Genomic DNA, 144,179 nt, shown 5'->3' on the forward strand with positions numbered 1-144,179 from the left:
TTTCCATATATTTACAGGAATCAGGAGAGCCATGAACAGGAGAAGGGTGATTCTCAATATGGACCTGGAGCTCGTCAGTGTAACCAAGGACTCGTCACTGTCAGTCTCTTTGTTTCATACTCGACTCTTTATTACAGGATTACCCGCAGATGTCCCACTCTGATGTCACAGTTGGACTCTTTTGGGATAACCCCGCCTTCAATCTGAGAATCTCCACTTCTCTTGTGAAGGGGTGTGACATGTCCTACACATTTTGAAATCAGTTGACCAATCACAACAGGCTGGGCCAGCTGTCAATCAGAGCAGCGTGGGGTCTATCGGGAGGCGGGGCTAAAAGAAATCTAGGTGTTTCAGACATTGGGTGAAAAGAGGAGCTGCAGGAATGGGCAGTATGAGAACACTGATGACTTTTCTGAACATTAGAGCATGTAAACCTTTTCAAGTGGTCACGCAGATTAAAAATATGAACATGAATATGAGCATAATATGTCTCCTCTAAGTGACTTTGGTAAGACCAGCAGGATTTCTTTTCAAGACTGACTACAACAAACACCACTACTACATCTGTATTGACCCGGGCAACCAATAGTTTAAAAAAAAATGTTACAGTGATGCTTGTCGGGGGCCTGATTAGTATTTGAGGAGAGAAAACTATTCAGAGGAAGCTTGAATCTAAAAGGTGGCATCAAAGGATTTCTCATTGTCAAGCAACAATGTGTGGATACAACACACAGCCAAACAAATGCAGAAAAGATTGATACAAAATGATACAAACTGGTGGTGACAATGTGCAAGCGGACGACTGCACACAATTTAGGATAGTGAACGTTAGGTTGGTGGAGAGCAGAGTCTGAGTCCAGTCACAGACCTGCAATTAACCTTTTCCTTTTTATGTATTGTGTTAGTTGCATAGCTCTTATCACACCTTAACAATACATATCAACCACAACTGTTTTCTGACCTCAACCAAACTGTGTGCTGATATACTAGAAAGTAAGAATAAAAAAGCAAACGGCAAATTGAAAACTGAACAAAAAAAGGTTACTATAAACTTGTACACATTAGTGAAACGAAATCAGTTAAATGTCGTCATGTAGCTTCACCTGCCTGTAAAACAACATGTGTGTGTGAAATACAGGGGACAAGAAAAAGAGGAATGTCGTTTCTGGATTCTAATAAGAAAAATCTATAAAACCCCTCAATATTTCCATTTTTAAGCCAGCATGACCAGTGACCTGAACCCCAATCCCCGGGTCATCGTGCTCCGACCCAGGTCGTTATCCGTCTCCACGGTGTCTGTGCAAGGATTTTTTAAATGGGTTAGACTTGAGTTTCAGCAGCAGTGAAGCTCAAGATCAGAATCCTTTGGACTCAGGACTAGCTGTACTTTTTCCACAAACCCACTTAACAAGCAGAGCGGAGGGACCAAAGTGTATGCAAATTGACTTTTCATTATAAAACACTTGTCTTCGGCCATTTAACATTCTGCCCCTCATCCCAGCACTCAAGCTAGAATGTTTTGCAAGTTTTCCGTTTGCCAGAATGTGTTCTTCTCTCCCGTTACATCTAGATGGCTTATCCTCAGATCAAACATGATACCACAGCTCCTGATTGCCAGCTTTTTGCAGCAGTTCATTTGCATCCTAGCACTCACTCTAAATGGCAGAGTTAAAAAGTAACTGACTTCAGACAATCTGGCCAAAAATTAAAGAAACGAAACAACAACTTTGGAAGGGAAATCTTCGGTACTGGGTACTGGCTACTCTCCAACTATTTGTTCTGGCGTTTGCCTTTCTGGTTTCCAGTCTTCCAAGTCGGCATAGTTTAGTTCGGGCACTGCTGCAGTCAGGCCCAGAGAGCTGACTGACCCAGCCAAAGACCCAAGGCCCTCGTAGGCGTATGTTTGAAGTGAGTCATAAGGTGGGCCCCGCGTGTCACAGTCTGCTTCCGCCACCTTTTGCTGGAGGATCTGCTGAATTATGTCATGACCGTCCAGCAAAAGCGAAGGCGCCGACTGGCTGATCTCACGAGGAACGCAGTCAATGATGAACCAGGCAGGTTCCGACTCCGGGCTGTAGTCCCCATAGTCTACGTGCTGAGCTTTCCTCCTCCTCACCACCACAGACCCCTCGTCGTCGTCCTCGACCTCCTCCTCCTCTCTGCAGAAGTTGGGTCCGCGGCCGAGGTAGGTGTGGAGCTTTCTGTGAGACTCGGAGACCCTGGGATTCCGAAGGGCGGCGATGTCAAAGGCCTCAGTGTCCTCCTCCCCGCCTCCTTCGTCGTCGTAGGTCACCACGTTCTCTCTGATGTCCTCTTCAGAGTGAATCAGGGGCTCTTTGCTTGCTTTTTTATGTCGCAGCTGCGTGAACAGAATCACAACGGCTGGGTGGACATCAGAACGGGAGATGGGGGGGGGGGTGAAGAGAGAAGAGGTTTAGAGAGTGTGAGATAAAAGCAGGGACATCCAAAACACTGTCATACAAGGGGACCCAAAATATAAGTGGATTAGTACACACTTCATAATACCTGATAAAGCAAGTGCTCTATTCAGTCTACTCAGTGTTTTGTCGACACCAGTCTGTGTGGGAGAGCAAGAATAAGCTTTCATATTAGTGACTTAACACTAATGTTGTACTTACAGAGCAAAGGGGGGCGGGGCAGCTCAACTTATAACACAAGAAGAAATACAGGCACAGTTTCCCTACTATCTCTGAGATCCGCCAGGTCATTCTTGTCTTGTCCAATCACAACCTGACACCCTCGCCTTTAGTCAATAACACCTCGTACCCACTCAACTCCGGAGCTGTGTCCCAGTTGAGGGCTGCGTCCTGCGAAGGACTCGATATGCCTCTGAAGACCAAGTGGACCACGGAGGGTGAACTGAAAGGAGACAATCCGGTCGACAGAGGATTCTCTATTGGCACTTCTACCTTGTCCCTCCTTTTATAGTTGCATCATTGGCTACTTTAAGCTGCTGCATTTACTGCAACTCCGCTTACTGCACAGCTAGCTTGTAGTCTCTGCGCTGCTCTGTCGTGTCCGGCCGCTCTGGTGCTCGGTGCATAAAACGGGAGAGATGATTTGCCAACTCACCGCAGCTATGCCAATCAGCGCACTTGCACTTAGATGCAAACGAGCACATCAACGTAACACCGTGGTTACGTGTGACATCAGACTTGGAGAGGAGAGAACACATGTTTACGTCTCGTGGAGATTTTTCTCTTCTCTTCTCTTGGAGGATAGTTTCGCTTCATCCTCTCACAATATTGACCTACTTCCTTTGACATGAGGGGGAGGCGGCGGTCAGTGTTGCCAACTCCTCAGCAAGGAAATTAGCTATTGGCTGTCATAAAAGTCGCTCGAGAAGCTTAAATGACGGCATCACCTAATTTGCATAATTGGCCATGTGCATGTGCAATTGTAACGGACACTGTAGGAGAGAAGAATAACATCATGGGAGAGACATTAATTAATTTTATGTCACAATAGATGCAGTGATTTATTTTAGACAAAGGAAATTTGACACCAGGGTTGGATCAGCCAGTGGCGGCTTCGCGCATGCGCGATTCATTTGCAGTCTGGACGCGGAGGGGTGAACGTCTTCTCCTGCTCTGACTGCAGCGCCGCGCGAAGACTGGGCCGCCTGCGAGTGCTTTGGGACGGGGGAGGGGCCCACGGCACCCGCTGCTCGTTGAGAAGAGAAAGAACGATACGTGCTTTCACATCAGAGTCTCCAAAAGTCTCCAATGACACCAGAAAAACTCGCTAGATTTGTCGCTAGTCGCCTTTTTTGAAAAAGAGGGGTCTGTATGCGTTGTTAAATATAGCGACAAAGTCGCTAAGATGGCAACACTGGCGGCGGTGCCTTGCTTAATTTACGGGGCGACTCTGGTGTCATTGTCTTAATCATTTGTTGCCCCCCCCCCCATTGGCTGGTGCCCCAGGGGCACTCGCCCGATTCTATATATGGATAATTCGGGCATGTCTATCACATAGTGACAGAAAATTGCCTTCAGTTTGTTGCTCAAACAACATAAAAAGAACATAAGATGCATAAAACCACACAAGCAGTTCCATAAAACAGTAAAAGCATCTGTGCAAAGCGGAGCTGCATTAAAGGGTAGTCTCTATTTGGCCTTGTTTAAAGTGCATAATGCAGTGAGAATAAAAGAGTTCTTGTAAATTCTCTTTTTAGGTAATCTGAAGCAGCAGTGTGAAGCAAGCAACGGATGTCAGGAGTGCATTGTGATGCAAATTGCACAACTGTGAAGTTCTGAGACTTGGGTCAGAGTGGTCCAAGTGATTTTAGCTGCTTCGTTTATGATTTTGTTTTGCTTTTCAGAGTGAAAAAGTAGTTCCAGGCTACAATATTAAATGTGAGGACTGATTCAAAGAGTCGTCGGTATGCTGTTATTAAAATGTCCAGTCTGACGTTAAAACAGGAGAAACATGGGCTGTTGGGCCTTTTTAAAAGACCCCGCCTGCATGTTGTGTGAAGGACAGTTGGTGGTCGATCTCAGTGCCCAGGTACATAAAAAACGTTGGCCTGTTCTACCACCTGCCCCTCCAACCTGAGTGGCCCAGGAAGAGGGTGGGGCATATCAAGTGCCCGGCGCCCTCCACAGCACACGACAGGAGCTGTCCTCTCCATGTAACACTCTTTATCCTCCAAATGGAGCCAAAGACTCAAGTCACTGCCAGGTCTTGAGAAGTGGTTGTTGTATATGAGGGGAGAGGGGGAGACATTGACTAAAACTCAGTGTTCACTATGAACTAAACTTGAAAAACACTGGTGAGATCAAATCAAATTTGCTGGTGTTTTTTTGTTCCATACACAAATGAGGTGCTTGGGTTATTGTTATCATATTGACACGAGAGCACCGCCCTGTAGTTGACTTATTTAATCTTTACACATTATCATATCCGTAGAGTCTGGACCAACTTTTCTTTCAAGCTACAGTGTGTAATATTCACAAGAACTTATTCACAGAAGTTGAATATATTGTCCATAACAATGTGTTCATATATGTATAATCACCATGTTTTTTCATCAACTTAAATTAATATAGTTACATGAGGTGGATCCGACCTCCGTGTGAGTCTCCATGTTTGCTACTTCGTGTTGACTATGGTTGTTGAACTAAACGGTCCAGAGTACGTCGCGTTCGCGTTGAATGTTCAAACACTGCGGGAAACCAGAAACGGAATCAGCGGTGCGCCGCCATAAAGTGTCCCCTGTCGGACGCTCAGTTGGTTGTGGTTTGCAACTTTACCACCAGATGCCGCCAGAAAATTACAAAAATGACACACTGTGGCTTTAAAGTCAATTAACGCCACATGCACAGCTTGCTGAGTTATATCCATTTGCTTAAGCTGTGCATGTGAGATGTGATACAAGACATTTGCTCCCAATGACTTACCTAATAGTATGATGATACACAGCAGTATGGCCACAAAGGCCCCAGTGCTGAGACCAGCTGATGACAGGAAGGCCTGGGCCTGACAGATGTTGCTGCGCCCCCTGGTGTTCCCCTGACACACACACACCCTGAGGGAGAGTGTTGTGGTGCTGCTAAGAGGAGGCTCGCCGCCATCGGCCACCACGACCAGCAGGCTGAAGAAGTCCTGTTGCTGGTCCTGGCCGAAGCCTTCGCGGCTGCTGGACACTATGCTGGCAGTGTTGTCTGCAGTGTGAAGGAGAGCAAGGGGACGACAGACGGTGTAATGTGGTGGTGAAATGGATGAAGGAAGAAGGATGAGAGTATGATAAAGGAATGGTTGAAAGATGAAAGGCAGATGGGCGAGAAAACAACAATGGTACTTTAACAATCAAGTGCAATGCAGAAATGTCAGTTGAACGAACTGGCTCAGTTGAAATATTCTCCACAATCACTGAACACATCGATGTACACGTCAAAATAGGAACACGTGGTCAGTTTCACTAACATTACAAATCCTATTAATTCAACACAATTTTATTTGTCTTTAGCCAAAGGAGATGCAGCCAGGCAGCTTTTTACAGATGACTCTTTACTGCTGCTCATTGCTGGGAGGGGTTGTCTGGTGTACAAAAAATCAAGTCAGAGACAATGTTTTTTTTCTCCTTAAAATACTCTGGTACACTGCACATCCACCTACACCTGCAACTGTGCACTGATTCTATGGACCAGCTGGTGGTTTATCGTCTATTTTACTATAAAAGAGACCATCATTTACAAAATGAACGTCATGTAATGAAGAAGACTTGAAACTAGAGATTGAACCATAAAATGTTTACTGATGTTATAGTAGACTAGACTCTGTCGAACCTGACTTCCTTTTGCAACCAGTGAGTCTCCCTCTGCTGGTGATACCAGAAATCTGATCGCGACGGTAGCTGTCGTTACCTGAGGAAACTATTTGGAAAAGACGGGCTACATGGACCCAACCAACTCTATCTGGGATGGGAGAACTCCCCCAGAAGATAAACTAACAGGACAATTGTCAAAGTGTTTTCTTTGACTGGCCCAAAAGTGAAGTGAAAGTGAGGCGGCCCACCAGGAATTCTCCCGATTCTCCCAATTACCCACCCCGGCCTTGCTTGTTTTCATTGTAATTACCCGTACTGTTTCAAAATGGCCTTTGTTCCTTTTCCTTTTCGCTTGCTCAGATAATGGTCCCCCGTGTCTTTGCTAAAAAAGCTCTGGTATAATGTACCTGAAAATGTTCGACTGATTTTTAAACCATGCTTTTTCAGAAATGTAATCGAAGATTTGGCTCTAGATGTTCCTAAAGCTCCATATCATACAAACTGCACCTTTATCGTCCCGGTTCTCTCTCAACATGTGATCAGAATGATAGGACGAGATGTGAACTGCAACTGTTGACGGTTTGACCAAGCTGTGTGGCGGCTTTGTTGTGTACACTGCGACAAGAGTGGGATGTGGGATAGCAGAAATTGCTGTCGTTCAGAAGAAGGTTCAAGGACAAGAAATTAATTTGTAAAAAACTAATAATTGGTAGGGAACGGAAGAGAGGTGCACCATTGATTCTCTCCTCACGGAGACAGAGGAGGGAAGGAAGGGGGAAGAGAAGGTGGTGATAAACGAGTCACGAATGTGTTGACGTGAAACAACTGCAACAGCCCGGCAGAGAGGGGGAGGAGGAAATATGTTAGAATGACAGATGGAGGGAGAGGAGAGGAAGATGTGTTTGTGTGAGGCAGAGAAGAATTAAAGTTCATTGAAAGGGGGGAAAGAGGGAGGCCATTTCAGGAAAGCAGAGTTGTAGCTGAAAACCTTGCAAGAGAAAGGAGTTGCTGGAGGTAAGATGAGGTTGTAAGGAATCTAATAGTATATTCTCAACATGATCCATATGGGCTTATTAACAGAAGCTGTTTCATTAGAGATTAGATTTAAATGACTATACCGACTGTTACGGTGGCAAAAGAGATCCAACAAACAGTCAAACTTCTCCTCCCCAAGCTTCAAGCTAAAAACATCACAGGAACCACATTCAACCTGAGGCCCACAGTAATTCCAAATACCCTAAACTCTCCGACTGTTCCTGGCTGAGGATTCTTGAAATAGCCCCAAAGCTGTAGATTTTATCAGCAAACCAGCTCGTAATTACGTCTGCTCAGACCAAATCTATTTTTATGGATTTCTCATTCGCTCTGGTGGTTGACATCCGAGAGAGAAGAACATGTAGGTGAGAACGACAACATCTTTAAATTGGCGTCATTAAAACCCAGAGGTGACTGTGAGGGAGAGAGAGGATCGACTGGGGCTTTTGTACGTTACAGTTCGACAGTGAAAGAAGAATGGGAGTAGGACGAGGAGGACGGTGTAAGCCGCCTTTTGCTTGAGAAGAGACTTAGGCTCAATCCCATCTCACCCCGTGCCACTACCCCTTAGCCCTACACTTCGGTTTTTGCGAGTTCAAGTGTAGGGGTAGGGGTGTCTCAATTCCTTCTGGCATCGAGGGGGAGGACTAAGGCGGAGGGCTAGATGGCCCTCCAAACGGAGATTTTCCAGACCCACACTCCAAACAGAGGGCTGTGAGATATGCCTAGAAATGTCCAAGGAGACCAAAGAAACTCACAAATTTGTGTGACAACCTTTGTTCGTCGTTAGGGGTAGATTTTCAACCCTTCAAGGAGAAGGGGCAAGGGGTAGGGGTAAAAATGAAAATGGGCTTGGGCCTTAGTCTGTTATGACCCATTACAGGTTTTTTAGGTGTAGCATTACATGTGGAGCGAGGCGGTCGGGAAGCATGGGGGGGTGGCAACACACCTGGCGACACACTCACCTGAGACGCCAGAGGAGCGTCACGGGAGCTAATGAGCGGTGCCGCAAACAATTCTCCAGGAACAACAGAACCTTGGAAACAGAAGCCAAGAGAACAGATGTTTTAACTATGCATGGGGGACACTTCCCCAGCACTTCTGAAGTGAAACGACAGCGTCAGTTGCCCAATCAGAGCAGAATGGGCTCCATTGGGAAGCGGGCCTTCAAGAGAAAGGAGCTAAAACAGAGCGTTTCGGAGGCTGGAAAGAGGAGCTGCTGCAGCGGACAGTATGAGGAGGCCTGGGGATTTAACTCAAAACCCCAAAACACAAACAGAGTCCTACAAAGCCGGTTCTCTCACCATGGCAACTTATGCTGAACGGCTAACCTGCTCCGGAGCAGGTGAAGTTCAATGTAAGAGATCGAAAACCTGTCAACAGCCCCACTGCTGACCAATCAAATCACTGGAAACCAGAGTGGTCATTTTACAGGATCCCGTCAGGGACAACGGAGTTTGGAGTAACGCTACAAATAATAAAGCACAGCAGATATTTATTAATGCGTGGAATCATGTTGCTGTTCGAGAGTGTTCACTCTGGTTTTAAAACAGAACTTCTAATAAAAAAAAAGGTTAAAGGATATTTGAATCATTGCACAGTAATGTTACGGATAATCACATGGTAAAAATCTGTCAAATGTTGACATACAGCATTTTTGTTTTCCACCAAAATGTCAGACGTTTGATAATCCACCAATAGCCTTTAAAATCCACTTATGGTGACAACAGCATTATTAAACACTTGTGCGGTGTGCTTTATTTAGACACTGGTTGGTCTTTGGTTACGTTAGGGACAAATTTGGTTTAATATAGAAATAGTGACTGGGCACACAACGTGACAAACCTCAATCTCTCCTAAATTATAACCAAAATGTATTGGTAAAACTATATGAACACAAATTGTAGGAGACAGGATTGTTCTCTCACAGTATCAAACTCTGAGCAGCACCAAGAGGCAGAGGTCTCTCCTTCCCCTCAGATCGCAGCCTTTAAAGGGATATTTTTCATAGGTTGCTGATGCAAAAGCATGAAACCGTGTTAAACCAAGATCACACAGCTTTTTCTTGGCTTGAAAAAAACCCCTCACAAACACAATGAGAACATGCAAACCGGCTAAAATTAAATATTCTTGCAGTGAGGTGACAGTAATACCCACCGTACCACCATCCTGCGCTTATTTATTAGGAGAAATGTATCGGGTTTGAGGTTTTGAAGCAGGCAGGTACATGACATATCTCCAGTGAGGTGATGAAGATGTGGTTGCACACTGGAGACAGCTGATCAGCACAGTGCTTCAAGGTGGACGGTTAGACAGAATCTGGCCTGGCTGCTTTGATGGGGTTCTGTCTCTTGAACAGCCTGTTGATGTCCCTCTCTGTGGTGGGGTAGGGAGGCATTGTCGTGGGCCTTTGGGGGGAGGCCCCTGTTGAGCTGGGGGAGGTTGAGGTGGTGAGCTGGAGCTGGAGAATGCAGTCATAAAGGATGGCTTAAGGACTGTCCCACAGGTTGTTCAGGTTGTTGGCCAGGCGTGGGTCTTTGACGGGGAGTGGGGGGGATGCGACCCTGTGAAGTGTGTGGAGTTTAACTTACAGGTTTGAATCTAAACTCATCAAAGTCATTGGTTTGAACGGAACCAAGAAAGGTCCATAATATTGTTGGTGTCAGTATTTCACTCCTCATACACAAGTCAGGAGCCATGTTATTTCAGGATGATAACACTGAACTCTTATCTTAATGAGCCACAACTGGACTTTTAATGTTCCAAGGGACATTAATAACCACATGTACACTATCACCAGTCAAATTTGACAGGTGAAAAATAAAAAAAGGAATCGAAAATTAAAACAGTATCTATCCAGAGCGCCTTGATGTGACCCTGTCAGGTCATCCCACCAGAACACTAGAACAAATGTGAGAGTCAACGTCTGGTGTTCAGATATACAGTTGAAACATCACACGTGATAATTGGCTGTTCTGGAGAAGGGGCAGGACACGTGTCACCTAACACACACATACATACAGCCATTTATAATTAGACCATAAACCATTACCTGCAATGCAGTCATCCAGCTAGGTTCTGTATTCCATGAGCACGTCCACAACAACAACAACAACAACAACAACGACAACAACATAAATTGCCCGCAGCGTTGGACTCACGGAGCACCGCCCGACCTCCCTGTCACCACGTCTTATTACTGAGATTGCTGACAACTCTCCTCGTTCCCGTGTCTCTCTCGGGGTCAACTGCAGAGGCCACTGCAACAACAGCAGGAGAGGTGAAGGAGACGCAAGGAGATGGATGAGAAACTAGAACTTGGTGGGGAGAAAAGTGAGACGCTGATACAGAGATGCAGGAATACTTGGGCAGGGGTAAGACCACATGAAAAGACAGCAGACCAACGCTCGAGGAACTTTCCTCTTATGACCTGACACATGACTGGAAACTAAAGCACGGCGTGCCCCCTTCCTGTTTATACAGGACAGATAGCATCAAAAGCTAAATGGGGAGTAGAGCTAAGCATAGAACGCCAGTAGCTCAGTAACCAAGGCAACAGTGCAGCAGGTTTTGTCCTGGACATTAAAGCAGATCTCAGTGGGAAGAGGGGGGGGGGGCTGGTACCTTGCACCAAAGGCAAAGAGACAAGACTCGGTGGTAATGATGCCAGCAGACGGTGTTGATACAGGTACGAACCGCAGACGGCCCACGCTGCAACACTGAGCCATGCTGCGTCGTGCATCGATCGGAGCTCCATATGTTATTCACCACTCAACCATCTTTTTTTAAATTCTTTGTCATGACATGGTGCCCACATTACCCACAATGCAGCTCAACAATTAGCAGTTTGGAAAAACACGCCCAGATCGCGTCTATCATCAGAAGCGTGACATTGTTTTGTTTTTCCGGGCCGGTACAGGGAAGTTGTGATATGATCCTAAATAGGTTTTATATACACCTAGATATTAGGAGTTATCAATGAAACAATATCATGATATAAGTCATTTAGCAAGTGTATTGGTCCATAGATACAGTCAGATATAAATAATAGTAACACTTTATATTACTTATTTATAAAGTATTAACTACTAGTTATTAGCATCGATATTAGGAGACTGTTGACTCTTTATTTGTCATGATAAAACACTTATCAATGTGATATTCTACTTGACCATATTAACTCACTTCAGAATAAGGAACATATATAGTTAAAAAGAATCGTGTAGCGTTTGTTGGACATTAATAACATTAGTACTTTTGTGTTTTGTTACTTAAACCATATTCATTAAGTGTTATAATGCGAGAATGATTCTTCTTGTGGTTCTACTGACCGTATGGTCATGTAGAATACAACATTTGTGCTTTGTCATTTGATTTTCTAGACACTATGCTGCCAATGAGCAACAAGTATGTAGTGTTTAATAAATACTGTATGTTCAACCACTTGCTCACTGAAGTCTTACCGCTGTTGTCCTTCACAGTAAAATTTGTTTTGATTTGATGCTCGGCAGGCACGAAGAAGGAAAACTTCCCATTCGCAAAGTCGTCCAGATCTGCTGCTCGGATGGTCTGAACCACCTGATGAGACAGACAGAGGAGAGGTGAAGGGATTCCAAAAACAAAGGCAACTGCCTGAAGACCAGACAGACACACAGACAGACAGAGATACAACAGACAGACAGACAGACAGACAGACAGACACGCACACAGACAGAGAGACAGACATAACGTCGGACAGACAGACAACAGACTGACAGACAGACGGACAACAGACAGACATAGTCAGACGTAGTCACCGGGGTTTGCGAAATGAAGCCAATGCGAAAGTATATGTATTCTCTGTACTGACCAGCAGAGGGCGACTCCGCTGGTTGTGTCTATAGAAGTCTAGTAGAAAATGAGTGTACTGCTCGTCAGTAAACATTTTCCTGAGGAGTTTATGGTTCAATCTCTATTTTCAAATCCCCCCCAATACAGCATGATATTCATTTAGTAAATTTTGAGTAAAATAGGTCACCGTATACATTGGGGCATGGATACAAGCGCGACTGACAGCTGGTTCCGTCCAATCAGTGCATGGTTGCATGGTGCTGTGAAACACGCAAACATGCTCATTTCTGTTGTTGTTCTGTTTTTCCATATCCACTTTTGTTTGAAATCTTCACAAAATGTCGTATGCCCAACACTTTTATTATTATTATTTTGTCATTTCACTCTTGCGTTGCCCACCTTAAATCAGCTTTATATAAAAGCAAGCAGAGGACACTATTTCCCCCGTATACAGTAATTACCACCTGCTTTATCATTTCATTTCCTTTCCTTTCCTTTCCTTGGCTTTTTGGTTCAGGTTGTAAGGGGATGATGGATGCCAGACACATTAAAAAGTCTTATTTCCAGGCGGCAAAACCTTCTGAAGGTTTAATCTAAGTGCATCACCTTTTGAACTGAAGCGCCTTACTCAAATCCATAAATCGGAATACAGCTGATTGTGTCTTCTTCAGTTCGAAGATGAACCTCAACCGGTCTGGCTGCACTGGATAAACCGTCTCTCTCTCCCCCTCTGGCTTCCACGACATTTCCATTAGGGTGTGTGTGTGTGTGTGTGTGTTTGTGACAATGGAATATCAGCACACGTGGAAGTGGGAGGGTAACTGGTTGTAATTTAATGACAGCATCACTTCTATTTCTGCCGATAGATCCCCTCTTAATCCTACACACTGCATTCCATTGGTTTGCAAACGACTGTAGACAGTGAATTGTAATCTGCAACGCAATTCAATTTCTCAAGAGTGAGCACGCAAGAACACAAACAAACGTGAGAATGTGCAAACGTTGCCGCGTCTTCTGAGCCCCTCGGGCTCGCGTCTGACAGTGGTGTCCGTGCACTTGTACAGCAAAGAAAAGAAGGGGCATTAGATGCAATGTGTAGCCCACAACCTAAACAGTCGCTCTCATCATTTTGAAACCAATTAACGCAAATGCGGTAGACGAGTGAGTCCCCAAATGGAGCGGCGAAATTTGTCACAGCAGATTGATGTGCCCGTGCATGAACATTTCCCTGTGTCCATTTATTGCAATACCAGCGCCAAGGAGGGGGGGGGGGGAAACCTCCCTCGACACTGACTGTGTGAGCATGTGTTGTCTGTTGCCTGAAGCCAAGCTCAATGATTACACAGTCATGGAGCACACTGCATGTGCACACTGGAGCTTAAATTCACTTAGAAAGCAGAAAAAGTGTTGGACAGATAACAAGGGGGGATGGGGGGGGGGCACATATGATACGCCAGTGGGAGTGTGTGTTCGACCTTTTGTGTGTGAGTGTACATGTGAGGACAGGAGCTTCTGCGACGCAGACGTGTGCTGTTGTGCTGGCGTTTTATCATGCTTGCTTCAGAGCGGGCCTGAGCAGGGGTGGCGTTGTGGGGTAGGGGTGTCAGGGAGGCGTTCGGGTTTAATATGATCGTCCCCGGCTGCTATCTGGCCCAGCAGCGGGAGGGGCATCAGTGCGCTCCGCAGTCGGAATAATTTACGGGTTCAAGAAGCTGCGAAAGTCTGCAGCTCAGCTGATAAATTCCCCAATGATGGTGTAAGGCACACAACAAACGGGCTCCGGATCGACATGAGTGTGTGTGTGTGTATGTGTGTGTGTGTCTGTGTGTGTGAGAGAGAGAGAGAGCAAGCGGATGAATGTGTTTTCCGTTATTGTGCTCAGTGCTGCACTGTGTTTCCGCGGCGCGTCAACATGACTTGGCGCCGTTTGTTTCAGTTTTTTTTCTCCAGGCTGTTCGACCACTGTGTCAGAGAATGACGGCACGAGCCAGGGAGGAGTCGACCAGTACTTGAAGGATAAGTCTGACTTGATTCAGTACCAGCAGATCACCAGAATCTATATATATTTATTCACAAAAGTGTCAACCCATCGTGTAGTCGCTCATTGGTTTGTGAACTGCCGTTTGAAGTCTTGATTTGAACATTATGACCAGGTGCCATCTTGGTTTTTGTCTATCACTTGTTATCCTCGCCCCAAAATCATGTAGCTTTAGCATCTGTTTCACTCTAAATGAGAACATAATGTACAAAAAACGAACATCACGCTCTATTGAGGAAGACTCGAAACTAGAGATTGAACCATAAACCCCTCAGGTAAAAATGTTTTACTGACGTAAATCAAGTGAAAAGTAAAGTCACGTTCTCATAAAGTCGCCCTCTCATGGTCATTTGAGAGGACACAGGTTTCAGTCACTTCCCGTGTCACATCACAGATTCACTTCTGTCAGTTAAGTAATGCTTTTGCCAACTCTGTGAGGGCATATAGAGTGCAACAGTGACTCCACCCACTTTTTGAATGTTTGTGCAAAAAAATGTATGGAAAACGGAAGAAAAGGCAAAGTTACAAGAATGTAATTATTTTAACAACAAAGGACCAACTCGTCCCATAATCCATTGTGAATGCATTTCCAACGACTTCCAACCAACAGTTTAGCTTCTTCTTAAATTCAACCTTCATCATCATCACTGTAGTGTTTATATTGTTGATCAGAGTCTTGTGACGTGGCCGGTGGTTCCTCGGACTTGAGGATGCGTTCGAGTGTCCCCCTTTCAGCAGGTCTGAAATGTCGAGTTCTGTCTATATTTTTCAGATTTTGAGACCATGACATCATCATGCAGTCACAGCGTTGTCCTGCTACACCTGAGTATCAGCAGCCTACCTGTCCAGCTTTGGTGCTCGTACACACGACGACGGCGTTGGTGCCTCCGGAGATGGACGGAACGTTGTCATTGATATCCAGCACCTGGACCGTGACGGGGACGTGACTCACCATACGTGGGTTATCTGAAAATGAAACAAGAAACAGGTGAGCTGCTGCAGCCGCTCGGTATCTCAGCAAGGAAAGACCAGCTCACTGTCTGGCCATAAGGGACCCGTAGCTAACTCCTTGTTCGCTGAAAGTTTTACTATGTTACACAATGACTTGGGGGGAAAAACAACAAGAAATTCTGCTTAGGGAATCAATAATCTTTGGAGTTAGACGATATATTCAGATAATGGTCGTGTGTGACCGTGTGTATCTTTGTAAATAGCCTAAAAAGCCTGAGGTAGGGAGAGCACATCTCCCTACCGCAATTAACAGAGAGTTTAATTACAAAAACAAGTAAAATATTATACATTATATGTACGAAGATTCAATACATTATTTTTCTTGTAGTGCAAGTCTTCTGAGAAAAAAACAAACGGTTTCTTTGTCCAGAGAGGCGTCATTTGCAAATGTGAGTCACACTTACATATCACAGCGCTTTCATGAGCCAAGGCCGTGTTCTGATGTCAAATAAACATTTTTTTAAATATCACACGCAGACCCTGACGGGTATGTAAGTGTCATTTCTCATCAGCAAATTTCCCACCTCACCACCAATCTCTCATCAGTAAATTTCCGGTGATGTTGTATATCTCATTGAGGTGCATGGCTCTGCGGCTCCCATTTGTTTGTTCAGCCGTCCATCACATTCAATATGTCACACGCTGCTGATCAGAACGAGACGACAAACAGGGGAATGACACATTTGACCATAACGCCTTTCATGGGGATATTTGACGTACTTTGAGAATCTCTATCCTAATTGAATTCTGCAATTAGAGATGCCATTTCTTCATCATCTCTGGAGGATGTAATCATAAAAGAGTTAAAGATGGAATGCACTGGAATTGCAGCCTGGCAAGCCTGACAACCAAAGCCAAATAAAAACAAAACATATTCAGACCAACGTCAGAATATCAGTTGGTTTTTTTTCAAAGTGGCTCCTACATTTTGTTCCCTCATCACTATGGCTGGGTTCACCTGAGTATAGGTACGACGACAGCGATCCCAGTCTGTGCAGGATTGTCCCAGGTTCAAGGATGTAGTCTAGAAAAATATCTGTACAACACTAAAATATCCTTATATTGAATGTTGTCCTAGTTTTTACAACACTAGCATTGAACTCCTATCGCGTTCTGTCCCACTCATTATCACCTCAACCATTATAAAAAATTGGGAAATTCCCAACGGCCTCATCTTCGCCCTCTGTCATTAGGGCCTCTGCTGTCATGGTTTTATTTTGTAGTAGCCTTCCTAGTGTCCGTTATAGTTAAGTTAGCTTTCTTGTTATGCCCTGTTTATTGTATATTGAGTTACTTCCTGTCTTATTTTTGAAGTTAGATTCCTGGTGTCGGCACTTCCTTTTCCTCTGTGTTTATTTATGTTCTGTAAAAACCATCAGATAGTCCTAGCTGCTCTTATGACTAAATATGCAGAACCCGCAAAAGTAACATAGTAATTTAACGAGTAACGTAACTAATTACTTTCAAAACCAAGTAATAAGTAAGGTGATAGAATTACTTTTTGAAAGAGTAATAAGTAATAAGTGACTTATTACACCTCCTGAGTAACTTGCCGAAAACTGTTAGTCACAGAGTTTTTAGTCACAGTCTAGGATTTTGCAAAGACTGGGGATCTTGCAGGGCCACTATTGACAAGACTGCAACTAGATTCCTTTTTAGATTATTTCCCATCATGAAGTTTACAGGAAGAGAAATTGTTGAACAATTGAGAAGAACCAGCAGCTTTCAGTTACTAGGTGCCGGATTGTGTGCAATGGTTTGTACAGAAAAAATAAGCCAACAAGAAACAGAGAAGACGCCGCAAGATGTGGAGATAAAGTTAGTTTTGAAACTGCGGCATTCGAGTCTCCATGCGATGTTGTAGCATGTATTCCCCTACACGCTTTTCTGCTTCTTGTTTGGTTCTGGAAAAAGCTCACCTATTGGTTGTACACAATGTTCACGTCACTATCTGCGTGAGTGAAGACTAAAATCTTACGATAATATCAAACAGGGTTGATTTTATCTCCTAACCAGAGGAGTCGCCCTCTGCTGGTCATTAGATAGGATACAGGTTCCAGGCACTTCCTCACTTGCTTCACTTTTCTGAACCCAGAGTATATGTCCATTTTGAAAAAATACAGTTTAATCCTTCTGTCGATAATTTTAGAAATGTAGCGTTGTTAAAGAGCGGGTTTAAAATTTCTTATTTGGTAATTCTGGAAAGGGCAGCACGGTGGTGTAGTGTTTAGCGCTGTCACCTCACAGCAAGAAGGTTCTGGGTTCGAGTCCCGGTTCAAACCAACCAGGGCCTTTCTGTGTGGAGTTTGCACACATGTTCTCCCCATGTGTGTGTGGGTTCTCTCTGGGTTCTCCGGCTTCCTCCCACAGCCCAAAGACATGCAGAATGGGGTTAGGTTCATTGGAGACTCTAAATTGACAGTAGGTGTGAATGTGAGAGTGAATGGTTGTCTGTCTCTGTATGTGGACCTGCGATAGGCTGGCGACCTGTCCAGGGTGTACCCCGCCTCTCGCCCAATGTCAGCTGGGATTGGCTCCAGCCCCCCGCGACCCTTAAGTGGATTAAACGGTAGACGATGGATGGTAATTCAGGAAAAGTCAAAAAATCATGCTGGAAATAAAAACATCACTTCGAGGGTTTTCTCTGCCATCCTACTTAGCAAGAGGGTTAAACACACAGTTCTTGGAAAGTAAAATTCAAGCTGCAGACCTGATGCCTAGTTTCATCTTCCTGTCCTCATCTCCTCATCTCTTCCCTCCCTGTGATCTCTGCTCATCTAAATCCTCTCTCCACCTCTGCGCTTTACGTTTCTTGCCGCCTCTCAGCTCATCCCATTAGAGAGGGCTTATAGAGTGTTATCTCAGGAGCAGCTTGCCACTGCAAGAGAGGCACTTTCTGATCAGACCTGAGGTAATAGGCAGGGGCGGAGGTCAGATATCACATCTGAAAAAACTCTTTTTCATCCAGTCTCAACTACAAACACAATGGAAATGACCGTTACTCCTCTTTTCTGCTATAAACCATTGCAAAGCAGAGCTGTGACCCTGTGCTGATTTCACGATGACACAGAAACATGGACACATACACATTTTGCCACTATGACAGTTCGTTTTGTGAGTGTGCATTGTGAGGAGGGGTCATTTACAGATAGCTCTGCAATAAAGTAAGACTTTAACCTTTTTAAATTGTGAAACCAAAACAGAAATCAATATGCGCTGGTCAATGTTGATGTTGTGAACGCTACCACAAACCAAATGTGTGGGAAACACTGAAGGACGAAAAAAAAAGAAGCTAGATACACTATCCTAAATACCAGAATCCATTTATTTCCTCCTTGTATTTTGCAATTCATTTACGGAGACATATTATGCTTTTTCAGTTCAGTTTAACGTTATGAACCTGAATAATATATCTATATGATGTATATCATATAATATAGTGTGGGCTGAATGGTTTACAGCAAGTGGACAAACCAACAATAGTTACTTTCATGTTTTAATATTGCAGCAATATTCTCTCCTTCCTAATTGAGAAACTTCCTGTTTCATGGCGAAGGCTCGAAAATCACCACGTCTTCGCTCCACGTCGTCACGGCAAGGGGTTCCGATGAAAACTCAAGCTTTGAGTCTCGTTTGATCCAATGGGTCTTGAGATGACAGACCAAATTTAAAGTTGCCGGTGTAAAGTCTTTGGGAGGAGTTCGTTAAAGTGTGACGAAAAATCAAAATGGTCGACTTCCTGTTGGTCGGAGGTAATGCCGACCCTTTATTTTCTTGTACGTCTTGGTGTGATACGCTTGCCTACCAAATTTCATTTACCTACATCAAATGTAAAGCAAGGGGGAATGTGGTAAGGGGCTTTATTGAGTTATTTTGACACGCCCAATGCCAATGTCAAAGTTTTCAACGGTATAGAACCTACTGAACCTCCACCAGTTGGATCCTCACACTCAATCCACTCTTCCTGCACTCCACATCCAGATCTACATATTTTTTCCCTCCTCCTTCCGTTGGCTGTCTCCAAGCCCCCCTTCCATGACACCGTCAGTCCAACCAGCATTACGGGTTTTCAACTTTTTCTGTATCTCAATTCGTAAACTTGCTATTGTTGAGTGCATAAATGCATTCAGACCGACACCCAAGTATGGCAACAAGGAGTGTACTATAATGACCTCGATGGTGCATTTTCAAAGAGTTGAAAATTAAAATTCTCACCTTCAACATCGCCATTTTGGCTGTGTAGCAGAAGATACAATGTATTTTCAGACTTGTGAAAGTGGTGGCAGACAAGGGAGCAGGTGCATTTTCACATCATGTGAAACGGGGCAAACACAAGAATGTTGATTGTTCCTTTTTAAGTCAAGAGAAACACTTTCACTGTTGCGACTGTATACAAAACATAGCATTTATCTGTTCTACCCTTGCTTAGGCTCAGCCTACCTGCTGCTGCCAATCAAACACAGTCACGCCTTTCTGTCTGCTGTCAATCAAACACAGACACGCCTTTCTGGCTGCTGTCAATCAAACACAGAGGCCTCTGCTGTCGTTGTCAATCAAACAGACAATGACATGCCTCTTCCAGCTGCAGTCTGTCAAATAGTGAGTTCCTATGTTAGCCCAAAGGCTTTTTTTTTCAAAAACTTTACAAAAACATTGTGACTGCATTGACCTGCAAATATATTCATATAATGTGCTTAAAAAAAAGTGCTTAAATTCCCCCTCCACTCAAAAAAGTGTTTCTGTCCTCCTATGACTGAAATTGACTACAGGGACATGTATCTGGTGTTTTCACATTCCTCTCCTGGAGGTGCAGCTCTCTGCAAGAAGTTTGAAATTCAAACGAATCCTTTCCGAGCTGGATTTGGTACATCACAAATACATAAAACCAATCGCTGTTGAATATGCAAATGTTAGGCATAAAAACAGGAAACTTCCAGTTCAGCAGAGGCAGCGCATCATGAGACAACGACAGGTGTGTCAGCAGACAGTTGGCGTTAGCATTAGCAGTTCCTGAAGCCATCTTGTTGATCACATTCTTCCAGCGGTCAACCTAGCGTGAGCAGCTGTGGTGGGCGGGGCCTGTTTTTATTTGCATATCATGAATATTCATAGTCTCAGAATTCCTCAAAGAGGGAGAGAGAGTGGATGGTGTCAGCCCCATTTAAGATGGGTTTTTTTTTTACTTTTTACATAGCAGATAAGGCATGTCAGATCAATTGACTTTTTCACAGCAAACCATTTCTTCTTCATTTCAGTGACAGTGTTACTCATGGGTGTCGCTGCAGGTCCTGTTAGTCCTATCATCAGAGATCCAGACTGGATCCAGACTTTACTCACCAAGTTCTTCTTCTTACTCTTTGCTGCGAGTCTCACGAATGAACATGAACAGAACGCGCTTCCTGACAAGGGGCAGGAAACCTTATATGGTGTTATTGGAGGGTTAAATATGCTCATTGACTATCATCCCTCATGTTCACGCAAGTCATTTAGATACTTTTCTGCAGCGAGATGCGTTTGCTGAATCTGCTCATATGAACTCAGTATACAAACAAATGTAAGAGAAGATTGAGGATAAGAATATGCTAATGTTCTTGCATGAGGCCCGTTGCATCAAAGCTCTTATTCAGAGTTCACACAACAGGATTTTAAGCCCGATTTTCAGCTCGCTGACAAATACCGGAGTTGCAGCAAATTGGAGGAAAATAAGAGTATCCTGCACTATATTGAACACAGCTCCTTCTTGACGTCCATCGTGAAAGTGACAAACACTTCCTTTTTCGCATGTATCACATTTTCCTGTCACTTCTCACGTATGTTTTCATGACAAACATACTTTGGAGACATTTTTCCTGGTGAAGGATCGTGTAGTGTGTGAACCTGTCACAGTTGAGTGTGAACAGCACAACGCCTGAAAGCCTCACGATTACAAGACAGCACGTTGTGTAGTATGAACGGTACAGAGATCCTACGACTTTGAAAATCGTGTAGTGTACCTGAGGCATGAGAGTGTTTTCTGTCACCAGAACACTATTGTCTAACTTCATCATGTCACATGAGTAGAAAAAACACTTAATATTAAGAGGGAATGACTTTTCATTTACCACTGCATAACCTCTGTTCCCACGATGACAGACTTTAAATCAAGATTGATTTCCCATCAGTTCACACGAGGAGAGACACGCAGGAGTAACATCTTTAATTCTGAAATTATACGGTGGGTGTCCTTCGGGTTGGTCCTCAGATGAATCCCCAGGGACTGAGCATCGGGGGCGACTGAGCCACCTGGCATTTACGAACGCCCCGTTCGGCCCATTACTCACACTGCTGGGCACTAAAGGGAAGGAGAAAGGGTAATTGGCACGATGAGAGGGGATGGAAGACTCTTCACATGCACCCGGCACTGACACCTATCTCTGCCCTGTTACGCCGAGGTCCCGTCAGATCTCAAAATGTGGATTCCGCTCAATTTCACAAGATGAAAAAGCCATCCGAAGATGTTCTTAATCAAGTAAAACAACATATGGAAATGCCATAGTCACGAAATATCTGAATAATATTTCCTATGCCCTTGTTATCATATTTGATAAAAATGCCAGAGTCTGTGAATCACAGCACTGAAAACCTGGTTGACTGTGATGCCATCGTCATGTCTGGCATCCGAAAATGAAGCCGCACCGATCTCTGCAGTGAGAATCATTACCGGCTTTGAAACCATCGACAACAAACCTTCCTTCTCATCCAGCTTCACTCGCTCCCCTTAACCTATTGATAGACTTTCAATTTCTCCTCGTGACATTCAAAACCCTTCATGGTCCTGCCGCCCATATCCTGCAGATCTCCTCCATCTCCTGCTCACCCCCTCATTCCCCTCAGATCTGCTTTCTGTCCCCTGCCTTTAAACCCACTAGCAGGATGTCAGAGCTTTCTTTAGTGAGACAGCCTGGCTTTGGATTTCTCCACCTTTTATAACTGACTTTTTTCAGGGCAGAATTTTGGGGATTTGTTCCATTCTTCTTTCCTTTTCATAAGAGTTTTACTCAGTTTGAGGACCGCACGACCAGAAGAAATGGGGTTGTGGATCAAGAAAGATTTTCTGATTCTGATCGTGCGGATACTCCAGCTGCGCTCACGTTGTTCCAATGAAAAGTTCTTGAAATGAAATCAAGAGGAAACAACAACACTCAAAAAGATGAAGAATAAAACTTCCTACTGGGCCTGCTATAGGCAGTTATAGTGAGAACTCTTAAAATGCCATTTATTTTCATTTTTAGATGATCAGAAAACTGCATTTTAATTCCAATTGTGACTTGAAAATTGCTCTGATAATTGTGAAATCAGGTTACATTGCATATATTGCATTTTGTTGAATTTAAATTAACATTTAAATATAGACACAGCACAGTTGGGTACATATTTGAAAATAAAATGTTTAAAATAGGTTTTCATACATGGCAATTTTTGTATTAATACTCAAAAAACACATGGACAATTAAAATGCTTTTTTTTAAGTTACTTTATATAATTTTTTGTTTACATTATCATTTTCAAATAGTCGGCCATAGGCAGCACTGTAGAGCTGAGGGGAGTTGCAGAGTTGGTCATAATTCTCTGTCGTCGAGCCCTTTAACGTTACACACTAATTTGACCCATGGTTGACATAAAAATGTGGATTGCCAAGGCTTCACGTTTTTTTAAAATCTCAGTATAACCATGGATTTGACTTTGTCCTGTTTGCCTGTTAATGCTCAAAGCATCCCTACCTTCAAAGTATTCTCTTCAATATGCTGAGCGAGCTTTAATATAACATTTATGTCTTGAAAATGTGAACTGAGCGTGACCAATGGCTTGAACAATGGGCCAGTTGCCAAAAAACCCTGTCCAAAGGACGTTTAGACAAATTAAAGTCCTCTACGGGGGGCAAGGGGGAAAAAAAGCTGTATGTCGTCAAAAAGGTGCAAGCCTTGCAAAAATACAACCAACCAGGGGCATGTTTTCGGTGAGGTGAAGGACACGTACAGTGGAGAACGGACGGATGGCTTGATAAGAGATGGCACTTTGACGGACGAATGGACGTCCTGCCGGCGGATGACGAGACTGGGGGAAAAGGAATCTCACCGACTTCTGCAGCCATCACGGTGATGTTGTGCCAAGCCTTCTCCTCCCGGTCCAGGACATCCGTGGTCCGGATGACGCCGCTGTTCACCCCGATGGTGAAGTACAAAGGTCTGTCCTCTTCGTTGTCTATGAAGTACCTGTGATACAGAAAGATTATTTTTGATACTACTCTATATATCAAAATATAATACAAGACACATTGCCACATGATGATCATTGTGCATTGTGCTGCACTACAGATAGAAGTCATGACCAAGAGACGGACGTTGTCTTTTACATCACTGGGTCTCAACTACAGGTTGAGCCAAATTATATAAATTTGACAAAACACTGCTCTGTATTTTAAAAATATATTGTCATACGTCTATGCATGTTTCCCTCTTTTTTTAAAGCTTCAACATGTAATACACACATACCGATGGAATGCTTTCAGCAGCAGTGCCTGACCATAGAAACCATCTCAGTGTTCTGAGAAAAGAAAGTTTTTTTCTTTCTTTTTTTACGCAAGTCTGTCTTTGACAAGCTTAAAAATGGTCAAAACCATACACAATAATTGTTTTAAACGTAATATTTGGACAAGGAAAATACAACAGAATCCCGCTGAGAAGTTACTTTCCCCCCCTTTTTTTTGTAGTTGGATTTGGGCGGTGTCAGTGTCCATACGACACATGTATACGTTCTTATAGATCTAGCCTCATAAATTGCTATCAAAAGTTCACCAGATTGATGGATTTAACTTCAAAATGTATCATTTTTGCCTCCAGGGGTGGCATGACCCCCCAAAAGGGTCTGATGTCCACCCCCCATAGTCTCTCAAAATCCTAAAGGAAACACTGCTCTGTGTTGATATTACATCCAAGGGGTTGCTGTCTTGTATGTCCATCTTAATAGTCCAAAATTTTTACAGTTTTTGCTTCTTTTTTTCCGTTGCGCGCTCGGCACCCCTAAAGCTATGATCCTAGTATTGCCCCTGCCTGTCACTTTTCGTGGGTGCGAGCGGGTCCCGTTTGTCAATTGGAGTGGGGAGCGGCATTATTTGAACTCTCTTGAATTTAGAATCAAACCTGGGATTGGATGACAGGCCACCGACTATAACTGGCATAAATACAATTATTTGAACATTAAAAGCCCAGGGTGTAGGGTTTAGTGAAAATGTGAAGGACACTCTCTCGAGTCGGCATATGGTTTGTCCATTCTGGGCTTCTGTGCAGGTGCAATACAGACGTTAGACAGGGCAGTGTGTCACAGTGTGTCTTCATTTAGCGACAGCCTACGTCCCACTGCTTCATAGCAGTGGGACATAACTTCTGACTCTCTGCACCAGTTGCCAGCCTCCACTCAAGTGTCCCTTAATCAAATAAAGGAAGAATATGTATAAATGATAATCTGTATGCAGTTTATGGAAGTCCTCCAAGAGGAGCGGCTCCCTGACCCTCCTCCTCCTCTTTACACTGTGGCACTTAACATTACACCACCACCTGACTCCCTCCCCTGTTCCCATTATAATTACCACAGTCGCTCGAGGTTGCCTGATCACAAAATGCCACTATGGTTTGTGATATGCCCCCTGCTGAGAGGGATGATTACAGTCAATGTCCATGCTCTGCTTCATTGAACTGGTACTGACAGTCCACAGCTGCGTGGAACACGCAGTTGGGCTTTATTTCTCCGGAGGGAACAATGATAGAAAAATAGATTTAACTTTGTGGCTCTTACTTCCAATGGTTAGATAACTGATAGTACAATACAGTTTTTATCATTCTGGATGAAGTGAGCACTCCCAGCTGCCATGAGAGATTGATATGATTTCAGCACAGCTCACGGCCACTGCAGTATTTAGAGCCGCCTTCCATACGCAACTCAATAAAAAATATCTCAGAATCAAAGCCGGAATAATCAAATCTGTTATTATTAAAATACAAATTTTCAAGTACAGTATACCACTTCCAACTTATTCTGGTCGGTTAGTTGGTGCCACCTCTTGCCACAGTATTGCTCGTTTGGGAAAAAGTGTAAGAAAATATGTTCTCTAGCAATTCATGAGATACATTTCTCAATTGGTGTTGTACCTATCCGTTGTGTTTGTGCCTCGTTGAACCTTTGAGAGAGATAAATAATAGAAACTGACAAACATTATGATATAGAAACATTTGTAAAGCATTTTGTCAAAACTATAAATGTCTACAGTCCATCCACCATGAACCTTCTTTAACATAATGCCTCCGGCTTTCAGTAAATTTGTACTCAACAAAAATAAATACAAAAATTGACACACCCCTGACCCCTGGTCAATAGACATGTCAACTGCAACGTTGTCCCAATTCCAATTCTCATTTTTGAAGAAACGCGCCATAATACATTGAAACGACAAACAAAGGTTGTCACACAAATTTGTGATTGGGTCAAAGTAGTGGTGATGGAAATTAAATCGTGATTTAGGTAGGGTTAGGGTGAGACAGGACAGCAAAGTGGTATAGTGGCTAGCCCTGTGCTACATAGCAAGAAGGTTCTTGGTTCAAATCCAGGGTCAGACTGTCCAGGGCCTTTCTGTATGTGTGTCTGCGTGGGTTCTCTCCGGGTTCTGCAGCTTCCTCAGTCCAAACACATGCAGATTGGGGTTATAGGTCATACGACCTGTCCAGGGTGAACCCTGCCTCTTGCCCAATCTCAGCTGGGATTGGCTCCTGCACCCTCTCTACACCCTTACTTTCCATATTGCTATACTGTATACAGGGCCCATTACTTCCTTTAACTGCACTGAACATTGCTATGGGTTGCAAAATGTACATGAATCCAAAAGGAACTTTTGAACAAAGTGTCTCAGATGCCGACAAGCCAGAGCAGCAGCGCTCACCTTCCTCCGATTCGACAACCCGGGAATAAAACTGTGTTTACAATGGTGGCCCTGGGCCAGGATAACTCCCATGTGCCAAAACAACTGATATCCCTCTCTTCTCGTTGGAACCCTTCAACTCCAACTACTTCAACACACACACACACACGTTTCCTTTTACCTGACAGCGCTGTTTGTGCTGTCTGGGTCCACGGCAATCACGGTGCCGACCTGGGTGCCAGCAGGTGAGTTTTCATACACGTCCATGATGTAGTAGTCCATGGAGAAAACGGGGGGCTCGTCCGCGTCCCCCACGATGACTCGTAGTGAGGTCGAATCCTTAAACGGTCCCAGGTGGGAGAAGCGCGAGTCCGGGTGAGCATTTGAGCCTTCGATGTTGAGCATGTGGACTTTTCTCTTCTCGTAGTTCAGAGGCTGTGGGACAAAAACCCCCCCCGCAATCATCAGTAATCCCGACAAACACATTTCAAAGACTCTGACAGAGATTTAAGAGCAACTTAAAAATGCACAGAATTCACAGAATTCACAAAATACAAAAAATCCATTTTCTTTCAAAAAATTCCCATGCACACTCCCACCTCCTCGCAGGTCAGTCCGGTAGTCGCTATGTCATTTATAGACCGTTACCCACGGCTCCACACAGGAAGCACTTTGGTCAGCATCTTTAAATGAGCCCTATTAATCAAATTCACGGTACTTGACAAGTTTAGGGCACACACAACAACAGCTGTATGAACAGCTCCCGAAAAAGAAAAAAACAAACAAATGATGGACTTCTCACTTTCTTCTTCTTCCTCTGTTCTCGAGTTTGAGCGGCTAGGAAAAAAAAGTACAAAGACAATCAAAAGCACTTTAACCTGTGGCTTTTGAAAAACCCACAGCATAGGTTTTTCCTCTTGTCACAGTTAAAGGCTGCAGAGGCGAATCGAACACGGTCAAAGGACTCAAGCCTCTCTGAGAACCCATGCATGCCGGGAAGGCTACCAAGTTCCATTTTCCTGCACAGTTCACTTTGGCCTTTTTTGAAAAAGAGGAAGGAAAGTGTTCAAACTGTGAAGGAACAATATGATTTTGAAGCTCCTCGCAATTGATAATATGGAGCTGGTGTCTCCGTTAGGACTACCTCACTCTGCCCAGTGTACGTCGGTACTTCTCACATTTAAAGATCAATATTTATCTCCCAGCAGGGGGTCATAAAGTGGTCGCCTTTACCACCTTCTTGGCCCGTAGATTGATTCTACTGAAGTGGAAGGATATTGCCCCACCCTCATACTCACACTGGACAAAGGATGTACTTATTAATTTCAAGCTTGATAAAATTAGGTACACCACGCGGTGTTCGGATAAGAAATTCCCCCAAGTGTGGGGGACCTTTATGACGTCCTTTGACAAGCCAACAACAATTATACACCAATAAGTCAATATAAGTTACTCATTATTACTATCATTGTTACTGCGTTTTGCAACTTTGGTCTCGTGAATGTTTAACATTTTGGGCCTGGATATGCTGCTTCTGCTGTATCTGTTTCTTCACTGTCCATTTTCACCAATTTATGACTAATTAAAAAAAAAAAGAACATTGAAAGAAAGAAAAGCACCATATTTACACTCAACAGTAATTTGGGATTACATTTTTATTTCTAATTACAGTATAACAGTATTCTAGTCTACGAACAGGATTTAAAATATTATCCGCCAGTAAGTAGGAACTACTTCCGCCTGTCAGTGCAAGTGTGTGAGGTGCATTCATAGATCCACAGTTTGCTTTGCTATGACACACTGATGATGGCTGAGCGCAAACGCAGTCGTGCATGATGTTTTTTCAGTTCTGCAAACAACGGTTGCTGCAGCACATATATGATCTGTGTGTTAGGACTATGAGCCTATGTTTTTTTAAAAGGTTGAAGTAAAAATTCAAGGGAGTATCATTGAAAACTGAATTTCACATGTTAATTGCTCTAATTGATATAGTTTGACAGCATTTTTCTACATGTTTTTGTTTTATTGTCTTCACGTAGCTATAATTTGAAATATTCTTCATTTTATTTTTCTGAAAACATGAAGCTTTTGTACAAAGGACTGGTATCGTATTCTATTGGCAATACCACCCCTGGTTTTACATCAAGAATAAAGGACATTTACTTTCTGGTGTCCAATCAGAAAGAAAATCAGTGGTATTGCACATCACTAGTCCATGTGACAAATGTTGTGCCAGAAAACCACAGTTAAAATTTCCACTGACAGAAGATTCGATCTTCCTATTTATTTTTGTCTTTTTATGTTCTTTGGGAAATGCATCATATGAACTCCAGTGGCACTGGGATTCAGAGAGTAAACTGTAACATTAGCTGGTGGTGCACTTTAACTCATTTGCTTTCCGGAGCTAATTGCTGTTGCAAATGGATAAGTGCAGATGTTGCACTGTCTCACAGCAGAGAGACTCAACCGGTACAGTGTAGCATAGTAGCACATGAGATATGTCAAAAAGCCAGAGCTTGGAAAAATATAAATTTGCTATAAATATCTAATCAAAAAATATTTAAAAAGTGTTGAAACACACCAAGGACACTCAAGTATAGGCCTACTTATTAAAGATCCAATAATACTATTTACAACATGATGGTGGCGGCTTTAAATTGTTGTGAGGTCATTTTGTTGTTCAAAATGTACACTAGTGATATAAACTTTTTTTATTCAAGGCTTTACTGTACAACATGTGACTGACTGAGGGAGTGAGATGAATTTGGTTCCCCATGAGCCCTTCTTATGCCTCACCAAAGGTTTTAGACACATCATTTACAAGAAGTTATAATACGCCCTCTGAGCAGTGCTACTTCCTCATGGGGAACAAGACAGCCGCTTGTTGTCGGGAAGTGAGGGGAGTTAGCTGGTTAGTGTGCTAACTTCAGCAGAAGTGTAGTTGTGATAGAAGTGGGAAATAGAATCACTTCCAACATTATTCTTCTGTGTCGCACTGCAGATATATGAATTACCAACCAAAGCATTTTGGCCACAACTGTAGAGGTGCTTTCTGGCATCCCTGTGGACAATTACATATGCCTGAGTTTTTTAAAGGATGATGCGTGATGGTGCTGGCCAGTTTGGGCTGTCAAAACATTTATTAAAGACTTAATAAAAGCACCAGAAAGACAAACAAAGAAGCATCGTCCTGTCCTTGCTTGGTCCAGTGCCGCACACAGCCACACTTGAACCTTATACTATACTTAGATAGGCAGCGTCAGTGTTTGCTTGTGTTGTGATCTCTGATTCCTACCTGCTGGAGGGAGATGATCCCCTCCCTGCCGTCAGCATCAGTGGTGATGGTGAAGATGGCGGCTGCGTCCGCGTTAGTGATGCTGTAGGTCATCTCCGCATTCTGCCCTTCGTCCTCATCGTTGGCTCTGATCCGGCCCACTGTGTTCCCTACCGGAGCCTGCTCTGGTACATACAGCTGGTAACTCTCTGCAACAGCAACACAGCAATCCAATAATTGTAATATGAATGATTACGATGAAGAGTATTAATTGTGGAACTGTAGCAATGATGTCACAACTTTCGTTATCCACTAAAAGTCTATAAAAAATCTGAGACATACACAGACTATTTTTGATAAAAGTGATGTTTGCATTTGGGGAACTGGACAGTATGGATTCTGGTTTGAGTTATTGAGTTGAAGAAAATTTGATATCACTGAGGCAATCTAAAACAGCAGCTAGGCTTCCTAGATCGTCAGGTCTTAGGTGAAGGTATATATATATATATATATGTGTGTGTCATCAGCACAGCAGTGAAAAGATACCTTATGGCGTTGAATTATTTGACCTAGTGGAAGCTTGCAGATCGAGAATAACATTTTTAAAACCTAAATCTGAACCTTGCAGTACTAGTTTTGGGATGACGTGTGATTACCAATGGTGACCGAGTAGTTTCTCTCTAAAAGAGAAGAATAACACAGACTAAGTGCAGTGTCCTTAATGCTTAGTCAGGTTTTAAGAGGGTCAATTAAAATGGCATGATCTATTGTGATAAAAGCTAAAACAATTAAAATTGTGCTCGCCCCCCCGTCGACTGTTAAAAGGAGGTCATAAGTTACCTTGAGGAGGACCGTTTCAGTACTGTGTAATGTTCTGAAACCTGACTGAAACTTCTCAAAGATGTTATCATCACACATAAAAGCTAAACGTTTAGTTGAAAGCACCTTTTCGAAAGCTTTTGATAAAAATGTAAGTGGCTTAACTGGCTTAACATTATTCGAGGTTAGGTTTCTTTAAAGGAGTTTGGACGACAGCATGTTTAAAAGTGGATGGAAAAGTTCTTAGTTCCTAAACGCTATTAAGAATCAATAAAATACTGGGCCCAATTGTGTCAATAATACCTTTAAGAAATTTCCGATGATATCAAGGTTGTACATGGTTGGTTTCATGTGAGATATGATTTCTGTTAAAAAGGAAATTGGAATTTAAGAGTTTAAAATTTGTTGCGTTTTGTTGCGTTTGATCCTTAATTGTAATCATAAAACAGTTTAAAAAGGTTTCGCATGTCGCCTGTGAGGCATCAGTAAAATGACAGGGAGAGGTGGTGGAGACTGAGTGAGGGGTTAGGGTAGTTTGACAAAATTAAGTAAGAGAAGAAGGATGCTTTTGCTTCTTTAACTGCCTTTTGATAATTCTTCTTGGTGACTTTCCTGATATCATAAAATATTGCATACAAAATTATACACAAAACATTTTTTTCTCCTATGTCTCTCTTTAGTTCCTTTGCAGATTAATTAAGCCACGGCTGTGGAAGATGCCAGCTGCTAACTTGCTGTGCAGTCTAGGGTCGTTTGGTCTTCAGGGGGATGTTCGCAGGGGGCAAGGTTTATGACAAACAATTAAGAATTTTGCAATACAGCGCTCAAAGAGAGTGCATGATCCAATGTCTGTTGTGGACCTTTGACTTATCTGTTATCTCAGTGTTTCCATCCTGTTGCTCTTTTTCAATAAAACCTTTTAATGATATTTAGCAGTTCTCACAGGCTGTTTCCTCTAGTTGTTATTTTAAACATGTCACTGAGCAATATGAGGCTTCACCTTCTGTCATATCGATTTGAGTTCTGCTCTTACTTTGAGTTCACACAAAAAGTCAGCGACTATTTTTTTGTCTCTTTTGTTGGATCGCTGTCACTGTAATCTGACGTCAATGAAACACTTCCTGAAGATGTTTAAAATTCTGCTGCTCAAACTGCTGGAAGGGCAGTTCTGTGAAGGAAGAGAGTTTCATTGACAGTAACAATGACTGAACAAAAAAGGCAGTAATCAATTGTATTGATGGCATTGCTGCCATGGAAATGCACATTATACTGAGTATACGAGGCAGTTGAACATGGAGTAAACATGACACATTTGCAAAAAAAAAAATCTCCATTTTATTTTTATTTTTTATTTTTTTATTTCTCCGCTGCAATGCGGCAGCATAATCATTCCGGCTTTAAGCGAGACCTGTCTGTCTTAAGTGCGCCCTCCCGTGCACATTTCCCATGGTGGTGGCTGTACGCTGTGCTTGGCTGCTGTACTGACGATATTTCCCACAGTACTCGCTGCGCGTGGCCATTCTCCTCAGTGCCAACATTTCAGCGGCAGCGGTAGGCCTACTTGACTAAGCTGATGGCACCGCCAGCTAAGAAAGTCAAGGTAATTGCATTCCAGCCCTCATGGACAGAAGACTTTGGTTTCATTTTTCAAAAGGACCGTAATGTGTGTTTCGAAAATGTTGTTTGCCGACAATCTAGTGTGAAGCGTCATTTTGAGACCAAGCACGAGAAAACGTTCAAAGACGATGCAGATAATGCAGAATCAATTAAGCGTGCTGTGTCCAAGTATGGGAAGCAAGCAAAAGCCCTCAAAGTATTTGTCACCGCTAAAAACCATGCCACTGAAGTTAGCTATCGCATTGCTCATTGCATCGCCAAACATGCAAAGCCTTTCACGGATGGTGAAAATATTATGGAAGCTTTTCTCGGTTGCCCCCGATGCCCTGTTTGAAGGCTTGCCAAACAAAGAAATTATCAAGTCAAGAATAAAGGACATTCCCATGTCAGCTAGAAGTGTCCAGCGACGCATCGATGAAATGGCTGAAAATGTCAGAGCGCAGCAAACAGCGGGGTTAAAAGATGCTGTGGTGTTTAGCATAGCGTTTGACGAGAGCGTTGACGTAAATGACATTCCACGTTTGGCAGTCATGGCAAGATATTGCGATTCAACTGTAAGAGAGGGGCTCTGCAGCCTAAAGCCAATGCCTGGCACGACAAAGGGAGATGTGGTTATGGAACATTTTAATGAGCGTGGGATCAACATCAGCAAATTATTCACAATAACAACAGACGGCGCTCCCGCCATGGTCGGGAGACAACGGGGAGCTGTCAGGTCGATTGAAGAAAAAGTCGGCCACCGCATCATGAAACTTCACTGCATTATACACCAAGAAAACCTGTGTGCAAAGATGTCCAACTCTGATCTCAATGAAGTGATGGCTACTGTGGCGAAGTGATAAACTTTATAGTGACAGTTCCAGTCCCTGCTCGAGGAGATGGACTGCGCATACAGCCATCTCCCTCTCCACTCAGCTGTGAGGTGGCTAAGGACTTTCTGTCCGGAAAAGGCCAAGACTATCCAAGGCTGGAGGACGAGCAGTGGGTGGTGAAACTCATGTTTCTGACGGACATTACGGGACACCTCAACGAGCTCAATCTCCGACTGCAAGGTGCAGGGCAAACTGTTTTGGACATGTTCGACACATGGACGGCTTTTGTCGGCAAGTTAGCAGTATTCTCAAGTGATTTTGCCACCTCCACTTTCCGCTACTTCCGACACTTCAGAGAGCTGTCCTCCCAGCGCAACATCAGCACCGTTGAAATATGCGCATACATGCGCGAGTTTGAGTTGGAGTTCACAACGAGATTTGGGGACTTTAAGAGGTCCGGACCCATGTTCTCTTTTCTGATCAAGCTTCGATGGACATGAACTGAATTCATCCCTGACAGACTGGTTGGATACACAGGACATGGAAATGCAGCTGAAGAGCTCAACACTGTGGGTGACTAAGTTTGCAGAGCTATGGAAACAGCTGGAAACCACGGCAGTCAAAGATCACGGAGCCTGCATCCTCGCCTGCTGGGCATCTGCACCAAAGAAGTTCAACTGTCTCTGGAACGTTGCGCTGGCTCTACTGTCAGTCTTCGGGTCGACATACCTCTGTGAGTAGATATTCTCACACATGAAATACGTGTTCACCCCTATCCTGCAGTCGTTTAACGATGGAGCACACTGAGGCATGTGTGCAGCTTAAAGTCACAAACTCCAACCCCCAGATATTGGAGCTCAGCCAAGCCAAGCAGGGTCAGGGATCACACTGACTGGTAGGCATCTCTTTATTTGTTGTAGCCTAGTCCTACACCTGATTTTAGTATAGTTGTTAACCCATGTCATTACAAACAATGTTGATTTGCATGTGTCATGAGGATGATAAAGTTCTTATGCTCATTAAAAAGCCTAGTCTACATATTTTTTTTTGTTTTTGACATTTCCTCCCAGTGCAAATATGTTTAAATGAGCTACTGAAAGCAGTGTTCTGAAATGGGATACATTAGTAATTTGTAAACCTATGTTGTGATTAATTCAGAAGAAAATCTTTAAAATATTCTTGCAAGTGGTCTGTATGCATGGCCTTCACATGTTTTTTGTAAAGCTGCCCATGTCTTAAAAAATTGATGTGGATGTTTCCAGCATTCTGATGAGAATCGATTTTTATTTTATTTTATGCACTTAGTCTCTGTTTTTGACACTTCCTAAAAGTGCAAATATGTTTTTGAATGAGTTTCTGAAAGCAGTGTTTTAAGATGGGATATATGTATTAATAATGTGTAAGCCCATGTTGCAAATATAACAAAAATAAAAATCTTTAAAATGTTGATGCATGATTGTGGACTATATGAAAAGAACAAAATTCCAGGTTTTTTGAAAATGTTTGTGGTCACTGTGTCATAATTCAGCTCAATATTTAATATATTATAATATTTTTATTGTTGCTTATGGCACACTCATTAACGAGAAAATGTCAAACTGGCACTGCATGTCAATAAGGTTGCTGACCCCTGATTTACAATCTCCTAATATTTACGAGAGAAGGCAATAAAATGTGTTAGTGACTTTATTTATTAATTATTTATTTAATCTTGATTTAATCAGGCAAACTCATTGAGATTAAAAATGTATTATTCAAGAAAGGCCTGAGAACAATTGACATTTACAGCAACAAAAGACAAAACACAAATCACAGACAACAGATGAACAACACAAGAATGGGGAAAAAAAAGGCAGTTGCAAGTTTCAGTCAAGTGTTATAATAATAACCGTTTGAATTCTCCAAGTGAAATGAGACTGTTCAGTTTGAAGTGGGTTTGTTATTCATTCCATTTAAAAGCTGCATTATAGTTGAAACCAGTTTTCCCGAGATTAGTGTGAATGCGGGGAATGTCCAAATTGAAATAGTTGGCGGATCTTGTTCTGTAGTTACTGGATTTAACAGAAATGAGTGACACAGTAAGATAATCCGGTAGTTGTAACAGTAAAGCTTTCTATAGAAATAAAACAATGTGAATATTTCTACTTGATTGTAGTGATTCAAACTGACACATAAGATATGTGTAATACAGCCTGGATGAAACATGGTGAACACACAAATTCTGGGTTCTATTCAAGGGGTGACGAGCTGTCCGTCTTTCCCACTTTGAAAATACACACAAATTCACAAAAGGTTTGTAAGGTGAAGAACTACAGCACAGCGTACATTTGTGAACCTTTGTGGAAGCGGACTGCTGGAAAAAAAAGAGTCTCAAAACTCCACACATTGATACATGCACACGCATGTAAGAACCTTAGTAAGTTTTTAGACATTTGTACTCACAGGAAGCTGTTTGAAAGCAAACATTATCACATCTGTGAAGTAAAAGTAAGAAAATGCAGTGCTGATGAAAGCTGTGTCACAGATGTGAGAGTGACATGTGTTGGATATTCAGTACATGTTTCTATGCTACCTAATGCTATCAGTGTGCTTGTAAAACATATTTTAAAGTATCTGATGATGACAAGTTTAACGGAGGAAGACTTTCTCTGGGGATGAGGTTATGGACAATAATGAAGTCAGAAAGTGTAATTCTACCTCTCTGACGGACTAAACCACCACCTGCCACCGTCTGACACGGACAGCGCACCGCGAAGGAGCAACGTCACTCACTCTGCGGAAACTTCGGGGGGTTGTCGTTGACGTCTGTGAGAGTGATGTTGACTGTGGTGGACCCTGACAGTCCTCCGACGGAGCCCGCCATGTCTTTGGCCTGGATCACTACGGCGTAGTGGTCCCTGGTCTCACGGTCCAAGTTGGACATCGCCGTACGGATGGTACCTGAGGTAGAGGTGGGGGGATTTTACATTTATCAGTACTGAAGTATACATGATGAAGGTGACTACAGGTTACAAAACGATTATATATCAAAGAGATGAATCATAACTGCATTGAAATGGTCTTTAAAACAAGTAAATGTAGTTAGTTCGCCAAATGATGACACTAAGTTTCCCCTGGAAGGTTTTCATCCCAAGAAAAACTGTAAAATCAGTCATTTTAATAATTATAGTCATAATAACAACATATGTATAGCTCCTTTTTTCACGCTGCCCAATGCCGCTTTACAGAGAATGGAAAACAAACGAGAGGTCAGCAAGGTTTTGTAGAATACATGACAATGCATGAATAAATTAGTTAAGCAAGAAAATTACATTGTGAATCAAGTATCAAGCTCAAGCAATACATTCCAATGCAGTGAAAAACCTCAAAAACCACACACACACACACACACCCTAAGCTTACCCAGTTACATACAATACATACATTAAAGCATATAATACATAATACATAACCACATTATAAAGAAGAGGTGAAAGTCCAGTACAGTCTCTAGTACAGTATCTCCATCATGTAGCCCTGGGTCATTGTATCAGTGGATAAGACCTGCCCCTGACTCGGGTGTGCTTGTCTTCATGCTCTGGTGGAAACAATGTGGCTGTGATGACCTTGGTCTGCGATGTCCTTGATTCTATACCCTGTGCTCTCTCCCTGCAGCAGCTGGTATACTGTAGATCTCTTCCAGGTGCGTCTGCCTTTACCCCTCGATCACCAGTCCTCTCGAGTCGACTCCGATCCTCCTGAATCTTACCATAACCAGACCTGCTGTAACAATGCTTTATTTTCAGACCAGGTAAGACAGCAGAGAACAGAAATCGGAGGCTCTAGTGACACAGACTCATAAACACTGGACAGTTGAAGAATGAAAAACGGAGCCCGGTCTAATGAATATGGATTTTTGCGTAGCCTCAGCTGAGCCAACCATGGAGTCAACAGTCTACCTGAGCATTGTTGCTGACCATTTTCATCTCTTCACCATCTCCTAATGGCTACTTCCTGCAGGATAACGCTCCATGTCACAAAGCAAACGTCTCAAACTGGTCTCATGGACGTAACGGTGAGTTCGGTGAACATCAGTGACCCCCCCAGTCTCCGGGTGTGAAAATCCAGTAGAAAATCTTTGTGATGTGGCAGATCAGGAGATGTTTTGATGAAGTCAAGTGAACATGGAGCAGAATCTCAGGGGGAAAGTTTCCATCATCTTGTGGAATCAATGACGAGATGAACTGAGGCTGTTGACTGTAATTTCTGTTCTGAAGGGTAGTTAAGAACAACATACTTTGCCATTTAATTTGGAATACTTGATCAACACAATTGAACAGCAATACACAGCATTGACGATTCTGAAAGGGCCTGTTTCTTCAGCAGAAAGAATTTCCAAAGAAAACTGTCAGTGAGTCAGTGGCATATTGTCTTGATGAAGACAGCACTCCCGGTTTTCAACTTGCTGCTCGGCGCGTTCAAACTGAGGGAGCAGCTACTGCTAAGAGGTTTTTCTCTTGTCTTCTCACGACTTGAACGCTGAGCACGGCCTGTACACAACTTGCCATGTCGCTCAAAGGTTCCATTTGGAGGAGAATTTTTTTACAGTGCTCACCATTTTAGCATGCTTATACTGAGTAGCTACATTACAACATACAGTATGTCAAAATAACTATGTGATATATGAAAATAAAATATATACAATTACAAAAAAAGTTATCAAAAAACATCTACCAAATGTGTTGTAGTGTACTTGTCCATGCCCCCCACTTTTCATGCTCTTCAATTGATTAATCAAAGACATCAGCACACATTGCCTTCATGAAAGAGATATGGTTATTATCAATATTAAAACTACTTTCGAAGCGTAGTTGACACATTTTATTATCTAAAGCTGAAACCAGAGGCCACAGCATTGAAAACGTCAAAACCCACCGACGCCACCTGGCACCTTTAAGAAAGATTACTAAACTAATCTAACTAAAGTGCTATTAAGTCATTCATCTCAGACATTTAGTGGTATGTGGTGACATGAGAAACGACAAAAAGCTCAAAGAACGATAATGTGCGAAAACTATGCCTCTTAGCTGTTGCTTAAAAATGTCACAGTATTCATGACTGAAAATTGAATATATGCCTGTGTGATCAAATATTAATTGGTGGCAAAAGCAGTGATACAAAAGACAATAAAGCCTTATACCAAGGATTTATGTCATAAAATAATGTGATTTGGCCACAGGGAAGGTGTTTTTATGTTCATAGCTTATATTTTTCATCTTATGGTAAAACAAAAACATTAACACACACACTGACTTTATATATATAAATATATATTTCATATATTATTCATGGCTGTGAGAGCTGTCTGATTCTTGAGACATGTTTTCCTGACTGGAACATGGCCAGCTCTTTGTTTCACTGAAAATTGGAAGTGGTTTTGACACGGCATGCAGCTTCCTCCAGCCTATTTGGTGTACATTATTTATTTTCATACACAGCCATCATGTACAATCATACTTACTGTGTCACTATATTGCATTTAATTCACATAGTCCCAGTCCGTACCTCATTGTAAACAGCGTGAAGACGAAAACAATCTGAGACCAGACAAACACGATAACATTGCTCCGCAGATCATTATCATCTTCTATATTGTCTTTTATTTTGGTTGTTCGTTGTGTTTTGGCGCGAAGAGTAGGAAGAGGAGGAGGATTATGATGATCGGTCTATGAGCTGGACCGCAGTCAGATCTCACATCCATGTTGACACTGGAGACACCAGGTGTAAATGTATCAGCCAGGTTAAAGTCATATCTCTACACAACATGGACCAGGTGTGACAAGAGACATGTGCAGAGAGCGTGTTTATCAACCTTCACTCAGCCCCTTTTGTGCTTCGTGCTGCCGAACATACATGAACCAAAATAGCATGCATGTGCGTATAGACACGAGCCACACCGTCTGCGCTCCCACCGTTTGCCTGCCCGAGCTCCTTCAGGATCACTTCACGACTACTGCATGTGCCTCTGTTTTCATTTCTGTAATTCTAAGCCATTTGTCGTCCCAAAACTCTCCACGAGGTCACGCATATTCACGAGTTTTCATTTTTTCCATTTCGTCTATTATTCCCAGTCTGTTTCGACACATCCAACCAGTGGAATTTTGTTCATAAAGAAAGATGAGCCTCCAGTTGACTGTGGTGGGGCTACGGTGTTAACTGCCTTCTGCTGCAACACAGAATTATTAAAAACTTCCAAGCTTCCAAGTTATTACATGAATATATTCACAAACAGAGCAGAACATATGGTAAATATGAATTCATAAATTGTTATAGATTCATCCAAAAGCACTTATATCCTCTGAATTTTATACGTGAATGTTTTTAATTTTTTTATACTCACAATTTTTTTTATCAGTAAAACTAGCCCAGAGTGATGGACTAACTATATTTTTAGGTGACACCTTTGATGCGTGTTTTCCGTAATGATTCAATTTGAGCAGAGTCCACGTGGAGTGTTACTTCACACCGACCGAGAGCCACAGTGGCATGAGCTAATTTTTTTCGAGTGTGGTCTGAAAAATGCAATTGGACTGTATTTAAAAGGGGTTTTGTTTGTGCCCGGTGTGGTTTAATTTCGACGTGTGTCAGCTCATGTCTACTGTAGATTATGCTGAAAACAGGTAAAAGGCGAATTGTAGACGCCTGAAGGAGAGGGAGGCTGGTAGAAATGACCTCACTCTGAAAAACTGGTTCTAACAAGGACAGTGGTACCACTACACATACACACATACACACACACACAGTCTCTCTCCCTCATGAGACGAAGGCAGCGTTCGTTGAGCCTGGAGGCTGTGCTCCACTGCATTACTCGCTTCGCGGGCTCACAAAGCAGAGAGCCATCTGGCCTTATCAGCCCCTTCCGACTGAGCACAGAGACGCGGTGCAGCCCGGTCAGGACGGGCAGCGCACATTGTGCACCTGCACTACGCCGAGCGACCCTGGGGAGAGACGCATATCTGGAGCGACAGAGCCGGGGCGAGATGGAGAGTGAGTGGGGGGTGGGAGCGAGGCAGAGGGCAAAAGGAAGGGGAGGGAGAGAGAGAGAGAGAGGGAGAGAATAAGGAATTTAGCCGTTGCAGGGACGGAGACATGGTGGTGGTTTGAGGCTGGAATTAGTTATCGCCGGGGTTTTATTTGTGTTTTGCATTTTTTGGGTGCCAATGGGAATTTGATTGTAACGGACGTTTCTTCCCAGACGGATGCATAATCCGGGCTTCAGTGCTTTCTGACAGAATGACACAAAACTGGCCTCTGCCACCCGCCGAAAATGAGAGCGGCCTCGAATAATACGAGGATTGTGTGCAGGGGGGGGAAATGGATTTGATTTGCAAATTCTCCCCAGTAAAGAGCACTTGACATTATGAATGCAGCTCTCCAGTCCCATTTTTTCACTGTAATCCTCCGCAACACAGACAGAGGAGAGCGAGGAAGAGGAGGAGGAGGAGCAGATAAGAGGAGGACATTTTTCTCTTCTGTAAAGAGGCAGAAGACAGATCAGAAAAAGCGGGGGGGGGGTTACACATTCAAGTTCCCAGTGGAAAGTCTGTGTTAGTATTTAGCATCATTCAATTTGACACAAATTGTAATAATCTTTCAACATTTCTTACCTAATTCAATAAAAAAAGTTTAGCAACCAGCAGCTACTGCTATAAACTAAGGGGATAGAAGTATATTATTGATTTTAGTACTACTATATTTTATTAACAGTATTGTAGTAAATAAACGTACAAACTCGGCTGGTATTATCCTGTACAAGTTTGTTTGCTGACAAAATGCAAATGTCAAATATCATTTTCAACTAAACAACATTATTTCATGTTTCATGTCGTTGAGTTCTCTATTCGTTATCTGACATCTTAGTCTCTGCCTCTTTATACCTTTTGGAGGTTTTTCACCCTGCCTCCCTATTAACACTCCAGTGTTCCGACTAAGTTGTGGTGAATCCCAGGTACTGTATTTAACCTCTGTGGGGTGAGGGCAGTGTCAACGCTCCTGAACGTTTCTGGTGAAGTCACCTGAGGTCAGGGTGTCCACGTCAATGTTTTTGCGGGTCACTTGAGGTTAAGTATGAAAGTTTGCTAAGTCTCCTGGGAAGGGATGAAAGGATGAAGAGATGAAAGGTCCGCATTGGTGTCTCAGGCCTCCTCCTCCTCTGTTCAGGGATGCTGTCTCTATTTTAAATGATGTCTTCCTTCACTCCTCTCTCAAAGAATCTGTCTTCCCTGTCCCAGAATATGTTCATCTGTGTCTGCAAAGGAGTGTCCCCTGTCCTGTAGATGTGTTGAGCCATCCGTTTGTTTAGTTTCTACAATGTACAGTCCTCGCTGCATATACTAACTTGCGTTTCTGTGTGTGTGGTGTGCGTCTTTGAGGTGAACCAGTCTTTGTCTTAAAGGGATAGTTCGAACTGTAAAGAAGAGAGACTTATATGGTTCTGCCCCGTGCGGTCCAGTCCTGATTACATTACAGTCACATTTAAATGCCTCACATTAAAAAAAAGTCCAGTGTGATAATATCAATGATTGATGAACCCGCAGTTTGTACATTTACTGCCCTAAACATTTAGTGTGTCGTAAAGGAAATTATAGCTATTCATAAACACATTGACGTACAAGTTTAAGAGCGCCCAGAACCTCGCAACTTTAATGGGATTTCAGCAGTTCAAGTCCAGTGGATCACTTTAATCATAAAACGGGTAGGTCAAATCAAGCGATCTGATTGGTTTGTAGCCATGGCATAATGAGCATATACAATGGCTATGACGTTGAATTAGTTTCCCTATCACTCCGCGACTGAAGAAATAACGACGTAAGTAGACGCGAGTAGACGTCAGTAGACATGAGTAGACGCTAGTAGACATCAGAAGATGCGAGAAGACGTCAGTTGGCGTCAGAAGACGCGAGGAGACGCGAGTAGACGTCAGATGAAGTTAGTTGACGTCAGTAGACGCGAGTAGACGTTAGTAGACATGAGGAGACGTCACTAGACGTGAGTAGACGTCAGTAGATGTAGTTATTACTACAAGTATTGTGTGAATAATGCAAACCTGATATCATGATAGGGGGTATTAGTTATTAGTTATAATTATTCTCTCTCTCTCATTTGCAGTTACTGCCACAACTACCGATACTAATACAATAGTAATTGTATATATTAATGGGGAAGTTGATCTTTGATCACCAAAATCCTCTTCTCTATGCACAACCCTTGCAGATATTAGTATTTGTTTGTGTAATTAATTTGCTAGAAATTATATAAAACACAATACATACTATGATGAAGTTGATTAATAGCACTATTGTGTTGTGAGTATTTTTCAAACTTCCCACAGATCCTGCGACAATGTTGTTGTCATACTCTTTTGGCAATGATGTTGTAGTATTGCGACGGGCCTACTTCAGGTACCAGTACCAAAACACTAGAGTCCTGAGAAAAGGATCCACTGCGCAGCACGTGGCGCCCCCACTGCACACAACGCTTCATTCAACAAGTCAACGAGCTTGATGAGGTATTATGAATTGTGTGAATATGGCAAATGTATTAGTTTTGCTTTTCAAACATGTTAATATAACTTCCCAGGCAGGTTATACACACTAATTCAACATTAGCTTCTTACATGCGCGTGTTTCGTTTGTGTCGGCCTGAACCTTTGGCTCTCATGTTGGGATTCTTGCCGCTTGAGAATGTCCAAGGTGAGCCATCCTTTTCCCTCCTGATAATTCTCGCAATCACATGAGCATGAAGGCAGCGACGGCAGCAGCTCCTCTTCCTCCTCCTCCTCCTCCCGAGGCCACTGCCGAGCTGAACCACAGGATATTACTCTATAATATCAGCACAACGCTGATAAGAGCAAGGAAGAACGGTTGTTTGCTGCAGCTCCTGACAACAATATTCATGGTTTGTGTTTGTGTGGTTCATACAAACCAACACCGAGGCTGTGCACCTGCTTGCAGCTGCTATCTCTCTGCATCACCTTATTAATATGAGGCAAGAGGAAACGAGAAATGACAAAGAAACACAATGAAAGCCGAGATAACGAAAGGTAGAGGGGAGGGGGGACTGTAATATGGAAATATTAGAGGGATGGAAGGAAGGTATTGTGTGTTTTCTTACTGCTAAGCTTCTTCCATTCTTCCCTCTTTGTGCTCATTTTTACCATTTCTTTTGAAAAATACATGATGAAAATAGTTGCATTAAAAAAAGGAGACTTTCATTGCACAGTGGGTCAAAAAGGTATGTCATGTTTTTTGAATCAACACCCAAGATTGTAAGAAAACATCCGAACAAAGATGTTAGGCCGCATATATTGGCGACTTCTCGCTGGTACTGGCAGTTGTACAGTGTTTAGTTTGATCTAAGACTTTTTGTGCTCTTATACGTATGGAAGCGAATCTGTCGCAGCAGACTTTGAAATTTAGAAGGCACTGAATTTCTACTTCAGAATTCTTTTTTGCAATGAAATTATGCATCTGATTTTTTGCATCCGAATTTAACACTTCAAGATTTCAATAAACTGATTTTCACTTGTGTTTTTCAATGTTAAAAAAGAAATTCAGCTGGCCTATCTGCTCTCATGGAGGGGAACGTATTTATGACCTGAACTACAGCAAACCACCGGGGGGCTGGTGTCCATCCATCCATTATCTATACAGCGTTATCCATTAAGGGTCGCAAGGGGGGTTGGCATGTCGCCGGCGCATCGTGGGACTGTCGGACAAAGCCAGAGAAAACCCACGCAGACACCAGGAGAACATTCAAATTCCACACAGAGAGGCTCTTGATGGTCTGAACCCAAATAAGAACCTTTTTTGCTGTGCGGGGATATGATATTTTCATTATGCGCACGCCTCTTTAACGTCTAGCAACAAAAGACTAAATAGCGGTTCAAAAAAAGTGGGGACAACCCTTTATTTTAAACCCTGTAGCTCATGAATAAAAACAATCCTTTTATCCAGATGGACCCCCGCTCAGTGTTCAGCAAACTGCTGTATAATTCAGAATGAAACTCTTCCACTCCTCTTCTCTATCCTGCCTCTTCTGTTTCATTCCTCCTCCTCTCCTCTCACACGTTCCCTTTCCTTATTTTAGTTGAATACTCTTTTTCAGCATTTCACCCGGTTTCCCTTCCTCCCTCGTTTCCCCTCCTCTCCAACTCATGTCAACTAGATTCCAGCAAACGTGTTGTGCTCGCCTCCTACCTGCCTGCACGGCTAACTCCATCTGTCAGCTGACTAAGACGGCGTTGAAACATGTTAAGCATTCGGCCGTAGGCCTCACGTACATGCTGGCTGCCGAGTGCGTGGCCAAAGCCTTGAATTAATTTTCTGTCCCTCTTTGTGCAGCATCTATAACGTACTCGCGTTGATGGAGATAAAGGGCAGGTGGTAGTCCTGCGGGGGATTTTAAAGGTGCCATGGGCAAAAAAATCAAATAAAAAAATGAATTTGATATAATAAAAAAATCCACCTGTCTTCCCACAGTCTTCTGCCTTCTGCTAGAGAGGAGCATGCCATCATTTAAAATTAACTCACCACAGATTCCCTCTGTTTCTACGATTTACATCCGCATGTCCATATGGTCGCTCTTCTCCACAAAAGATGAGTCAAAATTAATTTGTTTGTTTCTAAAGTCTAACCAGCAGAAAGCTGGCACTCTCTCGGTAGGACTAATGTATAACGTATTTTATAAAATGAGTAGGTAAAATCAAAGGAGCGTATAAAACAGCTGGTTCCAGGAGAGCTCACTGGAACTAAATATCAATAAAACTAAAGAGCTGTGCTGTGGAGGGCGCACCACCCTCTTCCTGGGCCACTCAGGTTGGAGGGGCAGGTGGTAGAACGGGTCTTTTTGTACCTGGGCACTGAAATCGACCACCAACTGTCCTTCACACAACATGCGGACCGGTCACTTGTACCCCTTTTACACCAAAATTACTGTGTAGACCAGGTTTTTTTTAAACGTGGTCGACCCGCTAAATTGGCCACTTTCACATTGCAAGCAGACCAGGGTCTGATGATCGCCAGCATTCCGGGTGCGTAATGTTTTGACTGGAAAAACAGTGTAGTGATAGGTGGCAAAGTATACAAACTCAGCGCAGACTGAACAATGTTCGAGGGCTGATTGAACAAAGACGGATTGGAATTTGTGGCTGAGATGGCAAAGAGTCGCAGAGGTTACCAACGGAGGAGGCGAGCTGGGGATTGGCGGAGAGGGGGGAGTAGTTCTCGTTCCGGAAGTGAGCGAGGCGACGGAGTGAAGTTGAGGAAACTTACAAGAGCTCAAAGCACACGTGAGGTTGAATGGTTGTATTTTTGGAATGGGCTGCGGCCCACAGCAGCCTGTGATCCCTGCTCCCATCTCGTAACCTTCTTTCTGAGGAATGCTACAGATTGTTGTATAGCAACCGCCGCGCACTGTGCAGGCAGCCAGGAGGGACGACTTTTTTGTATTCGTTAAAAACTGTTTTTTTGACGAAATAAACAATTGAAATTGTAGTGTGTCTATTAATTTCATTTTGGCAAACTTGCAATGTTTTATAAAAGCAATAGATCACTTCAGGCCATGATCTACGCTCATTATATCACAGTCAAGGGGGTCGCGACCTGAGCTATTGCTTAATTATGTTCTATAGATCATGATAAAAAGAGATTTCATTATAATTTAATTGTGAAAATAATATAATTTAAGCTGCTGTGGTCAGTTGTATGAAGTCGGCTCCTGCAGACTGTGTGATGGATGGATGTGTTCATATCGAGCTCGTCTAGCCTTATCCACCGTCCACAGCGCTTTACAGAACAAGTCACGTTGACCCATTAACACATTCAGACAATCCTGCTATTTACCGCACTTCCTATCACAGCTTTCAGGGGCAAATCCTAAATTGGAAGCTAGGATCCAACTGTCGACCCTCTGGTTAGTGGACGACCCTCTTTGTCCTACAACTCCATTCAATTCAAATTTATTCGCACAGCCCAAGATCACAACACCCATTGTGTCAAGGTTCTCTACATAGTGAGGTCCTGACCTCACAATATTACAGAGAAACACAACAGTTCCCAGGATGAGCAGCTCTGAGACTGTGGAGGAGGAAGAAAACTCCCTTTTAACAGGAAGAAAACTCAGTTGTGGGCAGAACATCTGCCAACGCCGGGTGGAGTGAGGAGAGAAATGGGGGAGAGGAGGCGAGAGACCGGGAACAGTTGTGTAATCATTTCTACACCATGTTAACCTCTCTCTCTCTGTCATTCTGCAGGTAAAAATCCTCCAAACCATCTTTTTTTCCTGTTCATTTTTTTCTCTCTCTTTTTTTTGTCCACTAAAAACCGGGGTTTTCTTTATTGTTTTTTGTGACATGGTGATTAATTGAAGCGATGTGAATGTGATAACAACGGCTGTCACCTGAGCTGAATCCCCTGAAGCTAAATGCAAAGGTCAGCGCGCTAATATTTGCTTATCAACACAAAACACAGCTGAGGCCGACAGGAATGGCGCTCATTAGTTCTTGAGTAATTTGACCGTTACGTTGACATTTTGAAAAGTCACTGGAGTTACTTTGGCTTGCTCAGACAGAACGCAAATTTAATTTTAGAGACATCACGATTTCAAACAAATTCGCCATCTGAGATCAGTCAGAGGCTGCGTTGAACACAACCATGTGCACATGCTGTCTGTCTGGATTAAATCCACTGTCGGACCATTTGTAGGATTCTGGGGTGAATAAATGCAGCAGTACAAGTGTTCAATTCACCATAAGATCTAAAGGGAGTCAACAGGGAACAATTTTATAAAATCAAGCACTTTCGTGGGTGTCCTGAATTATTATTTATAACTCACTTCAATGAAAATAAAAAGTGCTGTTGGGACAATGCGAAAAGAATGCGATTAGCTCGAGAGATGAAGTTCTAGGAACTACAATCCACTCGCAGCTGTCTGGTGTTATGAAGTGATGTTTCTTTTACCTCATAAATAACGTCTGGCTGGGTGCAGACATGGATTACAGGAAGCGAGATCTGCCACTGATTATGATGCCACCTGCCACATTTGTCATTTTGACTCAGTGAAATCAACAGGGCCAGGTAACACTGAGAAGCTGCTTCCCCACACACTGAGTTTTGCTTCCAAGACGGGGAGATAACAGCTTCATTATTTTGCCAACACAGTCACTGACCTCTGATTTTCACTCGCATGTGGAGCGCAATGGTAGCACTGTCGAGGCCGGCTTTCATTAAGGAGTGCCACGCTGCAGCATTAACAGGCCGATGTTGACAACAGAGTCCAATAAGGACAGATCAATAGAGAGCGCATGAAAACATTCATTGACAACTTTGGCAATTACGCCTCGTTGATGTGCAAATTTTCGACTTGCACAGGCCATTAAAGATCTAGACGCTGGCTGTGGTGGCCTAAAGCCAGAAGATGGAACCCTTTATTGGACCAGCCTGGATCGCAGGTTGGGGTAAGGTGGTGATTGGGAGCAGGAGGGTTGCACAGTTGTGGGTCTGAAAGGCAGAATGACAGAAATTTCTTAGCTACTCTTAACTTATGGATTCAAACTCTGAATAGCCTAAATAACACACATATGATACCACTTCCAAGATGTAAAATGAAACGTGATTTTAAACCATCCTCCCGGTGACAAACACGGCGGCCGAGAAGCCAACGTAAGAGCGGCTGCTATCTGGTCTTGAGTTTTTATCCCAGTGAAGTTTAACTTCAAATGGCGGTGTCTTTGCCTTGTGTTTTCTGTTTGCTGTGGTTTCCTAACCGCTTCCTTCATTCTCCTCCTCTGAGCCCTTCATTCCCGCTGTCTTCCTCTGATATCTTGCTGGTAACGTTACAGGCCGACCGTAATGTATGTGAAAAAGCTAAAATAAAACAAAGCCGTTCGAGCCAGTTGATGCAGGCGCGTGGAGATGAGAGGTGAGTGGGCAACACAAACGAAACATAGGGCCATTTCTATTTTAACAATTTATTTCTATGTATTGTGTATTTGCGTCTAGATTGTCGACCACTGGCGACTGGCAGAAAAAAAAACAGGTCGCAAAATCAAAAAGTAAGTGGCATTGGCGACCGTTTTAGTCGTCAACTGGAGCCTGATACAGAAGCATAAAAGCAGGACAATAGCAGGAATTCCCAAGAAAAGAAGACGTGACAGGGAACAGATCTTCCTTTCTTTAACTTTTGCCATAGCTTCATTTCAATAAGGAGAGATCCAAGAAGTGGATGAGAATGTTGGAATGAAGTTGGCAACAGAGAAGGACTTTGTCGATTAGACCCTGTTGATGTGTGCATCTTGGAGATGTGTAGGCAAGTGAAGATGGTTGATAAGAACTTATTTATTCATTCTGTGGCTGTGCTGCCAAGAATCTTACTTATCATTCCAGACTGTCACCCCCACCTGCCTGCTTCCCTGACTTTGCCTCCTGTTTGCCTGCTTTTGTCTGCCAAGGTTGAATTAAGGCGAACTGTTGCGTAATGTGTTTGTTTTGCATGCATTTAAGTCCTTCTGATTCTGAGCCCCCAAAAATAGAAAATAAAAAACATACTTAACACGTGGTTGGTAAATTAGGTCCATAAAGAAATGATAGGACATCAATTATTGCTATTAATGGATAGTAATAAAAGATGAGAAAGGGATACATGGTGTGTCAAACAAAATAGCACGAGGCTAGTATGTAAAATCGACTGAGGATAAGAGAAACTAAAAGAAAGCTAAAAGGCCATTGTAGGCAGTAAGAGTGGATATTCTTTAACTCATGATAAAGGCTAATGCTGAAAGCCTTCTGGGGCCATCTGGGGATTTTAAACTGCAAAAATTGTCAAAGAAACGTACGAAGCTGGAGGGATGAGTGTGGTCTGGAGGGGAGGCTAGTGGGCCACTAAAGTGACTTAAAGGGGCAGTAAGCGATTTTGGAGAAAGGAGCCAAGTTGTTAAGGGAAGGAGGCAAAACCCCACTGCAGAGTAGCAGCAGCCTTCCTGAATTAGTGGAGGTGGTATCACGCTGAAGGCAGAGATGAAATGTAATAATTGGTTAATAAACATGCATTTAGACACGGGATGATGTCCAGATGTCAGAAAAGGGGCAGATTGCTTTTCAGAGTCTTTGAAATTCCACAGTGGAACGATATGGACAGAGATCAGAGTCCATGGTGCATGTTCTGTTGAACAGATCACATCTTGTGAGGTTAATAGGCTATCTACTGTGTGAAACTGGGGATCAGAGTTTAAAACTATACCTCACAAATTTACTGAAGAACTTGAAAACAAACCAGAGAAACCAGGATCACAGCATCTGGTTCTGAGCTCAATCCCTGCCACTGTGGATGTATGGGAGCTTTAATTCTGTTACAGCTTTGCAATAGCAAGTGAAAGCAAAAAAAAAGCAGATGGGAGGAGAATGGGATTAGCAGAATGCTGACTGAGACAAAGAATGAGGAAAACATCCTCCAGGCAAAGTCATATGAATTTAGGGTAGAAAGAGCCAAACTCTCATATGATGTGATTGTGGGAGTTGTGGTTTGGGACAGGATTATGACTGAAACTGGGGAGCAACTGTTAGCGAATCTGCTATGATATTCATGTGAATGTGCTCGGCAGAGATGATACAGTTGTAGGTGGTTGATATCCATATATGTCTCATGAACAGGATCAAATCGGGTGAAGTGGCACGAACTTGGTTTATGATGTCGCACAACACAGGAATGCGGCGCCAAAGCTGACCCCAGATATAGCATACTACTACACGGTAGTACTACTACTACGGGCGGCTGTGGCTTATGAGGTAGAATCGGTCATCCACCAACCTGAAGGTCGGCATTTCGATCCCAGCTCTCCCCAGTCCACATGCCAATGTTTCCTTGGGCCTCTGACGGCTCTGACAGTGTATGAATGTGACAGGAAAAAAGCGCGGTAAATAGCAGCGCTGTGTGAGAATGTGACTTGTGCTGTGAGGTGCTTTGTGTGGTCAATAAAACTAGAAAAGCTATTTTTACAAGTACAGACCATTGACATGGCGTGAATCTCAAACAGAGCAGAAGATGGTACAGAAATGGCCAATGATTCCAACCACATGGACGACACGGCATGCCAAGGAATTAGACAGAATGGACAATGACACCATGTAAACGTGATAAACCTGGAGCCTCTTGAGTCAGACTGTGTTGAGTAGTTTGCGAGACGAAGAAGCAGACTTGGGGAATTACAAAGTTTAAATGACCGAGCAAGGACAAGAGCAGATTTTTTTGCACTCAGGAGATATGCAGATTCACTGAAACTTCTCTAGAGAGAGAGAAGCTTTCATCTCGATGCTGACAACAGATCTCCCTCGACACTCTCCGTTCAACTTGTGGCAGTAGCAGATTTCTCATCTGCCAGGGGAACGCCGATGTGGCTAAATGTGGATTTAACTTTGCAGCGAGTGCTTTTTGGGAGTGCTTTGTATAAATTGTTATTTTTGAAATGCACTGTTCTATGGCCGAAACGCATAGTTAAAGAACAATATTGAATCTCTCAAAGACATACATAGGCTGTAGATATGCGATCATTTGTTAGCTGCCCGTGTTCACTTGAAGTCAGCCGTCTAGACTTCTAAGTTCCGCGTTGACATTTCATTAATCGAGCCACCTGCCTTAATCTGCTGCCAGTCTGAGCGCCCTGCACCATGTTAAACAGTCTGTTAGCATTCAGCTGGAACACACAACACACCCGGAGAGAGAAAAGATGGTTTAGAAAAAGATGAAAGGCAGCCACTAATATCTGCTGTGTGGAGTCCTATAAGGCCAACTGATTCACACAGAAAGACATTACGGACAGTACATCTCAAAGGCAGTGGCCAAAACCCTTGTGACAGAGGCTATCAGGCATCATGCATGTGCTCTTTTGGCTGACCTTGCCGAGTTGGAGTCTCTGTAGACCACCTGGATGAGGGCATTAACTGTGTCAGACGTTGCACTGGACTGCTAGTGGATGCTCTTTCTCAATCACACTTTTTTTCTTAAGTGGCTCTACTACTTCAAAAACAGAGCAAATCACAAAATCCCTCCAGGTGGGAAACAATCCTCCACTGGCAAGGAGACAGGGCAGCAAATGAGAATAATGGGAAGAGGGCTGGGACAGAGCAGGGGGGAGATTGGAGAAATGCTGTGTTAGAAAACGAGGTAGAGGAGGGAAGGCATGTTGGTGGACAGAGAAGGGGAGGGCAGCTGGTGTCGTGCCCATTCAGTCGGCAATTCTTTATTATCTAACCTCCCACCAGGGGAGATGGCAGTTTAATACTGTTAACAACGCCCGTGAACCTTGGCTTTCTGGGTGCATTGTGTTGTCTTCGGCTGTCTATTTCTTATTCCTGCTGATGACTCATGAAATATAGATGAAACATTTCCAGCAGATCTGTAGTGACGAATTCAGAATCTGCTCCAGGCATCTAAAACATTAACAAACCAGAGTACAAAGCTTCGGTCTTTATAGTTCTCGTCAACATTTTTGCTTTTTAAGAGGCTCGTTAGATGTAGGGATGGTTATCGATAGCATTGAGACCGGTGCAGAAAGCAAACCTTTTAACATACAATGAATAACTCATAATTTGTGATCATATTCGTCATAAGTTTGGTTTTGATTAGTTATTTGAGGCTGTGAAAACAGGATGAGACATCCTGATTGACAGATGAGGACCTTGATCCTGCATCTCCCCTTCACAGTCACCACTGCGCAGAGTCTTCGAATGAAGTCAAAAATGAAGGTGGCCTGGATCTAGGGTATTTTGTCTATTGAGTTGTTGTAGACAGTGGGACTCTGGTTCAGCCACAAATTTGCCTCAAAATTCCGAAAGCTGTAGATTATAAGTATATTATCCCAGGAGTTTGCCTGTGTCATTAGGCGTAACCAGTCACACAACGTCAGGGTCTAAAATATAGGAAAATGTGTCATCTGTCAAATCCTCCTCCTCACTTATAAATCCCTCCATGCCCTTGCCCCCCAGTACCTACTGGACCTTCTCCATCCCTACATCGGAATCTGCGGTCCACAGAAAAGGGTTTGCTCTCCATCCCCCACACCAGACTGCAGATTTTTGGGGACAGAGCCTTCTGTGTTGCATCCCCCTCCCTCTGGAACTCCATCCCCTCAGGGATCCGAAAAGCCCCCTCTCTGGACATTTTCAAAAACCCACCTGTTCACCAAGGCCTACAATCCCTCATGACATTTGTGTGTTTGTGTTTGTGTGAAATGTAAAGCGTCCTTGAGTCCCTTGAAATGCGCTATATAAAATAAAATTATTATTATTATTATTTAATAAATGATCATTCAAATATCGGGAGTGTATCTGTGTGTATCGGTTCTGACCAGTGAGAAACCTGTAGTAATTTAAACTCACTCCTATGTATCCAAAAACAAAGCCAATTGAAACTTCAAAGCTAAACGCTTTGGAACCACTTTACTATAAAAGAATTAAGATCAAGCTGCGCTGAAGGATACACTCAGAGCCTGTGTATCACCTGTTGACCAGCGGCCTTGCTGAGATCTCAACCTTCTGAAGGGTTGGTGGTCCGTGCTGATTCACGTGTACACTCAGGCTACACGTTCTGACAGTGCATCCACTTTGTGCAGTCCCTCTGGGGCCCTTCTGGTACCGTAGTCCTCACCGAGTCTGTCCTTGACGTGAGAGGAACTGTGAAGGTGTGCAGGCACACAAAAGTGCAGAGACCTTCAAAAGGACCGCTCAATGCAAAGACTGCTGTCAACAACCTCCGTTGACTTCTGGTTCTGTGCGTTCAAACTACGACACCCGGGCTGGAAACAAATTGACTAACTGAACTATAGAAGGTGGGCGCTCTGTCGTGTAGCTACAAATCAGCACACAAACACACACACACAAGGTTTGTGTGGGATGATCAATCTAAAAATGTGAAAAATCAGCGTGTTCTGAAAATGCTGACAGCAGATGCGGATTATCCTGCCTGCAGAAGTGGGTTGACAACTTTTTTCCATATGTTTTTTTAATACTTTTCTCCCCATAAAAAGAAAATGGTGGAACTTTGGCAGCGAGCACCAAACTTTTCACAGACACCTTTTTATATCTACAGGGGGTAAGTGTTTGAACCACCAAAGGATTGGGGCTGAGCTCCTCTTTAATGATACATTCAGGAAATTGATATTGAGGTAGATGTGTCCTGTGAGCCTGACTGCTACTGTCGCTGCCTAAAATATTCCACTATCTGTTTGTCACATTTTACCCATTAACAATTTGCAAGACATACATTATAAGAAAATATAAAGAGTTCAATTACTTTTCAGGTCATTTGCTGGTGACAATAGGGGAATAAGGCCAAATCCCCCTGAGATATTATTATTTTGATTTACTTTTCTGGTTCTTTTGAGAAAAATACAAAGTAAAAAAAAAGCCATAAGAAATAAATATTTTTTTCCCACACAGCTCTACCCAAATGAGCACAACAACAACTTGTTGCCTTTAATCTGAACTGGGAATATACAATATGGCAACTACATGAAAGAAATCCCATTGTCCTGGCTGCAGCGTGTGTACGTTAAGAGTAAAGGCGCCATAATATTTATCATATTCTGTTCTACCACAGGCAGTAAACAGTCACACGCTGTTATCTATTCTACTGAATGGGGTGCACGATAAGTTCTACTTAAACATAAATGAAATGGTGCCCCACTAAAATAACCACACACACGTTCAGATGGTCTCGTTGTGAAGCTGTCACAAATGAACACGCACACATTAGCATGCAGATACTGAGCCTGCAACGTTTTCTGGCTGTGGTTAATATGCTTTGTAAAGCACTCTGAGGACACGTGGATATTCTCCGTGCAGCGTCTCTACCGGGACGGTTCTCTTGTGTCTTCAGTGGACAAGGTATCATGCCCGCAACAGCTTTTGTTTGGGCCGTAGAGAGAGAGCTTATTTCATGCAGAGCCTCTTTGCCAAATTGTGTCAGCTCCACGTGTTAACAGCAGCAGTCGGTTGATTTACAAATGCACTTTGGTTCCCTGGAGCTTTGTGGCAAATCACTGTGACAAAGTACAAAATTAAAGGCTTATTACCGGAAGGAGAGGGAGACACATACAAGTTTCAACTTTAATTAAAAGATGGGCAAACTGTCTTTCTCCTGACACATCCCACTGTATGATAATTTTTAAAAACTGCAGCGTGTGACCTTTTGAGGCTGTACAGTGTGTGAATAGATGAGTAGAAGTGGGAGGTAATTGAACAAAGGCTGGTTGCTAATAAAGACTCAGTAAAAAGATACAAATTGAAGGGAGTGTACATGCCTGTAGCCTCTTGCAACAGCACGTGATATATCCAGTAATGTTAATTACCAAAGTACTAATGTCATGTCATATTCACTCTGAGTTTGTCCTTTCGAACAGACATTTTGTTTTCAATCCTACGATGTTCCAGTTGTTTCCTGTTTCTCACATATTTTCACATTAAAAGCCAACATATGAAAGGAAGGCTGAGAGACCTTTAATGTGAAGCAGAACTGAGCATCCAGAACACTCCAGTCCCACAGCGAGAGACAGCACTTCTGTACCATCTTTGGTAGTTTGTATTGATTTTGATTCTCTCGTTACTTTAAAATAACCTGACAATGCTTTGTCCCAACTTGTGCTGGTTAATAAGAATACGTCTTTTCAATATTATTCCTACAAGAGAAATGTCCACATTCCAAGATGGACAGCATTGGATGGGAAACAATGGTTATTTTGTAGGCGGCACTCACTTTTAAACATTGTGATTTAATGTGTTTTTGCAGAATCAAATTCAAATTCAAATATTTGGATTCTTCCCTGGCAGCAGGGTTGTTATAGACAAAACTTCAGTGAACAATTCAACCAAAGATTAGTGATAACAGTTGAAGATGTTCATCCATTTCAGTGCTCCCATCCCAATCAACCACTGCTGATGACCAATATTCAGGAGCTTGATACCATCTTGACGGTAAGGGGGCAGACAGCTGCCTCGTCAAGGTTAAGGCAGGAAATGAAAGAGCTGTGGATGAGTGTACAGAGAGCCACAGTAACGCCCACATGTGGAATAGCATCTGTTTCACTAGCTTTCTTGGGTCTCTTGGGTCTTTCTTTATTTTCTCTTATGAAATTCTACGTCTGATTCATAAAGTGAGCACAGACTGCTGATATTTTTTTCTTTGTTCTTTAACCAAGTGCATTTTTGTCCATACAGTATTTTAACATTGATAGAAAAGCCATGGGAGGAAATAAGGAGGGTGGGGGAGAATAAAAGACATCACCTGGGGGACATGAACTGTGGACATGGTGGTTTACACAGCACCTCGACCCCTGGGCCACCAAGGAATGATCGTAGACATATTTCATTGCACCATCAGATATTATCAAACAGAAACAAGAGACTTGACAGATATTTAGCAAATATGTGTCAGAAACAAGTGCTCAATCAATCAAAAACAACCAACAAAAAATAAAATGTCGGAACATTTTCTCTACAGTGTGGCCCTGACCACCGACAAACATTTTGGAAATTGATGTATTCAAGGTCTTGAAGCTCTTGAAAGATCAATGACAAGATAAAATCTGTGCATGTGGATTTAACGAATGAGGCCCATTGTATTTTATCAAAGAGGGTTGTTTTCACCGAAAACCCGATCCTGAATCAAAATCTCTATATATACTCAGAGTGTATATACTTGATCTCTTATGTATGAAAGCAGGGTGCGATTCGTGAAAAAAACAGAGGGGGGATGTAATGACCACGTGTACAAGGAGTGGCTTCGAAGGAGCTAGGAGGCTTAAACCCACGGGTGCCAGCAGCTGTCGCTATGATGTCGGTGTGTGGGGTTTAAACACACACTGCAACGAACAGCCCTCGACTGGCTGAACCACGGTTACAAATATTCGTGCTTGGTGACCTTCTGAAAAGCCGCGCGGTGATCAAGGCAAAAGGAACAATATTTTCTTTTCGTTTTACATGTAGCTTTTCTGGAGAAAAATGTGAGGAGTAAACAAAAGCCCACAGGGGTTAGCGAAAGCGATTGGGCTGCACAAAGTAAGTAACCTGCACTGCGCCTCCTCTTTCAGCCGAGAAACTGGAGCAGGTGGAGGCTGTCATCTGAAGGGCCACCTGTGCCTGCCTCCACAGATTTGGCTCCAGTGCTAAACTCAACCACCTGCATCGCTAAACTCTCTCTGAAAAGTTCTGATCAATACGGGTTTCCCAGAACATTTAATGGACTCGCACACAACAAAGTAACAATCACAGCGCCGTGCGTGGCTCTTGGCATCAGTAGCTCATCCATAGCACTGCTTGTGCTAATTGCTCCCAAGTCACTGTGCCTTGCTGTTCAAGATTTCCCTGGGCAGCGGTTGAGATGTCTTTAAAGTAAACAGGAAAGCAGTTGTACCTGTCTTTGGGTCAACAGAAAAGTAGGGCTGTCCCTCCAGGATGCTGTAAACGATCTTGGCGCTGTTCCCGTAGGTCGGGTCATCCGCATCCGACGCCGTGACCTGGAAAATGGACGTCCCTGCAACAATAATGAGTGATCAGATGTCGTAGGTACTGATCACCACAGAATAATGAGTAGAAGTATATGTGGATAATGACAAATTTGGACTACATCTTAAATGGTTGTCCTTTAGTTCAAACTGAGGTAGACACAGTAGTAGCCCCCCGGAATTAGGGAGTGGAGTTAACTGCATAGCTCCAGTGCAGCGCTGTCAATTTGGCATACAATTATGCTGTAGAAGTAACAGGGAGATTTATTGACATTATTTTCTTCTAATGTGTAGAAGTGCAGCGGCTGCTTATCCAGTGGAACATAATTAGGAGTGCACAGATGAGGGCCTAAACGAAACTGGAAATGTCACTGCTGGTGTTGCTGTGCTCTCCTCAGTCGACTGCGGAGGGGGAAAAAAACCATGAGGGACCAATCGACAGATACTTAAACATGTCCAGAGTGATTCTAACTGTAACTTTAGCAAACGGCTGAGAGTAACACCATCCCAATATCATCTGGAGGAAAAGACCCAGCGGCTCGCTTGCTGTTGTTATGCAACAGAAATAACCACTCCCGTAAAAGAGAGAAAAATAACATCTAAGGACACTTTTGTGAAACCTGTTTACCTCTGTTGAAGCGGCATGAGTCCATAGCGAAGACACAATGTCATTAGCTGTGATGAAAAGGTGAATTGAACAGATCAATAGATCCTAGTTAGGCGACACAATCAATCTTTCTTAATATCGCACCTTTCAAACAAGACAAATGCAAATCCAAGTGCTTTACAGGCGGTGGAAAAAATTGGGCCACAGCTGGTAGCCGATTCCTGGGTGTAGCTACAACAGCTAATCTAATGGGGTAAACTTCTTGAACAATTCTGGAAAACTCAGAGACAAGTGATTGCCAAAATATTTGAAGAGCTTTAGAGGGGTTAATGCTGCCTGCCCTGACAGTCACTATTTTGCCAGAGTCATGAAGCTCTTTCAGAGGTTGGCCCATAGTTTAAATGAAATGAAACTACCACAATTTCTCTTTAAGGTGCTATTTGACATTTTGTTTGCGACGTGGTTCCTTGCCGGGAGCATGCAGTGCGAGGTTGCTTGCCAAGATGCTTCAGCCAATGTAGAGCAGAGAAAATAGCTTCTCGCCCTCTGAGCAATTCTACTCCTCCAGTCGGACACTGGGAGCTACAGTGACTTGCAATCCGAAAGTGACGGAGGGGGCCGGCTGGGTCGGGGCCCGGCTGGGTCGGGGCCCGCTGGTTAGCCGATCAAACTTCAGTCGAAGGAAAGAAGTGACGGAAATAGAAGAGACAACATTGGCATTGCTTTCGGCAGCTGAAGAAAAGCTCTAGGCATGTAAAGGGATGAAGTTTGATTCTGAGGTTGCAATATTTCTGAGATTAAAGTAAGAAAAAATTCTTTAAGGCTAGCAATGAGAAAAAACAACTACATATAGCCCCTTTCAACAATGTTTCACTGTACATGTCATCATCACAAGATACCTTCCAATGAACATGTGGTCAAATACAGCTAGTAAGTTGACCTTGATTCAAGATTCTTTTGTCTTGTGTCCCTCCTTGACGTTAAATGATTAAATGGGCTGCATTTTTAATTGCGACTCGAGGAGTCATATCTATTTTCTAGCCCAGAACGCACATCAGGTCACGAGGAAGGTTGAACACTAAACATAATGCTGCTGTCACCGCCGATGCACCCGCTTCTGATTAGAATCTGAAAGGAAAACCGAGCCAAGATCTATTTTCTTTAACAGAACAAAATATATCTCGTTTCTATGTAAATGTGACTCACTAAGCTTCCCCCCTGAATGCATAGCGTTAGCCGCAGTAAAACGCAATGCGTGCTGTCAGCGGTGCTCGTGTCAAGAGCCACAGCCCATTAGCCCAACCGTGTAGCAGCAGACAAGTGAAGCCAAAAGCTTCCTCCGTCTCATTCATCATGGCAGACCTGCGCTGCATCTGTTCCCATGGCAGAGGCAGCATGAAATGTTAACTACATTTTAAATGAAGGTTCCTAGAGTGTTTAGTTTTTTTTTAAGCACCAACAATTTTGTTTGAATGGAACTATTGTATAGCAGTGGTGGACAGTAACGAGATACATTCACTAAGTACTGTACTTAAGTACAGTTTATGAGTATTAGTACTTTAGATGAGTATTAGCTTTTTTTGGGAAACTTTTTTACTTTGACTACATTCCTACGAATGACCTCATTACTCGTTACATTTGCGTTGAAGTCAGTTTCTTTTTCTTCACAAAATGCAAAACTCCATAAACTGTGTTCATGCAGTTCAGCGTGTATCTTGATTGTCAAAGTGGTGTTGCCGTATCTCAACCTCGCGCATGCGTTACTCTGAGGGGAAGCTGGTCCGCAGAGACAGCAGCTCGAGAGACAACGTCATCAGTAGGTGGTTGTAGGTTCGCTATACAATATGAGTTAAGTAATGGCTAAGGCAGCTGTTGGAGACGACCCTTCCCCACCAAGTCATCCAAGTCAAGTATTTTTAAAAGAAAAGCATTACTCCTGTACTTTAACTCAAGTAATAATTTGACTCAGCAACTTTCAATTTTATTGGAATAACGTTTGATCAGGAGTATCTATACTGTTATTCACGTAATGGAGTTCTGTACTTTGTCCACCACTTCTGTATAGTAGGATAACGTTTTCAACAGTCCTTAAGTGTGACCACTACTTTGCTCATTTTACTCATGCATCACATAAATATCAACTAATTGATGTGATTATTAAATAACATTATTTAAGTAGCAACAATATACTCATTACTGCTAAAAGAGTCATTTCTACTACTTACAGTGTGATGTTGCACTTTGGGCATTACTGGGGTTGCCCTTTGGGGGGTTTTGGGAGAAGCTGCCTACTGGAATTCTGTTGCCCCTCCACATAAAAATGTGCTTTGGTCTGGTAATTGTTCGTTCTTCACTGCAGAATATTGTATGCTCAATTTCAATTTCCTGCGGACGTGATTTGTAGCATTGCATCTAGCTGAGGGGGGGTGGTCCTGTCAAAAGCAGAATCAGATAAATTGAAATCATGCATTCATCACAAGCAGACTGGAGTACTGTAACGGTCTATTCACTGGCCTCTCAAAATCGTGCAGCAATAACAGTTAATCCAAAAACGCGGCTGCACGTGTTCTCACTGGAACTTGGACGTTTCACCACATTACACCTGTCCTCCGATCTCTTCACTGGCTCCCTGTTAAAACTCGGATTGATTTTACGATTTTGCTTCTTGTTAACAAAGCTCTAAATGGCCTAGGCCCACAGTTTATCAAAGACATCCTCATTAAGTACTAACCAGCAAGAACTCTGAGGTCCACGGGCAGAGGTGTTTAAACGCACTTACTCTAGAGCGTATTTTACATATTGTATTTTATAATGTATTGACCAACTGTGAGAGTTAAGTTTGTTTTTCTGTAAAGCACATTGTGTTGCTCTGGCATGAAAAGCGCTTCATAAATAAAATTTGACTTGACTTGAATTCTCGCTCTCATCACTTTTATGCCTTCATACAGATAAAGTAGTTGTGTTTCGTTTTTCTTTCATATTTTTGTGGACATCGTAACTGATAATTTTGCACCCTCTGTGAAAGAAGCCTGTTGAATCTAATAGGTTAAAATGTAAATAAATGTCACTTTTAACCACGAATTCAACCTTAAAAGTCAACATGAAATTATCACAGAACCCTCTTTTATTGGACTATTATTTTAAAATGTTTGAATGCATCATACTGGTACCTGATCGTCCTACAGCTAGCTTTAAGGAAGTGATCTCATTAACAAATTTTTAATACATTCAGTGTCAGTATAGCAGAGGACTCCTATGCAAACCTAAGCCCTCTTGTTGTTGTTCTTGCTGCAGACTCGGTGCGAATGACCCTAAACTACTATACCTCCAGAAAAAAAAGACGATCAAATTAAAAGAGGTTAGCTTCTCAGTAACACAGCCACAAATTACAAAAAAATCTTTGAAAGGATATGGCATTCCACCAAAGTGGAAGAATCCAGTTTAGCCTGGATTATAGGATAAATATATATATATATATATATATATATATATATATATATATATATATATATATATATATATAGAAAGGGCCTCTGTGAGGCAAAAGCAGTCTATTACTTATTAATAGAGGAGATTAAAAAGCAGCCCTAGGTTTCTTTTCACAAGTTCAGCCAGACTGACAAAGAGTCATGGCTCTATTGATCCATGTAATTCCATAGTTCTCAGTTGTGATGACTTCACAAACTTCTTTAATTATAAAATATTATATCATAAAACTATAAGAGACTAAATTTGTGACCTGCTGCCCTCAACCAGTGCTGGTTTAACTCACTTTCAGTTTGTTTACGCTGAATTCTCCATGTATGCAAAAGGTACATGGAGTTTCACAAGGTTCTGTGCTTGGAACAATGCTATTCACCTCATATTCACTTCCTTGAGGTAAAATGTTTAGCTATATGCTTGTTGTGCTGATGAACCCCGACAGGTAAAGCACATCAGTTGGTGAGGGCTACATCCATACTACTTAATTTTAATTTTGAAAGGAGATTCTCCGTCCAGATGAACCTATTAGGTTAGTATCAGTTTAATCCCTGTCTATACTGACACACCTGAAAATGTATAAAAAGGGACCTTTCATGTACACTGGGAATGCTCATACTGGTGTAAAAAGGAAGCAGATACTACTCGGCAGTGGCACTGAATTACAGAAAATAATGTGAACAAGAAACAACAATGGTGAAAAGTAATAGCAGGGATTTCTTTCCTTGGACTGACGACAAGGTGGAACTGTAACATATAGGAGCTCTCTCTGGAGGACACCTGCTCTGCCACCTCACGCTACCTCACCAGAGCAACCAACATCATCAAAGACCCCGCTCACCCTGGCCGACACCTCTTCCAATGGTTGCCCTCTGGGTGGCGCTACAGATCGACCAAAACACGCACCACCAGATTCAGGAACAGTTTTTTTGCAGAAGCAATTTGCACTTTAAACCCAAAAAAAACACATAAGCACCGTCACCCAATCATGCTGCTACACACCTGCACTTTATTTCATGTAAACCAGATTCTTATCTATTTATTCTAGTTTTTTACACCTTAACGCTCTCCGCTCTATGCTTTTAGTTATTGTGTGTTTTTGTTTTTTATGTTTACACCATTGAGTAGCATTCTAATTTCGTTGTATGTACTTACTTACAATGATGATAAAGTCAATTCAATTCAATATAGTAAGTATTTATGTTTTGCCTTCATCACTTGTAGTTGAGTAGTGACTGATAAGAACCAATCTGGAAGTTGTTTCCAAATGTCACCATCTTTGCCTGTTCATTAGGGCTTAACAATTAACTGTTTTCGAATCAAAATTGCAATTTGAAAAAGCTGCGATTCAGAATACATTATGTAGCGCATCTGACCCAGGGTGACAGTCATGCCCACCAATGACAAATGCCGTGCTGCGCACATACTGGTCATTCTCACCAATCAGAAGTTGCCCAGGGCGACTCCATAAGTGCCCACCAACAACACACAGATGACACCAAAGAAAAAACATTGCATTCATGGAGCAGCCTCTGCAAAGACAGAAGCAACGTCGGACAATTTGGTCAAGAAGAAAAGCCGCACTTTGGCGATACGGGAGTATTTCGGGTTTGAAAACAAAGAAAACAAAAGAAGGTATTTTGCAAAGCATTCAGTCGCTACATCCCGAGGCAACACCACCAACCTGGATCAGCGCTTGACAAAGTGCCACAGGCAGCTACATGACGAGTGCACAGCCAACAAGTCAGTGAAAGAAGTGCCCCCCCCCGTCTACTAAACACAGAACCACATTGGAGTTGTCTGCGACTCTTACTCCGTATGAAAATGTCTCACGTCTCCGTGACACCGTGAAGTCTCTACACCGTCACTGTGTTCATTCTTCTCTGCACAGCTCGCTCTAACAGTGTGTGCACGCTTTAAGTATAATCGCAATATCTGTCAGCAAAATCACAATTAGATATTTTCCCCAAATCGTTCAGCCTACTGTCCGTACTACAACGTAGATGTAGCGTAAATCCCAAGCACAGGAGCTGGATGATAGACCATTAACCTCAGACAAGAAGTTATTGCACTTTGCCCCAAACGCCTCTGAAACACATTATCTCATTATATAGTCACTCTAAATGTCATTCTCCTGGCCCCCAGCATCAGCTTGAGGAATCTCAGAATGAACGTTTGATCTGATTGTCACAACCAGTGCAAGCAGACACAGGGCAAGGACGCAAATTCAGACAGATGCTTATTGCAGTTTAGTGATTTAATACAGAGATAGAGCAGTCCAAACAGGCAAACAGATCCAGAGGGGAGCAGGCAGAAAGTCAAATTCCAAAGAGAACAGTCCAACACAGGGAAGAGTGTCAAGAAGCCCGCAGTGCCTAACACAAGGGTTCTGGCGACTGAAAATAGTTAACTCAAGGTCATGAATACACCAAGAAGTAGTTAACTAATGAGACACGGGGGAATCAGGAAACTGGCAGGAAAGTCAAAGACAGGGAGTAAAATCACAACAAACAAATAAGAACATTCATAATTTTCAAAATAAAACAAGGCTGGACTTTTGCAATTTAATATTACCAGATCTCCCCAGCAAGTCTCCAAAGACTCTCCAGCCGATCCAAAGTGATGCACTCAGAGTACCGACAAGTTCCAGGAAAAAAAGATCTCATCTGTCCCAAATTAGCTTCCCTGCACCGGTTCCCTCTGCAATCCAGAATAGAATTATAAATTGATCTCCTCACCTACAAGGCCCTTAATGGCCTGGCACTAAAGAGCCCTGAACCATCCCTAAGTTATGCTGCTATAAACCTAGACTGCCGGGGAACTTCCCATGGTGCACTGAGCTCCCCTCCCTCTCCATCTGTGCGCATTCATATCCCATTAATGCATTTTACCAACTTTGCATCTTTTCTCTCCTGGAATCTTCTGTACTTTCTCTTTCCGCAGGTATTTTCACCACTGGAGCCGTAGAGTCTGGATCTTTGGCTGCTGGCTACCAACTGCCACCACCATCCTGCTCCCAGCCAACCCACTGATACAAGTACTATAATGAGTCTTACTACTGCCATTTTAATAACAGTATTATTATGCATCTTTACATGGAACTTGCAATCTGCTGTGCTCTTTCCACCTGCTCTTCTGATTTGATTTGATATGTAAATAAAATTGATTTGCTTTGACAGAGCTGAAGACGGTTCAACTGGTGTTCATGCTCTGTTAGCTGTCTGTTTTTACAAAGTCATGTTGCTTGATTTAGTTTCCCCTAAAGGACAAAACACGTATATTATGAAAACCACAAAAACAAGAAAAATGTGATCCAAATTCAGAAATTGTCCAAACACTAAACATCACCCCCCCTGGATCGAGCCTCCACGATGTCCACAAAGATCAGTCAGTGCGGGCAGTTCGGCCATCCCCATCTTGTATGTGACTCCACCTATCTTCTGTTTCCATTCTCCTATATGACCTCGAAGAGTTAAAGGTCCCATATTGTCATCTTTCTGGTGTTTCATTCGAAGTTTTGATATCCTTGAGATATATTTGTTTTTTAGTACCCAAAAACATCTCAAAATGGTTTATAGCTCTTTTGAAGGAGCTCTGCAAAGAAACAGGTCATTTGGGCCTGTCTACTTAATATCTTATGATCCTCAAGGCTGAAGAAAGTGACTGCATCGCTATGACATCACAATTATATGGAGATCCTGGTGCATCGTAAAAAAAAAGCAGCTGCTGAATGTAGGCTGTATGTATTTGTCTGTTTATTGACTCTTTTGACACTTTTACGGTACTTACAGAGCCCCTAGACCTTATTTATTATGAAAAAAGACAGCAAAATTCAATTTTGACAATATGGGCCCTTTAATTGCTAACCTGAGCAACTTTTGTTTCATTGTTTCAACTAACTTATACTGTATTATGGAACTTAAATTAACAGCTTTTTAAATCTGTATTCTAGTGCACTGTACAACCAACACTATCCTCTAGCATCTCACAACTAATGGTTCCATGAGGCTGCCAAAAAAGATGTCCAAGATTCACGGGTGCTGAAAAAAAGGTGTTGAACTAAATTGAAACTGTTTATAGGGACGAGCGTATATTTATGCAACTGCTACAATACAAATCCAATACAATCCTGATCTGAGAAACAAGCTCTAAAAAGAAGCGAGGATGGTTTCTACTCTGTCAGTATCATATCATGTTCACGGCCTAGTCATGTTAAGGCTTTTTTTTTCCTGAAAAAAAATTTATTTGGTGTCTGCAAAAGCAGATAACTGATTATTTTCCAATTTTCACGATGACTTGGCAGTTTAATTTACAGTCTGTGTCTTAAATGCATGTCTTACCAACATCAGACATCTCAGGCACAGTGGCTGAGAACGGTCCATCAGGGAATGTTGGAGCGTTGTCATTGACATCCTGAACCTTGATGATGAACTCTGACTCTGCCTCAAGCGAGCGGTTCGTCCGTCGGTCGATGGCCCTTGCATGCAGGACATACTGGGACTTCCTCTCACGGTCCAGGCTCTTGGCGGCGTGGATGTCACCCGTCGTCTCATTGATGATAAAGACAGAGCCGGCCCCCTCTCCGGACAGGATGTATCGCACCGTGCCATCGCCCTTGTCAGAGTTGGAGTGGAGCTGGAGATGTAAGAAGAAAATGAGTGAGGGAGGGAGCGGTAAAGTGTGCGACAAGTACGTAATACAGAGTAATAGCCAAGTGTCAGGTTGAGTGGTCAGTTAATGGTGAGGAGCTGGCAATGAGAGGCACGACTGTCCAATCGGGGAGGATTGGAGTGTGACAGGCTGTACCAAAGGTTCAGTATCTGAAACAAGTTACTGTCACAGTAAATGGAAAATAAGAGGAGTGTGACAGAACACATTCTACAACATGCAGTCCATCCTGAGCAGATTGTGTCACCGGGCAAATTACAGATGAAGAAAGTGAAGATTAAGATACAGTAAGTATCAGAGAAAAACCCTTATATATTGTATTTCAGTATGATTGGAGCTCTCCAGTGGACTTTGAAGCTCTATGTGTTTGTCTGTGCCTCATGAAATGTAACACTACCTTAACAGCATGAACGGAGTCTTATCTTAAATTATCCTTGACTACATTCTGCAGCCACTGGTATGATGTCTGCTGAATTGTTAGTGCAAGAATCCAGACTTTCCTTCAACCATACAGCGACTATTTGCTGCTGCACTTCCCCCTGCCTGAATGATGGATCATATGGTAATGATAACACATCAACTGGTTGAGTTGAGTAACAAATGAAACAACCTTTTCATTCCAGGAGTGGCTGAGGGGGTCTCAGAAGCCCTTGATAATCTACAAACACTGTGTTCTACTTTTCTTAGGCAGCAACAGACTAAGACATGAGCTTATCCTCCCTGAAAGATATACATTCCAGTCTAATATACTCGGATTATGCCCAGTGCTGGCAACAAATGAACATGCATGTGTCATGTCTGTTCTGGTAGGTACTGTTACAGCAAATATCCACCGCCCACAATAAGTATGACACTCTCTCGGTCTCCCGCCCCAACAGCTTTAATATAAATAACCCAACTGAGTGTAGAACCCAGAACTATGGCGTTAGCGACAATTCTTATCTGTTCTGGCAGCACCCTGACCTTTTCAGAAGAGATTGTTCTCGCCTGAATCAATTGGGCTCATGCTTTTGGCAAATATTCTGCATGGCACGCTGTCCTGGCCACCTGCATGACTTTTTTATAATGTGCAGGATGTGTGGCCCTGCCCTGGACAGCTCCCTGAACAAAATGCCTCCATTACTACCCCCTACCCTCATGCCTGCTCCTCGTACTGCAAACTGCAAACATCTGATGCCCCTCTGAGACCACTATGCCTGCTTCATCTAGGGTAGGGTTGGTTTTCCACCAACCCGAAGTTGGCATGTTGATGTGTCCTTGGGCAAGACAATTAACCCATAAAATGCCACTTTCGACTGTGTATGAATGTGTATGAATGCAACAGAAAGCATGGTAAATAGCACCGAATGGGGGAATGTGACTTCTTCTGTAAAGCACTTTAAGTGGTCAATATGACTAGAAAAGCGCTTTATAGATACAGTTCAATTACCAGTGTCAGTAATGGGCAGGTAATGTTAAATATGTGTTTTAATTAGTGATCGAGTTGGCTAATATTAGCATAGCACGAACACAATTACAATCATAGTAAGTAAAGTCATACATCAGCGTTGTAATGTAGCCTACATCTTAATATTTTGGAAGAGTTTCAAAGCAATAATTAGGAAAATAAGCATTAGCATCCACTATTGTCATTATAGACTATAGTTCAGTAAGCTTGAGTCAAAAAAATCGATGGACAGGAACCCTGCTATCATGAGTAAAGCTTTTTCCTCACAAAAAACCGAAGTGAGAATATTCTGATCTCATGCCCCCATTGGCTTGATGTTTATCCAGCCAAGTTTATCAGAACCTTCCATATCTGTCAAATATAACTGCTACAAAAAAGAAGAAACCAGTGGGAAATGTTGGTAGGAAATCTGAAATCAACAGCAGTGCCCAGGGGCCAAAACTACAAAACAGGATTTGTGGTTATCAAGGTCACTTAAGGTTTTTTTGGTTCTACAAAGCTGGTTCACATGTTACCTGGTAAATCACCATGGTAACTTATGCTGAACGGCTAACTTGCTCCAACGCATGTTAAATTCATGATAACAGATCAAAACCTGTCAACAGCCCAACCGCTGACCAATCACTGGAAAACCAATCACTGGAGTCATATTTCTTCATAATCCTGAATGGGACAAAATACATTATGGTAAAATGACAAATAATAAAGAGCAAGAGATATTCATAGAGGAGTGGAATCATGTTTCTGACATTTAATGGGTTCATTCTGCTGTTAAAGCAGTCTCTAAAAAACAGAGGGTTTATCACACTAATACATAGGCTAATTAATATTATAACTCAACAAAGATTATCCCTGACAGTGTTGATGCTTTTACTGTCTCAGTCTATCACTGTAGCTCGGAATAACATTAACGACTTCCCTCCTCTGCTTCAGCAGCAAAAACAGTCTGACATCACTTCAGCTCCTCTTCATAATATTTTAATCATCGTCACATAAAAGGGCAAACATATTTACTCAATAGAAAATTTATACAATTCCTCTGCTTATTTACAGTATATTATTAAACTGACTGTACATATTAAAAACGACTTCAAGATGTTCTTTTACATTCTCATTATTTTATCTTTTTTTTTACATTTCCCTTTGGAAAATGGAACTTTGACATGTCGTTTTAACGGAATTTATCTACAGGTATCCGCGTTTCTTTCATATAATATTAAGAATAATTCATATTTCTGACAATGTTGTTTGTTCATTCACATGAACGTGTTTGTAGTTGGATATGAAAACCCAGGGTTAACTAAGAAAGTTAATAACCAGCTTCGTACTACTGGTCATAAGGACGACCAATGTTAGGTGAAGCAAGATGACGAAATATGTTGAACTTGCTTCGTAGTACAGGCCCCTGGTCTCAGAGGTCACACAAGACATGTTTATATGTATGATAACATTCCAAAAACCTGATCATATATGTGATACCAGTGTACTTGTAAAGTTCTCATTTGCTGCAGGAGATGATAATGTGATAGAGTACATCTGGGACAATGGCAAGGTAATCAGACTCAGATGCAGAGAACAGGGTTTACGATAAAAGACGGAATCTTTACTCAGAGTTCAGATGTTCAGACACAAAAAGTCAGAACAAAAACAAGCGAGAAGGAGGCAAAAATCCAAAGTCCGATAACACAAGCAGGTAAATAAAGTAATATTTATTTTTAAGAAGAAAAGTATCTCATTCAATCCAAACATATCTTATGATGACTTGCCCAAATAATCAAGACATGATGTCACTCGACTTTTGTCACTTAATTTCATTAGCAGGGTTGCACTATTGAGTTCTTGTTAAACAGTTTTCTGACATCTGATTACCCATATCTTACTCTAAATAAGCACGCATAATAAAAGTGTTGTCGTTTTCTGAAAAAAACCCTCTGTTTTGACAATATCCGCCAGTCGCTTTTTTTTCAAACGAAGGCATTCTTGTCAAGATCAAGGTAAAGTGAGATGTAGGTTAGCAACTCTTCAGTAGTTTTGAGAGTCTGCAAGAAAGAGCAGACCATCAGCAGCACTAAGAGAAATCCCCCTGGTGTCGGTGGCCCATTAAACATCCATAAAGTCGTCGCCATCCTCTGTAGGCAGAACGGATTCAGCATGAACCTGGTAGAGAGTTCTCAGCAGCAGACAGACGTCAGCTGAGCACTGGCTCTGCTCTGTAAGAGTGCACTGCGTGTAGACATCGGACCAGGTGCTAACTTGTTAGCCAAGAACGAGACTCCGATTATCCACTGCAGCCACAGTGATAAAGAATTTCATCTGGCTATGACTGGTTTATGTGAAACATGGCTCAAACCAAATGTTTTCTTACCATTAAATAAATTTTCCTTACCTGAGTCCCTACATCTACTTAACATGGTGGGAGTGTGGACATAAACCTGTCTTTTCAGTTTAATCGTTTATCTTCTTGGGTCTTGTGTTAAAATCACCTCCATCATCTATGAATTTCTTTGTCCTAGGAGCAGATTGGAAGTTTAAAAAAAAAAAAAAGGTTCACTTCATCACTGCAGTGGTCTATAGGTTCAGAGATGGTATCCAAATTTAGGGAAAGGAAAAACAAAGAAGATGGTCTTGTATCTGCAGAAAGAAAAGTCTATTCAAGGAGCTGAAAGTCCAACTGCTTTCTAAATCTAAGCCAGAACATATTTAATGCATTCCTTCCACCCCTAAGACTAAGAACACAAAGGCAATAATTCTAAATCTTTGAAAAAGCTCTTAAGACCAACATTACCTATGATAATGTTCAAAAGAGAGGGGAACACGAGGACAGAACTGTCAGAACATGTCAACAGTCTCTACAAGTGAACTTATGACCAAACCTCCTCAAGGAAAATTTCTGTGTGTAGTGTCAGTGAGACTTCCAGGAGCAGAGGAATGACATGACCAGTTATGTTGTAAGCTATTGCAACGAAATTCAAGATCTCATTTCATATCCATTTTTTAGGGCCATGGGGTGATTAAGACCAGTCAAAAATGAGGCAATGTCAATATTCTCAAGAAGATTTTAGAGACACATTTTGGATGTTTTTATCTCAAAAGTTAATTTTGCGGAGGCGTTAATGAGGACATCTCAATTATTGCTTTATAGGTGTGTTCTTTGAGTTTCTAAATATGCCTTATGGTGATTTCACAATGAACCGATTGCTCTCCCTACTTGCCTGACTATATATAGCCATGTCAATCATTGGACACAATTGTTCATGGATATATTATTAACCCTTTTTATTTTCATATCTCTTATTAAAATGTTCATTGTATCTTATGAAAACCCTGATGAAGACCACAACCCCCAAATGGCTGTTCTGACAACAAAGTCTTTCAATTAAACCTGCAAAATAGCATATTGTGGGAATTATTAAGAACATGCATATTGTAGAATTTGGTACGTATAATTGTATGTTCATTGAAATGCTCACAACAGTTAACTGAAACTGATGACCAAATGGTTAGGTGTATACCAAATGGGACTCCCTGGACCATATGCAGTACAGTGGAGCCCCATACGCTCAGCCTATTTTCTATCTCTGCTTCATTGTCACTGACTAATGAACAATGTACTTGGAGCACTTACAAGTGAGAGTGGTTAAAGAATAATTATAATATAAATAGGGTAGGGTTAGTTAAGGTTCAGCTCTGGGAGCTGATTGAGGATTTATGAAACACACGACATAGAACTGTGGTTACCGGTAATGTATTGAAAATATAACAAAAAATACTTGGAGGGTAATGAAGGAGAAATTAACAAAAGGAAAAAAAAATATATATATATATACAAATTGCTACTAGTAGTTAAGTCTCTTAATTATTTTACAGTGTACATTTAATCATTGGTCATCACTCAGCAATAAACCGTCAATCACTCAATTTTCACAATTAATTCAAATAAATCAAAACCAACATTTCCATAAATATTCTTTCCCATAAATGCTACACTTGGATAATGTTTGAGTTCAGGAAATCTAGTGAACAAAGTTAATGAGTGGCTAATGGTATGATCCTACTACACCATGAGAATGGGACAGTCTATCATTGGGTTTTCCTTGGAGAGGAGTACCAAAAGTGTTCAAGGTTTTCCTTCAGCTTCAGCTTGTCATCTTCAGTGCTCCAAAAATAAAAGCCTGACCTGTTTAAGTAAACAGGCATAATTACCATGAAACTTTAATATTAAGATTTCCTTCGGGTAAATGTAATACCCAATTTCACATCAATGTTCATTATCATGGCTCACCAGTGTTCATCCAAAAGACCTAATCCACAGCAGCAGCACAGCAGCAATTCCAGTATTGATGTGAAACTGTTGAACAATTATAAAAAGGCATGGCATGGATGGTCAGCATTTCCTTTGTTAGCATTGCTAAATTAGCAGTGGTGCTAAAATGCTTCCACAAGGTCCAGTGAGGTTCCACTCACCAATATCGAGATGCATCAGAGGTTTCCAGAATCCAATTTCAAAGTTGGTTGTGAGGGTTTCAACTGCAAGGTGATATCCTTCCATTCTTGTGGCTGGCTAGGCAACATGTGAATGGTTAAAGTGTACCCTCTTTCCACAGGAAGGGAGAGAATGGTGATTGGCTCAGGTGTTTTGATTAACAGATGACACATCTGAGTGTCTCGGTGGTGGGACAGCCGTGAACATTTCCAGGGTGAATATTTATTACTTTAACAGTGTTACATAGTTAAGAGATACAGGACTCATAGAAGCCTTAAGGGAAAGTCTGAGATCCCCAAGTGTTTAAAGGTGCACGTCCCCTTTTCATGTGTGGAGAGGTGCAACAGTGGAGAATATAATTCAGGCATTGAAGAGCATGATGGATATGCGAACAACCTGCATGTCTCCTCTTATCCCCTTTCCAAAACATTATTGGAGAGAACAAAGTGTCAGGGGAGGCAAATCTGACACAGTAGGCACCATAAAACGAAATAGACACAGAAAGACGACGCAATGGGCTGCAGGGAGAGCAGAACAGAAATTCACTGCCAGTACAGCTTGAACAAGGCTGCAGTGTTAAGACAAAGAAACTCCATCTCGCTGGCACAAAATAAAACATTTAAAAGAAAAACGAGGGGACAGAAGAAGACCGAGACAAGGGGGGGAAGAGGATAAAAATACATCAGCATGGAACAACAGTGTTTCTAACCAGCAGCTGCTGGTGAGGAAAGTGCAGAGACTGACACTTTGAGGCTAAAATATTTTCCCCCCCTTGTGTATTCTTCACCACTGCTTGAAGAACAAAGGCTTGTGAGGATGTGAAATATGAATCAAAAAGCTTGTGGGTAGGCAGGAAGTGATGGTTATTAATTTAAACAGGTTAATTCCCTTCTGGTGGGATTTACAGGACACGCTCTATCACTAACGTTGAGAGCCAAGAAACAATAAGGTGGTTTCACTCTGATTAGATATGTGATATATCAAAATCATGCAGAGAGAAAATTAGGACAGGTGGGCAAATGACTGTTCAAAGTTCTGAATCCAAAATGAATTTGAAAGAATATGTGATCGTCGACTTGTGAAGTTCCAAAATAGCCTACCACAGTTTTTGCAAGATTACTTACGGTGTTTTGACTTGTTTTGAAAAAAGTTGTTTTCCAGTGCAGTAGCTTTAAAATCTACGCAGAATTACATTTAGACTGCTTCTCTCTGAGCGGATGGTTTCTGGTAACCTGGTTCTCATCCTGTTCAAAAAAAAACGTTGTTGTTTTTTTTTTACTCTCCACTGTCGCCAATCTATTGCTCACTCTGGGAAACTGTTGGGTTTCCCCTTTAAAATAGTTAATTCTCACCCTTAACCTTAGTATAACAAGTGCCTTGAAATAATGGATGTTGTGTTTTGGCTTTGTAAAACTGATTTAAACTGAATGTATATAGTATTAATCGGATGCCATTGAGGCGAAACCAAACAAGAAGAAAGTGGACAGGATTTTACTTGAAACGCAAACATTCATCAGTGGGGACACGGTATATTATTATTATTGTGTTATTCTTGGGTCCTGTATTTCCCCTCTCTTACTACTATGAGAAGTGTTGGCTCAAAACCATTTTCATTGGCAGAAAAAATCTTTCCACCATGACCAGGAAATTGATTTTCATGCCACCAATGATAAGACATCACACAACTAACGTGAAGTGCCACCTTACTATCAAGAAAATGTTTTTACGCTGCTATCATGAACATGTATCAGCGAGTAGATACCATCAGAAGACTGCTGCTGCTGTTTCCCAGGAGGAGAGCTACAGACAGAGAGGGGGAGGGGGGGTTCCCAGATGTGAATATATATCAGATTTCTGTGAGTATGAACAGTTAAATGAATCTTGCATCAGACACAAATCAGCCTCCACAAGTTTGTCAGACGGAGAGTGTCAGCCTAATCGTGCCATGTTTGGCTGTGGCGCAGTGCTTGCCGGGATATCAGAATCATGGCCTAGAACACACGAGTCCTGTACAAAGACGCACACGCACGCACACACACACACACACACACACACACACACACACACACACACACACACACACTATACTTGCCTGGCAAGACATGAGGCACTCACACTCGCTGCAGCTCTCCTTAATTTTGGCAGTAAGTGAATTCCCTGAACGGTGTGTGTTTAGTTAACTGATCTCTCCAACGCACACACACACACACACACACACACACACACACACACACACACACAGGCATGCACACAGACAAACTGACATAAGAAGAGTGTGTGTGGACAGCGTCCAGGAGAGGCAGAGCCCTTCATGTTGGCTGCAGCTCTTGTTTGGATGTTTGGGAATGCACGCCGTCTCTCGCAGAGGAAGTATGGCATCAAGCCAGCGCTGAACGGACAGGGCACACACACGTCACGTTCAATTACACTGACTCACACTCATTTTCCCTGGAGATGGGCCGTCGCCGTAATCACAAGCGCTGTACTTGCCTAACCCAAATCCTTAACCTTACTCATGCCCAAATCCCACAACATGCAGTGATTTTTGTGCTATGGGGACACAGATTTATGTCCCTGCAGCAAGAGCAACAGGCAACAAATCCTTAATTTTGTGTCGTGTTGGCCAATTAAGCTGTGATAAATCCCCCATGATCCTTTTACCGAGAGGGAAGCACGAAGAGGTGTACAGGGACACAGGCGGGCAAATGTCTGTTCGAGGCATTTCTTTATGAAATTCAGTTCAAGTGCAGCTTGCTATATCTCTAATGGATCCAGTTTGGTCTGCAGAGCTGCACAAACAGATTTCTAGCTATTATGGGACAAAATAACTTCACAAAATGCCAAAAAACCTACACACTGACATCATAATTTGAAATTGTGTCCGTCTGATACATGGACATCCAATATTTTACCTCCTTTTAGCCCTAGTTTTGCAGTGGCGGCGCCAGAGAACTTTGTTTTGCAGGGGGGTGAGAGAGTAGAATGGTCCACCTCACGTCAAACTCAATCTGACAGTTTTATTACCCCATAAGTCCCGCCCCTTTTTAATAGTCGTAAAAGAAATACATCCGGTCGTAAAAATACGAGATGATCAGCGAGACCCCGGTGACGGCCTTCAATGCGGGCTGGTCGTCAGTTACAGGTTAAAAAAAAGCTGTGTGCGCAGGTCATCTGATGAATGTGTGCGGTGTATCGGATTCTGGGGCCTCAACCACATAGCGGCTGGATTGCTGCCGATCCTCTCTCCTTATAATTAGTTTGGTAACTTTGGAACTGATTTCATGGGGGTGCTATGCCACCACTAGGGGAAGCTGAAGCACCGACAAGCCCCCTCTTTAGCACCGCACCTGCTGGTTCGGTCTTCATGAGGGCTGCAACGTTTAGTCGACATAATCGATTCCGCTGATAATAATAATTCTTGGATGCGGATTTTTTGTATCGCTGAGTCATATAATTAAAAAAAATATCTTCAACTGTCTCTGGCAAACCACGTTAAAGTTAATTTGTAACTACAGTGCACTACAGGAAATATGGAAATATTTCACTGATGAAATAAGTTAATTGCGGAAGAGTAGTCATGAGCATCTGAAACGCAGGGCTCCTGGACAGTGTCGCCCCCAGAAATGCCAGGGTGGCACACCAAGGGTGGCACACCAAAACCAAAAGCCATAACTGAATTTCATGAATTCTATTACGGCGGTGTCGTTTATTTTGGCGTTTTGGATTTGAGGTATGGAGAGTTGGATTTAGTTAATTTACATCTGTTTTTTGTTACGTTATACTTTATATTTAGGGCCAGTGATTTCATTGGGGGGGTGCGCGGCCACTGATCCTGGAGCCATGATGTCTACTCCGCAGAGCCGGCCCTTGGCAAAGCCTGTACAGGCGAATGCTAAGGGCGCCGTCATCCATGTGGGGGTATGTGGGTCAGTGTCCATAAAGCACATAGGTTGTAAGGATATTAATGGAGGTGATCATTATTCATATTCGTACAACCTATGTGTTTATAATTGAATTCTTGCAGACAACTGTTTACAAGAGCAAAAAGTTCTTCCCAGATCCAGCCTCCTGAATTGCTGTCAAAGTTCACCAGATTGATGGATTTATCTATGGGATGTACAAAGATTTTCTTCCGGGGGAGCATGCTCTCGGACCCCCCTACAGGGTCTTTTGGTATTGCAATTTCATGTACATACAATAGCTTAATTCAGCTCACCTCTTTACCTATTCGGATAAATAAACCGTTGTAAAAACCCTGGGAGGTGGCTGAAAAATACATTTCACAAAGATAAAAAACAGGACAGTCGTTGAAAACGTCTGCATATGTGGTACGTATTCATCCTCTGTTACACCCAGCGCCATTTTACAGTTGTAGAAAGCAGAGATTATTTCTGAACCCAGGACAGTCGGCTACAGTTACTGCCCATCACTTTCACTGACAGTTGGTTAATGTGTTTGAAAAGTAACTTGGAGTCCAGATCATTGTTTGTACAGATTGTCTGTCATCTGGGCAGGTCAGACCAATTGAACTGATTAAAACTGCATTTGTTTTGATCAATGAAACAAAGCTTAGCGCTTATATAATTCTCCTGTTTACTATTTTGTCAGACACATCAGCAGCCTCAGAACAAAATGAAATTCGACTCTTGGCGTGATCACTCCTGTGGAGATATGAGATGATAGATCTGTGTCTCAGCAGGGCCAGTGATCGTCATATCACTTCTTCCAGTGTGAAAGCTGCTGTATACCAATGAGCTGACCAATCCACTTTCATTCACACTACACTTAATTGTTTAACCAGGGAAGGGTTGGACAATTAAGTGTCATTAGCCATGTTCCCGTCCACATGTTTTAATGCGAATTAAATAATATTGAATTGAAATGCCTTATGGAAACAGAAAAATTTGATTGCATTTCATGAATATCGACACAAAGTTTGTATGTTCAATCTCTTCGGATTTTCTCTTAATCGGTAAAAGGCTTTTGCGATAAACGAATGATGGAAACGTTGATAAAAAAAGGATTGTGATTATGTTTAAGGTCATTTCCGCCACAAACATCCGCTTTCTTTGCAGATATGGCGGGTGTCAGATGTAATTGGACAGATGAGAAGATGAGATATTTTCTAGCATCAATTTTAATGCTAGTGGTGCCGGAGGGAAAATAAAAGGATTCTTCACAAGTTTCTTGAATGTTGTGCGATTTAGTGAAAAATGAATGGAAACACCTTAAAATGTCTGAAATCTATTTGATACACCAACTTCATCGCACAGGGTGTGACGTCATTAAGCACAGGTTTTTATTCAGTTGCAAGCCGCACTTTCACCGGCTTTATTTGCATGAATGTTTTTAGCGACCTTCAGTTAATTCGACTGACAAGTGGATGGAAGCATGGGTACTGTGAGCACATCACAGTTCGCTTCTGTCTGTGGTTTGGTGTTGAACCAAAGCCACCCATTGCCATTCGGAACAGCAGAAACAATGACAGACAAACAGAAAACGACAGAAAAAGACTAGCATAGTGACACATTACAGTTGACATGACAAACTCTCACTGCGGAGGAGGCAGAGAGCAGGGGGAGGATGCGATGTGGCTCTTTTGATTCGTGACAGCCTAATGGCCGAGCAGAGAGATGACAGGGAGGAAGAACAGTGAGGAGAAGACTGGTCCGTTGCGTGACACGCATATATACTGAGTTATTCAAATGATCAAAAGGGCCTCATCAGACGCACGGATGAATACAAATACAGTACAAAGACTGTACTACCACTGTACAACTTTTGATCAGACTATGCATTTTGAGCAACTTATCAAACCCCTAACCCGTTCTCGTCTATTTCATTTTAGAAAACATTGCAAAACTGACCCGTATCGTTTCAAAACCTGAACTAGAGGTGATCATTCATGCACTTACAGTATTTCATCTGGATTCGATTACTGCAATTCCCTTTTCACCTTTCTCTGCAAATCATCTCTTGGCCGCTCACAAGCGATTCAAAGTGCTGCTGCAAGGCTCCTGACTGGATCCAGCAAAAACCGACCCACATCACACCCGTTCTATATTCTCTACGCCGGCTTCCTGTTCAAATTCAGAATCCACTTTGAGGTCCTTGTTTTAACTTATCGATCACTCCACTGAGGAGCCCCCAAGTACATCTCTGACGTTAGGTCTTCTGACCTGGACTTACTTGTTGTCCCTCAAACGCGATTAAAAAATACAATTTCCCATTGCCCGTGTCTTTACTTACTGTATATGAATCCACATAGTAAAACTTTATTAAACTTTGTGACTACAAGGAAAAGCATAATGTACAGAGTCCTTCACTTTTACACTTGGTTGTGCTGTACAGTATTTTGAACTGTAAAGGGATGCTGTTTCTGTGCATCAACCTACACTCAATGATCCAAAAATGTCAATCATTGCATGATGCTGCCACCGCCATGCTTCAGCATAGGGATGGTAATGAGCCAGGTGATGAGCAGATATATAGATATGTTCTAAAAGGCATTTAGTGTATCCAAATTCACGTTTTCTAGTTGGTGGGTTTGTAGTAGTTAATCATGGAGGTGTTTTGGGTGCAACATGCAGTGCCACTGTTGCGAGCATGCTAAATGTAGCCAGATATCCAGAATGAATTGTCATTTTAGTTTACATTATATAAACTGACATTGTGTTGCCATAACCAATAAGAACAATAATCATCATCAGTAGCGACCCACTGATTTGGGCCGACAGACACTGCTGTGGTGATTTCTAGGAGCAAAGTTTTCTGCAACAACTGAATATATGCAGAGCTAAGAATTGTTTCTAACAGTATTACGGAAGAGTATTATGGGCCAGGCATAAGAAAAAAAAATAGAGGAGGAAGATTTTTTTTAATCCTATGTTTCTAGAATAAAGTTTACAAGCATTGTTCTCAGTCGTGAAAGGACGCTGGCGCTGTCTGTTCGCCGCTTCTCCGTCTCCTGCTGCCGTCTCCTGCTGCCACTGCCCCCGTACACCGGCCATCTCAACCTCTGGGCATCGGCTGGCTGATACTGAGGACTTCACTCCTGGACAGTCTCTCAGCTGCTCCCCGTAGTCGCTCGGACTCCCTGGCCGGATAACAATTTCCCCGGCTAGCTGCTAGCAGGTCGCCCTCATTCAGTCATCGAGTTGTGGCTCATGCTAGCTGCTACAGCGGCTCACCTGGTCGCCCCCGTCCCTCTCACTCCGCATGGTTCTTCCCATCTCCAGTGGCTGCACATCTTCTCCTGTCACTCCGTGGACAATCCTGGCAACAGTCTTCCTCCTCTACTCGCCAAGTCCACTGCTAATCGATAACACGGAGCTCTCGGTCCCTCCGGATTTCCCTCCCGGCACCATGCTCAAATACTCAACTCCGCAGCTGTTTGACCTCTTCAACCTCACCATCCCATCCTGCATCTCAGTGATTAAACACCTCGGACTCCTACGCCGACCACGCTACATCCACAGAGGCTCTTGCCGCAGATTTATTTATTCCCAGCACGGACACTCCATTCCATCCATCCGCTCAGCTGCACGCCCCGTCGCACCTCTGCACCGTCTGTGGTACTCTTACATCGCAACCCGCCTGGCAGGATACAAAACCCGGACTGGACCTCAGTGCTCACTGCCCTCTGATTACCTCTACCACTTCACCAAACACCAAAACCGAGCTACTCGACGTCCAACCATCTGCTAATCCACCTACTGCCCCCCCACTGCACCACCACCCCTCCCCAGCGCCTCCCCGCACTTCTAACCGGGACAACCTCAGACCTCTCCGGCCTGCCCCGATCCCACCACCTTCTTACTCTGCCAACCTTGCGCTACTCAACACCCGATCACTTAACAATAAAGCCCCTGCCCTCCATGAACTAATCCTCGACAACAGCCTGGATTTCCTTCTCATCACTGAAACCTGAACGACTTCTCCTCCCTCAACCAAGCATCCCCCCTGGTTTTAGCTACATCACCAAACCCCGCCGCTCCCGCCGTGGAGGTGGACTCACCGTTATTTTCAATCAGAATTTCCAGATCTCAGAACTCACCCTCCCCTCAGTATCATCCTTTGAATTCCTTGCCTTCAAAGCCCTATCCTCCACGACAGTTGTCCTCATCTACCGAACACCTAAACCAAACCCCTCCTTCCTCTCTGACTTCACCGAGTTCCTCACACTAGACTCATCCCTCTCCCCACGTCTGCTGCTACTCGGTGACCTAAACATCCACATGGACTCACCACTCTCCTGGAAAATTTCGCACTCACGCAGCATGTCACCTTCCCCACCCACGACAAAGGACACATCCTCGACCTCGTCTGCACCAGTAACACACCGATGCTCGACCTCCACTCATGCCTCTTTCCCCTCTCTGACCATAAACTCATACGGTTTACCATCCCTTCTCCCACCCCCCGACCGTCTCCCACTGAATTAGCTTCAGGGTCCTGGTCTTCACCTTCAAAGTCCTCCACCATCTTGCTCCCCAATACCTCACTGATCTCGAAATGTTAAATAAATAATTTTTAAATCCTCAAATAATAATAATAATTACTCATTTATTACAGGGCACTGTGTACTGTAATATTTCATTCCCTTATTCTATACAGCTTTTTTAGATTTCTACCCAAATTACTTTTATGTTGTATTCTGTTGATTTTACATTTCGTCTCTTATATTCTATTTCGACCACATTGTTTTCCTGTACATATTATGCAAGTCTGGAAAAAGTATTGACTTTGACCTTCAATATTGATGAACTCATCACTTCCCTTTCTCTTCTCATCTTTTTTAAAATGCTCATCTTTGCATAGCGTGGTGGTTTTAAGTACCGCTCATCTTAATCTACTGTAAAATTCCGAGACAACACAAGGTGGGATTATTTTTGTCACAATTAAATGACAAAATAAACCATTGGTCTATGCCCTTAATAATGGCACATTCAAGCATTTGAGATTTTGTTAGGTTAAGGCACAGAAAGCAAAAAGGTGGTTATGTTTATGGAAATGGATAATTTGTGTTAAAATGACTGCTTTGTGTCCTGAAACTGTCCTCCTAAAATGAACAAATGCCACAAAATAACGTATTTACATTTGTGACAAAGCTCTCAATGTAGGAATTATGATAGAAGAACGAAAGATTTACCCAGGTGACATTGCTGTAGAGTTGAAGTTCACAAACAGAAAAGGTAACAATAGATCAACAAAACTTTAGCGTATTATAATCCCATGTCTCGTAAACGCAATAAAGGCTTCAGATGTTAGTCAGTGACCATCACGGCCGCCAGCTCCCAGGAAGAAACATCATGTGTTCAGCAGCAGAGAAAATTTGCCATATTTTCATGAACACTGAAAAACAAGACCCCACAAGTGCTGACAGAGTTCAAGGGGGCAGAATCATGACAAATAGGCCAAACGGAATAAGGATATTTCAGGAATGCCACTGCATTTTGGCCAGTCCTCACAACTTCAAAGGTCTGTTAAGGGTTAAACCTTGGTTTACAAGGTTCAGGTTAGTGGTGACTACACAAGTGTTTGTGTGTGTAGTGGTAATAGCTATGTTGCAGTTATTAATGTAATTATAGGGTCAGTAGAATGTATGATGACCGTTCCTCAAATGGACTAACTCTCACTCTTTAAAATCTTACGGTATATCTCATGTCGATGAGTTTCACAGGAACCTTTGAAATGTAATCGACCTTGACCCTTGGTCCTGGTTCATGAATAAACAGAAGAATCCTGCCTATTTACTGGGGACAAAATATTGATCCCAAATGACATATAGTATTCAAGACACAGCAATCTAAAAAAGGGAAAGCACCTAGATGTTGCCATGTTAACCTGTGAAATATTATAACTATGCCTGCAATCTTAACCAGGATTCTTATAAAATATTAATGAGCTCAACCCCCCCAACCTTATGATATTTACATTTGTGGACAGAAAATGACAACTGACTGATGTAAAGACGGGGCCCATGTTGTCCTGGCAGTCTGTGGGCCGTTAAAGGGATAGTTCAGAGATTTTAAAATGGGGTTGTATGAGTTTCTTATGCCACGTTAATATATCACATTATTGAGATGGTGATCAGCGATGCCCTTTAACGGAGTTTGGAGGAGAAGTGGAAGTAGCGAAAGTCCGAGTGACATCACTGATCACCATCTCCATAAGGAAACATATTGACTTTGCATAAGTTACTCATACAACCCCACTTCAAAATGACTGAACTATCCCTTTAACACCAGTCAGTGTATTGTTGCTGACCATGTTCATCTCTTCACAGCCACAGTTCACCTGAACCTTTGTGATATGGTCAATCAGGAGATCGGCAGCATGAATGTGCAGAAACGGTGTGACGCAGTCATGACATCACGGAGAAGAACCTCTGGGGAAGGTTTCCAACACCTTGTGACAGAAAGATCTGAGGCTGGGCTGCACGGTGGCGTAGTCGGTAGCACTTTCGCCTCACAGCAAGAAGGTTCTGGGTGTGAATCCCGGTTCAACCAGGGCCTTTCTGTGTGGAGGCCCTGTGTTCTCCCCGTGTATGTGTGGGTTCTCTCCGGGTTCATTCAACAGTCCAAAGACATGCAAAATGGGGTTAGGTTAATTGGAGACTCTAAATTGACCTTAGGTGTGAATGTGAGAGTGGTTGTCCGTCTCTCTATGTGGCCCTGCTATAGGCTGGCGGCGTGGTGCACCCCGCCTCCCGCGACCCTACAATGGATAAAGCGGTAGATGATGGATGGATGGATCTGAGGCTGTTTGAGAGCAACAGCCTGCACTATGGTGCTGTAATTTAACTATTAAGTGTATTATGTCTAGTGTACTCTTATGTTGTAGCTTCTGTTGTGTTAATGACCAAACAATGTGTCTGTGTTTTGTAATATCACTGAACAACTGCCTAAGCTCAACTGAAGCTCCTTTTCTGACACTTTTACGGCCTGATGGGACAGAGATAAATTATTATGTATGAATACGGCTAAGATCCTTGGGCATTTCAATGTAAAGGTCAGCATTTATCAGCCTGTTTGAATCTGGTGCTTCGGCTGCCTTCCTGCCGCTGGCGTCTTCTCTCTGTGGGAGAGGATGTGGTCAGACAATCACACAGAAAGCGTAGCATCTGTCTTATTGCCTCTTATTGGTCCTCAAAGCCTCTAAAACAAACAAAGGAAAATAAATAAATGGTGCCGTTACCTCAAACACTGTGGAGGCAGTAATTAAATCAAGGAAACTCAGTGAGAAAAAGAATAATGGTGGGATCGGTGTTGTGAAGGAGACCTGCCTGAATGTGAAGGTGCTGTAATTCAGTGTTAGTGCCCCGGTTGCCAAAGAAATCCGAGCAGCTGGTGTTTCTGTGAAGACTTTGCTAATAAATTTCTGTCGGGGGCCAGACGGGATCGACCATGCATGGGGAGACGTACAAAATCTGATTGACAGAATAGGGAGTTATAAAGGAAATATTAGTACAGGATGGGTTCGCAGATTCCTTGCGAATTTAATCTTGATACCTCTTACTTAATTTCTTAGACACTGATATGCTGCCACTCCTGAGTCTGGAATAGGAGACAAAGCTGAGATAGAGAGGAAGTCCAGGAGATGGAATCTGACGGGAGAGGACCAATAGTGTTGAGGCTGTACTTCAGGATGGTATGAAGCAACCTTTAGTACCCTGGAGGGATCTTTGTGGTTTCTACTTCTCATTTTCCTCTACACTTATCTACTCTCCTGTCATCATTCCTTCTCCCCTCTCCTTCTTTACCTCACGTCACCTTTACACTTCTCTCCTTGTTGTGCCTTTTATCATCCACTCCTTGCTCTCATCCCTTCTGATTTTCACCTGGCCTCTCGTCATGAGCCCAGAACTCCTCTCCCCCATCCTCGTCTTGTTTCACTTCTTTCGCCACAATTGCTCACCTCATTACTTTGCTTGGCCTTAGCTGGGAGTACACCCAGGCTGATGTTCAGGCCAAAGATTGCACCTTGTTAAAGGAAATACAAGGAACTGTGATGGTCGGATATAAAAAACAGATGAGACGATTACACTCAATGCAGCCATTAGCAATAATGTTGACATTTATCAGTGGATGTCGACGCACCAACTGAAGCTCAATCTGGACAAGACCGATATGCTTTTCCTTCCAGGGAAGGTGTCTCCGACCATCGTCCCCTCCATCACAATTGAGAACTCAGCGGTGAGGAACCTGGGTGTGACACTGGACGACCAGCTGACCTTCGACCGCCGACATGCCCCATCCGACCTCTGCAGCTCATCCAGAATGAAGCGGCCAGGTTGGTCTACACCACAATAGATCGCTCCCTCACCCTGCACTGGTTTTCCGGTGGTAGCTTGAATCCAATTCAAAGCACTGGTACTCGCCTACTGTGCTGCGAATGGCTAAGGCACATTTCAAAACTTTACACCCCAGCTCGTCCACTCTGCTCTGCTACTGCCAAACAGCTTGCTACTCCCTCACTGCGAGGGGCGGGCAGCCATCGCTCATCTAAATCATGTCTGTTTTCTGTCCTGGTTCATCAATGGTGGAACAAGCTCACCATTCCCTACAATTCTTCACAGACTGCACCTTTAAGCAGTTTTTGCCTGTTTGATAAATGTAAATGTACTGTATTGATTCTTGATTTTTTGGGGTAATGGTTGAATGCACTTATTGTAAGTCCCTTTGGACGAAAGCATCTGCTAAATAAATGTAATGTAATTACGTTGGATTCTTGCACACCAGCGAGTCTCGTTGACCGGTAGGATCAAAGAAACTGCTCAATCCTGCACATTGTCAATAAACATTGTCGACAATATTTCAGTCTTAAGGTGTCAAAAAATGGTATTTGAAGACATTCATGTCTTTGTTCCATTGACATTTTGTCCTTGGTATCAACTCTAAAGATCATATTTTATTCAAGAAAAAAAGAAAGAAGCCAAAGCTTTTCAAAACGAGTCTTCAGACGGGATATGTCTGCCTCATTATCATGAGGATGAGGAAAAATAAAGCTTGATGGAAACAGATTAGTTTACTCAAATATAGTCATTCTTGTGTTCCAGTGAACTTAAGAAGCTAACTTTCTGTCACCTCAAAATCTGTTTTAAACAGCATATCTGGCGATATTCTTGACTTCTCTTACTGTCAACAAATCCCATTAGAAGACAAAAAACAACCATGACTGTATCCTACTTAACACAGTCAGTCAGCAGCACATACAATACACTACTCCTCACCAAATGTGTTTTCATTATCAGCTGAAAATAGTCCCTTTCCATGGGGTTTGTTGGCAACAGTTGACGTTAGAGGAACATAAAACAGTTGTTTGATTGATACTTCGCTCAAGCAATGCAGGAATTACTGTTGCTTACGAAACACGTCACCTCGTGTTACAAGTACTGCTATTCAGAGTTCACGTTGCTATTTTCTGCTCGCCTAGGCGTCTGACAACAGAGGGAGAAAAACAGATGAATGATAACGACTTCAGCTGAACTAAAACACAGCAGACTGTTTGTATCCCGCTGCTCACCAGATTTTTCCTCTGAAGTACATCTTTGGAAAGCGAAAGAGGATGGAGGAGACATTTAGACATTTCTTTCCACCATGTGTGTCACCGCGAAAAAAAAAGATCTGAAAACACCAAAGTTCACACTTGTTGCTCTTGTGAATTTTCGTATTTCTTCAGCCCAGTGCCGATGCAGTTGCCTGCTCTCTCCTCCTCCTATCGCTCATTTGTTTTCCGCTCATTTCGTTGGTCCTCACTTTGCCGCAGCTTTCCTCTCTTCTCCACTATTCTTCACTGACCTTAGCTCACCTGTGCTATTCTGCTGCCTTCCCCTGAGCAGAATAGTTCTCTCCATCAGTCAAAGTCCAGACGTACTAGAGTTCTGTGCACGTGTGTGTGTGTGTGTGTGTGTGCGTGCCTGCATGCACGTGTTGTCGGAGTGGGTGGCGGGCCTGCACCTCAGCCTCCCCATTGTGATGCTCAGAGTGATCAATAGAAAGCGAGGCATCATCTGAGAGAGAGAAGCCGTGGCTCTGCTGTCACAGCACTCTACGACACTGACTCAGATCGCCCGGGGGAGCTCCGAGTTTGTCTGTGCGTGTGCATCCGCCCCGTTTTTGCACCTTGAGCACATCTGTTTTCACCTTCGGTGAGCCCCCCACATAACATGTCACAGACACACGCATGAGCGCAAAGACTCTCGCATCCACTCTGAAACTACCCCCGGGTCTTTGTCTCAGCTCAAGTCCTTACCTTCAGAGAGAGTGCAGCGTCACTGTCAGAGTACATTAGATCAGCCTCACTGCGTTCACGCATGGCGACCTGTCCAGTGGGCATGTTAGCCAGTTGCCATTCATTATTGAATATTTATGCGGATCTCAGTTGTATGAATTGGAAATGGCTGCTTGGCTTTTTTTTTTCCTTTGGTTAATAAACTAAACTAAGAAATCAAATGTATATGCCGACACAGATGGTGTGCAGAAGCAAAAGCATCTTAATAATCCACCAGCTCTTGTCTAGACACAGTCTAAATGTGACTTCTTGTTAGGGCTGTTATCTATCTTCTGCCAGCCCCCAGGTTCTGCACCCACGCGACCTGGTGTCTCTAAAGGCTTGTACTGTTTTTCTTGTTGAACATGCCGCTGATAAAGATCCTCATGGTCATAGTTTTCACTGGTGTTTCAGTGAAATTGCAATCTTGATGATCACCTGATCTTTTCAGAATTGTGTCCTGTAAACCATTAATATTCAATATTCAATAAATAAAAAGACCCCCTCCAGTCATGTTTTAAAGTATGTATAATGCTAATGCTAACTGTCTGCTGACACACCTGTCATCTTCTCATGATGCGCTGCCTCTGATGCACTGGAAGTTTCCGGTTTCTTTGCCTCACATTTGCATATCAGACAGCGATTGGTATTTCTGTATAAGTCTAGAACAGGATTTGTTTGAATTTCAAATTGCAGAGAAGTGACACAGAAATCTCCTCCTCCAGGAGAACAATGCCCCTGCTGTGTTCCAAGCCTTGGTGAATGACATGCTGAGAGACGTGCTAAATCGTCAAGTCTTTGTCTACCTGGATGACATTCTGATCTCCTTCTTCGTGAAGGCCGAGAAGTGTGACTTCCTCGCCACTTCTGTCCCCTTCCTGGGGTACATTGTGGGCTAGGGCAGTATGCAGATGGATCCGGCCAAAGTATCGGGGCTAATCTCCTGGTCAGTGCCACACTCCCGCAAGCAGTTGCAACGGTTCCTGGGTTTCGCCAATTTCTACCGCCGTTTCATCTGCAACTGCTGCTCCATTGCCGCCCCTCTCACAGCTCTCACATCCTCCAAGGTCTTCTTCCTCTGGACTCAGGCTGCAGAAAAGGCCTTTCTGACCATCAAGTCCCAGTTCACCTCCGCTCCCATCCTCCAGGTATCTGATCCAGATCGTCAGTATGTGGTGGAAGTGGATGCCTCCGACGTGGGAGTAGGGGCGGTCTTATCTCAACATTTGGCCACGTATGAGAAACTCCTACCTGTGCCTTTTCTCTCGACGTCTGTCACCTGCAGAGAGAAATTTCCCTCGAGGGACTAAACAACCCTTTTGGCATTGACAGACCACAAGAACCTTGAGTACATCAGAACAGCTAAGAGACTGAATTCTCGGCAGGCACGTTAGTCTCTGTTTTTCACCCGCTTCCACTTATCCCTTTCCTACCGTCCTGGTTCTCGCAACGTCAAGTCTGATGCTCCATCTCGCCAGTTCCAAGGGGAGGAGAATGCTGTCAATGGGTCTGATTCCATCTGCCTGGGCTCCTGCAGGATTGCCAACTTGATCTGGGAGGTTGAGGAAAGGGTGAGCTCTGCCACCGAGGGTCAACCTGGACCCAGTCCTTGCCCCCCTGACCGTGTATTTGTTCCACAAACCCTGAGGTCTGACGTTCTCCATTGGGCCCACGCCGCCAAGCTCACCTGTCACCCGGGGATCCAAAGAACCCGTGACGTCCTCCTTCAGCGGCTCTGGTGTTGTACCCTAGAGGAGAACACACAGGAGTTTGTAAACGCCTGTCATCTCATCAGGCTCCAGCTGGCTCCCTTCAGACTCTCCCAGTGCCCCGTTGCCCTGGGTCCCCATATCACTAGATTTGTCACCAGTCTACCCCCATCTGAGGGCAACACGTCCATCCTCACTGTGGTAGACCGGTTCAGCAAGATGGCACATTTTGTTCCCCTGCCTAAACTCCCCTCAGCCAAATAGACAGCCAGGTTTGTCCTCCGGCTTCATGGTCTTCCGGCTTCATGGTCCCCCGAACGATGTGGTATCAGATCAAGGACCCCAGTTCACCTCTGTTTTCTGGAAGGAGTTCTGCGGACAGCTTGGAGCCAAGGTCAGTCTGTCCTCCGGGTTCCACCCCCAGTCCAATGGCCAAACGGAACGTCAGAACCAGGAGATGGAGACGGCGCTTCAGTGCATGGTTTCACAGAATCCATTATCCTGGTCCCAACAGCTGTTGTGGGTCGAATATGCTCACAACACTCTGACCAGCTCCGCCACGGGTCTTTCTCCATTTCAATGTGCACATGGGTACCAACCTCCACTCTTCCCAGCCTTGGAGAAAGAGGTTTCCTGTCCGGCTGTCCAGACCTTCATCTGCCGTTGTCACCACACCTGGACCCAAGCATGGGTTTCTCTCCTTCGTTTCTCTCCTGAACGTTATGCCACCTCTGCCAACCGTAATCGCTCTCAGGCGCCCACATACCAGGTTGGGCAGAAGGTGTGGCTGTCGACCCTCCTCTACTGGTTGAATCCAAGAAATTGGCACCAAGGTTCATCGGCCCTTTCACCATCGAGAAGGTCATCAATCCTGTGGCGGTGAGGCTCAAGCTCCCCCAGTCCATGCGGGTTCATCCGACGTTCCACGTTTCTAAGGTCTAGCCGGTCCGAGAGAGCCCACTGGTCCCTGCTGCCCCACCTCCGCAGTTCATCGACGGGGGTCTCACCTACTCCCTCCGTCGCCTCATCTGATCACAATGTCGAAGAAGGGGCCTCCAATACCTTGTTGACTGGGAGGGTTATGCGCCTGAAGAGAGATCCTGGGGCCTGGCTCGACACATCCTGGACTCCCGCCTCATCAGGGATTTTCATCAGCAGCACCCTGACCAACCCACTAGGACCTTGGTTGCCCCTGTAAATCCCCGGTGTAAGGCTCCCCCTGCTCTTTCTCCTGAAACCCCAAACGAAGAGGAACCATCCTCAGAGGGGGAAGGAGCATCATCTGATGGCGAGGGATTCAATACGCACACATTCTTGTTGTGGTTGTCAGTTGTGTGTCGGGCCTCAGATATACCTCAACCTCCTTCCTGGTTACACGCCGTCACTCCCGATCACATGTATCTTAACTAACCAATTAGCAGCAAGAAGGACTCCGACTGAGGTAAAGGTGTGCCAAAAAGCACAGGGGCAGATTCAGCAAGTAATTTTTAACCACTTCTAAATATGCTGATCTAACTAATCAAACATATCAACATGTAAATATTACGTGTGGGAACATAAACACAAACTAGAGCAAAATATATGAATTATCTTCACTTCGAAACCTTATATCAATATCTTTCTATCTGCAATCCTGTTACATTATGTATATATATATATAAATATATATATATATATATATATATATATATATATATATATATACACACATATATAATTTCTATTCTTATCTGACTTCATGGTTTTATTGCATAAGCACTTATTCATTGCTTCCTTTTTTTAACTATCCCCTTTGCTGGAACACAGCAAATATTCCCAGAGTAGGACTGATGATAATTATCTCATTTTATCATTCATGGACCTTCTGTATGACAACTTGTTGACTAGTTCCTATCTGTGTGTTCTGGTCATGTATGTCTGCCCCGAGGAGCCCATGAGTGTCTCTGTAGCCATCGGAAAGATGTGATTACCACATTTACCCTGAGGTAATCAGTTATGTCCCTCTAATCTACTTTTCTATTTTTCTGCCACTTCTCATGCACTTAATTAAAAAAGAAAAAGTTTTTCCCCATCTGGCACTTAAAAGAGACTGTTTTTCCAAACACTTTCTATTTGCTTCAATTGTAGCTCACTTCAAAGCTGTGGATGAACATGTCTGCCAATTACTATGTAAATGTGCTGAACAAAATGTTCCTTTTCTATCTTCTGGGTTCTGTTATTGATCTGCTTTTCAGAGCTATTTATTCTGTAACAATTACATTCTAACCAATATATATATATGTCAACATAAGCAACAACCGCATGTAGATTTATTTGTGTGAATAACTTTTGGCAAACAAAAGTAATATACTTGTTAACACAAAGACCATTTAACATAACAGTTGCTCTTTTGGCGAAATGGTGTTGCTTGATGGTCATTTTACTGTAAAGTGCTTTGAGAGGTCAATAAGACTAGAAAAAAAGCATTAATAAACTAAGATGGTGATGTGATACTGTACATACACAAAAACCTTGAAAAAGCATAATATGTCTCCTTTATATTCCGTCAAGCTGCACTCATAGATATCAGTCCCCTAAATATGCCTGATCATTTCATCAAGATCCAAAGATTATTTTCCAAAAAATCCCTTTGGATCCATGGATCCATGAGAGCCTTGAGGGGTTCTTTCTTGGCCCATGTCCCATCCATCCACCAAGTTCTGTGAAAATGTGTTCAGTACTTTTTGCCTAATCCTGCAACAATCGAACCAAAAACAAACCAACAAATGGACGGATGAAAACATAACCTCCTTGGCAGAGGTCAATATCATATGTGAACCCCTGGTCTCATGTTGCAGTTTAGCTGTACGTGTCAGCCGATCATGTTACATTTCCTGTTTCATCTTGTAAGTTCTAACATTTCCTGTCTTTTCGGGCCCTGGTTTCTGGTCAATTTACCTGTGACCTGATTATCATACCTGTCCATTCTCTAATGTCATATTGCCTTGTAACTGACTGATTATCCGTGTTTGATATATAGGACTGTGAGTAAAGTTTACGCCTCTATGTGCTGCTGAAACAGCTGCTGGCAGGATTTGACTAAAATGATGAATGACATTCATAAACAAACTAAGCAGTTGGACCCATTTGGCAATTTGACCCTGTTAAAAATGCCCATGATACAATGGCCTGTACAAATATAACTAGTGATCCATTTGTGTGAATGGGTGGGTGTGTTAATTCAGTTAATCCTATAATCTGACTTTGACCCTGGGAAACATTGAGCTCAACTCAGCAGGCAGTGGGGAGTGACAATGTGAACTTTCCTGCAGGGGGAAGTTCAGATTCAGAGCCGACAGGTGGTTGCTGGGTTGAGTCAGAGCTTTTTGAAATGCTGACAGCAGCAGTGGTAGTCAGCTGCGACGTTACTTTCAACTTTTATTTTCTCAGCATTTGAGGCAGGTAGAAACATGACAGCCAAAGCATTTGTAAGCCATTGCCGTGGCATACAAATTGGATATGGCTGCAAAAAACAAGCACATATGTCAACATTTTCAGTTCAGTTCATTCAAAGAATATCTGGGCAGATAGATCTGCTACAGAGGCTGATAAATTAACAGACCCATTAACAGCTTTGCATCAAGTCAATCTGTACATCTGGCTTGTGATAATAGTTTGTGACCCCCCCCCCCCCCATAGAAAGAAATATGCCCGAATCTTAGAAGTTATTGTTGATTTCAAGAACCTGCGGAGTCACTCCCCTTGCTCAGTTTGTCAGCCGTCTGAACTGCAACTTTTTAAACTTTTACCTCTGACATTTGACCATTCCGCCTCTAAAGGGAAAAGCATGCAGACGTCAAACCCGCTCTGTGTGAAATATTATTATTTTTGTGTCCACAAAATTTCAACAATTTCTGGTTCTGTAACAGTTTATATAATAATAATACATTTATAGATGTACTGTTTACAGTGTATACTTCCTAGGAAGTTTCTACCCTGGCCCCCAGTGCCAAAAAATAACTACATGCAACTTTCAAGGTAACTTGCAAGTAAATGTCTTTACTTGTCTTTAAAGTAAAGGCCCTTAAAGCTTTTATTTTACTTCCATTTGAAACTGTTATATTTAAAAATCTCTCAAGAAGAAGAAGAAGAAAAAAAATCAACTGCACTTTTCAATGCAATGTAGGTGTGTATCCATTTCCAGTGTAAAGAAAGATAGACATCTCCCAGTATGTCACACCCACTCTGCAGCGGTGGGCAGACCGTGGGCAGCAGCATCAGATTGATTGTGAATCCTTAAAACTTAAAATCCATGATGAGTTGGCACCTTATATCACCAGTAAATGTACAGTATGAATGTATGTTTGAAATGCATATTGTGAAATGATCCCACTGCAGAGCAGTTCTTGAGTAGATTTAAAAATCCTTGCAGCCCTTTTTTAATATTGAAAATGTAAACATATGTACACAAAAGCCAGTGTTTCTCTATCTGTGCAGCATGTATTCGTTATTTACATTCACATTAACTGTGTACTGCAGAAAAACAGAACTAAATCTTTCCTTTAGAGAGACTTCCACAGGTTTGCTGCAATGGATAATGGGCTAAGGCATTTATGTTTGTATTATTGCTCAGAGTTTCCTTTATGCCCTCTAAAGAATATTCAGCATTTTCCATCCGAACCAGCAGCTCTGCATTTGAATTATTTGAATTCTCGACAGAAAATGTATTGTGTATTGTCTGAGATAGCAACAATTAAACTTTCTGAAAGTTTGAGGTTACTTGTGTCACTCTGTTTGAAAATATGCCAACAGGATCACTTTGCTTTGGGATACAGCTGTGGTGTCTATAATATGTGTCGGATACACAGACATTATTACAAAACTAATAATTGCCACTTAGCCATAGAAATGTTTAGCTTCTTGCCCAAGGTCAGCAGGAATTGGCCTCTGCAACCCTCAAGCATAAGCAGTCAAACTAATGGTTGGATGGATAAGCGTTGACACATTCTATATATGGATCCAAATCCTAATGAGGTTTTGGTCATGTCTTTCTGGGCCAAATATCGATGTGGCCCGAACATACAATGTAATTTCACTTCAAGACGACATTTCTCAAGTGATAATGGCAGAGTCACTATGTAAGGCATTGGCTTGAGGAAAACTTGAGGTTCAAAAGCCTACCCCAGGACATTGACATGTGAGAGGAGGAGCTTGGAATCAAACCAGTAACCCTTTAATTAGACAACCAACTCGATCTGCTGAACCCCAGCTGCCCCTCACTATGCTGCGTATCCAGTTGTTGTCACCTGTTGCTGATTTTTTATTAGTCCGCCGCATGGACGTCAGCCCGTAGGCACTTTCATAATGTAATTCTTTTGAAAAATACCCAACAAATGCCTACCTTACCAGCTAATAGTGTATGCTGTCTGTGTCCCAACAACAATTTATTGATTTGCTAAATTTGCACAGCAACAGCATTTTAAATATAACTGCAATCCACAATATAGGGATCAGTATGGATGTATGCATATGTTTGATTCTGCTAAGAAATAAGAGAGAAAATCACAATTTTCTGCTGGACTTGGACGATCTGGCATTTCTGACTTTGGGGGCACATAGCAGATGTAACAACCATTTGCTATGGTAGAAAGTGATGCGTTGTGCTATCCCCACCCAACACTGCTTATGCTATCAGAATAATTAAAAAACAATGTCATCATATGCTATCATATAATAATAATTCATATCTCCAAATAGGGGCATTGAAATACATGTCCTTCCAACAACTGTATTCTGAATCTGCATCATCTTTAGCAATGTCAGTAAATTGCACGAAAAAGAAGCAGAGTCTGCATTTTTTCCCCATGTGAGTAATGATTTCAAGAAGACATTAACAAGTATGGAAATGTCATTGACCATGTAATTACTTGGTTAAGTGGCATAAATCAGCTCAAAACATGTTAATAAAGAAAAAAGAAAAAAGGGAAGGGAAAGCTGCACTGGATGAAAAAAAATAAAGATATCTTACCTTTCCGATGTACTGTGGCTCAGGTCCGATGTGTTCCTCCAGAACAAAGAACTGGTTCCAAATCCAGCCTCTCTTAGGCCGATGGTGAGAATCCTTGTCTGTGTCAAACAACTTGGTCTGGTTCTTCTGTGCTCTGGAGTATGTGTTGGTGCCCCTCGAGTCGGATTTGCCATTTCTATTTGTTTGTGAAGAAGGTCGGAGTTTGGTATGGGACTTAGGATTGGATAAAGCAGCTGGGCGGGAATTGTAGGTGGTGTAATTAATATTACCAGAAGTGTTGGAGCTTTGATGAGGACTTGTTAGTGAAGACAATTTGTTGCTAGGAAGTGACACAGAATTGGTTTTAGATCCAGTCACCTTTGAGTTGGGACCTGCCTGAGGCTGTAACAGAGATCCAAGCCTTGGTTTTGGATTCGCTTTGGGGTTGATTTTTGAAGCTTGCTTGGGAGTGTTCAGATTGTTTCTTAGCACTGGCTCAGAAGTTGATTTGTATGGAAGCCCTTGTCTTTGTTTGAGTCTAGAGTTTGAGCTTGATGCAGCCTGGGAGGTTGCCGGTGCAAAGTTGGGTGTGTTGGGCATGTGATAGTCTGTAAGATAGAACATAGTGTCAAGCCTTGGTTTCAACTGTAGCTTGCCCCAGACATTTTGGCTAGTGCTATAGTGCTGGCTGGGCATCAGGGGTGTCTTATTTTGGTCAGGACTTTTGCTTGGGATTGGGGTTGGGTCTGACCTCAGCCTCTGGTTTGGGTACAGGCTGGGGTTAGGGTTAGCGTGAGGGCTCAGATTGACCTGGGTCCCATAACAACTCTGGGAGACAACACATAGGAAGACCACCAGAGGACAAAGACAGGAAACTGCAGCCACCCTGGCTGGAACTCTCATTGTCAAGAAAAAAATGGTCTGGAAATGTCTTCCCCTTTCACCTCCACTGTGTCATACCACAATGGGCATACACAAACACACCCACAAATACACTCAAACACTCAGGCTTGCAGTCCTTTTCACAATGCAGGGTAGCCAGGAATGCCATCGTGGTGCAGTCCAAAGAATCATTTCATATAGTTCCCTCAGAAAAATAAAAATGAACTCCATAATCCGATTCACACCTTAAAGTTTTTGTGGACATTACTGTAGATTTTCCTCAATAGGCCAATTTCTTCATCCCGACATTGTTCCAGCACATGAGATCCATTTGGCGTATAAGGAGAAATTCAGACTAAAGCCACGACTTAATCCACAATTGACATGCAAATCCATGGCATATTTGTGCTTCAACACCATATGTTATGGTGGACTATCTTCATATTACTATCTTCATGTTGAAATCAAGTCAGCTGCTGAAGGTTCCGTCTCAGGCTCATCAAAATTCTTCTTTCCTAAAAGAAAGGAGACAAAATCCATCATCAAAGGTATATTGAAATTGTAAAAGTACAACCACATTTTGATGAGAACAATCAATACAATATGACTGTGTCTGCTTGGATACACCAATATTGGCAATCTTCTTGAAAATATTACTGATAAGTCAATTATTTATAAAATAATATTTTCAAGAATTTTTATCACTGAGCAATGATGATTTAGGAAGATTTCTTGATTCACGGAGGGTAAGCTTTTACACAACAGGGCTAAGAAATGCACTTTTATCGACCAAATACTGAACCATGGGGTACAGCACACATCAGTCGAGCATGTGGGAAGATGCAATGGCCACAGAAAAAACAGTCAAGGTCAGTCCCTGTTATACCTGCCCACTGCCCAAGCCTCCTGAGAGAAACAGTATTGAAAGTATTGTAGGCCGCCCTGGCATTGTTACACATAAAATTTTATTTGAATCCACAAATCCCGAAGTTTCACTTCTGTGCCTCACACAATATTACATTACATTCCTTGCGCTATTGTTCAAAGCGACTTACAAGTCCATTCAACCTTGAAGGTATTTCACAAAATGTGCACGAATCTACTGAGTACAGAGTACAATCGAGTTCTTAATGGTGATAGAGAGGTCGTTTGTGGGAGACACCTTCCCGGGAGGAAAAGTTTCTCAGTCTTGTCCAGATCGAGCTTTAGGTGGTGTGTGGACATCCACTGAGAAATGTCAGCCAGACATGAAGAGATCCGAGCTGCTACCTGGGTTTCAGATTGTGGAAAGGGCCACTACTTTATTCAAGTAATTGAATAAAGTATGATCCTGAAATCCCGAGGTAAATATCTGTTAATGCCAATGTTGGCTGTGAAGCAAAATCACAAAGCACCTGCATTACGTACACGTTTGTCTGTTGCTTGGTTTTCCAACTGTTCTGCATACTAACTTATCCATTTGCTCAAGCAAGTTTTATTTATTACTTGCATTCAGTTTGTCAATTTCTGTTACTCTTGTTCACTTCTTACAAGGACCGAATTTGCATACATCAAGCAAGAAATAAAGGTTTTTAACAGCATCTGACAAAAGATTAATTCTACCTGTCAAAGACTGTTCTGGCCTGACAACTTGAGGCCCAACAAGCCTTTTGTTTGCCTTTTTTTGTATTTTGTACTGCACATCAACTCTGCATGATTGTTTTGTCAGTCTAGATCACTCCACATTGCACCACTCTCATGTAAATTTAGAAGTATGGCACAGACAATATGCTAGCAATAAATGTTCCATGTGTGATGATGCTAAGGAATCCTCTTCTAAAATGATTCCCCTGTTCTCCCTCCTCTGTCTCTGTTTTGTGGGAACTGTAATTGAATTAAAATGAAATGAGCATAATAAAATAGTGAAAATATATAATCTTGCACTAATGGGCTCATTGTTGACAGACGCCAAGTTAATGTGGATATGTAAAACATGATATTAATGCAGGTTCACCTTGTAAAGGAAGGACATATTTTAGAAATGATTACATACAAGCTGTTTACTTGGTACTCTCCATGTAAATTCACATAATTAGATTGACACTCTCATATTAAAATGAATGCTGGGGTTCGGATTTTGAAATGGATTGTTTAATTCATTTGCTTATTGTGAAAAATGTGATGCACTCATGACACCTCAAGGTCCAGAAAACATCATCAACATATCCATCGATTAAAAATGGAATTTCTGTCAAAAAAAACTAAAACCTAACAAAAAAACCTAATATGCCATATGTGAGGAATATGTAACAGAAACAGTTTGAAATTATGCACATGAATTAATGAAATCATTTCTTCAAATATTAACACAAGAACTGCCATCTGTCCAGGCAAGCGAACACATTATCTTTAAAAGATAATATAACCCCCCTTTAATGGTAGCCTGTCTGAGCCGATTATACATGTTCCCACTGTGAAGGCACATTACCGCCATACAACTGCAATTTCATAAATGACTTTGACAGTTCAAGAGCCAAACTGCATTATCTGTACATAAAGTTCACTTTGAAGCCTCAAGGGTCTAATTGGATGTAATAAGAGAATACGTCCTGTGTACTTAGTGGCCATGCATGATTAATTTGATAGGAGGAAGGACAATAGAATAATTAGCAAGGTAACATTATGTAACCCTTGCCTGTGTCTAAAGTCCTCTTAAGTGGCACTATGGTATTTCAACCTTGTGAATTGACAATATCAGACAATTGAGGATCTTCTGATTTACATCAGAAGTCAGCTTTCACTGCCAATGTAGGAAGCCGAGGCCCCTAACCATGCTGGTTAATTCTTTAACCATCCTTCATTTGTCATAACCTCAATCTTTCTTTAACCTACCGTGTGGCTTTTTTTTTTGTAGAATCTGTTTATTCTCACCAGGACACAGACCCTGAGGCGGCTGGTTCTTCCATGTGTTCCAATATGTTGTCAGTGTCATTGTCTGTAAGAACACCCACCAGTGTAGCATCACCTATTGTTCTTAAACCGCCTCACTGTGGACAGATGTTTCTGGAGCATCTAACTTCGTGTGATTTGATCTTTATAACCGTCACAGCACAGACTGCTCTGGTGACACTGTTGTCCGGCCGGTTGCATCAAGCAAAGGGTCTCGTACTTACATCATGTCTTAACTACACCTGTTCTTAGTGGTGCGCATACATGTGAGCGGCCACTTTTGTGCCGATTGACACGCATCACTGTGACTGATGATGGTCAGAGCGATCGCTGTTGGCTATTAATGGGCTATTAATTTCAAATCGAATTTGAGTAACCAGACAACAAGTGCAGTTGTTGTGTGCAGGTGTCCACTGATACAGAAAGAGAGCCCAAGAGGTCATACAGACAGGACATCCCGGTTTCTTAGCCTGCTAGTTTAAAGAATAGTAAAACTTTTTCAAGTCTTTCCAGTAACTCTGTGAATAAGACTTTCACTCTGAAGTGGAACATGTTGCCTTTTGTACTTTCTAGTTAAAAAAGGTGTTATTTGTCGGTTTGAAAATAGCAATGTACAACAAGTTTGTGTTTGAATTCTCACATGAACAACACTCACAGAAAATTAAAGGGGGTTAAGGCCAATAATACAAAAATAATTGGCCTAATGATGTCCATCGTGTGTCCTTGAGGTTTCATGTTTACTTGCAGCAGTATTCCTCTGCTGTCACAATGCTGCGTTTGAAGCGTGTGTATCACAACAATTATTGATGGCTGGTAATGAAGACTAGGTTAGGTCAATTAATTATTAATAATAATAAACATTCTACTGTATAGCACCATTTAAAACACAAAACAGTATTGTTTCCATTACGTAAGTGACTGATAACAGTCAGATCCTCTACATTTACAGATGTGGGATGACTAACAATTGTCTGAGGTGCCCATCATTCTCTCCCCATCACAATGTCATGTGATGCATTTGGTTGTGTAGATGTGTAGTGTAAAAGTGTTGCACGTATAAAAATACACTAATTAGCAAAGTATATTTTAAAAACATTTTTTGTTTATTCAAAAAAGTAAGCTAGTCTCTTTAATTTCATGATATTTTCAATTGGAAAAACTAAAACTAAAAAATACAATAACAATGAAGTCAAAATTCTGACTTTAAATCACACATGCAAAATTCAACAGAACTCCTCGTTCTGTGTATATTGCCACAAATCTACATTAAATAATTTGTTAGCGCCCACAATTCACATTTTAAGAAAAAAAAAAAAGAAATATATCATATCAACATCACACTATCCAGTAACAATAATTTATTGTAATTGTTGTTAGTGTCACCCATGTCATACAGCTGTAATACAGCAATCTAAATATTGTTTAAACTTGAACATTTTAGCATTGTAAAACAAACAAAATAGGTTTGGTTTGTCCCCCTGCAAAAACATATAACATAGTTTCTAAAGTACTAAAATTTCAATGTAGACCTTACCCTTAAACCCAATTGCCAGTTATGACAATTGCTAAAATGACAAACCTCTAAAAAAGACACGTTCATAAGAATTATTTAACCATATTAGATCTTGTAAAATATTTATACACAAAATTAAAGGGGGAAAAAGGCAATATATTGTGTATTGTATGTAAATATATATACTGTAAACTGGAAAAAGCAGTGTAGAGTACACAGTAAAAAATACTGTTGAACAAGTTGTGTTAGGTCAGCAGCCCTGTTTGATTATCTAATACCAGGCTAATGAGATGTGCTAGCTGGTGAGTTTTTGACCCACTGTCTGAAGTATCAGGAGTTTGAAAGTTTGGAAGGATACTTCAGATTGAGGACACTTGTCGAGAAGAGGCCTGCGAGAACGCAGCATGCACTTGCCACATTATCGAGTCCAGCCAGCCTGAGGGTCCCTAGGTGATGCTGCTCATTGAGGATTCAAATTACTGTTCATAATTCTTTCTGCTTTTCCCAACAAGACACACAACTTCTACTGTAAGTATACACGGTCAGACAAATACAGTATGAAATTCAGGAGATGTCAAGTGATTGAATTTAGGGAATGCTTCAGTAACATCTAATTAGAAAAAAATGAAGATGAGCTAAAGACTGAAAAGGACACATTTTTAGGCTGTTTTGTTTGAATTCCTCTTGTGAAAAACAAATAAATGTCCCTGTTTGCAACAATGAACCAATTAATAATTGTATTAATAGGACCCTGTCTGATATTTTTCTCACCTGAATGTTTTCCATTAACCAACTGCTCCTCTTTGGAGTTTGAGCTGCAGCTACCCGGCTGTGAAAGACTTGTCGGTCAAGGGGGGCACCTCTGCATTGACAGAAGTCCTTGAGGTCACCATGTAGGAATTAGTTGGTTGATTGGAGGAATATAAAATCAATACACACTGCCTACTTGAGATTGTATTAGAGAGGGAAAGATTAAATTCACTGGTGTGGCTGCAGTCTGTGGGACAATCAAACCGTGACTTACTATGATAAAGCCACATTCTAAATTTAAAATAAATGTTTAGACGGATATCGTTATGTGCAAACGTGATAGAAAAAGTGTCAAATTGATAAGAGGGCAATAAACAAAAGCACACAAGTGTTAGCCTGGCAACAATCTCTAGATGGGTCTGGCAGCTCACAATTCATTGTCATTTTCCAAGGGGCGTTTTCAACAGACCCAAAGGCCTCTGAACACAATTGGATACATTTTCAACCAATAAGGGCAGTGAAACATGTGACATTGTTGTGTTGTTCTTTTAGAGAAAACATGTCGCCCAGTTTATTTAATGCTGTTGCGAAAGGAAATTTCTGACTTTCTGAGCTCCAAGGTATAATGGAGCGCAGCATTAATCATGACCTGGCAGCTAAATGACCCCAAAAAATGGTGGGTCCACCGTTTTTGAGGCAGCGTACTACGACGTATGTGGTTGTTTTTAAAGACCGCAGAGTTCTAGCGGTACAGAGACATGTTCACAAGACTATTCCAAAATGTACAGATCTATTGATAACATCCTATAGGCACATGTAGTGGTTCTCTTTACTTTTCCCATTTAGGGGCCCTGAAGTTATTGCTTTCGTAAATGATGATACAAAGATTTGTTAAATCAAATAAGACACATCGCCAGTGCTTGAAACATTGAACCCAAAGAGCAGTGACCAAATGCGTTTTGGTGGATTTTCAGTTAATTACAGAGAAACGTTTTATTCTCACACTTGAGAATCTTTCTATATTTTACAACCTGAGATTTCAAGACAGAGTGAGACAGGATGAGCTTGCAAGTGGAAATAAAAAAATATTTGCTGTAAAAAAGACTAGAACCTCACTTTAAGTTTGTAGAGACATCTGCTCTGAAAGTGCTGTGGAGATTTCTGTGTCTGTTGTGTTTAATGAACTGTTGAGCCTCATAGCAGATAAGGCCCTCTTATGAGAAAAACACTGTAGTGCTACAAGCATCTAGAAGACCATGGTGAAAATCATGAAAAAGAAAGAGAGGAAAGACACCTGGACCGAGATCCAGTATTCTCTTAAAACTGACATTTTAAAATGAGAGTTAGAAATAGATGTGTGTAAATAAAAAATACTTTGACCACTGAAAAAAACAGCGGATAAAAAAAGAAGCCAAAGTTGGCCAGAATTCACCTTTGGACACTATCCAAGCTTTAAGGAACATTGCAGACTGGCCCTCTCATTACCTGTTGGGACAGGTGAGATATATCATCCACGCACCATCCTTTATTAAAAAACAAGGACAGCTACTGTATCTTGAGCATGCTTCATATCCAGATTGACATTACCTGAACAAGTGCCGCAGCAAAGATCACGGATGCATAGGATGCCCAGGCGAATTATCTATACATAGATTGTTGCAATAAAGGGACAGTAAGCTTTGTTATTGTTGTTGATTTTACTGCACTGGTCGAGGATCGGACCTGCAGTCTCGGATATGGGAGACCAATGCACTAACCACAACCGCTGAGTTGTAGCAGTTGTAGACAGATACGTGCTAGTGTCTAATATTAGCTCAATTTTACAAAAAGTGTATTGAATTAAAATTGCTCACTGCCCTTTTAAGAAAAGTAAGTTCATTTATGTAACTACTGTGGCTACAGTGCCATGATTTGATGTAACTAACTTGCAGGTAATAGGGTTGTTTTAATTGGTTGTGTTGGAGGTTTAACAGACTCAGATCCAAAATGAAATTGTAGCATTTTTAGCTGCATGTAGCAAAGCAGTTAATTTAACATATCGTTACGCTCCCCTGCTGCCAATGATACACTAGCCCACATGTATGTTCACAAGATCAATCAAAACAGGGACCTGTTCATACAAAACAATGCTCTAAAGTACTACCAGTGACCCAAAATGTGAGAGGATACCTTTGATCACAGCGCAGTTGCAATGCGGAGGTACTGTAGAACACAAGTGCAAACCACAACAGCAACTCACACAACAGGACAGCAAATCACACAAGGCAACAGCAACTCGCACAACACAACCGCAACTTACACAACACAACAACAACAAATCACCACAACATGATAGGAAATCACCACAACACGACAGCATTGGTGAGACTGAAACAGGAAAGGTAGGTACGTATCGGACACTGGTCCCCTTCTGATTGGTTGCACTGTCTGTCATTTACAATGCTTAAGTTAAAGTTTGCAGTTTCTCCATCGGTAGTAAAGGGGAAATGTACTTTGTAAAGAGAAACATATTGTAACGAGGGGGGATTGAATCCAAGAGCAGTACACCACCGGGAGAGTTGTCCTTTATTGCAGCAGACCAGCAGGTTAGCAGAGAAAACAGGCTAAGGGCAGCTTGTAGCGTATACCAGGCGGAAGAGCAGGCACCCAGGAGCAGTCCAGACGACCGGGAGAAGCCAGGCCGCCGAGGACACAGGCAGACAGTGCTCAAGAACCACGCTGACAAAGCTCGTAGTCGGGGGCAGAAGGCAGAGGTGTTTACCGTGGCAGGGACGAGGCAGGGAAGTCGGGGTGAAGCAGGGTCAAAGCCGGGAAATCAGTCCAAACGCTGGAAAGTCTGTCATCGATGCAAAGAACAATCTGGCACTGAGTCTGTGAACTGGAGAGGCTTATATACTGGGTCTGATTGTGGATGAGATGCAGCTGAGAGACCAGGTGAGGGGAATGAACTAATGAGGTGGGTGTGGCTGGCTGGCAGATAGGAGCAGAGGTGGGGCGAGTGGAAATGTACTGGAGCCAGTATGGAGGTTAGCAGACTGTGACACACATAAAACTAACTTCACCCGGTGTCGTTAGTAGCCTCTGCCGAATATTGCATCCACACTGTAACTTTATGTCTGGAGATCTATGCTTTTTCCAGCTCGTATTTTGAGTCGTTTTACGTCACCACGGTGAAGTTAGTTTTGTATCCAACTTGAAACTTGCTTGCAAGATGTCCCGGGCTGGTGTTATGGCATCACGAACATAACGGAGTGATAACTCAGTGAGGGCAATACATATTGCAGCTCCTGTCTTTATATGTTTCTCTTTAACAGTACCTTTCCCCTTTACTACCGATGGAGAAACTGCGAACGTTATGTTAAGCATTGAAATTGACAAACAGTGCGACCAATCAGGAACAAGATCAGTGTCCAAAACATACCTACCCTTTCCATTTCAGTCCCACCAATGCTGTGGTGTGAATTGCTGTTGTGTTGTGGTGAATTTCTCTCGTGTTTTGTGATTTGCTGTTGTGTTGTGGTGAATTGCTGTGGTGTTGTGTGATTTTCTGTTGTGGTTTGCACTTCAGGGCCACTGTAGTAAAAAGTAAGCCTTTGACATGGATTTGGACATAGAAAACATGTCATCAAGTGTAACAGATGTCCTCATGTCTGACAACTGTTTTGGAATCTTAACACTCTCGGGAAAAAAGACCATCATTGAAAAAATTGCAGCTAATCTTCGAACCTACACAACAAAAATAGGTTGTTGGCCAATGCCTTTCTCAAAGACTCGTTCAAAATAGTCATTTATGGGTGTTATTTTTTCTATACCCCAATAACGCCCAACACCTTAAATAAGGTACTGCATAAACTTAAAAAAACCTTTGACTTGCACTCCACTTTCAGGAACTGCCACTGTATCACATTCCCCTGGATCAGACTAATCTACAGCTTTCTGGAGCAGAAACAATTCACAGCCAAAGAGCGTGGAAACACCATGACCCACAGAACTGTCTTGAGACATAGAAAGGCCTAGCAAGGGCAATTTGTGTGTGTGTGTGTGCGTGTGTGTGTGACAGAGTAAGAAGAGAGAGGATTTTAACAGGTTCATGACTAACACCACTTTCAGATTATTTATATAAAGAAAAGCAAGTTTATTCCAGCAACTGTCTGTGCTCTTAGCAAAGCATGTATAAATGTTGAAAGAGAAAATGAATTAAAGTTGATGAAAATGAATTGAATGTGATGAAGTACCTTTGCTTAAAATGATGGACTGTAGTTGAAGTGATGCATCCCAGCAATGAGTTAAAACAGCAAGATAGAAAACGATAGAAGAAACCGCCCTCCTGCCGTAATCCAAGGGCAGAGGCAGAGCTACTACAGTGTTTCTTTTGCTTTCCAGAGATCTATCAAAACCAATTAGCCATGGATTAGCACCCAATGTTGCTAATCACGCTGCTAATTGGAGAGGAATACACAGCAGACCTCTGAAGAAAGTCTGAGGCTGTGACTTGAATACCGATAACGGTTCTATCGACATACATAATAATTATGCTGGTCATTTTTTCCGAAGCTCTCCTTTCACGCAGTCCTTCTCTCAAAAAAAGGGAAATCACACACCATCTAGGTTGTGGTTTAAGTTAAGATGCATCAGAGTATTGTTTGCTTCCCACCAACAATACACATCCACAGAAGCTGAGCTCGTACAGATGCAGGGCTACGGTTGCCGTGAAACAGCTGTGGTGCCAGACCTGTCTTTATCTGCCCCCCGCCTCACAAAATGATTCATTCACTTCTGACTGATGTATAATGTAAAATTACAATGCAATACCCCACAAGCACAAAGACACCTGAAAGGATTTGAGGGCTGGAGCACCTCACCTCAGAGTGTGCACAGGCAGAGGAACTTCAGACACAGAAACAGATGAAGAAAGTGCATGAAAAAGCATTGACACTTACAAGCTAAATACTGTATCTTCCAGGCCCTGCAGCAGGGGGCGAAGACAGCCACGACTGCTGAGAGGGCTTCAGGTGGGAAGACAGACACAAAGGCAGTTATAAATGTTTTACACACCCTTTGTATTGACTATTGAAAGGATTTATAATGTGATCCTATTAAAGAGCATGCAGAAAATAATGTCATTCAGTTAAAGTATAACTTTGAGGTTGTCCCATAATATGAAACTTGGCTCTCAGGTTTCTTGCACAAATTTCCCTGATGTCATTTGTGCTCAGTAAAAAATCCACATGTCAAATGTAAAATATGAGTGAATGAGGCTCATTACATGGCGCATTGTTCGACCTGCTGCTGTTAGTCACAGCGTATTTCATGCTCGTCAGTCAGCGTGCTGTGTATAACCAGCTGAAACACCAATCGCCGCCACTCATTAACCGACCATCACCAGTTAACTGGCAAGATTAAAATGTTCCATTTAGAATGGACAACGTTCTGGAAACCTTAATTAAATACTAGTATAAGAATTTTCAAGTAGAAGCTTAAACAATAGAACATGAGAATTCTAGCCTGGGCGTAGTCAGACTAACACTCAAATGGGTATCAGTCTGGGACCTTTATATCTTTACTCTCACAATCCACGAGAGCAGCTCTGCATGAATCACAATTGGGGGGTGGCCCCCATTTATCTGAAACTTTCTGTTGAGCAGCCCCTCAGTTGAGCCTCTGACTGAAAATGTTAACAATTTTAGCAATTTAAACGTTATTGTGTCAGGACACACATTGGCGGTCATGTGCAAACACCCGTTGTCACCACATCGTTTCTTCCAGATTCAGCCTGTCAATAATAATATGCCAGCTTTACGACTTGGTTGGCAGCTAGCGTTAGCGTGGAAGCTGGCTTACAAAACATCAACATCCGGTGGTTTGGTGCTGCTGAAAAGTGCTTCCGGGTCACAAATTTCTTTATTCTCGAAATGTGAGATTTAAAAAATCTTTCTCCTCTCAGTTTTTGTCTTATGCCTGGCCCTAATAGCCTACTCTTCCATAGTTGACCTGCAGCATTGGTTAATAATATGCTGGAGTACATTAAATGCTTAAATGATCTATTAATATTTCAGGCTACACTTGGAGCAGTTTAAAAATATATATATATATATATATATATATTTTGCATCAGATGCCATTGAGAGAAAATCCAAACACCAAAGACAGTTTTTTGGCCTAAAACAGGCGACCACATTGAATTACTTAAATTTGACAGTTGCTTCAAAGACATTAATGTGTAATGTATGCATTCTTTCTTTTAAGTCGCGTTGTCTTGCCCTAAATGTGAATGAGTGGTCTCTGGCAGTGTTCGGCTTAACAAATGAGAAGCCGGTGGAGGATGAATTATGTCGGGCAGGTTTGTCTGCAGCCAGTGTAACAAAACATTTCCTTGAGCTGGGGATACGTTTGACTACAGAACAGCGATTACTCAGTGCAAACCGTGCTCAATGCACGATACGCTGCATGCTTACATCTTGTTGCAAGTGAATGCGGCAGTACGCTGCACATTTCCAACCATTTAAAGGATACATGTCATGTAGGATGGATGAATGACCTGAATGCACCGTACAGTGCTGCTCTATCAGCATGCGGGGCTCCACCACACAGAGACACTGATTGATGGAGAAGCACGGCTAGTTAGGTGGATGGATGAATGGTGAGGTGATATTGAACTGAAGCACATTCCAGCAGCGGTCTCTGTACATGGTGTGCATGTAAATGTCGATGTAGTTTCGAACAGCTCATCCAGATCCTGGCGTTCCCTACCCTTCAAAAGACTCCTTCAACGGCAGTTTTACTTTCTTTGACGACTCGCAGAGAGGGAGAGTAACAGATGGTGGATTTGACAGGACATATGCACGCAGTATACATTGGGTAGATGTGAAATTCCAATGCAGAACAAACAGTGGAACACTCGTGGCACCAGACTAGTAAGGGAAACCAAAGACGCAGCAAACGTGCGTCTTACCGAGGCAGGGAGTGTCACACGTTGGAGTTTGTGACGCAGTGGGTCTGATCGCTCACCTCATCGAGCCTAAACCAGCTCTTTTAAGCAAACCAAATAAAAAATACTGCAGCATTCTCCACTTCAGAGACTCAAATCTACAGGGGCCCCTAATAGACTGGCTCTGCTGTAAGAGGAAGCGTGTGCTTTTTTTTTTTTAAGCAAGTCAGTCATTTCTCCCTCTAAGTTTATCGCCTTGATCCACGAATTTCAGCAGAAGTAATATGCAAAGGTTTCTATATTCATACACACCGCCGCTAAAAACAACACCGATACAATGCGTCAACAGAAGTATCGGAAGTATCAGAATTGTATTTTTTGTAACAAGGTAATAAATGTCCCCTCAAAGACGAAAAGTTTGGATCCCACTGAGGCTGGCAGAGATTCCTCACTCTTTCCAGTGACATGCAGGAGTAGGTTCAGATTGAATTGTATTCCAGCACGAGGCTTCCTTGGCATAATTAGCAATTTGCAAAGTCAAGGATTGCTTCATGTTTATCTGTTGTCCTGATAAATTCAGTATGGCTTAGTTCACGGTACACAATTCCTAGCCAGATTTTCCACCTGCCGGCAGATCGGAGCCAAATCGACTTTCGATCGGTAGTCGGTTTTCACACTGTGTGAACTCGAGAGGCTTGCCGCTTGCCTCCTCCCACTAGATTTCTTGCAGGGTAAATATCTAGACAAATCACCACAGCCAATGAGAAAGCAAAACTATTTGTAGTCGGGTGTTTCCCTGGTGAAAAAAATGTGTAGTGTTTGAAACTGTTGACTTGATCAAATTGAATGAACAGTGACCGGTCGATCCACAAACTGTTAAAAGATTCCAGTTGAAATGCTGCTGAACTGTGATTGGTGCTTCAGTGTGGCAACCTTTGTCTGACAGAGCCAGTGAGAGGTGAACAGAGAAAAATTAGAGACGCAGAAATCTCCTGTAATTTAATGATAAACAGGATAGACCCAGGCCTTTAAAAGCCCCTATAGGTAAATTTGCGTGTATGTACCTATCATTAATTCATCCTGATGGCATTCAGTTTCTCTTTTAATTAAAGTTGACCGTGCTCGTGTATCATTTACGTTTTTTTTTTTAACTATTTGTTGTTAGAAAGTCTGTATGAAACCTTATTGAACGTGACGGACACAACAAAGTAAGGACACATTCATTATGGACAAAGCTCAATCAGCGACCAAGGCCTAAGTATTGGACTCAACACAAAAACACTGGGACCTGCTTGTAGCAAACAGCTTGTTAAAATAATTTGTTGCTATTCCGTCACCAAGACAAACACACATTCTACTCTTATGGCTTTCTGTGTTTGATAGGTTGACACATCATTACCCTGAATACGCGCATGCTTACGTGCTGTCCATCTCTTCTCCTGTGACTGTGTTCACTATTATAACTACTGCTGAGATTTTATGAGGAAGTCATAAAACTGTAGTCCCGTAAAGGGAAGATGCATCTGAAGGTGCTCCTTATTCCCTGCACTGCTGAGTCAGTGACCTATGACTAATCACTATGACAACAACATATGGGAATTAGGAAGCTGTAGTGTGCAATGTAATAAGAAAAATCTGAATCTGATAAACACAGCATGTTAGCCACCTCCTCATCCAGTGTGCAAACATTGTTAAGTGGATATGGCTGTCTAGATGTTCTAGTTAGTAATGTGTATGCAGGTTTACTAGTAAGACCACATGAAATGGTTATGAAATATCTGGATTTCTTACAAGAAAAATTATTTCATTTGTCTTTCATTCAGATATTGAAATGTTGAATCATGACTCCTGTCTGGACTAAAGGAGGCAGTGCGACATTGGATGAATGGGTCAATAAAATGTGGGAGACATGGGAGACTTGTTTCTTTCTAGTTTCCAATCGACAGTCAACGTGGGCTGGCACGATCGCGGCCTGACCTTAACCACTGGGTTATTACTGTAATCATGATGAAGAAAGTCCCCAACCTCAAAGAAGACGTGATAAACTTAACCCAAACCACAATGTTTCCTGACCCTTAAATAAGCCCCTATTCTAACCCAAACCATTGTCTTTCACTCGACCTTCCGTAAAGTGTATTTTATTCCTCAACCTGACCAAACATTAATGACAGCATTTATAGGAATTACTCACTTTTCAACGAAGGTGAAATTGTCAAATTACAGAGGGGTCTTTCATTTTGACCTTGGGACTTCCAGTCTATAGTCAGTCCAGATGTTCCTATAGAACACATGTCAAACTCAAGGCCCATCATTTTATGTTGCCTGCGAGAACTTAAAAGGCATATTTTTGTCCTTAAAAAAAGTCTATGCTGCTTTACAGCATACAGTGACCATAAACTACATCTCCCACAATGCATGTCGACTAAAGAGCTGATAAGCACTTTGGAGCAGAGACGGTAAAAACGTTGTCAACGCGCCAACGGTGTGTTCACAACAACAGTGCAAACAACTGATTCTCCGGTTCCGGTTCTGTGTATTGAGTCGAGATTCACCGAAACAGTTTGTTATTCGCGCTTCTGAACGTGAGTCAGTGAACGTACAACAGGAGCAGAGCGAGGCTTCTGCCTGAGTGCTGCTCTGCTAACGGATCTAAGCCGCCCACAGGATGAGCCACGGTTTCTCCACAGCTGGATTAGATGTGCGCCTGGGAAAAATATAATCTGGGTTTTTCGTCATAGTTGTCGTTAATGAAATGAACACAGGTAAAATGCCTCACATATGTTCTTAGCAGCTCATAATTGTTTGTTGTACCATAGTTCTGCCCCTCTCAACTGTGACAAAAAGTTTTGAACAGTGTTAATGTAATAAATTGTGTTTGATGATATTTGTATGTGGCCTTTTCTTTTTCCTTGTTCACTTGAAAAGTTTGATCTTTGATTGACGGAGTAATGTGGGTTTCCTCTGATGAATTAAAGGGATTTATGTTATAATAACACAGTTATTGTATGTAAATGGAGGTACAATATAATAATCAAATGCAGACAAATATTATCAATATGTTAAGGAGTAGTTACATTTTTACAGTCTTACAGTTACAACCGGCACCATAATGCTGATGTGGCTAGGGGGGTAAATGAGTTTGACTGACCCTGCTGTAGACTATGCAAGCCACTTGGGTGATGCCTGCCTGCATCTTACACCACGAGTTTATGTACTGGACATCTCAGGGGGCGTCTTTGCACAGTCAGCACCAGGGATCCTGACTGGTGTGGCAGTCCTCGGCCTCTATTGATCTTGTGCTCATCGCCTGTTCTTGTGCTGCAATGATTAGCGCCCTGTGCCGTCTTTGAGAGCAGCCTTTTCCAGCCATTGGTATGATTTCTTGATATCAGCCATCTGTTGTTGGCAATTGTTGGCCGTGCAGGGGCTTGTCCTTCCATGATGGCACCTATTCGTCTACCTCCTTTTCATCATCGTGTTTCGGTTGTCTTAGGTATTCATTCACCTGCCACCATCTGCTATGTGGCCTTATGGCAGTTCAACCCCTTCCTGTGTGATAATCTTGCCTCTTTGATACCATCCAACCACACTCATCTAGTCAGGATGACATTCTGATGTTGTTGCTGTAGATCCTGCTGATGTGGATCAGTGATTTGTCATTCCTGGCATATAGCTTGGCGTCATTCATGTGGAGGAGTTGGCTGTTGGTTGCTCCACTTCATAAATGGTATCTGTAGCCAGTCTTTGTGATGGTCTGGCTGAGGGGGTTCAGGCCTATGCAGAGCAGCAGCAGGGAAAAAAAGCATCTACTTGGTATATACCGCACCTGATGGTAACTTCTGCAATTGGCTTTGAGTTGGCCTCTAGTTGTTTCAACTGACCCACTGAGTTCTTGAAGACTGTTGATGTTGTATAGGGCCAAGAATTTCATGTGGTGTGCCATCGAGTCGTAGACTGTCCTTTAGTCAATCCAGGCTGTGCACAGATTGGTCTGACTGTATCGAGTGACTGCTCAAGTGTTACTACCAATTCCTTTCTGGGCCCCGCTCATGTACTGAGCCATATGCCTACTCATCATAGCACTTATGATGCCTGACAGGAGCTGCCATGTTGTGCACACACACACATTCAAGTGGACACTTAAATTATGTACCGTGTATAATTTGTTGAGAACAAAATGTAACAATGGTCAATCGAAACCAAAATCATCAACTCCTAGGGAACATAGGGCTGAGGGAACACAGGGTCTAATTTGGGGGGAAATCCTTGAGGGAACATAGGGATGACCCTGTTTCCCTGTATAATGTTTGACGGTCTTGACCTTACTCTTTAGTGCCTTGTGCATTCAGATAATGCATGTTGTGATTTGGTGCAGTGACATTGAAAAGTAAAGAAACCGTATGAGCACGTGCTATCACAAAACTTACATGCACTGACTTTACGTGTCAGGGCTGACGTGATCTTTCCGTGTTGCCGTGTCCACCGGGCACAGAGTGTGAGTCGGGATGGGGACCACGTGACAGCTTTTGTCACTGCACTCTTTCTCCATTTGTTAGTCAGCTGATGTAAACAGACAAGTCCGTCAGCTAGATCTTGGTCTGCTCTTAGAAATGTGTGGTATTGAGTTTCGTGCATTCTGTTTTGTTTTACACTTAAAAATAGTAGCGGTGGATTATTTGAACGTGCATCTTGAAGAAATCTCAGCACAGTGAGCTGTAAGTCACAATCCAGAGAGTCTTTCTGAAGCAATGTGATAACTGCTGTATGATGTTTAGCTTTCTCTGGAGCCATGTTTCAATTGTGAATTTTTTGTCCTAAAAAAAAAATTGCGTAGTGGTGTGTTACCTTGTCCGACCTCACGTTTCTTTTTATAGTCGAGCTGAAGTCAAAAGTCGGCTCTACAAGAGAGGTGGGAGATGATAGGCAGTCTCCCCTGCAATACATCCACGGTGTTGCGTTTGGTTGTACATGTGTGAAGTGACAGAAACAGAAGTGTAAAAAATTAAGAAAAAAATTAATAATGATGTGGCTCTGAGAGAGGAAGTCAAAACCTGGCTGATTTCTCACTTCTGTACAGCTGCCCAAAATGGTCACAGAAATTGTCAGACAGAGGTTCCCCGACCCCACCGTACCCCTCTCATCTTTCTGACGTACAAAAGGTGTGAGGAGGGGAGGTGTCTGAATCTGTTCCAACTGTACGACAAGCTGCTCTTGACCTTACGCCCAGTCACCAAAGGGTAGCTGTGGGGGGTAGCATCTCCATAATCTACAAGACGAACAGGCTCTTTGTTAAAGAGATTCACACTTTGAATGACTAAGTTTTGAGTTATATGTTTATGGATGTCAAGAAGTTTATATAATATTACAATAAGCTGCCAAATTGCTGGTAGTATCAGTAGCAGGTTCAGGTTACTTTTATTTTTATCCGTAGGTAGATTTGTTGCGCAGTTCAAAAGTGCAGGGTATCCATGACATACAGCTTCAGACACCACAGACAACATACAATGGGACGATGAATAACACATTTAAAGTGCTCCAGTGCTAATCAAGATGCTAAAAATGTCTTATAAATACCAAGGGAAATACTTAAAACTGACCACCGTAACATGAATGGATAAATAATATATACACAAATACAGACTCCAGAAAGATTTTATGCAAATTGTGCAATTTTTCTTACGGCTTGTTCAGCAGTGTAACTGCAGCTGGTTTTTCGGTTCATCTTGGGACTAAATACCTCTTTCCAGAAGAGGAAAGCTGAAATTCCTTGTGCACAGGCTGCAAGCTGTAATTTCAAATCGAGTCGGTTATCCTCTGTACCTGTCTGGTGTACGTGTACAGGGACGCCGGGTTCTGCTGGGATTCACCGGTAAGCTTACTGGAACATTTCACAATTTGATTGAGTGAGTTCCTTTTCTTAACAGAGAGACGTCCAAACCATGACACCAAAGAGAAAGAAAAAAACGATTTGATAAAAGCATGATAAAACAAGGTCATTATGGTTTTATCTACATGGAAGTAGAACAGTTTTCTCAGACAGTGAAGTCGCTGCTGCCCATCTTTTCACACAGCTGCACAATTCAGAATCAATTATTGTCCCAAGATATTTGTACAGTCCACACCTTGCACCGATTGTCTTTCCATTGTTGTGACATTGTGAGTGTGAGGATGTTTTCTAAAATCGATGATCATATCTTTTGTTTTAGATATGTTTAATTGAAGATGTGACTCCTCACAGAAAATCCTCAATGATCGGGCCATGACTAGTTTCATTGTTTTGGAGCAGACTTACAATTACAGAGTCACCCGCGTACTTTATAATGGTCCTGTTTTCATATCTGCCCTGACAAAAGTTGGTGTACAGGATGAATATTAAAGGTGACAGCATTCATCGCAGTGGAGAACCAGTAGAGAAGCAGAGTTGGCTAAAGAAGACTCCATTTACCCTTACTCCCTGTGTCCTTCTGGTTAAAAAATACAGAATCCAACCCACAAGATGTAAGTCAAGATTGAATTGTTCCAAAAGCCGGATGGCCAAGATATGGGATTGGATTGTGTTAAAAGCCGATGAAAAGTCCACAAAAAGGAGTCAAGCGTGAGACCCACTTCCTCCAAGTGTTTAAAAAGTGAATGAAGCTAAGTAAGAGTGGCATCCTCTACTCCCCTATGTGGTCTGTAAGCAAACTGCATGGGGTCAAGTACATACTCAGTTTTTCTTATTTATCTGTCCTTACCAGTTTAGTAAGTTTAGCAAGTTTTTCATTACAATCGATGTAAGGCCAATAGGTCTAAGATCATTAAGAGTTTTTGGGGCACTGGATTTGGGGACTGGGACTACCACAGCATCCTTTCAGACTTTAGGGACATGCTGTGTCTGCAAAGGACTTATTAAAAATATGATGGAATATGGGGCTCAGCTCTTTAGCACAGGATTAAGGTAAATTGCCACATATATTATCTGCGCAATGACTTTTGCTGAGAAAAATATAATTTTGGGATATGTCAAAGTGCTCTGTCTTTGAGTTTAAAACAAAGTTCCTGAACCTCATGGCTAAAATCAAGAGTATCAAAACGAGGAAGCCCACTAGAGAGAGATGGTTGCTGTTCCTTTGAATCCTCAGGCCCGTTATTGTTTTCATGCTGGACCGGGTTGAGCCCAGGTTATTTGGTGCCATCTTATTCTCCAGTTCAGTCTTCAAGTTCTGTTTTGTTTTGAGAGTTTCAAGTTTTAGCTCTTTGGTAGCAATATGCAGCTCAGAGACTGCTCCCTTCTTCAATTTAACAGAACTCTTCACCCATGGTTTGTTGTTTGGGTAAATGTTAACTAGTTTGCATGATGGGATAATCATGTCTCTACAGAAGGCAGCATATGAGCATACTACATCAGCCAGCTCATCCAAATCATCATCACAGGACTGTTTAGACATTTCCCAGTCCGTGCGCTCATAACATTCCTGTAGACAGAGCACAGCTCCTTCAGTCCAGTTTTTTTATTTCCATCGTTTGTACTTTCTCCCTCTTTAAAACAGTCTGTACGCAACTACGCTCTGCTAAACCCAGTGGGGGAAGTGGGATTGATTTTTATGCATCCCTTCCTGATCCATAAGAGAGATCAAGTGTCTTATCCCGTCTGGTAGGACAAGTGACAAATTGATGAATGTTTGTGAGTGTCTTTCTAAGGGATACATGATTAAAGTCGCCCAAATTAAGTTTGGCGCATTTTTGCACTAAACCAAAGATAGTGCTGGAGGCCGAGACAGCATTTGCCTTTGGATGGATATACACTACTGTTAAGAGTTGTACTGTAAAGAGTTGTGGGAATTCACATGGCATGTAAAAGGACGCAGTGATACAGATACAAGTTCATTATCTGATGTACAGATACGTTCTCTGACAGTCATAGAGCTAAAGTACTGCTTGTTACCGCCCCTTCGCATTTTTCCTGTTGTTTCAGCCTCTCAGTCCAGGTGAACAGGCGCTCCGAAGCCGTCAATGAACAGGTCGCCGTCTTTGTCGCGGCCAGCGCGAAGGCCATTTAACAGCGTTTTCTAAAGTCCTTCTGGAACCGAACATTTCCCTGAAGTACTTCCACTATATTCCTTCAAGATGGAACATTCTCCATCATCATGGAAGGCAGAGGGATTCGGGTCAGCCGCTGTTTTGTTACTACTCCATAGCAACAGATGGAGTTGAAGTAGCGAGAGCAGAAGATGAATTATTGTGTCTCAGTCCAGAGAGTCTGGCTGCTCAAATCTTCTAAGTCACTCACGACGTGACACACATCGACGGCATCAAGTCCAGAGTGACGGTAGCGTCTAGTTGCTAACCTACAGTGACCCATGCAGACAGGTTGGATATGTCTTGTCACATAAATCTGTTCTGATCACTTGCAAATAGCAGTGCTGACAGTCCGTCCCTAAAGATCTTGGTATAAAGACTTGTGTTATGAACAACCTTTGCAATGAGGACATGTGGGCTGCTTCTCACATCTTTAAAAGGTTTTTTGGGGGCTTTAACAGTTGGTTTAAAGGTTTAGGTTATGTTTGTCTCATTCACCCAGTCTTACACACAATAATAAATACACAGCATCGGGAGCATGCAGTAAGGGGTTCAGTGTCTTGCTGCAGGACAGGTTAACACACTCTGGAGGAGCTGGGAAACAAATCAGGAACCTTCCGATCACTACCTCCTGAGGCATGTCCACATGTCTTGGTTAGGGTGAGGCTTGGGGTTAAGCATTCAGTTGTAATGGCCCACGTAAGAACAAGGGAATTCTTTATATCAATGTGTGTCCTTGGAAAGATACAAGCAGAAGTTTAACATATTTTGGACACGTGATGAAAGGAACCTGTTGTTTTTATGAATATGTATCAAATGAGTATCCTCTTGTGACCAACAACTTAATAAAGTATGAAACAGAAATGACTGTATCTCAAAATTAAATTCTGTGGCGCTTTCCCTTAACATACTAAATATAGTTGTTAGTCATTAATGGCTGTGACTCTTTTGTGAGGCAGTAGCACACTGGACCTAGACAATGACACACAAATTCTTATCAATGCTGGAGCCAGAGGAGATGACTGTCCTCCTCTCGGGAGTATATTTTTGAGTTTGCGTTATTGGACAAGCTGGATTCTCAGCCCTCCAGAAGAGTGGAAGAGCCAGTGAACTGTGTTAAAGAGGCATGTGTGTGTGAGTAACAGTGAAAGACAACCTAAGTGAATTGAACTGTGTGGGACTGGTCTATGCTAAGTTTGATCCACAGTAACACTGATGTTGCTTACCTCTGACTTTACATGTAGTGTCACCTACAGGGTCAAAATGTCTACATGTCCAACACTGTGGTTTATGACCAAATATGAACACAGCTTATGTCTTTGGAACATTGGAATATTAATGGCTGGACTAGTTTGAAGAATCCAAGGATTGCAGGCCCTAAATCCTGACATCATTTCATTCTGTGACGAACATTTGTCTTTTAATGATCAGATGGTTTCTCTCATCCTATCTTGGTTGGTGGTGGTCCATGGATGACCTGCAGTATAGTTATATATGTATATATATATAGAGAGAGAGTAATATTTCTGTAATCTAGTAATCTAGTAATATTCCTGCAATCTATCTCCAGAGGGGTATACATGAGAACAGTGTTTGAGAGTAAAGAGATACACGTGCAGGAGTCAAGTATTTGTGTATTTATAATACAAGATGCAAGTTACTGTATTTAGGTACAGATACAACATAAATAGATGGTAATCACAATATGGTAATATTCAGTTAAATACAGTTAGAATTAATAGATTAATAGTCACACCTTAGACAGGTGATATTTAAAACCTTCCGTCTCGAGTGGCGTCAGACTCAAGTAGCATAAAAAGTAATGGTGAATCACTCCTTGAATTCCCCATGGTCTGTAAGTGTCATTGTAATGCTAATCTTAGGTCACTATCATGAAACTGATCATTGTATTATATAACTCCACGTGACAGAAGGTTTATTTTCTTCCAACAAGTGTTGTTTTTTTTCTGTTAAAATTTTGATTACTTGATTTATTCTGTTAAATCATTTGGAAATAAATAATACTGTGCCTTCCTCCATATCCTGGTGTTTAAAAATATAATGGGACATGAAAACAAAAAGACATATCCATATTGTATTAAAAACCAACAAAGAATAAGATATGATAAAAGGGGAAAGTGTATTTGATAAAATAGTCCATTGACCAGAGGACAATCTAGGGAAAATACCAGCAATCTCTATTTATTTTTGACAAGTGTAAATTGCTCTACAGAAGCCAGTTCAGAAGAGGGAGAGTATTACAGCGGGAGCAATTACAAAGTAACAACCCACAGTAATTCTGTAAATAAAGAAATAGAGTCCAAAGACAAACTCCAGTGGAAAATGATATCAGATAATGGCTTTACTGAAAATAAAAAAGAGGCAGAGCTTGGCATGTGGGGGTGGGGGGCTTAGTAGATTTATTTCCTGAAAACTGAAATGTGTGCTTCAGGCTAAATGCTAATGCTAGCATGATAACATCTTAGTCAAGCATGTTAGCATGCAATCAGCTGGGCCCGATCAGAGTGTATTTAAATTTGCAGTAACTTGGGATCGGACAAATGAAACTCAAGGGATCATCAATGTTATTATGACTCCATTGTCATGGCAAACCATCCAATAGCTCAAACACGCAAAACCACAAATAGCTGTGCTAAAGGAACAGTGGGGGGAGCACCGGAGTAATTAGGATTTATCCTCCTGATTACCTGATTAGAGTTCAGTTCTGTGCAAATCCAACCAGGAGATGTTAGAAATATTAGTCCAAGAAAAGCCAAAAAATGCCAACCGCCTGGTGTGATGTTGAATAAACCTAACCCTTAATGCAGATTTTAAAGTCAATAAAGAAATAATATTTTAGTGTATCAACTTGGAAACTGACACTGACAAAGCAGCTGGAATAACATCGTAAACTATATGATATTTTGTGAGATATGTGGCCGTGACATGACTGTTTTCATGATCGAATTAGTGCTACAAAAAAATGGACATTGTACTGAATTCATCAAGACAACATGTAAACATGGAGGGGGTTGTGAGTTCATATTAACTGCAGAGCAAAGTGACGGGCAAGCTTGAATGTGTCTGTCAGGCCTCTTTCAGGTCAGGGAGCTGGTTCTCTCTGTAGCTGAGCTCAAGAAAGGCCAGCAGCCATGATCTGAGGAGCTAGAGGGATGGAGGCAGTATATAAGATGTAAATGGTAATGTTATACAGAGCTTTTCTTGTCTCACCGACCACCCAGAGTGCTTTACAGTACAAGTCACATAGTCACATTTATACAGCGCTTATATATACAGCGCATTTTCTATCACACATCATTCATTCTGTCAGAGGCAATTTAGGACACGGACTAGGGGGAAGCCGGGAATCGAGCCCATCAACCCTCTGGTCACTGGACAACCCACTCAAACTCCTGAGAAAAGAACAGTGCCTGTGACTGGAAAACGTCTCTTTATTTTATCACGATTATAATTATGATAATTTTTGTTTTTCGAATAGGTTTTTTTTGTATTATTACTGTTTTATTTGACATAAAAACTATGCAAAACACCACAAAGGGACCAGATGGTAGCTGCTCTGAGGAAATACTTGCAGTGAAAGTGGAGACGTCACCAGTCATGAGGCCCTAGCTGAAAAACTTTTCATTGCCGTCATCCACCAAAGGGATTCACGTGTCTCGCTCATTTGCATCGCTGAAAAGAGTCTCCGCTTTTTGTCAAGAGGAGCTTTTAGTATCGCACTCTGTGGTCGAAAGCTTTAGAACAACAACCCAAAAAAATTTGACGTCCTCCGGCAGCCTGGTCTGCGTGCAAGACTGCGAAACATTGATCATAGTCCACCGTGTAAAGGATTTCCCTTCAGCGCGGCACTGCCCATAGTGCAACACTCCCAACACACTGCTGATGGGGCTACAGGAACGTGTGTGTGTGTGTTTTAACAGCGAGCATAGGTGCGGATGACAAAGAATATTCTCCGTGGCCAAAACCGGCAACTTCACATAATAAATGTGAAGGTCTCGACTGAATTTTCATTCACCTACACACAAACACATGCTCATAAATAATACACACAGAATGGACATGCTCTCTCTCTCTCACACACACACACACACACACAAGTACACAGTGAACCAATTGTAGACACTTTTTCTATCACACACACACGCAGACACCAGAAAACAGCTGCAGCAGTTCCACCAACATTTCTCTGCAGCGAGGCAGGGGTGAAAGAGAGATGGAGGTGTAAAAGAGGGGGAGAAAGGGAGGAGAGCGGTGGTGTTTGGATGGAGAGACGGTCTTACCTCGCGCAGACAGATGTGTTCGGGCTCCTGCTCGCCCCGCTGCTCCACTCTCATCCGTCTCCCGATTCTGCCTCCTCTCTCTCCACGTCTGCCCGCCACTGTGGATGAGAAAGTATGTATCCTCCTCTCTTTCTCTCTCTCTCCCTCTGGCTCTCCGTCCCTCTGTCTATGTGGCTGAAGCAATGAGGAGAATAAAAGACTGCCTCTGCCCCACCTCTCTTCCTCTGAACTCTCTCCACTTCTCCCTCTCCCTCTCTCAGTTCTGTTCAGCTCTTTGCTTTACTCTATCTCGCAAAATGCTTTCTCCTTCCTCTCTTTCTCTCTCGCTCATAGCCACACACCATATATATCAATAGAGAGCGGGGGGGGGGGGTAGTGTGCAGTGACACATTACATTGAAGGGAAAGAGATTGGCTTCAGGCTTACTAACACACTTCATGTTGGATTTTCCTTTCATTTCGTTCAGCACATCATTTAAAGAATCTAAAGCAGGTTTCTCGGGACGTGCACGAGGTCTGGGTGGTCACTGGGGAGGTTCTGAGGATTGGTGAGGACATTTTGGGGGATGGCACGGTTCAAAAGGGTCCTTCAGTTTAATGTTGGGGTCATTCAGAAGGTTGAAGTGGTCACTGGATGGATTTTAGTATTAACCGCAGTAGGTCCCTTTAGAGATCGAACTGGTCGCCGGAGAGCTGGAAGTCTAGGAGTCTTTCGGAGGTTCTAATGGTCACAGAGAAGGTTCTATGTGTACAGGGGTTTTGGAAGTTTAAGTGGTCAATGACAAGGTTCTAGAAGTCCTTTACAAGGTTCAGGGCGATGTTACGATGTGTTTGTGGCCATTGAGGAGGTTTTACAGTAGGGCTGAAACGATTCCTCAAGTAATTCAAATTATTCGATTACTAAAAAATCAAGCTTCCTTTGATCAATATAACTAACGTTGTACCGTTCACTGCTCTTCCACACGGGTGATTATTACCTTTGCACAACGGGCTTCAGTGGTAGCGCCGAGTGGAACACATGATTTGCGGAGTGATACGCTGATTCTCTGCAAGTACGAAGTATGCTTGAAAAAGTGCAAACTTAAACGGCTGTCTGGCGGCAAACTGAAGCAGTGAAAAAAATACATCCTGTAACGTACAAGTGAACGGATATATTTTTTTTTAAGGTAACGTTTAAAAATGTGGCAAAAAGGCGTTTTTCGGTGGTCCCCTCTGCAACAGTGGGACTCTGACTTTCGCTACTTCCACTTCTCCTCCAAACTCCATAAAATGACATCACTGATCAACATCTACATAAGGTAACATATTAACTATGCATAAGTAACTCATAAAACCCCACTTCATAATCACGGAACTACCTTTAGGGGTTCCTATTAGTCCTTTGGGAGGTTTCTGGCGGGCCTTTACAAGATTTTAGGGGTCCTTGACGAGTGAAAGGGCCAGTTTACAGCAAATATATGTGACGATAAAAAAACGTTTAAGACATTTTAGAGGAACAAAAACACATATAACATCAAATTCACTAAACAACTAGGTTCCTATGGTCAAATTATAAACAGAGCATAGCCTCCATACTTATTTTGTGTCAGTGTGACATTATTTCTTGTACTGATATTGATAATTCATGTAAGCATCCTGCATCATCTTTACCCCACTCTGGTAGCTTTATTTACTGAGCATCAGTAATGTCAGCCCCCCTTTATTTCTGTGAGTGTGTGCTACTCTCCTCATCTGGTTAATGCCAGATATTATAATGCATTGCAGTAAAGGGAATAGAGCGCAACAGTAACTCCGCCCACTTTTTGAACGGCGAAGTGAATTTCCCATTCATTTTCTACATCGACCATGTCATAAAATCCTTATACAAAGAGTTTTAAGCCTGGAACCAAGCCAAAAAGCTACGAGATGAATTGTTACCATAAAACGTTTTATTTGGAGCAAAGAAATTATTGGAATACGGGAAAAAAGGCAAAGGTACAAGACTCTAACGTCACATAAGTACATAAGAGTGAAAGAACTACTAATCCCATAAGCCATTGCGAATGCAAAAATGACAGTTTAGCTTCTTCCAGTGAATTTAACCTTCATCATCATCATCACTTTAGTGTTTTTTTTATTGTTGATAAGAGTCTTGTGATGTGTTGCAGCTTGTGTTTTGTGAGCGTATGAAGTGTATAGCGACCATAGAGTTCAGTGATGGTACCAGTAACTCATGCTGCGTTCCATTACATCTCGGAACTTGTTGTTCTGAGTTTGGGAGTCGGGGTTTGTGGGATTCCTCCGACCCTCTAACTCGGAGTTCCGACTCGACAAGCTGTTCCAGTTGCAACCTCCAACTCGCAGGTCTGTAATGTCGAGTTCTGAGATTTAACGGAACGACAATCCCGAAGCCTGAGCTATGAGTTCAGAGTACAATGGAACGCAGCATCACTAGCCGACATGAAGTTCACGGGTGTAGTAAACGTTCAATGGTAACAGCGATCTCCACAAATCAGAGATGTCGATGTCGCACTGTAAGATTGTGGGTAGTGTAGTATTTCTCAATGACATCGGGAATAAAACATGTTTTTTCTTAAAACAAGGTATATCGTGGTGAGTCTACATTGGATGGCTACGACATTATGGCAAATAATCAAAATGTCAATGTAGAATATGAATGGGATTTTCACTTCTGGAACCTCACTGTTGCGCTCTATAAAAATATCCACTGTCTTTACACCCAGTTCAACCACTAACACATCACCATGAACTTGTATGAACATGTTGGTCAGGAAATTGTTTTACAATACTTTTGTCGATCCAGACTGGGTGCAAAATTTGCATCCAACAGCTCGTGATTGTTCACTATTCATGATAAAAGCAAACTCTCGAAACCTCAAATTCAAAATTTCAAAATAAACTACAACGACAAAATAGAATTCCTTAAATTCAGTTATGGCTTTTGGTTTTGGTGTGCCACCCTGAGATTTTCAGTCGTCCAATCTGGCCCCCCCCCCTACTCTCAGGTGGCATTAGAATGCTCAGGAGTAAGATGCACCAGCAGTTTGACATGGTGCCAAATGCATTCTCCTCCCCTCCCCTTGCTCTTGTGTGTGTATTTATGAATAATATGTTTCGATAAGATTATTTTGTTTGATAATTACCATCATCATGAGGTCGTTAACCATTGCATGCCGCACCTTTAATAATGCAATGCTTGTTCTTGTGTCGGGCCTCTGTTCGCTTAGGGCCTTAGATTCGTATTCCTTCAAGGGGAAAGCCTTGACTGCTAATATTGGGTGCTACTTCATTACAACAGAGTCAACAGAGCAGTAATTATGATACAAAAATGTAGAGCACATAGTTGAGAAGGATTAAAAATGGAAGACATATGATTAGTTGGAGGGGCTTGTGGAAGAGGTTTGCTATGATGTCAGACAAGACCATAAAAAAAGGCTTTGTCACTTTGTTTTTTGGTTTATTTAGTGTTAAGACATCAAACAAAATTTCCCATATAAAATAATCCAAATTAATTCAGTTCTAATACTAATGCCTTAGCGCTACGTTTTACAGTGGACTACAGTTATGCTAGTAAATGTATGTATGCATGGAAATGTATGTCTTCCTGTCAGGATGAATGCCTTGCACTCTTCCCCAGTGATGCAATGTGAGGGATGAAACAAAGATCATATAATGTATCTGTGGTAACAATGATGCAGAGGTGGAAACAGAGGTGGAAACATCAAACATAAAAGTGATATGTAGTGTATCTTTTTCTCGACATCTACAGGCTGTAGCTTACCTGTCACCAGGAAGTTCCCCAGATGGGAATTCTGACTCGATAGTCTGTGTTTTCTCAGCCTATTAGAGGCAACACCAGCTCCTCTAAACAACGTTAGTGCTCCGGGAATAGACGAGTGAAACTGACAAACGTGGGGAGGTCCCCTGGCTCTGGTTCGCTGCATGAATTTGAATGGGCCGCCTGGGTATTCTGCTTAGGCAAAATGGAGGGCTCTGCATTAAAGACCCTCTTGTTTCCCTTTGTGCAATTTTATTAATAAACTTCAAATGTCAGTTACTCACAGTCACTACCTGTGATGGCCATACAATCTAAATAAAGATGGTTAGAAAAATTCCTCACTCTCAATATACAGATTAAACATCTGTTCATGGTTTCACAAAATTACACATCATTGTCGCAAGTTAAATCGGGGTTAAGGGATTTAGCTTTCAATGTTGTTCCCCTCTATTCAAACAGTTTGATCAGCCAGTCCACGTTTTGTCCTCCCTCTTGTCTCATATGTTAGGTCTTGGTTTGTTGTTTTTTCATTCCTTTGTACTTTTGGTATTTTTTGGGAAGTGATCCTGTGCTCGCTTGTCCTTTGAGTGCTTGCTTAAGATGCTACAAAGTGTCCAGCTACAACATAGCCTGGAAAGGCAAAGTTAGGATGGAAGTACAGAGAGTTGCTGCTATGGTAATGATTCACTGTTTCTGAATACACTTGAAGAATATATGACAATGTTGCGGAGGAACATTACATTACTAACACAGTGTGGCCTCTTTACCTGTAATCTGTCTCCCATTACAGTGGATAGAATGACCCCTGTTCAAATGGCAGGAACCAACAAACGGAAACTTCAAACTTGTGTGAACATGTGTAGTCCACCTGTGAGTCTGATAATCTACCTATGAGGTTTTTCCTGAACTGGACCTCACTGTAGAAAGGTATTGATTGGGAGAGAGGAACAAACAAACTTCCAAAGGATTAGTTATAAATTGAAACATGAAAATCATTCAACAAACCAAAGATTTACAATTTAAACTCCAAACGTCAATCTGTCAAATAAGGAACATGCACTTATAGATACATATATCTTGCAAGCCAAACATTCTCCCCTCTCATTATTGAAGGAAAAGCAAATAGGTCAAGTATTAAAGAATGGATTAACGAAATGTCATCATGTATGGCTGTGGTCAGTGATTGGCAGACCTTGGTCCAGATCCGGACCTAGACATCTACCTCACTGATAAATCACTGAGCATAAGTAAACATTCACCGAGCTTTTCTTGCTCTGGTCTACTGGCCCATGAAAGATCCCCTCCAGTCACGTTTTAAAGTATATCAAAATAATCAGCTGTGCCTAATATTTTGCTTAACATTGTTTAGCCCAATTTTTTTAAAATCCCCTCAGAAATTGGGCTGAACCATCCACTCTCTCTCCCTCATTGAGGAATTCTGAGACTATGAATATTCATGATATGCAAATAACACAGGCCCCGCCCACTACAGCTGCTTGTGCTAGGTTGACCGCTGGATGAATGTGATGGCAAAATGCAACATTGGAAGAATTAACCATAAAATTTTCACGAATTGCTAGGGCTAACGCTAACTGTCTGCTGACACACCTGTCATCCTCTCATGATTCGCTGCCTCTGCTGCACTGGCAGTTTCCGGTTTCTCTGCCTTACATTTGCATTTTGGACAGCAATTGGTTTCCTGTATTTGTGACGTACCAAATCTAGCTTGAACAGGATCGGTTTGAATTTCAAAATTGCGGAGAAGTGACACATGGGGAAACACCTCTATAATGACAAAATGTGCTCATTTTGAATGGAGGGGGACTTTAAAATCAAAGACCCTTCACTATATTAACACAGCAGCCATTTTCCTCTGGTGTCCTGGAAAGCCCAAATTATGTTATCAACAGAATAATGTTGTACTGCTGTGATCAGGTTGTAAGTCCTCAGGCACTCCAGGCTTCATTTTCCGGACCTGGTGACTGCATCCATTTTCATGAACAGTATATGGGAGGGACAAGGTAAATAAACATGTCAAAGAGCTGCATTGATATTTCAGGATTAAAACGTCTCTCCCATCTTATCACATTATAGTATCAACGATAATGTTTGCTATGAAGTGGATGAATGCTAACGTTAGCTGTTGTCCAAATTAGGCTGTCCAAAATGTTGTTTAACCTTGAAACATGGTTTGATGTCCGACAGAAAAAAGGGAGAGAAAAGGAGGCGTTAAATCGTTTGTTGATGTAAAGTTTTAACTACAATATCAATTGAAATGTCAATGAGTTTTGGCTTTTTCACTTTGACTGGGCAGTGATATGGAGCATATTTGTTTTGTTTTGGCTTTGAAACTGATTATGATCAGAATGTTAGGCTCCATGGAAACATGCATACTGTTTTTTGTTATTGATTGTCCTTTTCATTTGTGCAGATAAATAAAAACGAATAAACAGTGTTTACGAAAACACTGAGAAAAGAGAGAGATGAGATCTGTGAGCAGACTTTGATCGCTAGAGGTGCAGGGTGTCCTCACAGTTTGATGGATCTGGGAGGTTTTTGCATAGAAGGGCTAATAAAAAAGACTGAGTGCTGTGATAAAATCCAAAGTAGCTTCCACAAAGTATTAGTTTACAGGTGTGCACACTTTCCAAACAGGTTATTGTAAGTTTTTTTATTTAATTATTTTCTTTCAAAAGCAGTTTCATTTTACCTTTCACGTGAATTGTATAGGTTATAGTCACATTAAAGGTGGATGAAGTTCTGAAATGATTTATCTTGGTTCCATTTTTTTACATCACAAAAACCTGCCATTTTAACAACTTTTTTATGGATGATATATATTCCATATATATGGTCCTCGCCTGCAGCCTCAGAGTCTGCCAAGTGAGACTGGCTGCTGCAGACTAGCACACACGCACACACACACACACACACACTCCTGTGGTTTCTCACAGTTTCTGCCTTCATCTCTCACTGCAGTGTATCTCTGTGAAAAATGAAAGTAAACGATGATATATGTTTTTATATTAATTATTAAGTATTAATATGTGTGTATCAGTAAATTTATATGTATATCTGTCAGTATTTGTACACTGACACCATTTTCGTAATTTTGTCTCTGGACTCTGCATTTGAAATTGAATAATCAAGATGTGATTGAGCGATTGATGTCATTTTTTAGCTTCAATTCAAAAGGTTTAATAGAAATATTGCATAACCCATTTAGCAATTACAGTCATTCTTTTGCATAGTCCATCCATTTTCAGAAGCTCAAAAATATATATATTTTTTTATTTTACCTGATGAGCCCCATTGCAATTACAATATCTATTTTTCAAGGGAGCCCTGGCAAAGAAGGTAGTCACAGTTTACAGACAATAGCAGAACATGATGAAGACGTACAACAAACATACAACATTCAACTCACAGGACAGAGTTAAAATAATCAGAAGGTAAATACAATTAATTGGATTTAAAAGCCATTACAAACTGGTGAAGAGTCAGGCCACAAACCCTTAAGCAACTGTTTAAAAGCCCTTGGTATGGTCAGCACTTGGAGCTACAGTCCACTGCAGATGATTACAGGCAGCAGGAGCAATACATTTTAAAAGCCTTTTTGCCAAGTTCAGTGCCAACTTTCAGAACCATCGACAGAAGAGTGGTATTTGAACGCAGGCTATAGGAACTGGTTTTAATTGATACGTGGTCACAGATGTAAGAAGGTAGAAGTCCAAGGATGGACTTATAGATAAATATATACCAGTGTGAGACCGGGGTCTGGCAAGAGTTCAATGTGGGGGTTAAAAGATAAATGTCCGTCAATTAGAATTCCAAGGAACTTGTATTGTGACACTTTTTGAATAGTATTGTTTTGTAGAGTTTTGATTTCAGGAAGAATACCTGAAGCTTTCTTGGCGTTAGAAAATAAAGTATAACTAACTAACTAAAATAACATCCACTTGGTTTTAGTAGCACTTAGCACAAGTTTCAGTTCAAACAACCGAGACTGTATAATGGTAAAAGCAGACTGAAGATATTCCAGTGATTGAGAAAGTGATGCACCACTAAAATAAATGGCCGTATTATCGGCATAGAAATGGAAATTTGCATTTGAAACATTTTGACCAATACTGTTAATATAAATTGTGAATAAAAGTGGGTCTAAGATAGAATCCTGCGGGACCCCTGACTAAACATATAGCTCACATGATAGTGTGCCATTGAACTTAACACGCTGAGTCCTCTCAAAGAGGTAATTGTCAAACCAGCCAGCTGCCTGCTCAGACAAGCCAACATTAAGACGACATTGCTTTAAAATATGGTGGTCAACAGTTTCAAAGGCCTTTGAAAGGTCAATAAATAGAGCAGCACAGGTCTTTTTGTTGTCAAATGATTCAATTATGTCATTGACTACCTTTAAGGATGCCGTCATTGTTCTGTCGTTTCCTGAACCCAGACTGGTGAGAGGAAATCTTTAATTGATTATTTTCTAACCCTTCAAAGATCTTTGAAAATACAGACAGATTTGAATGGGTATGTAATTGTCAGGTACTGTAGTTTCCCCACCTTTAAAAGAGGCATTACATATATGAAAGTAATTGAAGACACTGACATAATTATAGATATAAGGATTGTTTTTGGAATTCAATGAAAATCCTTTGCAACCATTGATTGCCTGAAGTCTGGAATCCATGGATATCACCACCATGTGCCCTGCTTTTCCTCCCTTGAGATGCTACAAAAGGCAGTCAGCTGCTGCGGGGTAACAAGAGTCAGTGTTTCTCCTAGGATGGAGTTGTAGCAGCAGAGGTGAAGCGCACCCTAACCTTGCCGAGAAAGGCTCTTGAGACTTAAGTACATACAGCATTTGTGCACAGTATTGAGCAGCGGAAATGTCTAGCATACAAATGAGGTGTCTCAAGATTTGGAAAAATACACTTTTATAGAACATAAATAGTCTTTACAAAGATTATTGACATTTTTGGACCAAAAAAATAAATACACTGGCCCTACCAACCCTTTCTTCCATCTTAGTCCCCTCCATTTCATCAATCTAGACTAGAGAACTCTTGAAAAGGAGTGTTACTGACTGTAATTAATATACTGATACCTTGAATGCCCGGACTAGCATCTGCCGCTTGAAGGAGAACATTCCAACAACACCTCGTGAGACTGTAAAACCTACAGTGCTCAGGTTCCGCTGGAGGTTGATAATGGCCATGGTTTGTGACAGCCAGCGTGTGTCCTTCACTTCCTAATTTTTTTTTACAGAGATGTAAGGAAAGTAATTCATATTATATCAGGATATTTCACTGAAATACAGTTATAACCAGGGCTGGCTCTAGCCATTTTGATGCCCTAGGCCAAATTATACCGGCCCTGGGTGTAACTGCTGTAAATGGTCTCTGAAGGAGGCTCCTGATGATGCGTCCTTACAGCACAGGGCTCACACCAGTCATGACAGCTGCTCTATCTGTCCCCTGGTCGTAGATCTTCATGCTGGTAATGTTCTTCTTTATGAGGACATTGAAGAGAGTGTCAGCTCTGCCATTGCTGACTGTGACCTGATGAACAGGTCATATTACATGTTTTTCAAAAATAATTTTAAGTCTTAATTGTTGTCATACTCTGAATGAAGTTATACATAATGCGAACGTCCAGCTGCTTCTTGACAAACATCCGTGGTCTGGTCCACCTCCATCGCCACAGAGGCCCTGATGTCCTTGAGGAACGACTACACTCAGGATCTCCAGCATCTCATTCATGATTCTGTGTGAATAAATTGTCTTCCCAATCTTAAAGAGAATAAATTAGCTTATTAAAAATTACAAAACATGTGATTATGCTGTTTAAAGAAAGGCAATCATTAATATTTACCTTAAACTTTTCAAAATACTGAAACAAAGTAATTCCGCAAGCTCCAGGAGGTCAGCGTAATTTGGCTGGTGAGCCTGTTCCTTTTTGTCAGATAGTTTAGTAGAGTAGATTAGAGTCAACATTCACTGCCTTGTGTTCAAGAAAAATAACTGGATGAAAGGCAACCAGCAGTGACGATCCTGTTCAAATGAAAAATCTAAACAAAAAACAATGGATTTTCAATCAAACTTGGGGCGAATTGTAATTCAACCCATAGAGAGTTTTCATAAATTCAAAATAAGATATATCAGTGAATTTTAAATATTTTGATGGTGTTGAGTGGCATGCTTGTCCAGGCAGTCACTACGGAAAAGCTGACAACCAACCTCAATAAATGGCCGCGTGGACACCCCCCCGCTTCAGTGCTTGCTTGTGTTGATGGCACAGGCGGCAGTACATTCCTATGGGGACAGGATATGATAATTTGTTTTGCTTTGAGATGTGGTGGCTATGATTGTTCCAAAATCTGAGCGATAAAGCCTCAAACGTCTCCATATGTTAGATGTGGTACTGACCATGGTCAGCTGTGTAGTACAGCCAAGGCTTGAATCTTGGGTTCTCCATCCATGTTGGATCAAAACCAGATTGCCTAAGGGTACTCGACGGGCCGGGGCGTGCTGAAGTGGCAGACGGTCTTGCTCTCCCAGCAGTATCTCCCAGCAGTATTTTGTCCTCTGACTTATGCTAATGTTGGAGCAGCAGCAGCTGCACTTTGCTCACTATGCCCCTGAACTACTTCTCCTTCATTTCCTCCACTTTCCGCTGGCCCGCCACCTGAGATTCCCATAGCCTGTCCTGTCTAGTAGGAGATATAGTCAATGAAACTGTATTTGGCAACATCTAAAACCACTTAAAATCTTGTTCCCCTTTGAAACACTGTTGGCAGACGGCACAGACCCCCATTTTATTTAGGGGTGGGAACAGAAACCCAGTATTTAACGGGTTCCAGGGCTAAATTATGAAAGACCTTAGCATCAATAAGCAACAACTTCTTATTCTGGCTCTTGAGGAGAAAAAAATTGAATAAGAATGGCCAAAATCTTACAGACAGAAAATTGAAAAAGAGTAGAGTAGAGGTGACCTAAGAGCAGCCTGGCAAGAAATAAAATCAATTAACCATCATACCTGAGACCAGAAAACTCATCAGCATGAATGGTGTGGATGACATTGATTTGCCAAATGCCTTTAATTCGTTCTTTTCTCGGTTCAGAAGATCCGACTTCTCAGCTAATGTTGCCACACTAAGGGAGTCTTTAACTCCTCAAAATGAGGTCGTGATATCCTGAGAATGGATCACAACTCTATTTAAGAGGGTAAAAATAGGGAAGGCTGCTGGCCCTGTGGCCATTTGTGGACATACAGTACGTTGCGTTACTTTGCTGATCAGGTCAGTGAGGTCTTCTCAACTCTCTTTCAAATGTGTGCAGATAGTGGACAGATATCTACAGTGTGGAAAACATCCACTATAATACCCATCCCAAAATAAAAAAATCTTAAAGGACTGAATTAATTCAGACACTTACTTCCCTGGTGATGAAATGCTTTGAAAAAATCTTAAAAGATGAAACCATCTCCCAAATTGAGGGCAAACTAGATCCGCTGCAGATGGTAAAGGGATGAGTAGGACGCAAAGCTTTTTATCGTAGATAGAGTATACAAACATCTTGAAAGAACAAACTCGCACGCAAGACTTTTATTTGCTGATTTTACTTAAGCTATTAACAAGATCACGGAAGCCCTGAAAGGCAAGGTGAAAACCAAAAAATGAAGTTCATCTCGTACGTACAAGATAAACTTGAAGGCGTAATTAGGATGTTATGAGGGCGAGAAAGTTGTGCTGAATAAAGTACTTGGTGCACAATACACAGGGAATTGAAAGTTCAGCCAAAATGCAGCATAAACAAAAGGTTTTACCTTCTTAGTTAACTACAAATGTCTGTAAAACATAATGGAACTGAGCAAAGGTGCCAACTTGGGTTAAACAGTGTAGATAGGCTATGTAGATATAAGGTCTGATGAAATCATGTTGTTACAACCTCGTTGGGCTGTTCTCTCTACCAGCGGTCCACATGGCTAATTCATTACGTGTAATCCGATGGCGTCATTTAGCCTACGTGAATATTAATTAGCTATGTGGACCCACTTGAGTATACAAAAAATTCAAAATTCAAAAATTAATCAACATCAAAACTTTAATAATGAAAACTGCCCAGCAGGTGTCGCTGTATGGCCCATTAAAGGCTAAAAAACCTAACGTCTTGCTTGTTCGAACAGGGTCTCTTGTCTCTCATCCATGGCAGTGTGCAAATCATGGTGTTTTAAAAATCATAACCTAAGTACATGTTATGAATCTAAATTTAGCATAATCACTGAGTATGACAGCAAACACTAAAGGCCATGTCTTTTTTCCAACATCTTGTTTTCAAATGCATTATTTTCTCTCTGTCACATTACAAAATCAGCTCAAATGTGGTATATCCGGTATGTTCTCCCTCTGTAAAAGTAGGTCTCCCTCGTTCACACACTCAAATATAGCATTGAAAAAAAAAATTGTGGGACATAAAATCTTCTGAAACCCTGTTAACAAAGCCAACCAAGTTAAGTAAGTTAACAATACTGCTCAAAACCAATATAATGAGTAACCCAACAGTGGTTAACCTTTCATAACAGTTTTCACAGTTAATTTTTCACAGATACTCAGCCTTAGACTGTGAGAAGATTTGTCTCTATATATCCTGTGCTCTCTTATGTCTAAAGGAGGTCCACTCTGAGCCACTGGCTGTCAATTACACTGAGGAATTCTCTGCGGGATTGTAACATTGTTGTATGTGCAGGGAAGCTGCAAGAGTGGCCCACATGTATGCCCAACTGGGCGTCGCTCTAGACCTGTGTGATCAGTGAACTGTATGCTTATATTATCCACACAGAGAACATCAGCTCCCGTTACAAATCAAAGAAATTCTCTTGCACCATCTAAAGATCTGATGAAAAGCTTTTGGTGTTGCATGGTTTTATTTTGTGCAGCACTGGTTGTCTCAGCCGAGAGCAGATAGTATTTCAGTAGTTTCTGTAGGTGTCTTCTCAGAGCAAAGCCACAGAAGGCAGGGCTGCTTTCAAAGACTTCTGTGCAGATTTAGCCATCATCTCCAGGGCATAGTTTGGCTCCTGAATGACCCGTTTATGGGCAATCTGAAGAAGAACGTCTTTGAGATTGTCCTTCCAAGGAACTGTGTGGCTTCCCATCCTGCAGAGGACATCCAGTAACTCTTCCTGGTCGACCTCTAAGCCGTGTAGAGCTGCTTGTATGGTTTCCATCTTAACTTCAGTGAGATACCTTGATAAAACAATGGAAAAGATGCAAATAATTGGAATATCCAGTGGCACCATTCTGAAGTTAATGGACTTCTAACTGCTTAGCTGTTTTATTATGTCACATTGTTATTTGTCAATTTTAAGGAGCCGTTCAGGTAATCACTATAAATTAATACTCCAAGATATTTCTATGTTTCTGTAATGGTTATTGTTTGATTTGCAACTGCTACTAATGTCTGGCCTGCTACTACACATGTTAACACTGTATACACACATGAATCTGAAGCACCCACAAGTGTACAAATCGTACAAAAATACAAGTATTTAGGAACAGTGTTTGACCCGCAGTTGAAATTCAATGAGAATATACATAGTATTGTCAAGGGGGGACAGCAGAGAATTCATTTGCTAAGGAAACTAAACTTTTTTGGTGTCTGCCAGAACTTGTAATGTAACTTTTATCAACTGTCTTTGAAAAATGGTTCTACACTACGGACTCAAAATGACATCACCAGCTCAGGATGGCAGCAGCTGTATCTGTTCTGTATTTTAGCTTCAACTTTGTACAGTGAGAAGAAGTTATGAAAAATCTTCCATCTTTATTTAAAGTCTATTCTTTACACACAGCCATGACACGTTATTTTGTTTGATTTCAACATCCAAAAAAACTTTAAGGTTTGATTCAAACCTAACATTTTAAACAGCTTACCAATAAAAAAAGCAATGAATTGAAGAAAAACAAACCCACCACAGCTCTGAATTCTACTCACATAACTAACGGACTCGGTTACGATGAAACATGCTGATGTTTGTTGTGAGTAGCCACTAATGAGTGGTCAGGCTTTCATCTCCTCTGCTTGACCAATGGTAGAAATCCATCTCCCCTGTCCGTCCACTGTGTATGATTTTCATCTAATCTAAAACTCAATGTAAAAATATTGGCCAAAATATAAATAACACCCTGTAACTGTAATAACCCAAAATGGTCCTTTATGTCCACAAGCTTATGGAAATACAATATGTTGTTCAACATGTAATGAGAGAGAAAACTATAAATGATGAACCATTTATAGTTTTTGAATGATTTGGGACTGTTGATGATCTTTAGCATCGTGAATATGGAGTGAGATGCATGCACTGACACAGGAGAAGAAAACAGGGTTCCAGGGAACTTCTGGTGACAGCAGCATGACAGGGATTAATGCTGGAAACTGCACAAACTGCAAAATGTGTCAAATATTCAACATCCTCAAAGCTTCCAGCACAGAGTATATAATTATATGCATAGTGATTTATCAGCACACAAGCTCTTCTTCGCATACACAACCAGTATCTCTATCAGACAGCTGTATACATCCCCGGTTTGCCATTTACTGTATATAATCACTGGCTCTCATCCATGATCGTTTCTTAGTTAAAGTTATATTAAATAATGGAAAAATAGAAATTATTAGATACATGAAACGCTGTGCACAACTTTGTTCTACCTTAAATCATCCTTTCTGCAGTCTTACTGGGTTAGATTATTGCCTATTCATTGTGTTTGCATGGGTGCTATTATCGCTACAGCATCATGTTCTAACCACAAAGATGCAAAAAAGACATGGAGGTGTAATATAATCTCCCCTAACTTCAGTCCGCGCGTGAAGTTTAATCATTTGCACTTGTTCCCGTGTGATGAAAAATGCCAGTTTAGGCTGTTGTGCCTCGCAAAATGGAGGATTTGGCCATGTGGTCTTTTGTTCCAAAGACAAAAAAGGAAGAAGAAAGAAGAAGAAAACTCAGACTCCGATGGTTCTTCATCTTCACAAAGTAATACAGGAAAATACAAATCTGTGATGAATGTCTCATGTTGCCTTGTATTGAACGTGCGAAGTACAAGTGAAATGTACAAGATTCAAGAGCATTGTTAGAGAGACCCATTTGGGCGTTATGTCCACAATAAATAAATAATTCACTGTCTCACAGAAACACTTGTACCCATTTTCATGTAGGATACGTTCTGTATTATAATTTTTGTTTTTTGGACCATATCAATTACAATATTTGAAGCAGGTGGTATCATACATTACTCGCCAATTCCATGTCCCAAATGTGCAGGAGCAGTCTCTCATCTTTTCTCCCTTGAGCTGCAAGGAGCAACTTCCCTGCAGTGAGTATTTCACCCTAAATCAGTTTTTATCTTACTCTTTTCCGGCTGAATATCTCATATCTGTATTTTACATGTTTGCAAATTACGCATTGAGATCCGAGATTATTGGTCTTAAAAAGTTGGTGGGTCTTGTCACACCCACATTCAATGGGTCCGACGCCCATGTTTGCACTGCCTCTGCAGCCACAGAGAAAGACATTTCCTGTGTCTGTAAGAGACTTTATCAACTACATAGATACAGTATTTCATTTCTTTTTGATGAGATGGTTGGCCGTAAATGTGAATGGGTCCATGAGTATTCTAGTGTGTGACTTGTTTTTTATGACGTCATGATCATTATTTTGACAAAAGAGTGACGGGTGTTTCCAAGAAATTCAATAGCCCTTACATATCTGTAATCAGACATTTGGGTCAAAATCACTATGAAGGGCCATTTCAGTCCTCACAGAATCACCTAATAATCATGAACATATTACAAAAAAAGGATATTCTGTGAAATGTGTTTCCCTCATTTTAAGACATTAACTTTGGAAGTATGTAATTTGGCACGTCCCACATGCTGCATTGCTAACTTCCATGAGTGGTTAAATGACACAAATTCATAATACGTTTGTATACTTTTATGTTCTTGTTGTTCTGAACATGTTTCAGAGACGCATTTCACACATTTTTGATGGGCTTTGGTCATAGTGAAATATTAATTAATATAAAAAACTTTGCAGTAATTATATTTCACAAACAGTACACAGTTATCTTCAGCAATGAATCACTCTGCTAACTGAATGTCCACCATGTGCTCATTAAATGTCCACCTTGTCAGCAATCTTTCCATCCCAGTTCAAACCAACCAGGACCTTTCTGTGTGGAGTTTCCATGTTCTGGCTTCCTCCCACAGGCCAAAGACATGCAGAATGGGGTTAGGTTAATTAGAGACTCTAAATTGACCATAGGTGTGAATGTGAGAGTGAATGGTTGTCCGTCTCTGTATGTGGCCCTGTGATAGGCTGGCGACCTGTCCAGGGTGTACCCCGCCTCTCCCCCAATGTTAGCTGGGATTGGCTCCAGCCCCCCCTGCGACCCGTAAATGAATAAAGCGGTGGACGATGGATGGATGGATGGTAGACATGAGCATAGCCATATTCTGAAAATATTACACCATACAAAACAGTTATAACACACATTTATTGTGATTTTGACCAGAAGTTTCAGGGAATATGTGATTTTAAGATCCAACATGTCATGAAAAGTAAGTACAATGAAGCTAATGTGCTCAGCTACAAATGTTGAATACAAAATGATACATTTTTGTCTGGTTCCAAAGAGAAATCAATTTTTTATTTTAGCTTTGATGGTTGACAGTTAAATGTGTCTGTACAAATCCAAATCTTTGAGTTCCCTCATTCAATCTATTCAAAACATGGGATTTTACTCAATGGTACTTTTCCAAGCATACTATTAGGCGACAACAACGACATCATGCACACCAGATCCAAACATGGCTGCCAGATCTCTTTGTCGGAGAAAGTAATTTAGATAAAGTAACAGATAAACATGCATGTGTGAGAGATGCAAGTTTTTTTGTTCCATTTGTTGAAAACTGAGCTTTTGTGTATGTAGACTTGTGAAGTGACGTTCAACTTTTCAGTGAGAGGACTAAAACCTCAAACCAGGCGCTACACTATTGTTTACATGAAACACATTATCCTCCAACAATATTTTTTTTCTATTCAACTGTCAATAACTTAACAGCTCTCCTATCAATTATAACAGCATGTCAATAAGGCAGGTTTAGTGTGAACAGCACATTGTCAGGGCAGCAGCAGCTTCACTGCTCTGGCTGTCTCCTGTGTCTACTCCCCTGTGTGTACTCCTGTGTATACTCCCCTGTATAATCCTGTGTGTACTCCTGTGTATACTTCTGTGTGTACTCCCTTGTGTATACTGCTGTGTGTACTCCCCTGTATACTCCTGTGTGTACTCCACAGTGTACTCCTGTGTGTACCCCTGTATATACTCCTGTGTGAATTCCTGTGTGTACTCCTGTATATTTTCCTGTATATACTATTGTGTGTACTCCCTTGTGTGTACTCCCGTGTATACTCCTGTGTGTACTCCTGTATATACTCCCCTGCATACTACTGTATACACTCATGTGTGTAGTCCTCTGTACACCCCTGTGTGTACTTCTGTTTATACTCCTGTGTATACTCCTGTATACTGCTATGTATACCCATGTGTGTACTCCTGTGTATACTCCTTTGTGAACTCCTGTGTATACTCCCCTGTGCACTCCTGTGGTACTCCCCTGTATACTCCTGTGTATACCCCTGTGTGTACTCCCCTGTATGTTAGGGATATGCAGAGGCTCATGCTACAGAGGCTCATCTACCGGTTACACCAGAGTTTAACTAACTAAGTAACTAATGAAGATAAGCTCAGTGTTAAGGTAAAAATAGGTAAAATAAATAAAAGTCCACTAGAACTAATGTTCCTGGGGGCAGAATCATGACACTCAGTATCACAAAAAAGAGAAGAAGCATAGAATTAGGTCAACTTCGGAAAATCAAATGCTACAAACCACATGTTTTCAGTTATGACTTTAACACACAAAGCCTTTGTGCCCTTTCTCCCCTCCTGGCCCTATCTTCTCTCTCTCTCTCCCCTCATTCTGCAGGTATTTCTGACTCCAGAACTGCAGGATTCAAATCCAATCTCAATTATAAGGGCCTGAGCTCCACTGACAAAGTCAGAGTGAGGACCTATTGTAATTGAGTGAATTATTATTATTATTATTATTATGATGATTATTCTGCCAAATGAATCTAATTTGAGGCACTAAACGTTCTCCGACCTGCCCAAAACGTTGCATACACATCAGAAGCGGTGTGGTTCTGATGCATTTAAGGGGTCTCGAGCATGGGGGTGTCAAAATAACTCAGTAAAGCCCCTTACCACATTCCCGCTTGCTTTACATTTGATGTAAATAAACTAGATTTTGGTAAAGACCTACAAAAATAAAAGGTAGACATTACCCAAAAGGAAGTCGACCACTTTTATTTCAGTGCGCAAATTTGGACATTTTCGAACGTCATACTTTAATTATAATTACCATTATTATTATTATTATTATTGAGACAAGTCAATAGGCGTTCCTTATGCATTTCCATAACATTGTGACATCACAAAGCATCTGTCGGACAACTGATGAGCCCTTGCAGGAGCAGAGTTTTCTGGTGGGGAGAGGAGCTCCCTTTACCACGGACTTTAGGCTTTTTAACTTTGCAGAACTATATAACACACTAGAGGGCAGGGGAAGGCCACAATGTGCAAAACAAAAAAAAAATCTATTAAATATATGTCAATAACAATATACAATTTCTGTCACATTAGATGCACCACGCACCAAATGGTAAACATTACTGGAGACAAAAGCAAAATGTATTAGTTCAAGAAATGTCCTCATTATGAGGGAGTAAACAACCTGATTCTCACAAGGATAGAAGTGCATAAACATACACATGAAACTCAAGGATGCAGGGTAATTTATCACTATCTAAACATAGACCTGCTGTAAACAGTGTGTGTGTGTGTGTGTGTGTTTGTGTGTGTCTGTATGTATCCAAGGTTCTGGTATAGAACAAAGCATCTTTTAAAAGGCCACCTGGTAAATTACTGTTCGTCTACTTCACTGGACTATTTTGCATTTTGTAGTATAATGGATGCAATAATTAACACATAAGCAGTAGTTCACACAAGAAAACAGAATATAAAGTCATGGCTATGTTGCATCCATGTCCAAGACAATGACTGTTAATAAGGATGGATGATGCATCTATAATTCTTCCCAGTGATAATGGTGCTGCCATCTTGTGCTGGTGACTTCATTTATAACCAGAGTCCGCGCAGCAGTGATCATAGAGGGTTAAGGGACAGAGCGGCGGTATTCAGGTACCGCAGAAACACCCGCCTGACCAATCACCAGGCTCCGTTGTGAGACTTGACTACAACGAATGACAAAGACAACATTTGGCCTGTTCTTTCTTCAGTTTGTCCCATCTGCTAAGAAGATGGGGTTTATGACCTATACCACAACCAGCCACCAGGGGCAGGTGTTTTGGCTTCACTTTATTTACAGTCAGTGGACCGACAATTCACTGACAACATGAATTGTTGCAACTTTGGTGACCCCAAGACTTTTGATCCTGTGCAGTAAGCAGGTCAACATTTAGATTTGTCCGAATTTTGGTGACCACAAAAGACTGCAGCGACTGAAGAGTGATTATTGTGCAAATAATTTTTACCTGAGATGGAAAGGTTTGTAGATTGTCTTTGGAAATAGATTAGACATCCACACACAGCTGAAGTAACAGCCAATGTGAGGGAAAAGCCAACATTAACGACTCTTTTAGGTTGAACACTTTCAAACATTGTTGGGTGTTAAATGAATCCCAGGTCATGGCCCTTAAACAGTATGTATGTTCAGGAAGTATGCATGTTTCTGACAAGTTAACTTGATGAGATAATTGAAGCTATAAAACAAGATGGAACATCATGATTGACAGCTGAGACTGACTCATGATAGGTCGAATGTATATATCTGCGGGCCCTCCACACAATGAACACTTCTGTGCAGACCTTGGTTCCAATTGACATCAAGCACAGCATTCAGCACATTTTAGCTTCATTTGGATCTTTACATACAGTCTGTGGTTGGACTCAGTCCCAGCATGCACTGGGCAAAGGGAGGGGAGACATTCATCCTTTTACCCTTAAACATCTCCCTACAGTTTGGCTAAATCCAAGTGCCAGCACTCTGGACCCTCAGAGTTTGGACAAATGTACCATGATTTTTTCAATGTATTCTTTTTTGGAAAATGTTTGAGAATTTGAGATACATTCGGACAGAAACTGGTCTGCACACCAATTTCCACTCAGGTTCTTTTATTTCCATCCATCCATCCATTATCTATACCGCTTTATCCATTATGCAAAATAAATGTTATTTAATGTAAGGATATTCTGAATTTGACCAGTTTTGACCACAAATCACCAAAGGAAATTTATTAAATAAGTGAGAAAATTTGAATATTAATTGATCATTGATTTAAAGATCATTCGATTTGATTACTCCATAACATAGTTTATTCATGTGGTTTTTTTTACCAATAAAAGTAAATTGAACTGAAATTCACGGAAAGACACATCAACAGACCCTGAAGTGCCAACGTGTATTTTAGAACAAGAAACAATTCAAAGAGCAGGTCTTAACTGAGGCTGCATAGTAAATGATTAAACATTCTTCGGCTGCTCCTCTTCTTGCAACGTGAAAAGTCTGTTCACCCTCCCTCTTATTCCATCTCTCAAACACAGAGAGCTCTACCCTGCCAACAGCTTTCCTGGTTCCCTCCCCTTTAGATCTACAGTTTGTAGATGGGTGGAACCAACATGTGGTGAAGTGTGAGAGCTGACAGGCCCCGTTCACTGCGCAAACACATGTTGTTGAGATCAGAACTCAGACTTAAGTTTCACTTCTCAGACACTGGAACTCAGACAGTCGTTCGTCACTGAGAGGAGAAATGGCGCAGAAAGGAGTTCAGCTGGAGCGGGAATCCTTCTCTTGTTCCGTCTGTCTGGATCTAATGAAGGATCCGGTGACTATTCCCTGTGGACACAGCTATTGCATGAGCTGTATCAAAACCCACTGGGACAAAGAGGATGAGGAGATAATCCACAGCTGCCCTCAGTGTAGACAGACTTTCACACCGAGGCCTGTCCTGGTGAAAAGCACCATGTTAGCTGATTTAGTGCAGCAGCTGAAGAAGACTGGACTCCAAGCTGCTCCTGCTGATCACTGCTGTGCTGGAGCTGAAGATGTGGCCTGTGATGTTTGCACTGGGAGAAAACTGAAAGCCGTCAAGTCCTGTTTGGTTTGTTTGGCCTCTTACTGTGAGAAACACCTTCAGCCTCATTATAAATCCTCTGCCTTTCAGAAGCACAAGCTGGTTGACCCCACCAAGAAGCTCCAGGAGAACATCTGCTCTCGTCACGATGAGGTAAAGAAGATGTTCTGCCGCACTGATCAGCAGTGTATCTGTTATCTCTGCTCTGTGGACGAACATAAAGGCCATGACACAGTCTCAGCTGCAGCAGAAAGGACCAAGGGGCAGAGAGAGCTCGAGCTGAGTCGACAACAAATCCAGCAGAGAGTCCAGGACCGAGAGAAAAATGTGAAGCTGCTTCAACAGGAAATGGAGGCTGTCAATGGCTCTGCTGATAAAGCAGTGGAGGACAGTGAGAAGATCTTCACCGAGCTGTTCCGTCTGGTGGAGAAAAGAAGCTCTGACGTGAAGCAGCAGATCAGATCCCAGCAGGAAACTGAAGTGACTCGAGTCAAAGATCTTCAGGAGAAGCTGGAGCAGGAGCTCACTGAGCTGAAGAGGAAAGACGCTGAACTGAAGCACCTCTCACTCACAGAGGATCACAACCAGTTTCTACACAACTACCCCTCACTGTTACCACTCAGTCCGTCTACACACTCATCCAGCATCGACATCCATCCTCTCAGGTACTTTGAGGCTGTGACAGCAGCAGTGTCAGAGGTCAGAGGTCGACTACAGGACATCCTGACTGAGAGCTGGACAAACATCTCACTGACACTGTCACAACCAGAGCCCAAGACCAGAGCTGACTTCTTAACATATTCACAGAAAATCACACTGGATCCAAACACAGCAAACGCACGCCTGTTATTATCTGAGGGAAACAGAAAAGTTACTGTAATGAGAGAAGAACAGTTTTATTCAAGTCACCCAGACAGATTCACTGGTTATCATCAGGTCCTGAGTAGAGAGAGTCTGACTGGACGTTGTTACTTGGAGGTGGAGAGGAGAGAAGACGTTGAAATAGCAGTCGCATACAAGAATATCAGCAGACCAGGGGACTCAGATGAATGTGGATTTGGAGACAATGACAAATCTTGGTCGTTATATTGTGGTGAAAACATTTATGCATTTTATTACAAGAGTATCACAACTCCAGTCTCAGGTCCTGAGTCCTCCAGAGTCGGAGTGTACCTGGATCACAGTGCAGGTGTTCTGTCCTTTTACAGCGTCTCTGACACAATGACTCTCCTCCACAGAGTCCAGACCACATTCACTCAGCCGCTCTGCGCTGGGGTTAGGCTTTATAATTATATAGTAGGATCCACAGCTGAGTTCTGTAAACTCAAATAGACAAGTCATTTAAAGAGCAGTGAGTTAAACACTGTGTTTAAACATTTCACTTCTTTTATCTCCATGTTCGTTGTTGTCGTTGTTGTTGTTGTTTTCAGAGATCAGCTGTCAATCAAACACTGTAGGCGGTACTCTGACGTCTCTTCAGTCGTTTTTCTGTTGATGTTTGAGTTTGTCGAGGTGGAGCCGGAGCCGTGGATGACCTCATTGCTCACGATGACGTTCATTCACCTCAACTGACTTTTCTCCACGTGAGAATATAAACGTGTCTGCGCTCTGAGCGTCTAACAAGACTTTGTCCTGAAGTGTCAAACAAGTTGAGATCTCTCCACAGAACTATCTGACATGTGCAAATGAAAAGGACATTTTTTCACTCAAAGTCAACCTGTGTGTGACCTCTCCTGTGATTATTCCTCCAGTCTGTCCGTCGGTGATGTTCTCGTGTCCTGGTTTGTTTTGTATCTCTTCAGTGATTTTGTCATTTGTACCTTTTAAGACTTCAAATCTGTTTTTGTTTTCAATTCATTAAAATCATTATTTGACTCCACTCTGCATTTGGGCCCTGTTCCTTGATATGTAACAACCCTGCCCCTTCTCCAGAGTATGTTTGTACTGTATGGGTGCGGTGGACATGTATCGGCACCCTTTGAAAAACTGTCGTCCTAGAAGGTGATGTGGTGGTCAACCGCCCCAGACGTGCTGATTCCTTCCAGCTATCCCAAAGGACTGACCATTACTACATAGTCGGTTAGTGCAACTAGTTTTAAACCAGATGGCCAGAATGCTAGACAATGTCTTTGTACATGTCAAAGGGACAGTTCACACAAAAATATCACATATTTTTCCCCTGGCCTGTATTTATCCATCAAAATAGTTTTGGTGTGAGTTGCCGAGTTTTGGAGACATAAGCCATCAGGATGTCTGCCTTCTCTAGCTAATACTCAGCTTGTTTGAAAAACCTGGCTTTAATTCCAGACGTTTCTTTGGGCACTTATACCACTGTGTTCCATTAGAACACCAAATAATGTTAACCGTGATATGCTGCATTTCATTTTAACCTTAACCAGAGCTGTGGTAGATATGCATGTCATGTGTGACGTTTTTGAAGGGCAGGAATAAACCATGACATTCTGCCAATAACGGCAACAGATGACAAATGACATTAAGCATTTCCACGTTCAGTTTGAACAACTTGTTGGATCAGGACCAAGTCTATTAGTAATTTGTTTTTCGATTTTTTTGCCTCACAAGGAGAGACAGTAGGGTAGTATATGATCCAGACGGCCAGTGGTCAAAACTGTGGTATGCACCCGAGCCACTCGTGTACCAGGTCGCCCTGGTGAGAAGCAAGTCTGATGAAGATGGAAGGTGAAGATTTGCTTGTGAAGAATTTTGACAGATGAAAATATGAAATCGAATCACACACAGTGGCAGATCATGTCGAGAAAGTCGACCGAATGCACAAAGCTGTCCTCATGTGTTTGGCCTCGGTGGGGACGTTCACTGAGAGTGACAGCTTCTCATTATCTAATCAGACGTTCAGTTGCCATGCAGCACAGAGCGACGTTGGGGCACAGCAGTGTGAATACTGGCTATTTCTACAACAAACACTCATCAAACACAATTTCATTTTACTCCACAGATATTATGTTTCTGCCCACACAGACTTGCCCTTACTTAACCTTTAATAATGGCAATGTTTCTCCTCCCTGTCACTTCCCTCCCTCCCTTCCCTGTGGAAAGTAATTTCTTGTCATCCCTCTCGCTGCTTTAACGTACGCACATGTCGGCTGCATTACAAACTGAGACTTAGCATCTTACACAAACTTGTCGTCCCCTGTCCACATTTCATTTTTGTTCCCAGCTTTTGTGCAACTCGAATATTGTGCTGTCTTCGAAATGTTCCTCAAGCTTTCACTGATTCATGACTTATTAACCAACAGACACTTGGGAGGGAGAGCAAGTGAATGGGGCGATGGTTGATCAAGTGTTATATATTTTTATTAAATAGTATCACATCAGACCACATGCAGAAATTCCTGTAAGAATAAAAAAATGATTGGCACGGTTATGTTTAGAAGGAGAGGAGACCTCAGGTGGATTGCTTTAAAATATCTGCTTTACACAAAGCAGTGAGTGACAACCCTCCTTTAGGGGAGCAGCCGTCCTCCCAGTGCTCTACTTTTACTTTCATCCAGATAAAAAGGTGTCATATGCATAAGGGGAATGATGGGTAGAACCTTCTACAGATCTGAGTGTCCCTCTCTCCTTCTCCCTTTGTCTGTCCTCATAGCTGTCATTTACCTATTCAGCATCACAGTAATTATTGTGTGTATCCAGCAAATATGCTTGGGTAATGCTGCTGTCAATATGTAAAAACACATATTTACAGTTATAAATTTTCAATAACTCATTGTAATATGGCTGCCTCCTGAAAGTTGCGGATTCCCATCATCAAGTACAGTCTCTGGCTTTGGTTTGCTGTCAAGTGTTGGCAAAAGATGTTCCGATCCATCATTGGCACATTGGCTTGCTAACTGCGATGACTTTGCACGCCTACCATATAACGTAAATGAATGAAAAGCCCTGCGGAATCTTGTTCAGTTTGGATTAGGCGTTTCTTGATAGTCACAGTGGAGAAGAAAATGAAGTGGACCTGCTCCCTCTAGACTGAGAGACCATGACAGAGAGAAGGTGGACAGTTGACTGTGATCACAATGTTGCTTTGACTTATGTATAACTTACATCTTAAAAAAAAATAGTGTCAAATATGGTTAGAGCTGTAATGTAACCTCGATTGATTTCTAAAGTAGTTGAATTGATTGATGAAAACATCTGCTGGTGCTTCATACAGTGTGACAGGCTTCTCCTTCAGCTCATCAGATCCAGGCATCCATGTGACAATGGAAATACTGGCTTGAAAAACATTCTAAGATAGGATGTGGCATTTTCAGCATTAGTCGAATTAACAATGTAAAACAATAAAAACAGGATCAAATTGTCTTTGCGACATCCAAGTGAATGGTTGTTCTACAGCAACACACTGCAAAAAGTGATCAGATTGATGAAAACACATGCTCACTCCATAGTCAATGAGGCAGAATGAAACCAACATATTTAGCTTGTGGACCAGGTCCAACATCCTATTGCTCATCCAGAAGTCCACCTCCAGTGCCAGACACGGCTCACCACCAGTTTGGGCGTTGGACCAAGAAATGCCTTTTTTCCCTTCTACTTTTCCCCTTGTCAATCAGGTGAGATGTGGTAACAATTGCTCTTTGGATAAATGACGCATAACACTCACGTCCTCTTGGACACACAGTAAGGACAATAATACTTGTGCATTTCATACACCTGTAGCAGCACTCTTTTATCATATATAAAATTCAATGTATAAGTTAACAGGCCAGATCATTGAATCTCCAGGAACTAGAACAGTCCAGTTGCCTGTGCACATCTACAGTAGTCGTGGAGTTAACAGGCCTGACATTGATTTGATTTTTTTACTAACATACATCAAACAGCGTACACAAATAGATACATAGTTCATATGAAAGTCTTTGTGACTAAATT

The 144,179-nt window shown here is 42.1% G+C and overlaps 2 protein-coding genes across 2 annotated transcripts; one reads left to right on the forward strand and one right to left on the reverse strand.

Moving 5' to 3' along the window:
• Positions 1 to 376: 376 nt before the first annotated feature.
• Positions 377 to 118,471, reverse strand: LOC118311203 (cadherin-18-like). Its single transcript, XM_035634830.2, has 12 exons — positions 118,218 to 118,471; positions 92,879 to 94,254; positions 64,631 to 64,925; positions 56,113 to 56,232; positions 35,446 to 35,613; positions 29,447 to 29,634; positions 26,333 to 26,586; positions 23,319 to 23,455; positions 15,034 to 15,158; positions 11,788 to 11,902; positions 5,421 to 5,684; positions 377 to 2,382 (listed from the first exon to the last, which is right to left on the reverse strand). Exons 2-12 carry the CDS (start codon positions 93,758 to 93,760, stop codon positions 1,760 to 1,762), a joined length of 3,171 nt encoding a protein of 1,056 aa, XP_035490723.2. The 5' UTR covers positions 93,761 to 94,254; positions 118,218 to 118,471; the 3' UTR covers positions 377 to 1,759.
• A 20,372-nt stretch (positions 118,472 to 138,843) lies between these two features.
• LOC118311205 (tripartite motif-containing protein 16-like) lies at positions 138,844 to 141,158 on the forward strand. Its single transcript, XM_035634832.2, has one exon. The coding sequence runs from the start codon at positions 138,951 to 138,953 to the stop codon at positions 140,604 to 140,606; it is 1,656 nt and encodes a 551-aa protein (XP_035490725.1). The 5' UTR covers positions 138,844 to 138,950; the 3' UTR covers positions 140,607 to 141,158.
• Positions 141,159 to 144,179: the final 3,021 nt, after the last annotated feature.

This window comes from Scophthalmus maximus, chromosome 5 (genome assembly GCF_022379125.1).
Source record: "Scophthalmus maximus strain ysfricsl-2021 chromosome 5, ASM2237912v1, whole genome shotgun sequence".
Taxonomy (NCBI): Eukaryota; Metazoa; Chordata; class Actinopteri; order Pleuronectiformes; family Scophthalmidae; genus Scophthalmus; species Scophthalmus maximus.

What these genes read in the sequence shown, in the direction of transcription:
- LOC118311203 (XM_035634830.2), bottom strand. Translation starts at nt 93,760, where the DNA reads ATGAGAGTTCCAGCCAGGGTGGCTGCAGTTTCCTGTCTTTGTCCTCTG. An exon ending in GCCTGAGATGTCTGATGTTG is followed by an intron (nt 56,233 to 64,630) that starts GTAAGACATGCA and finishes TTATTGTTGCAG; the next exon opens with GGACGTCCATTTTCCAGGTC. An exon ending in GTGTATCATCATACTATTAG is followed by an intron (nt 2,383 to 5,420) that starts GTAAGTCATTGG and finishes ATGTCCACCCAG; the next exon opens with CCGTTGTGATTCTGTTCACG.
- LOC118311205 (XM_035634832.2), top strand. Translation starts at nt 138,951, where the DNA reads ATGGCGCAGAAAGGAGTTCAGCTGGAGCGGGAATCCTTCTCTTGTTCC.